This window comes from Lissotriton helveticus, chromosome 9, assembly GCF_964261635.1.
Source record: "Lissotriton helveticus chromosome 9, aLisHel1.1, whole genome shotgun sequence".
NCBI lineage: Eukaryota > Metazoa > Chordata > Amphibia > Caudata > Salamandridae > Lissotriton > Lissotriton helveticus.
Genome location: NC_136070.1, coordinates 172,478,813 through 172,620,247, shown reverse-complemented (window position 1 = coordinate 172,620,247; position 141,435 = coordinate 172,478,813). Strand labels below are relative to the sequence as shown.

The 141,435-nt window shown below is 43.9% G+C and overlaps 1 protein-coding gene across 3 annotated transcripts; it reads right to left on the bottom strand.

Moving 5' to 3' along the window:
* Positions 1 to 55,432: 55,432 nt before the first annotated feature.
* Positions 55,433 to 110,700, bottom strand: LRR1 (leucine rich repeat protein 1). 3 transcript variants are annotated; one of them, XM_078659698.1, is made up of 4 exons: positions 110,548 to 110,700; positions 104,501 to 104,599; positions 75,665 to 76,392; positions 55,433 to 56,477 (listed from the first exon to the last, which is right to left on the bottom strand). In XM_078659698.1, exons 1-4 carry the CDS (start codon positions 110,554 to 110,556, stop codon positions 56,225 to 56,227), a joined length of 1,089 nt encoding a protein of 362 aa, XP_078515824.1. In that variant the 5' UTR covers positions 110,557 to 110,700; the 3' UTR covers positions 55,433 to 56,224. The 3 variants fall into 3 exon arrangements, with proteins under 3 accessions (XP_078515824.1, XP_078515825.1, XP_078515823.1); XM_078659699.1 differs by having other exon boundaries at positions 104,501 to 104,593; positions 110,548 to 110,571; XM_078659697.1 differs by lacking the exon at positions 110,548 to 110,700 and adding an exon at positions 109,832 to 110,121.
* Between the last annotated feature and the right edge of the window lie 30,735 nt (positions 110,701 to 141,435).

Genomic DNA, 141,435 nt, shown 5'->3' with positions numbered 1-141,435 from the left:
AAGGCTTACCAAAGCGGGAATCTAAGAGGGGACTGTTAAGGTCTCCGGGTCGGTGAGTTTGCAGCGTGAAGTCGCCGGGTTGCAGTGAAAGGTCTCCGGTGAAGCTAACTCTATGTACGCGCAGGGCGAGGAGAGTGATCATGATAGTCAAGGAAGGACTAACGTATGGTGACTTTGAGCGCCATGTTGGAATGGATAATGCGGCGTGGAGGTGCAATGGAAGGGGAGATGGGGGGGAAGCTAGACAGACTCATCACAAATAAAGGATAAGACAGTAAAGTAAAAGTGGAGTGTAGGAAACATATCAAGGAGCGAATACAATAGCAATGTAAACAGTAAATACATAAACATCTTTATGAACTCGCACAATTCTAAATGTGTCCTTATATGCCCGGCCGGGCATTTATAAAAAGCAGCTTAGTTCAATACGGTCGTTAAGACCAAACGGTTTGTAAGATTGTAGATGATAAATCCATGAGGTTTCTCTCTGGAGGAGGAACTTGTTGTTGTCTCTTCCTTCTTTTTTATCTACGGTTTCAAGGACCATGAATTTGAGCTGTGCAACAGTATGATGATTTTCCATAAAATGTGCAGCCACACTTGATTTTGCTTGTTTTGTCCTGATGTTGGATTTATGTTCATTCAATCTGACTTTTATTTTCCGCTCAGTTTTTCCAATATAGATCTTTCCACAAGGACATTTGAGGAGATAGATCAGGTTGGACGAATCACACGTTGCGTTAACTTTCACCTTAATTTCCGTGCCTCTCATTGGGTGGTTGATTTTGTTGCCACTAATGATATTATTACAGTTGTTGCAATTGAGGCACGGTTTTGTGCCTCTGTACGTGGATTGAACAGATGTTTCTTTCGACAGGATCTCTTTGAGGTTGTTAGCTCGGGTGTATGCAAAGATCGGGGGGTTTTTGAACATTTCTTTGAAATCTGGTTCCAATGCAAGGATTCTCCAATGCTGCAAGATGATCTTCTTGTATCTTCCACTCAATGTGGAATATTTGGAAACGACTACCATTCGGTTTGTCTCTTTTTTTGGTGTCTTCTTAAGAGCTGTTTTACGTTCGATCGCAGATACTTTTATCTTGGCTTCCTCTGTGGTTTTTTCTGGGTACCCTCTAACGGTGAACCTTAAACTCATTTCATCGATCCTTTGAGCATATGTATCCGGATTGGATACTAGGCGTTTTAATCGCAACATTTGGCTGTATGGGAGATGACGCTTTAGTGAATGCTGGTGGAAACTTGCGAAGTGCAACGTGTTGTTTCGGTCAGTTGGTTTCCTGTAAAGATCTGTGATTAGACTAGTGTCAGATCTGGTGATGAGTACATCCAGGAAGTTGATTTGAGAATCATCCAGATTCCATGTCATTTGTATTCGGTGATCTTTAGTGTTTAGATCGTTAAGTTCATCTTCCAACATGGTTCTGGTGCCTTTCCATACAAAGAATAGATCGTCGATGTAACGAACGTACATCAGTAAATTGTTGGTCCAAGCTGGGTTATCATAAATGTACTGCTGTTCGAAATCAGACATGTAAATATTAGCATACGCCAGTGCAGCGCAGTTGCCCATGGACATCCCAGATGATTGTTGAAACCAGTGGTTATTGTGGCAGAAGTAACTGTGGTAGAGCGTGTAAATCATAAGCTCCATGAGGAATACTTTCAAAGCTTCTGAGATGTTGCTGTGAGCTAGAGTCTTTTCAATAGCTTCAATTCCACCTCCATGTGGAATCGAGGTGTATAAGCTGTTCACATCAGCGGTGCAGAAGATAAGGTTGTCATTTTGATTTATTTTGATTTCCGACAATTTGAGTATGAATTCCGTTGTATCTTTCACGTAACTTTTCAGTTCTTTGACAAAAGGTTGAAGATACCGATCGAGAAATTTCCCCACGGGCTCGTGGAGGGATCCCTTAGTGGACACAATTGGCCGCATTGGTGGGTCCATCAAGTTTTTGTGGATTTTGGGTAATAGAGTTATGGTAGGACTTCTTGGGAAATCTACCAATAAGCCCGTGGGGAAATTTCTCGATCGGTATCTTCAACCTTTTGTCAAAGAACTGAAAAGTTACGTGAAAGTTACAACGGAATTCATACTCAAATTGTCGGAAATCAAAATAAATCAAAATGACAACCTTATCTTCTGCACCGCTGATGTGAACAGCTTATACACCTCGATTCCACATGGAGGTGGAATTGAAGCTATTGAAAAGACTCTAGCTCACAGCAACATCTCAGAAGCTTTGAAAGTATTCCTCATGGAGCTTATGATTTACACGCTCTACCACAGTTACTTCTGCCACAATAACCACTGGTTTCAACAATCATCTGGGATGTCCATGGGCAACTGCGCTGCACCGGCGTATGCTAATATTTACATGTCTGATTTCGAACAGCAGTACATTTATGATAACCCAGCTTGGACCAACAATTTACTGATGTACGTTCGTTACATCGACGATCTATTCTTTGTATGGAAAGGCACCAGAACCATGTTGGAAGATGAACTTAACGATCTAAACACTAAAGATCACCGAATACAAATGACATGGAATCTGGATGATTCTCAAATCAACTTCCTGGATGTACTCATCACCAGATCTGACACTAGTCTAATCACAGATCTTTACAGGAAACCAACTGACCGAAACAACACGTTGCACTTCGCAAGTTTCCACCAGCATTCACTAAAGCGTCATCTCCCATACAGCCAAATGTTGCGATTAAAACGCATAGTATCCAATCCGGATACATATGCTCAAAGGATCGATGAAATGAGTTTAAGGTTCACCGTTAGAGGGTACCCAGAAAAAACCACAGAGGAAGCCAAGATAAAAGTATCTGCGATCGAACGTAAAACAGCTCTTAAGAAGACACCAAAAAAAGAGACAAACCGAATGGTAGTCGTTTCCAAATATTCCACATTGAGTGGAAGATACAAGAAGATCATCTTGCAGCATTGGAGAATCCTTGCATTGGAACCAGATTTCAAAGAAATGTTCAAAAACCCCCCGATCTTTGCATACACCCGAGCTAACAACCTCAAAGAGATCCTGTCGAAAGAAACATCTGTTCAATCCACGTACAGAGGCACAAAACCGTGCCTCAATTGCAACAACTGTAATAATATCATTAGTGGCAACAAAATCAACCACCCAATGAGAGGCACGGAAATTAAGGTGAAAGTTAACGCAACGTGTGATTCGTCCAACCTGATCTATCTCCTCAAATGTCCTTGTGGAAAGATCTATATTGGAAAAACTGAGCGGAAAATAAAAGTCAGATTGAATGAACATAAATCCAACATCAGGACAAAACAAGCAAAATCAAGTGTGGCTGCACATTTTATGGAAAATCATCATACTGTTGCACAGCTCAAATTCATGGTCCTTGAAACCGTAGATAAAAAAGAAGGAAGAGACAACAACAAGTTCCTCCTCCAGAGAGAAACCTCATGGATTTATCATCTACAATCTTACAAACCGTTTGGTCTTAACGACCGTATTGAACTAAGCTGCTTTTTATAAATGCCCGGCCGGGCATATAAGGACACATTTAGAATTGTGCGAGTTCATAAAGATGTTTATGTATTTACTGTTTACATTGCTATTGTATTCGCTCCTTGATATGTTTCCTACACTCCACTTTTACTTTACTGTCTTATCCTTTATTTGTGATGAGTCTGTCTAGCTTCCCCCCCATCTCCCCTTCCATTGCACCTCCACGCCGCATTATCCATTCCAACATGGCGCTCAAAGTCACCATACGTTAGTCCTTCCTTGACTATCATGATCACTCTCCTCGCCCTGCGCGTACATAGAGTTAGCTTCACCGGAGACCTTTCACTGCAACCCGGCGACTTCACGCTGCAAACTCACCCACCCGGAGACCTTAACAGTCCCCTCTTAGATTCCCGCTTTGGTAAGCCTTAACAACATTTGGTAATGAACTTCAAACTTATTTGTACCCGCTCGTCGAGCGTTTCCCTAACTATTTTCTGTTCACTTTTTGATCCGCCCAGCACGGCATTTCAACCCGATATTCACGTGAGCATTTTTTCATTTCGTTTTCCTTAGGGTGCTACTTGCTACCCGCTTACAAACCCTTTCTCTTATCTGGGTGCACCGACTATCTTCTTGCACATTTGAGCCAGTTTGACAGTGTACTTCAGGTGTAACGGTTGTCTCTGTATCTTTCAGACACAGACTCATGTTTGTTTATATTCACTATTGGGAAGTGTATGTTTTGTATATAATCATTTGTTAATGCTACGCTGATACAAATATAGATCGTTCTGATTTCTTACAGAGCTCCTTGAAAAAGGGTCATCGACTCGAAATGCATTGGAGCACAGTTGATTTTGTGTAGAGCTCAATTAAATGGATGCAAATAATCCTTTAATGAAAGACTTATGAAAATATGAAATTCAATTCAATTCAAATAAATTTTTGAAAACTCATCGGAGTCTTCATCTTTGAACCAGAGGGAGTGCCCAAATACTGGGATGTGCGCATTGATTTGTTCACACACACTTATAGTTTATATTCTTGGCGTAAACGGACGGTTACGCCACCAGTTGGAGCACCTTTAACCAAGAGCATTTTATAAAAAAATGAACATTTGAAATTCGTTTACGCAAAAAGCAGTGCATTGCCCCTTGTTGTTTTTTAGATTTTTCATTAACAAATCCTCTGAATAATTTTCTTCTGAGTCACCACCAGTGATTACATTTCTCGTTTTCTCTGTGCACTTACTTCCTGATGGTTCTTCTAAGGTTAGTACAGGATACAATCGCTCCACTAACATGGACTGTCTCCATTTCTTCATTTGCCTATCTCTAGTCTCTTTAGGAAATCTGGGATAGAATTTACTCCAATTCCTGTCACTTCTTGGTCTGTCTCTCTCAAAAGCCTTGGTTTCCCATTCCTCTAATGCTTCATATTGGGTTAATCTCGGCCTGGGATCTAACTCATTCATGCGAGTTCTTATATTGTACAAAATCCTACCATTAAAGGTACCATTTTCTGGAAATGCCAAAACTCCATAATCTTAAGTATATTCCATCCAGTTTTCTAACCACACACAGGTGTGATAGCCCCTTTTGACCATCATGTATGATGCAGGCGTATTTGGTGGTGGAATAATAATTCCTGCTCTGGTTTTAACAAATTTATCCTTTTTGGAAAAAAAAAATCATTTTCTCCATACATGATATAAGGTCTTCCTCTAATCTGTTGCTCTCTAGCAAAACCTAGATATTTTCTATGAGGTCGTTTTCCTATAACTAATGGATCTAAATGCCACATATAATGTGAATCGATAAATTGACTTTGCAGTTATTATTTAACTGTTTACTTAAATGCTTTTCCAATACCAGCATTTTTCTTATTTTTCAATGACTAATCAATAATCAGAATTCAAATAAATTCAACCAATAGTTCTGTGGCTTTTCCCTTGAGACGAGTTCTCACGCTCCTGCACTCACCCCTCCTTTACAATTATTACCTCAGCTACACACCTGCTGTCTCAACCAATACCAGCGCGGCTCTTGTTGATGTCAGCGCAGCACCGAGACTGACTCCCTCCTTTCCACGGTCATATGAAAACTTATTTCTTTTCACTTTTAAATGCAATTCATTAACTAACAACGTTAAAACATTCGCCACTGTGCCTGATTGACTAAATTCAAAGGAAAGATAGTTTTCTTTTACTGCGAGTAAATCCCTTACCCTTACTCTTCACTTACTGCGAGTAAATCCCTTCTGCTTACTCTTCACACAAGCATCAGAGAACCTGAGGCTTACCCTTTCTAGGTGATAAAAGGCCAAAGATTCACCAGGGAACTCCTCTGCTATCATTTATTCACACATTTATACAGAAATCCCTAATTAGTGCCTCAAGTTCTACCTAACTTTACCCACTTACTTCCTCAGACAAGTGACCTCACTGCAGTGTGGCTTCCATTTACCACCTGCTATTTTGCCCCCGGGGATTCCAAACAAACATAAAACAATCCGAACAGGTTTTGGTTAATACATAAAATCAATAAAAAATCAATAATCAATACAAAATTAATTACCTATCTTAACTGAACCCTAACCACTACTCTGCTACCAAAGAAATACTGCTGGCGCGTGGAGTTACCTGCTCAATTACCATGCTCACCTGGGCCCATAGACATACACACTTTGAACATCCACTCTGGTCCACCGCAAGCACTCGGCTTGATTATTGTGGAGGGTGAAGGGCGGAAGCTGTCCTGCTGGTAACTAGCGCGATTGGGCAAGCTAGCAAATAGAGGCGGAGCTCCGACGGTCAGCTGACCTAGAGCATGTCCTCTATTTAAAACACATGGCAGGCAACCCGCGCAGCGGACGCGCACATTGAAAAGAACAGCAGCGCGACCTGTAAGTGGCTCTGTTCTGCCTTGCGTATTATCTGGATAAAGAGTTGTTGCTTTTAAAACTTTATAATTCACTGTGCTCATTTTTTAAAACTAAGTGTTTGAACATCGCTGGCAGTGTGAAATTACCTTTAACATCCACCCCGGTCCACCGCAAGCACTCGGCTTGATTGTTGTGGAGGGTGAAGGGCGGACGCTGTCCTGCTGGTAACTAGCGCGATTGGGCAAGCTAGCAAATAGAGGCGGAGCTCCGACGGTCAGCTGACCTAGAGCCCGTCCTCTATTTAAAACACATGGCAGGCAACCCGCGCAGCGGACGTGCGCTGCGGTCGCACCCCTGTCGCGCCAAAGACGAGCCAAAGACTAGCCCGTCTGTGCCCGTCCGAGCCCGAACTGGACCAGAACCCCTGCCCTAATCACCCCCTACAAAACCGTGCTCTCATCTGACCAACTATGGGCACTCCGACCACCATTCTTAAAAGGATGTCAAACTCTCACAGCTAAACATACAGGTAATGCAACATGCAGCAAATGTAATTTTTCGCTCCTAAACTTCCAGCCGTACCCCCCGAAACTAACAAAATTTGTACTACGCACATCCCTCACATAATTTCCCACGCTGACAATTTGCTATTTTTGAGTTTAAATTGTCGCTCGCTTCCCAAAAATAAACTTGACATTTTTAACCTCATCTGCGAAGAACAGCCTGATACTCTCTTTTTGACTGAAACATGGCTGCATGACAGTGCTGGCCCTGACATAGCCGCAGCTCTTCCCTCCAACTATGCCATCATGCAAAGAGACAGAGCACAAAAAACAGGAGGTGGTATAGCTATTATTTTCAAAAACCACCTGCATTGCAAATTTGATCACTTAGACATTCCTAACTGTGAAGCTGCCTCATTCAAATTAACTCTTAATCCTAATTTCACTTTATCAGGTATGCTGGTTTATCGTCCACCAGGAAACCCGGCACAGTGGGCCAGCACACTAGCTGACTATATAACTCTGCTTCACCTAAACTCTAAGAACTTTTCTCTCATAGGTGATTTAAATCTACACCTAGAGGACCCCCTTAACAACACCTGTATCAATTTCATTGATGACCTTGCAGCCCTTAATATTAAACTTCTTAACTCGGGCCCCACACACATTGCAGGGCACCTACTTGACCCTATTTTTTCCACCCTTCCTGAGATGATTTGTTCCCCTGCCATTCCTATCTGCTGGTCAGACCACTTTTTATCTAAATTTAGTCTTACCTTATCTACCCCCATCACCTCACCTTTTGTATCCACGATAACTCCGAGTAGGAATTGGAAAAAATTAGACCTCACTGCCTTAAACAAAGCCCTATGCTTTGATGTCCCTTCAGAGGAACTAAATGTTGAAACTGCTGCTGAGACCACGCAGTTTTGGCTCTGAAAAGCCATAGATTTAGGTCTTCCTTTATCTCACCGGAAACTCAACAATCATCACCCCCCTGCCCCATGGTTCAATGATTCCCTTAAAATTGAAAAAACTAAATGCAAAGCGCTGGAGTAGAAATGGCGGAAAAACTACCTACCTGAGTTAAAATCTACTTACATCAAGGCCAGAAACAGCTATCACACCTCGTGTATTAAAGCCAAAGCCGCCTATGTGTCTAAAACTATAACGGAAGCCACCAATCGCTCAAAAACGCTCTTTGGCATGGTTAAAGAACTGGCAGGAGCCAAAACAGCCGTTACCCCCGGCCTTTAAACGACAACCAATGCAACAATCTTGCACAATTCTTCAGAGGGAAAATTGAAAACATTATTTTGCAAATGACTGTTCCCAATCCCGACAACAGCTCCCCAACCAACCATGAGGACATTGTAACTCCCTCTGTTCTTACGGACCATGTAGACTGCTGGCCTCCTATAGATATGGATGAATTGAAATACTTTCTTGATAAAATCAAATCAGGGTCACCCAATGACCCCTTACCTATTACCATCGTAAAACAACTTGATACCCCTCATCTGCAGGTAATTCTTAATATGCCAAATGCTTCACTCTCACAATCTATCGTACCAGCCCGTTGTAAACATGCAATGATGACCCCTCTTTTGAAAAAGCCTATGGTGGACCCCGAGGTCCTGGCAAATTAAAGACCCATTTCTCTCTTACCAACCTTCTCCAAAATACTGGAAAGACCCGTCCACTCACTACTCTCACACTTCACTGAAAATAACAACTCTCTTCACCCTTCTCAGTCCGGCTTTCGAGCCGGCTACTCTACTAAGGCAGCATTACTGGAAGTCACAGAGAAACTCCGCCAACTCTTAGATGAAGGTCAGACAGTAGCACTAATTCTATTAGACCTTAGTGCGGCTTACGATACCATCTCGCACAAACTGCTGGTGCACATGTTAAAAAACTCAGGTATAGGTGGTTCAGCACTTGATTGGATCATTTCCTTCTTGGACAGTCGCACCTTTCAAATTATGTCAACCACATCCCACTCCCAAACCTACACTGCACCGCACGGAGTACCCCAGGGCTCGATTCTTAGTCCGCTATTATTTAACCTTTATGTTAGACCTCTAGCGGATATAGCAGACCAAGCTGGACTAACTCTTTTTACTTATGCAGACGACTCGCAAATTATTTTCTCCCTCACTAACTCCAATCCCTAGGCACCCTCTGATCTAAAATTAGGTCTCAGTAATATTTCCAACTGGATGACAAAGAACCAGCTGAAACTCAATGGTGAGAAGACCGAGGTCTTTATCTTGGGCAAACAGAAAGACCTTTGGAAGCTTTCTCACTGGCCCACTCAAATGGGTAACCTCCCAAAACCTATTAATCACATTCGGAACCTGGGCGTCATTATTGACGATACACTGCCTATGCACCAACATACAGTCACAGTGACAGCACTCTGTTTTACCATTCTGAAATGGCTTAAAAAAATCATATGGATGTTGCCCGTCTGCACTCAAAAGACTCACTTCAAGACTTGACTATGGCAACATTCTCTACCTTGGATCAAACAAAGCCGTGGTCCGTAGACTGCAGCTAATTCAGAACTCAGCTGCGAGGCTACTTTCTAAAATTCCTAAGACCTTTAGCATCTCTGGGTATCTCCGAGAACTACATTGGCTCAGGGTGGAGAACCGGATCAAGTTCAAAGCCCTGAGCTACATGTTCAAAATAAAGGCAGGCACAGCTCCTCACTACCTTCAGGCCTTAGTTCGCCCTTACAAACCTTCCCGCTGTCTAAGATCTGAAACACTAGGTAACTTTTTTGTGCCTAGGATCAAACTTTCCAGAATGGGAGGAAGATCTTTCTCTTTTTTGGGCCCGTCCATCTGGAACACACTCCCATTCAGCATACGTAAACAAACTGACTATATCCGCTTTCGCAGAAACCTTAAAACCTGGTTGTTTGATCAGTAAGATCACCTGCAGGACCTGCTAGCTCTAATTCATGTCCGCTCCAGCGCCGGGAAACACTTTTTGGGTAGCTGTGCGCAATATAATATCAACAAATAAATACGTAAGTCCGGCTTTTCTATCATTTTTGCCAATCAGGTTTATTTATACTTTAGGACTGATACCTATACACATTGACTTACCAATCCTTGTCACCTGTATTTAGTCCTAAGGGATCAAGGGAGTTAGCATAATAGGTAAAAAATAACATTTGCATTCATAAATAACTACAGACTCGGGAACGTTTCAAACACTTATTCTATGAAAATTCTTAAATGTCACAGTCCATACAAGCGAGGTTAAAGCCTTTTCAATTAGGAAAATAATGATCAAAGAAATGATATGTAGAAATATCACAAAACTTCTTTCAGGCATTGAAACATAGGGAAGGGAGAGAAAGGGGAACATACAATGTCATTCCCACACAGATTTATATTTACCTAGAATGGTGTGAAGACCAACCCTGGCCACGGGCTGGGATAAAGGACAGGACTCCCGAAAGTTCAGATGCCAACAGGATAAACAAGTGCAGACCAGAACCAAGACAGGTGCGGACCAATATGGATCAAGACAGGACAGATGCAGGTCAGGACAGGTACATTCAGCTAAAGTGCAACGCGAGCGTCACACCCCTCACTGCGGCTAACAGTCGGACCCCGATTGGGTTATCGATTCTTCTGACAGAGTGCTCCGCCAGCACCTCTGCTCTCGATCACCTATTGAGTGCGTTGGTCAGTCACAGGTCAGCATTCAGACAAGTCAGACAATCTAACTAGCTAAGCCTACCTTAGTTATACCATTTTCCAAGGCAATGTACCACCCCCCAGTGTTGCGAATTCGTGTGTTCCTTCAATTTGATTGGTCAAAGGCGAGGAGAGGTCATCACACCATACCAGTATGAGATCATTTCATTAATTAATGCAAATTTTCATTCCCGTCCATAATTTTATTTTTCCCATCCACTTTTATTCCACCCAACATTATTGTAGCAAAAGATAAACAATTTTATAACATTTGTAATTTTCTTCTTCCTCTGGAGAGTTCATAAGGTGAACTTCCCAGGTGCATCTCGGGCAAGACTGTCGTTGGCAGGGTTTCAATGCCATGGCTTGTGGACTCTCTAGATTTTTGTTCATGTGCAGGGTCAGGACCCAAGATGGCGCTACATTGTACTTTCCCGGCCCAAACACGAGCTAGTAGCAAAGTAAAAAAACAATTTTAGAACAAAGATAAATGGATGCACTGTATACCACTTATCTCTACTCTATTCCCATTACTTTGTTTTAACTACAGCGTTAATAGTTAAGCAGAACAAACACGGTTTAGTGAAAGCATATGAAGATGCATTAGCATGTGAAACATGAAGCAGCCATCTTTAATTCTAGTGCGCAGCTGACAAGTTTTCCCACCAAAACAGAGAGGACGTCACACCACGTGAGTGTGGCAGACGCATGCGCAGTGAAATTCCCCCGTTGCGGCGGCCATATTAGGTCATTCGAGTTACTGTTAGTAAAAACACATTGTCAAGCTTCCCCTAGATACTTGAAATGTCGTGTAGTGCAATATTGAGACAAACATGTTGATTAACACATTACTTGTTATTTAGCGAGGGTTGAGTCTGAGCAAATCTCTTTACGTATGAAACCTTGCTCCATCAATCCCCTCTTTGATGATATTTTATATAATCACTAATTACAGGAACAGATGCCAATTTTAACACTTTCCCAATTCAATCTCTTCAAACGCTCTATTAGGCCTTTTCTCATTATTCATTTGAAAGTTTTTCATCTTTTTATATAAATTCCCATTAAACTCTTCAAGCTCAATTTCATCGAAATTTCTTTCCTTTCTTGTTCACTGTATATATCTTTTTGTGTCAATCAATCAATCCATTTATAAAGTGCACTATTTACCCGTGAGGGTTTCAAGGCGCTGAGAGGGGGGGGGGGGGGGTCGAAGAGCCATGTCTTGAGGAGTATTCTGAAGGTGAGTAGGTCTTGGGTCACCAAATCATTATGCCTAAAACCAGTAGGGCTACTCCCATTATTGACATCAGTATTCTACCTACAATACCTTTTCCTACATCAGAAAACCAACTACCTACAGATCAGAGACCATTAATTAGTCTCTTCCATGCACTATCAACCTCCAGTGGTTTAAATTCTTCTTTCAAATGTGTAATATTTCTTGCATACCTCCCAATTTCGACACTTTCGTCAGGTATTTATGTACCACAATGTTGCAAGTCTCTTTACGTATGAAACCTTGCTCCATCAAGCAGGAGAAAAATCCGACCATATTCTGATATGAATGTGTGAGTATAGATCTGGGACTGTAGGCTTTTTGCTGTTGGACGGATTCTAAATTTATTGAAAACAGAACTATGCTGTTTTCTAAACTTGATGCTACATAAATGCCAAGATTTTGGTTTTCTTTTATGTGAAACTTCTTTGTTTCTGGTGCGATTGTGTGAGACCATGGGTCTCCAACCTTTTTTGTAATGAGTGCTTCTTATGTTCAATGAATATCATCCTGAGCTACTGTTATTACCATTGTACTGTTGAGCATATCAGACAAGATTACATTAGCAACCATGCAAGATTACAAGCAGTGATCAACTCAGTGCCAGACAGGGCTGCCACCATTAATTAAAAAAAGGCTTTATCAATTTAGAATGCCTGTACATGGGTAATACATAATAGCCATATCTGTAATACCCCAGGTACCAAAGTAATAATATGAGTTATAAGTCTCCCTGATGCTGCTCGATTTATCACTTGTATATCGTCGGCTTATGGGTTCTGAAAATGCACACATTTTAATCTCCAAACACTCTTTTTTAATTAATATATATATGCAATGAAGTAAAAGCTTCAAATTTAGAAGGCAGGGCTGCACATAGGAGAGCTACTCAAAGGTAGCTGGAGAGCTACCAGTAGCTCACAAGCTACACAGAGAAGCCTGTGTGTGATGCCTTGACACTTTACTGCGAGCGATATATTTCTTATATATCCCTGTTGTGCAACGTAATGGTTTGTAAGTAGCCTTAACAAAGCAGCAGTGATTACTTACAGCCTTCTCGAGTCTGCATGATCTTCTCTATTGCAGTCTCCAACATTTTGGCATTTACAGATATCGCTTTATTTCTCCACAGCTGTACCAATCTAAATAACCCTTATGTTCTCTGTTCACCCCTGCCGCTATGGATACTCTGAAACCATTATACATAATAAACGCAAAGCACATTGTGGTCAATATTTCAAATCTTTGTCCTACTGGATTTTTTAAAACTGAAATAACATACTTTTATTTAAGGAGATGGCCACATTTCTCAACAAGTAAAATTTGAGCCCAAAATTATTTTGTGGACTAATCTTTCTTGCGCTCTAAAAACTAATTGCACAGAAGTGTAAGAGCATTCATGTTTGAAGTTCTTGTATATGGTAAGAGAATTAGCTGAGTACTGTATTAGAATGACGGAGAAAGACAAAACCTGGACAACATTATATACTGGCTGCTAGGAAGGAATCCCGTACTGCCTTGCTAAACCAGAACACAATAACACTACCTTTCAGCTGTATCCAAAGCACAGTTATTTCTTGGCCGATTTGATGAATAATAACAATAAAGAAAAAAAACGAGATCTTTCTTACTGTTGCAAAACATTTCCAATCCTTTTAGGCGATTTGCTAGATTATCTTTCTGTAATATAGTTTCATGTCTTATAGGCAATGCCTGCTGAGTTGGAAATATATTGTAGCCCATGTTATGATTTAGAAATCCATTCCAGTCACCCATGACTATTCAAAGGGCCCCTCAAGACACCTGTGGTAATTTTAGTGTATTTAAAAGTGGCATATAGGTAAGGGTCGTCGGCTTACCCTAAAATGCGGTTTAGTGTACTCTTCCTGTAAGATCGATTGGAAATGGAGGGCTCCATTCCAAACCCTTTCTTTGCTGAGTGTGCTTCCATACATTGCTGTGAATGGACGGTGAAGCCTTCATTTTTTGTAGCGATGGTGCACTACTCTTCATGCAGATGTACGTTGTTCATCTTGTAGTTCTAGCCACTGCATCCCTTTCTGGTGTTGATGCTGAAGTTGTTTCCAGTTTAGTCCGGGTTTTGGGGGTTTGGGGGAGAATAGCAGTTTAAAAAGCAGCTATTTTTAACTGAGGCTTCTATATGAAGGTAAATATTATCCACTTGTTGCTCAAAGAGATGCCCATTTGTTGTGAATATGCAGGGAAGCCCTTGCAAAGCCTTCTTGCAAACAAAGAGCCAACCTGGCTCTCAGAATTCAAGAGCCGCCTTCTCGCACAATAGTAAATCGAGCCAAAGAGGAGCTTCACCATTCTAGTTTTTACACTTCACCTAATCACTGCTCTCTACAGATTTAGCGCTTGGCATGCACAATAAACTGCCTAATGGCAACTATGTTACTGTGTAGTAAGAATTTATTTTCAGTTTGGTAGCTGATGGACTCTGAACATTTCTCCTAATTCCCATCACCTTGGTTTCCCACATCTAGTTGTAGAATTCACTGCCTAAATTTGAGTGTAGCCCCTAACTGAGTGACCTACAGCAAAAGTGAAAGATAGGTACCAGAGAGTAGATGGGGGTTGGGTGGGGGGGGGAGTCAATGCCTAGGACTTGGACCAAGGAAATGTACACAGAGGCTAGACAGTGGAATAAGCCAGATAAGAGAAGGAAACCTGGTGACTAACAATAACAATGTAAACATACAGTTGGGCCCTTAAAGTCCCCCATGTATCTTCACCCCATGCGGGCACCTCAGAAGATAGCAGGAGCCAGCCCTGGTGGGTGGCAGTCCCCAGTGCCATTAATGGATCCAGAAGGGGGCCACACATCCCCCCCCCCTTTTTTTAGTATGCATGTGCTGGCACCTGTGAGGTGGTGGTTCCCAGGGCTGAATCTGGCCACGGAGGAGGGGCCAGGCAGCCCCTGCCTGTTTTAAATATTTGGCCCGAGGAGGTGATGGTCTCCACGGCATATTAAAGCTCTGACCCTGCTCAATTGTTTGCCCTTGTTGTTGTGCCCTCATAGCACTGTTTGTCAGTGACGCCTATCTTTCTGGGATGAGAGTAGAGCAAGAACCCTCTGGCCTGGGGGCGGGACTCACGGCAAAATGGCTCAAGAAGTTCTCTTTCACACAGATATTCTAGACTCAGGTGCCCCCTGCGCCCTGAGGTGAACTGGCAGAGGGATACTAAGTGCCCAACGATGAACAACACGAGGTGCCGGAAGGGGTCATGGATACGCACTGGGACTCGCCACCAGTGGGACTGTCTCGCTTTCCTTGAGACTTCTCTTGTTTGGTTTTCATGGGATCAAGTTAGGCCTGTGATGGATCTCATTTATTCTCAGTACGGGAAGTAAGGGGGGGGGGTGAGTGTGATGACCCGGGGGGTGTTCGATATTTTCCCCCCATGGCTTGATGTTCCTTAAGTGCATGACATGGAACGTTAGGGGGTTCAACTCCCCTAGAAAACAGCAACATATCTAGAAGTTCCTGGGGGACAACCTGGAACAAATAATCACCCTTCAGGAAACCTACTTGAAAAAGTGGGAAGAGTTACACCTACAACATAGGTCCTACACTCGGATTCTTTGCTCCTCCAATACCTCTAAACAAAATGGAGTGGCACTCCTGTTTCACGCTTCGGTGACCTTTCAGCCATCATATACGAAATCGGACTGGGAGGGGGAGATACCTGATGGTTAGGGGGTGTCTTGTAGGTCGCCCATGCACCATTGCCACGGTCTATGTTACAAACTCAGGCCAAGCGGACTTTCTCCGCACGTTCCTCACAACCCTTGAGAGTTTCGCCCTGGGGGAGGTCAACCTTATCTGGGATTCCTCTCTAGATTCCACCCACCCACACTGAGCTCCTGCAGGAGTTTTCCCTCAGACACTTAAATCCACCCGTACAAAGAGGGGGTTATTAGATTTTTGGAGAATATTGCAACCTTCTATATGTGCCTTTTTGTTTTTCACACATGCACACAGATGGTACTCGAGGATTGACCACATATTTCTTAGTCAATCACTCCACTCCGCCACCCTGACAGACAAACTTTAACCCGATAAGCCTGTGGGAACACGCACCACTAGAAATAGGGATGGACTGGCCAGCTCTCCGTTCCAAATTAATACGATGGTATTTTCCTGATAATCTTTGTAGGGACCCACTGTTACGAGATAAACTATGTCAAGCAATTACTGACTTTTTTCTGACTAATAATGACCCCAGGGACACTTCTCCCCTGACTAACTGGGATGCCTTCAAGGCAGTTTTTCAGGGAAAATGTATCTTTCTGATCACCGCCATTAGGCAACAACAAACCTCAGAGAGGTGGGCTTTGGAGGGGGAACTGCAGAAAATGGAAACATTGCATAAGGAGGCCCCCTCTATGGTCACCCAAAGAAAGGTCACAGCAGTTAGAAGTAAGCTGCTGTCAATTTACGCTAATAGAGCGTCAAAGACCCTTTACGCCTTGAGGCCAGAGGGTACAAAGGGAATTACAAAATTGGCTTGTTACTGGCAATGCAGCTACGAGCCAAGCAAGAGCAGGAATACATTAATGTAATAGCTGACGGCACAGGTGTATTACTGCATGGGGAGGAGGGAAAGGCGGGAGCCTTCCGGTAATTCTATAAAACTCTCTACAGTGCACACCCTCAGTGAGTAAGCCCAGCTCCACTATCTGGATGAGCTTGAACTACCCCGGGTATCTGCGGAGGCCAACAAATCTCTCAGCCAACCCATAACGCACGAGGAGGTTCGGAAGCCAATAGATGCCTTAAAACTGCAACAGTCCCCGGGACCTGATGGCTTTAGCGCAGTGTTCTATAGAACAGTTGGGGCGGAATTGGTACCCCTCTTGACAGAACTCTTTAATGCAAGTGCGCCCCCTCATCAGGTCTTCTCTTCAATGGGTGTCACGCTGATCACGCTCATCCCTAAAGTAGGGAAAAATCTACAGCTATGCTCCTCTTACATACCTGAGTTTATTAAAGGGCGCCAGGTGCACGACAACCTGTGCAGAATTGTACAACTGGTCTTTACATATTGTTAACGAGGGGAGAGAAGTTTTTTTACTGCCAGTCATTCCCTTGCGTGTAAACTAGCAAAAACTCACAGCGCTTGTAATGTTTCTGCCCCAAATCTGGCTTGTTATTTGAGATGAACTCCTGATACCACAATTAATCCCACTCTCACTTTGCTTTTGAATGGAAGCGATCTCGTTCTTAATAATCAAGACTGTTGTGGAATGCGGGCGTGAATTCCGTGTGTGGTATCTGTTTCCCAGTTAGTTACTTGTTAGAACAACGGTCTGTGTCCCTCCCCTCCCCCTGGGAGTGTAGATTGCTCGTTCTGGCCTTCCATTCAAACATTGAATACAGATTTCAATAAGCTAAGCAGACTCAAAGTGTTATTGTTTAAGCAAGAAGTGGCTCTCACTTCAGCACGCAAGGCTTTTGAATTGCAGGTGGCAAGAACATCTAGTAAAATACAGTCATTGTTGAACACAAATCTTCCTCTACATTTCGGTGAATTGATACATCAAATATTGAATGCATCTGGTACCACAGGCCTGGTACACTTTTTTTAAACTTATGGGCTCTGGCCTCTTGACATCTTTTCAAACTATTTTTGGAGTAAACCCAGCTTTTATACATTCAATTTTTTCCACCATGTTCGGTGGGTTCCCGCTCATCCTAATTTGCGGTATTATTGTGCTATTCAGCCATGGCGGTTTCATTTGTGGTCCTTCTAAGGCAGGCCTCACTGCAGCTGTGCCATGAGCAAATGTACCAGCTTTTTGCAGAAGTGCTAGTGGGCGCCAAATTTTGGCTTACCTTCCAATATGCTTACTTCACCTATGTGCAACCTGTATTTCATTGCATTCGGTTAATTTTTCAATGGTCCCTGGACATTTGCATGACTACACCACCTCACGCTGCCATGGATTTCGAACTGTTGATGGGTCCCTAAGTGACCCATAACCAGGACGGTTCGCTGGGTATGCAGCTTGTGTACAATCCAGCGTTGTAGTCAGTGGCCGGAGATGATCCCTGTACAACCGCTCAGTGTCTTCTGGATCTCAGTTTCATTTAAATCAACACAGGTTGTCCTTTGATGGTCTTGTCAACAACTGGATATGAGGAGCATGTCTGTTCCTTTGACCTGCTCAACTGGATGGCAGACATTTCTATTTTGGAAGGTTCAGATTTCTTACTGGAATCAGTGTCTTTTCACTTGTCATCCTACATACTGGGTCTCGACGATATGCGGCAATTGGATACATTTTTCATTTAAATTCCTTTGAATCCAATCTGGCAATGGTCCATATCAGAGACTTGCATTACAAAACCACTCATACTCTTTACTTCTGCTTATCGCCTGATTTCTGTTGTCATTTTGGTGCTACCATCCTGATCAAGGGGAGTGTGTAATATGTCCCATGCAGGCCCATTGTCGTTTAGCCCAATGTTAGCATGAGCAGGTTGCAGACTGCCCTCTGCTTTGTGCACGTTACTATACAAATTTATTTTGCTTTGTGCCACACTGTACTTTCACACAGAACCTGCTGTTGATTTTGCGTGGAGTTCTTTCCTGGGATTTAGTCTGACACCGTAGACAAGGTCAAACAACAATGCCCTTGTTATTCTGCTCTGGGCAGGCCCTAGCAACTTGACAAAACACGCAAATGCAGCTTTATTTTGGGAACGTTTACTTTTGTCATATAGGTATGCACAGCTAGGTAACAACACACTTGGAGAGGGATCTTTACAGGGTGGAGATCGTGACAGCACCTGAGATGTAGAACCGCCATCTGTGTATTCTATTGTACGGGGTCTGCTACCAACACCCAGAAATCTTCTGATATATAATCATTCTGCTTCTGTATAAGGGGATGGCGGTAAGGCTACCCTGTCTCATATAATGACAGCTCCCTTTATGATTGATGGAGTACTTACTATGCTGACCGCATTTGTGTTAGGCATTTTCTTACTTATTGTAGCATGTATACTGCATACTAGATCACAATAGTTAAAATAAACATTTTAAACTTTTCTTGTTTCTCTGTCAGATCTTATTGTTGAATAGTACGGGTGTGTTAGAACTGGGGGTCTCTAGTTGGCAATGGTGTACACCTTTGACCAAATAGGGACCCTTGCTTCTAAGTCAGGACAAGGGGATTACACTCCTAGATAACCCCTGCTCACCCCCTTAGTAGCTTGGCACGAGCAGACAGACTTATCTCAGAGGCAGTGTGTTAAACATTTGTGAATATGCACATTAATACAGTGAAAACACTACAGATGGACATCACACAGGTTTTATAAAAATAAGTATTCTTTATATAGACTTAACATAAGACCACAAACGTCAAAAATCCACAATACTGTACTTAAAGTTGACTTAAAGATGATAAAAGTGCTTAGTTCAAGTTGATGATAAATGCGACAGTTCTCAACAAAGTACCTGGATCCGTCACGCAAAGTAAACAAAAGGCTCGCGGTGTGGGAGATGCGTCGGTTCCGTGATTCGGGGGAGATGATGCGTCGTGCCTCAATGCTTGTGCAGAGTAGGGGCTGCGTCGTGATCCTTACCGGTGCAGAGGTGATACGTAGATTCTCGGCCTGCGTGCCGGTTGCGATGCGCAAGATGGCGATTTGATGCGATGCGAGAAGATGGCACCCTTGATGCAACGATGCGATGACGATGCGTTCACGCCCAAGCAGCCTTGCGACGACTCTGTACTTCGGAGCTGCGACAGGCCCCGCAACATGCTTCTCCAGTGATGCGATGGCGACTCTCTCGATGACGTCCCGCTTCTCTGGTGATGCGAGAGCAGGCAGCTTCGACGAAGACATGCTTCCTGGGAGATGCTGCGGCGGCACGGTTCTCCAGCGATGCGACGATTTCAGCTGCGGCGGCGTCACGCTTCTTCTCGATGCGTTTCGCTCCCAGCAACACGCAGGCTTTGGCAAACAGAATTCCCAGCAAGGAAACTCTGCGGGGAGCTGGAGATGAAGTCTTTTGTCCCTGAGACTTCAGCAGGGGACAATCACAAGTTCAAGATGATGAAAGTCCTTAAAAAGTTTCTTCTCTTTTCCTTGGCAATGAAGCAACCACTGCATGCCAACCCAGCAAACAGCACACTGGCAGAAGGGCAGTTAAAATTCCTGCAGCTTCCTTGGTTCTTCTCCTTGGCAAAAGGTTCGTCTTGTTCCCAGAAGTGATCTAAAGTTCTTGGGTCTGGGTCCCAATATTTATATCCCCAAATCCTTTGTTCTCTGAAGGCAGAGAGGCCTCTGCCTTGTCCAAACCAGTTCTTGAGCACTTTGTTTACAGGACTCCTTCCTTCCTTTCACATTGCAGGGCAGAGACATCAGATGCCCCACAGGAGGTGGAGCCATCACAGGGGAGGGAAGGCACATCCCCAGAGCACTTTGTTGACATGATTCCTTCTCTCCTTTCACAGTGCAAGGCAGAGACATCAGATACACCACAGGATGTGGAGCCAGCATTGTGGAGGGAAGGCCCAGCCATATTCAGGTCCCAGGTGCAATTCCTCCCTCCCAACTAGATGCAGATCTCTCTATTCGCCACTGGGCTGCCCCAGCCTGTCTCCTGGAATCCCCCAGCTCTGTCACTCAAAACTCCAGACAAGGAATACACAACCTAGCAGAGTCAGACCTGGACAGTTCGGCAAGAAAATACCTACTTTCTAAAAATGGTATTTTCAAACACAGAATATTAAAACCTACTTTACTAAAAGATGTATTTTATAATTCTGAGTTCAGGCATATTAAATTCGAATTTCTACCATGTTCCCTGAGTCAGTTAGGATTATAAAATGTAATAATCAAACTGCCCATTCTGGCCTATGGAGAATAGGTAGCCTTGCAATAGTGAAAAACGAAAATGGCTGTAATTCACTATTAGGACATGCTAGACACACCAGGGCATGTCCTACCTTATACTTACAATGCACCCTGCCCTTGGGCCTACCATAGGGGTGTCTGATATGGAAAAAAGGGAAGGTTTAGGAACTGGAAAGTGTGTGCACTTGCAAAATCGACATGGCAGTCACAGACCTTGCAATGGCAGGCCTGAGACACACTTTACGAGCTGATTCTGTGGGTGGCACAACCAGTGCTGCAAGCCCACCAGCAGCATTTGATTTACAAGCCCTGGGCACACATGGTGCACGGTACTAGGGTCTGACAAGTACATCAAATAACCCAATCATGGAATCACTCATCAGTACATCAATTTAACATAGGGAGCACTTGCACTGTGGCACTGGATAGCAGTAGCACAGTGCCCAAAACATATAACCAGCAAAACATATCACAAACAGAGGAGGCAATCAGTAAAAAATGGAAGGGAGACTCACGCCAATGATGCCAAGTCTAACAGAGTGTGAGAGCGAAAGAGTGTGTTCTGTAACCACGATTCCTGAGAGAGTCAGGTGTGTTGTGTTTTGGGGTGTCTAACCAATTATTTCTCTGTGAGTAGGAGGGCAAGTGAGACACTTTAGCTAGTTTATCCCAGGCACATAGGTACTATGGGAGTAGGATGAATCCATCCCTACCTACTATGGTTATATGGTCCCAATCAAAGTTCTGAGCCTACACAGAACCCCTACAACACTGGCACTGGAGTCTGGACAGCAGACTCCAGTCCACTATTAATCATAACCATCAGCGTTGGAAATCTCACCATACAAAAAGGGCACATTCTTACATGGCCACACAGTGTAACTTAATCAAATCAATTGAAACCAGTCTGTTATAATTAAAACTAGTGAGTGGTGGCAAAATCACAGTACGAGTACCTTTCACAGCAAGGACTGGTAGACGGTATGATGGGGCAAACTTTTTTTATCTCCAATCTTCTCTGACTAGATTCCCAATCTTAGGAATTCAGCCACAAACTGCTGGTTGCTCCTTCACTTTATCAGTGGCAAAACTTTTAGAATTCTAATTGGAGTGCTCATCGCAGAAGGATTGTAATTCCTGTTGCTCATCTCGGAAGGCTTGTAATTCATGTAAGACAGCAAAACATTGACTGATGTCAAAGAGCGCGTCTCCAGCCACTGTGCGAGAGTTATCAAGATGGATTAGTTACTTACCTGTAATCCTAGTTCTCTTCCAGGGGTATCCTCATCAAAGTCATAAGTATTAGAATATTCCCGCCCATGCGCGGGACCCTGGAAACACTATATTATATGTGCTCCACATATATATACTCATATATATATATATATATGTATATATATATATAAACAAGCAATTGCAGCCAAAATAACCATAGAGCTGGATTATGCTGTAAAGAATTTCCACCATACATGAAACATATGCATTAGAAACATGAAAAACAACATCAAAGATTGTTTTGAAACTGTTTTAATGCTGAAAAAACAGTAGACATTCTTACTATATCCTGAAAGCATAGAAAGCTCCCAGGCTGCATTACAAACACACAGTCTAAAAGACTGAAAAGCTAACCTGTAGCTGCATGCTACAAAAAACGGACACCGTGCCTTTAAGGCACCCATGACCCCCAGTATCCCATCATGCTTCAGGGGTGACAGTTGGGTCAGTTGTTCTTTTCGGAGACTGAAAAACCATGGAAACAAATAGGTTAACAATATCTCCAAATTAATAAAGATCCTTTGCCCGGGGAGGCGGGAGGGTTGCTTATGACTTTGATGAGGATACCCCTGGAAGAGAACTAGGATTACAGGTAAGTAACTAATCCTTCTCTTGCAGGGGATCCTCATCAATAGTCATAAGCATTAGAATAGAATAGCGAGCCTCACCTCATCTCCCTGCGGGCAAAGGAGTAACCATACAGTAATAACATTACTAAGCCTAGAAAAACTAAGCTTGTATAGGCCGCAGGCTACCCAAATAGATTCCTCAAAGAGGCTTGTCCTACTTGAGTATCAGTCCTGGAATCAGATTCTAGGCAGTAATGCCTTGTAAAGGTATGAACTGATCTCCAGGTTGCAGCCTTGCAAATCTCTGACACAGGGACATCATGCAGGAAAGCTACTGTTGCCGCTTTCCCCTAGTAGAGTGTGCTTTAGGTGACAAAAGTAAGGGCTTGCCTGCAAGCTGATAAGCCAATTTAATACAGGAGATGGTCCATCTGGAGATGGATCTTTTGGCAGCTGGAAAGCCCGTCCTCAGTGGACCGTAGTTGATAAACAATTGGTCCGTCTTCCTACTCTCTTTGGTCTTTTCCAAATAAAATTTAAGGACTCTTTTGAGATCTAAAGAGTGCAGCGACCGCTCAGCCGGGGTCGTAGGGTTTGGAAAAAAAGAAGGAAGAGAAATAGACTGATTTATATGAAAATCAGAGACAACCTTAGGTAAAAAGGATGGATGCGCCCTCAAGACTACCCTGTTGTGATGGAAAACAGTGTAGGGTTCTTTTGTACACAGCGCCTGTATCTCACTTACTCTGTGCGGTGATGTAATTGCAACTAGAAAAGCCGCCTTCCACGAGAGCTGTTGCAAGGAAGATCTGTGGATGGGTTCAAAGGGGGGCCCATCAACTTAGACAACACTAGGTTTAATTCCCACGGAGGAGAAGGGTTTCTAACAGGGGGTACACTTTCTTCAACCCCTGTAAGAAGTCCTTGACCACTTCCATCTGGAAGAAGGAGGGCTGAGTAGGAGACTTCCTATAAGCCGTAATGGCCGAGAGGTGCACCATGATCGAAGAATATTTAAGACCAGATCTCGCCAAGTACAACAAGTAAGGCAGAATCACCTCCTCCTGTGCTGAAGAGGGATCAAAGTGACATTCTCTGCACCAAAGAAAAAACCTCTTCCACTTAAACGCATAAGACGTTCTAGTGGAGGGTCGTTTTGCTTCCTTTAAAATGTGCATACAATCAGATGGCAAATTTAAATGTCCGTATTGTATGATCTCAGGAGCCATGCTGTTAAGTGCAGTGAGGGAAGGTTGGGATAAAGAATCCTCCCCCCCATCTTGGTCAACAGGTCCGGCCTGCAGGGCAGTCTCCTGGGTGGAAACACAGACAGCTGTAGAAGGTCCGGGTACCACCACTGCCGAGGCCAGTCCGGAGCTACCAGGATCATGGTCATGCTGGATCTAATGAGTTTGGACACCACCTTCGGAATCAGGGGCAGAGGAGGAAATGCGTAAGCAAATGTCCCTGACCAGTACATAAAAAGGGCATTCCCCCTTCTCCCTGGACGGTGGAATCTGGACGCAAAGGCGTGGCATTTTGAGTTTTCATCGTCCGCGAACAGGTCTATTTCTGGATGACCCCAGCGATGGAAGAGGTCTGCCACCACCTCGTCGTGCAGCACCCAGTCTGGCTGATCTTCGAAGTGCCTGCTGAGTGCGTCGGCCTTGATATTTAGCTCTCCTGGGAGGTGCACCGCCACTACTGTGAGGTTCCGGGCAAGCAGCCAGTGCTATATGGCTTGTGCCTCCAGAGAGAGAGGACGCGACCGAGTTCTGCCCTGCTTGTTCAGGTAGAACATGGTCGTCGTATTGTCCGTTTGAATCAGAACTGAGTGTGATTAGAGTGCAGGAAGAAAGGACTTCAGAGCCAGATGGACTGCTCGAAGCTCTAGCATGTTGATATGATAAGTCTGTTCCTTTGCTGACCACCTTCCTTGAATCTGCAGACACCCCATGTGTGCTCCCCAGCCCTGGAGAGGCGCGTCTGTGACTATAGACTGTGTCGGGAGAGGTTGGTGAAAAGGCACTCCCACCAAAAGGTTGCGAGGGCGAGTCCACCATTTGATGGAGGTCTTCGTCCCCTGGGAAAGATAGATCCGGTCTTCCCAGAGCCCTGTCGACTGATCCCATTGATCCTCCAGAGCCTGCTGCAAAGGTCGCATCCTCAGCCTGGCGTGAGGAATTAGGAAGATGCAGGACGCCATGGAACCCAGCAGAGACGCCACTTGACGTGCTGTTGGATTCTGGGACTGTAGTAGAACTCTGCACTTCTGCTGCATAGAAAATAGTCTCTCCTCCGAAGGATACGCTTTTCCCAGTTTTGTATGCAGAACGGAGCCCAGGTAGTGTATGGATTGGGTCGGTAGTTCTACTGACTTCTCCATGTTGACGTGGAGGCCGAGTCTGTGCAATTGTAGCAGGCAAAGGTGGAAGTCGTTCTCTACCTGCTGAGGAGATGGGCCTTTTAGGAGCCAGTCGTCTAGGTAGGGATAGACGAAAAATCCTTTTTTGTGCAGGAAGGCTGCCACCACTGCCATGCATTTGGTGAAGACTCTCGGCGCTGACTTTAGCCCGAAAGGCAGGACCCTGTACTGGTAGTGCTTGGTGCCTATCAGAAACCTTAGCAACTTCCAATGTCGCATGGCAATTGGAATGTGGAAGTAGGCATCTTGCAAGTCCATCGAACACATCCAATCTCCTACTTGCAGATGTGGACATATTTGGTGAAGAGCAAGCATGCGGAACTTCTCCTAGACTATGTTCTTGTTCAGAACACGAAGTTCCAGGATGGGCCGGAACTTGTTTTCCTGATCCTTTTTGGGGACAAGAAAGTATCTGGAGTAGACTCCTTTTCGCCTTTGAGAGGGAGGCACTTCTTCTATAGCTCGTTTTTGGAGAAGAGCCTTCACCTCTTTTCGGAGCAGATTGAGTTGGTGCGGACGAGATTTCTTTGGAGGAATGTCCTGTTGAGGCGCACGGAAACGAAGAGCATATCCATTGCGCAGTGTATTCAGCACCCACCGGTCGTTCGTGATGCTGTCCCACTCTGCCAGATGTTTTGAAACACTTCCTCCCACTGGAGTGGACAACGGCGCCAGAGGAAGCCAGAGCTCATTGTTTTCCTCCTCTAGTCGAAGTAGAGGACTGCTGGTGACCTCCTCTACCTCGGTTGGCTTTACCACCCCGAAACTGGGTCTTGCCCTGGGGTTTGTTTTGAGACCACTGAGGGGTTTAAACCCTCTGTTGAGCCCCTCTGCCTCTGTTGGACATGAAACGGCGTTTGAACTCTTTCTTTTTTTCTAGGCCGACTGCCTTGACGGTGTCGAGCTCGGCTTTCATCCGACTCATTTCGTCATCTGTGTGCTGGCCAAAGAGAGATGTGCCGGTAAACGGGAGGTTCAGAATGCGTTGTTGCGCATCAGGCTTGAGGCCTGTCAGGCGCAGCCACGAAGAACGTCTGGCACATACCCCATGGACATAGGTATGTCCCACCAGTATCGCTCCATCTGCAGCAGTGCTAATCATCTGATTAGCAACAAGAATTCCTTCCGTCAGGGTCTCCTCGAAGTCTTGCTGGTCCTCCTTAGGTAATTTGGATTTAAAACGTTCCATTGAGTCTCATAGGCTCTGTCGGACCTGCCCAAAAGCGCTGCCGCGCTAGAAACCTTCAGCGTTGAAGCGGCAGAACTACAGACCTTGCGGCCCCACGAATCTTGCAACTTGCTGTCCTTATCAGTAGGAGTGGAGGAGGAGGGAGAGACTGAGTGGGTCTTTCGTGCCGCCGCCACAACTACTGAGTCGGCGGGAGGGTCTGTTTTCACAAAGGTCGGATCAGAGGGTGCGGCCTTATACTTCTTCTGGATGCGAGCCGGCACTGCTTTTACTGATGCTGGGGCCAAGAACACATCACTTACAGGATCCATGATCCCTGGGACCAACGGTAACACTGGACGAGAACCCGACTTTTGGTGAAGGGTCTCAAAGATCACTGTTGTGGAGACCTGTGGCACAGACATCTCGATGTTTAATTTAAATGCGCCCCTCTGTAGGACATCATGGTAGGTGTTGATATCGTCCACCGGGGAAATCCTAGAGACAGGGCTATCCACCAAAGTAGGAGAGTAATCCCGCGTGGAAGAGCGGGTAGAAGAAGTAGCTGGTGTTCGAGCTCTTCTTTCTCGGGATCTTCTGGCTGGTACCTCCTGCCTAGGGGAACGATTGCGTCTCCTCTCGTGAGACCTTCCTGAACGCTCTTCTCGTGCAGGGGAACGAGATGCAGCTTGTCTCACAGGCGATCTTTCTCTGCGCCTGGGAGAGCTGCGTCTATCCACTTCGTCGACCAGTCTTTGCAGTGGAGATCTGTGCACTGGGCTGACATATTCCTGCAGCCGTCTTGTGGCCCCCGAGTCTCGCCAATTGTGCATAGGCCTATTCCATCTGGGAGACAACTGCACACCCTCAGTGGGAGGTCTGCGGGCAGGACTTCTAGATCTGCGGGCAGGACTTCTGGATCTTGATCTGGAAGAACCAGAAGAATGACGGGAGGCTGATTCAGTCACTAGGATCACTGAACCCTCCCTGGATCCTCGTTCAAGGTGTCTCGACGTCGATCTGGACCGTTCATGGCGCCTCGACGTCGAATGCTCAGAAGGTGCATGCCTCTACTCCGAGAGATGATGATCTCTCGACGTCGACGGAGTCTTTTCCCTCGACGCCAACTGTCTCTGTGGCGCCGGTGGATCAGGCGATCTCGACGTCGTATGCCTCTGACGTGAGGAATGGTCTCTCGACGTCGAGCGGCGTGGTGTTGCCGACGGCGGAGCTGCCTTCAACTTCGAATGTCTACGTGACGTCGGCGGAGGGGTATTGGTCGCCCTTGACGCCGAACGTCGACGCGACGTCGATGAAGATCTCCTCCTCGACGCCGATCGACGTCTGGTAGTCGACGGCGGAGGACTTGGGGCTCTCGACGTCGGTCGCTTAGCCCGCGACGACGGAGGTGAGCCAGCTCTCGACGCCGAACGTCGTGACGACGACAAAGGATCCTTACCCCTCGACGCCGAACGTCGCCTGGTTGACGTCGGCAGAGGAGTCACACTTCTCGACGCCGGTCGTCGCCTGGTTGACGACGGCGGAGGTGTAACGCCCCTCGACGCCGATCGCCGCCTGGTTGACGACGGCGGAGGGGTCTTATCTCTCGACGCCGATCGTCGCCGAGTTGACGATGGCGGAGGGTCTTGACATCTCGACGACGACATACCTGTTCTTCTTGACGGCGAGCCCGCCGTCAAGGGTGATAAATGTCGTTTTTTCGACAAATGACCCACCGGTTGCTCCTTTCTCAGCGCCGAGCCCGACGCTGAAGCTGCAGGACGAGAAGACTCGCCGTTTGAAGGTTCTCTGGACCTCTTGGAGCTCTTCTTGGCTGGGGACCTCCCTCTAGAAGACCTATGGGCAAGCCCACAGACACGAATCCTCTCTCTGTCTTTTAAAGTTCTTGATGACAGAGACTCACAGTGAGGGCAGGTCCTTGGGTCATGGTCTTCAGGTAAGCACAGGATGCATACCTCATGGCTGTCCGTCTTTGCCTTCTTCTTGCCACAAGAAGGGCATTTGTCAAAAAGGGAAGGCATTTTCAGAAGAAAAAGCCTACCAACAAGAGAAAACCTACTTGACTAGATGAAAAACGTCGAAGTAAGGTCAAAAAGTAGAAATCGGAGAGAATTTTCTGTCAGAAATCAGAAAAAGAGTGGAGCTGTGAATCCAGGATCCTTCCTGAAGGAGCCGGAAAGAACAACTGACCCAACTGTCACCCCTGAGGCATGATGGGATACTGGGGGTCATGAGTGCCTTAAAGGCACGGTGTCAGTTTTTTGTAGCATGCAGCTACAGGTTAGCTTTTCAGTCTTTTAGACTGTGTGTTTGCAATGCAGCCTGGGAGCTTTCTATGCTTTCAGGATATAGTAAGAATTTCTACTGTTTTTCAGCATTAAAACAGTTTCAAAACAATCTTTGATGTTTTTCATGTTTCTAATGCATATGTTTCATGTATGGTGGAAATTCTTTACAGCATAATCCAGCTCTATGGTTATTTTGGCTGCAATTGCTTGTTTATATATATATATATATATATATATATAAAAATAAAAGAGCTAGATTGTTAGATTAGATTGTTTAGAATGCTTATATTGCTATGCTTGTTTAGAATGATTATATATGTTTTCAGCTCTGGCATGCTACAGATTTACCATGCTAAGATGGCCGTGATGTTTATTTTGTGCACATTGTCCTTTGTTTATGTTTACACAAGGAAGTGGTTTTGAAAACTTTATTGATTGATTGATGTTCTGACACTACTCACCCGTGACCAAGGCGAGTAATCGCTGAAACGCGTTGGGGGTTTGGTTCCATGCACTGTCTTTCCATGCTGGAAATAAATTGAATACCTACGAACTCTTGTTGGATGGCCTAATTGTGTGGTGATTATTGCTGGTTTATCGAGTGCATTCACGCTTCGGTTGTGAGCGTGTGGTGAAACGCTACATATGGGACAGGGAGCCTTTGACCCTGAACTTGCACCGCAGTCTAAGTGTCCCGGTTGTATCGAAGGAAGTGAAACGTGTATATATATATATATAAAAGAGTATATATATGTGGGGCACATATAATATAGTGTTTCCAGGGTCCCGCGCATGGGCGGGAATATTCTAATGCTTATGACTATTGATGAGGATCCCCTGGAAGAGAACTGGAACATACATTTGGATCCTGACAAGCACTTCGTAGGGTGTTTGATCACCCCAAGCCCTTCTAGGCAGATTAATTAATGCTCTCGGGACTCCATACAGGTGATGGAGTCAACTATGACCTGAACCTAATACTCACACTGTTAAAGGCTGCTTTTAGTCACCGTTTTTCCGTTCCACTTTCGAATTTCCCTCGGGGTGATAGGGGGGTGGAATAATGCATTGCAACTCCCAGGGTGCCCGGAGTATCCTGAGAAGCCTTAGAGGCGAAAGCCGGTCCCATGGCCCGAGTGGCATGCTACTAGTGCATATGTACAAAAAAATCAACAGCCGCTAGGATAAATTTAAAGGCATTATCCAAATGGAGAAGTCTGCAAATATCTAAATAGACACACTCTATGTAATGGCTTATTTGCAATTAAAAGAGGTGTCTGCGGTGGGCATGCAATTGTAGAAATTTTAATTTGTTGACAAAGTTGCAACTAAGGACAACATTTTTTGTCTTGTTTATAAAGACCCTGCCACCAGTTCAATTTCTGTAGTAAAGAAACTTTAGCAGCCACACCAGCATGGGCAGATGCTAAACCCTCATGAGCAGCTATTATTAACTCTAACCTATGGTCCCGGTTGGGTATCACTCGATCACCCACCCCAGGAATGCAGGCTAAGGGGATACTTTGAGGACTCAATAGATAAAATGTATTCTGAAATATACTCCTAAGGGCGGGCTCGCCAGTAGCCGAAGCAGTGACCACAGCCATGTCTTCATAAATCTTTGTATGTGACTGAGTAATCACAGCTACAAAAACAGTCAAAACAGCCGCTTTGGCAGCTTCATCAGCCAATGAAATTCATGCAACTTTACTTTTAAACATATTCATCTAAAGCGCAGCATGCCACCATTGCTACAAAAATAAATACACTTTTTTTGGCCTACCATTTATAGACGTTTGTTGCAATTGGTGTTGCAATATTTAGCAATGCCAATAGCTCAAACATAATGAATGCGAGACCTATTGCATTGCAAATGCTTGTTTAGAGTGGATTGCGGAGAAAGGCTGCAAGCAATTCAGAAAAACAATAGAAATCTTTAAATAGAACGTGGTTATCGGTGTAGCATATTTTGGAAAATGGTAATAACGGTGTTACACTGACAGTCATGTTTACTGTAAGACTGATTTGTATACCTGGTTATATTTTAATAATGTCTTTTATTGTTATTTATCTGCTTTCAAATAAAATGACAAAACAAAAAGATATTGGCAATTGGACACGGAAGCCAGACAGGGGGCCCTTGCTCACGGGCCGATTTAAGCAATAGATCTTAATTAAAAAAACAAGCATGACGCCTCTTTACCCGGTCACACCCCATGTCTAAGACCCTGCCACGTCGGGAATTGAACCCTGGTCCCGGGCCGTTCTCTGCTTACAGGTCTGCCGCCTCTAACCAGTGAGCCACACCTCTCCACAGAACTGACTGCACTTCATGACCTATGTGGTCAAAGGCCACAAAAACCAGAATTAGCGATGGCGATCAGGCTATTATACTGTAGGGGCTCTACGAAGGGTGCAAGAACAAAGACTTGTTAAGTAAATGGCCTTTTTAAAGACCTGTGAATTAATTGGGGGCGGCCGAATGCTGACAAATGGCAGATCACAACAGCTCCTCTCCCCCACGTTAGGCAGGCAGGGGGCCCGTTGTTGCTCTGGCTCTTCCCTGCTCACGGGCCGCATCACACACATTTTGAAATGTTTAAGCACACACGCAACAAAATTGCGTGTGCCACCGCATGTGTTACTAATATTCTTCCTCTAAAGTTGGCATACATACTACTCCCTCAAGATTCTCTGATCCACCAGATGCCATCTCCCCTTTCAGTTGCACCAAATATAGAATGTTCCAATCTGTTTGTGGCCCTAGACTCTTTGAATGAAGTCCCTGAATGCACTGAACCAATTGGGGCTGATTGCTACGAGGGTCAGCCCGAATCAAATGGCAAATTAAATTTTGCTAAGGGGCAACATTTTGAGCTTATGTCAGTGTATGGGAAGATTGGCTAAAACTTTGAACGAAAACCCGGACAGAGGGCGGCAGATCTCCTGGTTGTCCCTAAGCACAACGCCCGCAATGAGAATCCTAGAAATGATAACAGTGGTGGCAATGAATAATGAATTTCACAACAACCATCATGATATGGTTCAGCTGCGGCAGAAGATCCCCCCCCCGAATTTAAACACACACGCAACAAACTTGCAGGTGCCGCCGCTCTCCCCGGTGCCCACCCTCACGTTAGGCAGGCAGGGGGCCTGGTGTTGCTCTGGCCCTTCCCTGCTCACGGCCGCATCACGCACATTTAGAAAAATGTAAGCACACACATGAAACAAACGTGCACGTGCCGCCTCTCCCCCCGTGCCACCCTCATGTTAGGCAGGGGGCCTGGTGTTGCACTGGCCCTTCCCTGATCACGAGCAGCATCACGCAAATTGCAATCTCCTTATGCCTACCCACATTTATAAATTGGAAATTACAAATTGTGAATGTGTGATGATCTAATGTAATGTACTAATTGTGTAATATAAAAGACAAACTCTAGCGTACTGTTTCTACTACCCTTCCCATCTTATTCTGCGTTCTGCAATCTGGTTCAGATCGAACCAAACTTGCACCCTACTGCTCCATGTGAAGCACCTCATGTTTGAGATGCTTGTGTTGCGATAACTGCGCCGCAGTGAATCCGGACCATGCCCGCAGCTTTCTGGACAGTGTGTGTGGACGTGAACTTTGGCCTTGGCCGTGGCCCTATACTCATATACAGACGGCAGACTGTGAAACTCCGGCCATAGCACCGACGGGCCGGTGCGTTCCCCCTTATAATGAAGGTGGAGGTGGGATCTGAGGAGCCAAGGATCTTAGCCCTGTTCATGGCTGTGCCGGAGCTCGGCAGACTCTGTGAAGGGAGTGAAGGGGAGCCCAAGAGCCCCTCTTCTTAAGAGTGACTGTTGTAAGCTTAAATAGAAAATTGGAAAGAATAAGGGACCAGGTTTCCCTTGAGTACTCTAAACAATCCTCCTCCTTACCCCTGGATGCCCCTGAGGAAAACACAGCCCACATAGGAAACATTATCCTCGCTAGAGATTTGGAGGATTGCACTAGCACAGAGGGCGGCAGATTTACCTTGGACGGTTCAAACTTGGCCTTGGAACACTGGCGGTCGTCGTCTGGTCGTAGTCTCGTCGTCGTGGTTGCCTGAAGTGTAGCAAGGTGTGTGGGGCCAGACAAACTCCGGCCAGAATTTTAAATGGGACCTGGCCACACCCGCCAACCTTGCCAACCAATGTGTGTCCCCGAATTTAATGGGGGTGATGCACGTTCCGAGTTGCTTTACTTCTCGGGCTTAAATTGCAGTTCGGTCTGCAATGCTGTAGCTCCATCAAGTGGCCAAGTGGTGCAACAGCAATAAAAATCAGAGACACTAGGTTTAAACCGGGTCAGCTGATTTTCATTCGGTAGTGTACTTTCGGTCAGAGTTGGTTTTAACCGAATTCCGGACAGCCTACTTATATGCAATTGACACTTTCTCCTCCATTGAATAAAACATGTTTAAGCACTGGGACCCGTAATTATGCAGATTACTATGTTAGTAGTGTTAACTCGAGAATGTAAGTTTTTAGACTCAAACATGTCAATCAGTAAATTTCTAAGAATAGTAGTGTGTTCAGTAGTCAAATGTTTATTAGAAAAATCAGGAAGAATTAAGTCATACAATGGTGTAACCTATAGTGCATAATGCGGTCTGTCAATTCCACCAAAGCTTTGAATGCCCAAAATAAGTTGAGATTTTTTGTATATATTTGGTGTTTGCAAGAGAGAACACATCTCTAAGAAATGTGGTGCTAAGCTTTTGCCTTCAATCGATAACTCCTACCCTAAAAACAAGACACTGAAAAAGGCAATTTTAGATTTTGGAAAATTGACTTATAGCCATTTTCAGTGAATCCCAAAATGATCTACCGTGGCCAAGTGTGTGTTAAAATCTTCACCTAAGAGGTAAATTCTCAACATAAGACAACGCTTCTGAGTCAATTTGTTGTAAAATTGATGTTACTTGGACAGCAAACAGACCTGCACTGTTTTTTTACCCCTGTGGGAGCCTACAGAACCTTCTCAGAGTTCCTATCACTGTGAAAGTGGTGACATCACAGCTTTCAGGCTCCAAATCTTGACAGAATAAGCCATTAAAATTGTCCAATGTAGTTTTGTATTTTTACAAGCAATGTTGTTTATTAAGCCTGTGCTGTGTGAATTTTGCACATCAAAAGTGTGTGTTTAATTGTCCATAGTCTAAGACTATACAATAGGAATGATCTGGTTTAAGCACAAGAAACACTGGATTACTCATAGGGGAGACACAAGGCTCAATCATACCTTGTTATTGTAATTGTGGTAGAATCTCCTGAACAGGGCATTTAGATTCATATTTAGTAGGGTATTGTGCATGTTCTTTCAGGCTTGACCCTATAGGTATAGCATGATAAAGTGAGTCTCTAGCCCGACTTGTCTGGTTGCGATTTAATGCTGGGGCTTGAGCAAGAGTCCATTCTGAAGCATTAGCGGTTTTAACATCAAAGGTGGGCAGTGGACCTCAACAGATTGCCACACCGTTATACTCCTAAAATCAGCCAATTCAAAGAGTCTATTTGATACAGTGTGCACTACCCTATATGCACCCTCTGCCCAAAAGGGTGCTCCCTTCTCATAGGGAAATCATTACAAACATTACAGCCAGAGGTGCACCACATACAAAAAAATGTTTTAAGAATGATCACAAACATTTTTTTAAAGTGAATCCTGTCAAATTTTTCTATTATTGATGCTTCTTTTAAGATACTGATAAAACCAGCCAATGCGTTTCGTCCAACAGTGGACTTCATCAGGGCAAAAATTGCAGTGAAGCCAATGAGTAACATCTCGTCTTGTTATCAAGAGTATGAAAAATGTCTGATAAAGGACATAGATTTCCAAAGAGAAAATTCCAAAGAAAACTTAGGGCAAATAGGAAGTTAAAACGTAGAATAACATTCCACCCCCTTATGCGTTAAGTGGATATTGTGGTATTTACTCCAAATCCCTATTTCAGGAAGGGCATACCGCCCTATGCGAAGCACTTCAATTGGTGCCTTGGTGACCAAATGGGAGAATTCTTCCCGACACCAGACGTGCGCCTGGTGCCCAGATACTTCATATTTGCCCTGTATTATGTTTGGAAATCTGTCCTTTAGCAGACATTTTGATAACAAGACCAGCTGTTTTAACATCCTCTGAATCAAGAACTGAAAAGGAAGGCATGATTGCATCCTCTTCGTGTAAGACTTTTCTAGCAAACTACGGTGGCCAATCAGTTACAGCCAGAGAATGTTGTAATCATTAGTTAAATTATGTCAGAGTATTACCTTAATAGTACGCAGTATATCACCCTCAATATCTATGTCTAATTCATACAGTCTATCAGGAGGGCTGAGCTGGAGTTTCTACTTGTACGTAGCCATTAGTCAGTATCCAAACCAGGAACTCTTGAAGAGTCTGGTGAACTATAGTGGCCTCTGCTGCGCTATTGAGCAGGACCCTTGCACACCTCTTGTTCCGAAGAAGAGTTCTGAGATTTTTTTAGGAGGTCTTCAGTTTTTGGTTTCCCATGCTCCTGTCTGCGATCAGCCTCGTCCACCTCTCTCTGACCATCTGTCTTTAGAGTCCTGAAAGGAACGAGAACATTGTGCATCAGACTACTGATACCTATCAGGCTGTTTAAGTGCATCATGGTTGCATAGATTGGAACATTTTTTCAGAAGACTCTGGTTGTGGAGATCCACTACGTGTTATAGTTTTGTTTCTATCCCATCGCTTTTTAGAAGGTGTCTGCTTGGTAATTTCGTCATCATATTTGCCTCCAAGTTGCTGTTTAATAGGCCTGGTTCCCAAACTGTCATGACCTAAGGATGTATAGGTTTCAGAAATTATTTTAGGGAGTTCGCATTTCTGGTCTGGTACTGGAGCTGTAGCGAACTGGTGGAGTATCGCCAGAGAAGCCGCCTCCCTTTTAACATTACTTTAAATTATTGCGTACATTGTGGCAAAGTTGACAAAGAGTTTCATCCCTAAATCCAGGTCGGGGTTGCTCCATGTTCAGCCTGAATTTGTTTAAGAACTTCAGGAAAAACTCCTATTGAGTGAGTACTGTGGGTGATGGTGTAGATTGCTGAAAATATAGTACTCCATGTATTTCACTCCTCAACAGGGAGAACCATACCAAGTGGAAGACATATAGTGAGAATTCTAAATGTATCATTGGGTCCCATTGGGGAAACGTTGCCGCAAGCGGATTTGTTTTTTGAACAATCCGGAACAGAATTTCATACCATTTGGTAAGGACTTTACCCATGATGGTATTAAAAGTAATAGGACTAATTGCAGGCACATCTAACTGAGTCTGTCCAGCTTGAAGAGCCCTTGAAGGGGCAGTAGTGATTGTGCACAGAACATACTGCATCAAACGTCAATGTGGTCTAACCAAAAGATTTAAGAGAGCTGTGAGAAAGTGCCATCTTTCTTGCCTTGTATGCCCCCACTTTTTTCTGAACTGCTGATGTGTTTTGACTGAGTGTGCCCTGGGTCCCTGCCAATCAGGTACCCAGGGCATGTGTTCCTTTTCCTAAAAAGAAAAGCTGTGCTGAAACAAAATACCCAATTGGCACCTCTGGCCACCTGTCAGCCCTTAGCAAATGGTACCCCAGGTACCTAGGGCATGGTGACCAGAGAAGACCCCTGAGGCCTGCGGCACTTATTGTGCCACCCACAGGGGCCCTGTACCCTGACACCCACACACTGCCTTTGCAGGCTGAGTGTCTAAGTACAGAACCGAACAAAGAGTCGACATAGCACACATCCCTGTGTGCCATGCCCACAGAACCCACTGCCCTGACATACTTCAGTCACCCTTCTAGCTGGGTGCCCTATGCCAGAGGTGAGGGCACAGGTTCATGAGCCCTGTGCCCCATACAGTACCCAGGGCCATTCCTGGGCACTGTAAGTGCAGTGATGCCATTTAAGAGTATATGGTGCTGGGAGGTTGTCATTACGAACTCCACAGCACCATAATGGCTACACTGAAGACTGACAAGTTTGGTACCAAACTTCTCAGCACATTAAACCCGCACTGAAGCCAGTGTGGGATTTAATGTAGAATGCACGAGAGGGCATCTTAGAGATGCCCTCCAAAACCCGAACCTACAATCCACGTCTGGGCTGAGTGGCTGCAGAGGCTGCCACACAGCAGACATGTTGCTGGACCCTGGGGGAGGTGATATGTCTCCTCCCCCAGGATGGACAGGGGGAAGCTTCAAAGGCATACCGCCTCTGAGAGTTTCTCCAGACCATTTGCTGTACCCAGCAACTGGCCCCCCACCCGTTCTACCCCCACTCTGGCGGGAAGGCTGGCGGGAAAAACTACATCAGGAAGGAGGGTGTGCCAACCTTTGCCAACTCCACCCCTCAGGTGGAGGAGGCAAGGTGCAGCACGACCCCGGGCTCCGGCCATCTTGTAGATGGGGAGCCCTGCCCAATCCCAGCTAGGCTCCTGCCCCCCCCTCCCACAGGAGAGGAGCAGGCTAGGGGGTGTCCTCACCCCAGGACAGGGACCCATTGGTCCCTGCCCTTGCCCTACCTATAATGCCCCTAAATTTAGTATTTAGGGGCTCCCTGAACCTTCCTTCCCCAGATCCCGATATCGAAAGAAGATCAAGAAGAAGACCCGCTGCGTAGCTGCTAACAACAGGTCAACAACAACTGACTTGGCCCCAGCCCTACCGGCCTGTTGATCCTGGAACCTGCTCCTGCCTAATCCCGGCGACCTCCGCGGACAGCAACCTTGGGACACCCAGAGGACCTGCCTGCCTTGACCCTCTCGAAGATTGGGACTCCCATCAGCAGAGGCTCTGCTGCAACACCCCACCTAGTGCTCACCAGGAAGCTCTGGCCCAGCCCACTCTGCACCAGCCGAGCCCGGGCCGGGCCAACCCGAACCAAGACCACGAGGACATCCCCCCGGCGACTAGGACCCGAAGTCCAGGGTCCAAAGACCCTCATCGACGAACCAGCCGACGCCTGCAGACTCAGAACCAGGGGCCACCCCAACCGCGACCAGCCGAGGGTAAGCTTTTCCGACCCCCAAAGACACCCCTGCAATCGGCGCGCCGCAGCCCCCTGTGCCTCCCTTTGGGGTACCTACCTGCGCTCCATCATTCCAACTGACCTCTCGAAGTGCTGGTCGCCCCTGGAGAGTCACCGTCCCCGAGCCTGCAACCTTGTTCCTTTTTCAAGATCCTCATTGGATAACATTTAGCGCCAGACGACTCAAAAGCACCCAGCAGCCCGAGTGCCGCTGGCTGTGACCTCTTTGCCCTATCCTACTTCCCCCCTTGCCCAGAGCAAGTGAGTAGGAGCCCAGCTCCGAGATCTGCTTGGCCTGCTAGCCAGCAGCCACCAACCAAAGGCCCCGTTTTCCTCATTGGATAACATTGGGCCTACCTACCTCTGCACCCGGCCGCCCCTGTGCCGCTGGGACTGAACTAACTGTACTCACCTAACCCTGGGGGACCCCTGAGTCTACGCCCAGAACCCTAACTTCACCAACCAAATACTCACCTGGAAACCGGTAATTCACTTACCTGCCATTGGATAACATTGACCCATTTTGACTCGAAAATTTTCCAAGTGTGAAGTTTTGAAAACTGAAAATATTCCTGTAAAATCAGCCAAAGTCCGAATTCAAAAATACTCACCTGTGATCAGGAGAGAAGCCAGTACTGTACCTTTCAGCCCAGTACTGAGCCGCAAAAGTAATCCCTAGCGGGTTTACTAGTAACTGGTAATTTCTCCATAGGAACCCATTGTCTGCTTTTCTATGAAATTTCTTCTAAGTGTCTACTTTTGAAAACTGCAAATATTCTTTAAAAACTCGTATGAAATACTGAAACACAATTACCTACCTGTTTTGAGCTAAGCCCCCAGTGCTGGCCCTAGGAGACTAGTGATGGGTTACAAAAGTAACACGATGGTACTTTACCTGTGACCTGAATTTCCTCCCATTGGATAACATTGTCAGAATCACCTTGAAAAGTTTCTAAGTGTGAACTTTTAAAACTGCTTTATATTCAGGAAAATTCATCACAGTAACAAACGTTTTTGCTAATCTGCTTTCAGCTTAGACCCCAGGACTAAATCTAAGATCTAGCCCTGGAACTACCGAAGTAATCCATAAGGTAATCAACTGTACTTTCCTATGAAAAACCCATTGAGTCCAATGCTAGAGTGTGTTTCAGAACTGTATTGCTGATTAGCTATCCTGTAATTATTGTGTGTACAAACTTGTTGCTCCTCTGCAAAGTATTTACATGAGAGTACTCGTACCTTGAAAAGTATATTTTGATAACTGTTGGTTCTAAAAACAAAACAACTATATCTATGGATATAGAAACAATTGGCCTGGAGTTCAGTCTTTGAGTGTGTGAAACCTTTTGCTGACTGAGTGTGTACAACAAGTGCTTTACACTGTCCTCTGGTACTGCCTTACTGCTCGACCAAGCTACCACTTTGGAGAGTAAGGTCAGTTCTGACTTTAACCTGTTATACCTCTGGGGTTGGTGGACTTTATACACACACTTCCTTCTAGTCCAGTATATATAGAGCCACTTTCTCACAAGAGCAACTAGCGTGTCACGCTGGGTTAAATGCTGTTCATTATGATAAGGCTTCCAGCCTGCTAAGACTATCCAGGTTGCTCCATCATTACTGCGAGGACCCAGTCTGAAATGGTGTATAGTATGTGGGAGGGTGTCTTGAAACCAATTATGATGTTCCTGGTAAGTTAATGGTATTTCTAAATATTCATAAAGTCTATATGCAGCTGAAATGGCTGCTTCAGTGTCTGTGTGAAATGTGTGTGAATTGGCAGCAACTGAAGGAACATCAAACCAGGAATAAAAAACTTTGCATCTGTATGCTTTGTGTGCCTTAACCACAAACATAACTTCACTACCACCACTGGCAAGCCCATGTCTAGTTAAGTGAGCAGTTACACCTTGCCTGCAAATACCAGGAATAACTACTGGTTGCACCATACATAATGAATGGAATTAAACGAAAGCACTATAAGGGGCAATCCTTTAAAACAATCAAGGTTGGTTAAACTACAGACATAACTAGGTGCTTCCTATTAAGCTGAAAGAGGATAAGCTCTTATCACCATGGGTGTCTCCTTATAGAGGTAATAAAGAAGCTTTGAGCACATGCAAGTAAACTACCCCGGAGACCTATTAAATAAGCACCAAATCTAGAAGGTTGGTGGCGCTATGTTATACGGTTCTTACGAATCTAGTAGGACTATCTAATTAGAAAAACAAAACTTCTTAATATATAGACTGAGGGCCTGATTATGAATTTAACCCAGAGTGGCGGTGCGGAAACAGCCGTGCTGGCATTCAGACCGATGTATTATGTATTTGGTGGTTAGACTGCCTTAGGACTGCTACTACCGCCAGGGATCCGACATCCTTGGCAGTCTTGCAGTGCTCTGAGGCCACAATATGCTGGTGGTGCAGCTGCTGCCCCCCCAAGCATATTGTGAGTTTCCTCACTGCCCTCCTTTTCATGGCCGCTCCAAAAAGTGCCTGCCTAGCAAATGTTATGGAACGGTCAGAGGGGAAAAGGATGATATATTGGTGAAGTTGATGCAATTTTGTTTTAAGACTTATCATGCCAAGAAGAATATCTGTGTTCAGAAAGGCAGTAAAGGATGTATAACTCTTCAGTTTATACAGACATGCTTCACTTCTCCTAAAATATTCTCAACAAATAAACTTCTTAGATTAGCCGAATGACAGCTATCAACATTGCTTTGAAGGAGCATGCTGCTTTAATATTATAAATAAGTGCTCCACGTGGTTTCGTAGGCATTCAGAAAGTGAATTCCGAATTAAAAAAATAAAGTGTTTAGTTAAGATGAATAGGTCGTGAACAATGTTACTGAGCTGGATTTGACATAAACAGGTCAAAAATGTACTCAGTTGTTGTAGATTGCAAATTTTCTTGTTTCGGTCTGTGCAGCTTGAGTTAAAATGTGTCCTTAAGCAATTTGCAAAATAATCTTAATTCATGATGTTTTATGGTTGTGTACATCCCTCTATCTGTTTTTAATGTTTCTGGAGGAAGGAGGAGAGCACGACTATCATGAATGTGTTACTTGAAGATGCAAGAGCAGTTATGGATCCTTCACCAATGTCTCAATCAGGTGGAGAAGACTAGAACCCTAGGACTAGAAGTGACACTCACATGGCAAGGTATCCTTCAATCACAAAAAGGAGTCACAGCCTGCAGATGTAGTGATCACGAGAGGGAAGCAATGAGAATGTGTTTACGTGATAGAATTGTAATGTCTATGTGATCGTGTGTCAAATGCTAAATACAGTTTTTATTTAAAAGAAAGGAGAACTGCGGCACTTGCATTAGTTCTTTCGGTTTATGATTGAATAATAGAACTTAAATATTAAAAAACATGAAATGTGAGGTACATGGTTTGGAAGTGTGAGAAGGAAGAAAGAAAACTGGGGCAAGTGTTTAGATACTTAGGGACAGTAATAACATACAACTGTGTTAGATGTTAACAAACTTTTCTTCTACAGGAAAAAAACAAAAGATTGGGAGATGCCACACTTTTTTATTTTAATTGAGCCACTTCCAGTTGAAATCCCATAAAAGGTTCCAGAAGAATTAGAAAGGAGAATTAATAGGGTATCTGGAGCTAGCATGTAAAGGAGGATCTCTTGGATGAAGGTGAAAACGATTTTGGGCGAGAAATGTGGAGCTCCCAGCTTGGCACCTTTTCCTGTGGCAGAAACATGGGTGAGGGGGTATCACCAGATAGCTACAAAATACTTCCAGGTGGAGGAAAGAGATGAACAGCAATATCCATGTCCATCCATCTTGAGTAAAATGTTGTAATGCATGGGACAGTATGTATTAATATGTAACATGTATCCCCTTAAGGTTAACCTCCCTCCGTAATAAGATAAATCTGTGCAAAGGTTCTTCTTAAGATTTTTGTATTTAAAGGAGACTGTTGAGAGCAAACCAAAACCATGGTTGTATAAACTCTTTCCAAACGATAGCATGTGACAGTCCTCATTATAGGTAGCATATCCACAAACCGCATTGCACCCCACGACATGAAAGAGCTGTACTTGCACTGCCTCACAGGGTGCCCTGGCCAACATGGTGAGACAACATAGCACATTTCTGCTAACTCAAACTCCCGGGACACAACCAGGCTTACAAAAACTAATCTTGCAATGCTAAACATACCTCTTGCCTCATTTTCTCAAATCTGTCTTTTGTATGTTGACCATTCTATGTATTCTTCAGCTCTTGCTCATCTTGTGTTCCACAGTATCCCACTCGATGGTCTCTTCCTTTCTCTCTGGTCTTGCCTACTCAGTGTTGGACAGATCAAAGCTCTGAACCTCTTCTCTTTGAAGCCCCCTAAAGGGTCTATCCTTAGCTACCCAGGCAGCTCTACTTCATATGCTTCTCAAATGTGATCTATTTTGTCGCTTCTCTGCTGATGATGCTGAAATTGCTGCCTTCTCCACCAAGGACTGCTTAGGAAAGAGCGTCATTTTAAACGAGCATACTATTGTCCCATTTCATCAAGCCTCCCTTCCTTCATCCACCACTGCTTATAATCTGGGTGTGATCTTTGACTCTGCGTCCTTTTAATATTTCTCCCCCTTGTTTTGTCATCGGATTCCTTCACCAGTATTTGCAAAAATCTTTCCTACAAATGTCAATCTTCTAGACTATTGCACATTTTTTGCGGGATTCCCTATCTATACCTGCTCCATGGTGATCTTTGTATCTGATCTTTAATTTGTCTTCTTTTGTTTGTGGTCTTTTCTCCTCTAGCTGGATCTTTTTCACTGCCATATTGCTTTTGACTTTTAAATGCATCCCTCATCTTAAGTCTTCTTACACAATTTCTCTTTGTTTAGATGTCAAGCTGGAATACGCATGTCTGCCTCTTAACTCCAATTATGCTCTCTTTGCCACTAAGCATTAAAATCCCCTACTGCTTTGCTTTCTATTTTGTACTGCTTTGCTTCCTTACAAAAGAACACCTTTTCACTACTACTTCTTGTTCAGTTATATTTTGCTATTTGTGTTCTTTTGCATTCTCATTTTAGTACCATATTGTATGACACTTTGGTTAGAGTTGCAACCCAGTCCAAAGAGACAAATTCCTATTGAGGTATTTCATGGGTTCAAGGACAGTATTTGGAGCATTTGTCATTTACCACTGTTGTGCTTGGAACACAATATTATTGGTCTCAAATTGAATGACCAAGTACTCCATTTTAGCACTTGCATCTCATGAGACCAGGTGTTGAGCAATAAAGGCTTACTACAGGAATGGGGTGAAACTTTAGAAACTCAAACAATGCGACACTTTCAATAACACCTAGGACAAGATCAGGACATATTGCAGGTAAATAAACTGTTCTATATACTAAACATATACAACCAACCGCAAATATATTTGTTGCTCCTTCATGCTCAATAATGAACTGTAAAATTGACCTCTATGATAAATAAATCCTATTGTGCACAATTTTCTGAAAAGCACGATCTAAGAGAACTACAAATATTTTTACAGGATCATTTTAAACCCCAAACTAATAATCCTATCAGTTTCAATATGCAATGATCTATTTTGAGCTCGGAGATTGGAATGTGCCTATGACTGCACCCTTTGCACTGGTTACAAAACCCAAAAGATGTTTAAAGCCACCCAAATGACCTACTAACCAAAGAAATAAAGCTTGAACTTTTCGTAGAGACATTTATTTTTGGGAGTCTGTCTCCAAGGAGCACAAGAAGGCAATTACTGGACTCCAAATAGAGTAGCTATTGGGCTACTGAAAAGTCAGTGGCTGGCCTGGGTGCCAGTTCCCAATAGATGTCCCTAAATGGTAAAGGGAAGTATCTTTCTGTTGTGGTAAAATATTTCCACAGGCGTGGCACCCACATGTATAGATGCACTATCTACTTCTGACCAGGACGGGGGATGTCTGACTATAGCTTTAATCTATATAAATAAAAATGTAAATGTTCGTTTGTTCAAAATCGCAAATCTCCGAAAGTTCTTCACCGATTGCTTTGAAATTTTGACACACCGTTGGTTTCAAATACAGGGGTGGTTTTATATACACAACGCCGAATTCCAATACACGCGTGTTTTTAATCGAAAGCCCGAACAGACACATAAAAATGTCAATGTTCCTTTGTTCAAAATCGCAAATCTCCGAAAGTTCTTCACCGATTGATTTGAAATTTTGACACGTCAGATTCGTTTAAGTGCGTGTTTACATATACACACAAACGTGGGATTAGCACACACGCGCGTGCCCAATACGTGCTTGTTTTTAATCGAAAGGCCGAACAGACCCTATCAATTTGGTTGCTGTGCAAAAACTACAAGGGACGCATAGAGACAATAGTCTACATATATTAGGATGGACAGTTGGTGTCAGGATGGCAGACAGGGAAGTGGGTGGAGGAAGGGGGGAGCAGTTGGTTTACTTTGTAACATTAAGAAAGGACGCATAGAGACAATAGTCTACATATATTAGGATGAACAGTTGGTGTCAGAATGGCAGACCGGGAAGTGGGTGGAGGGAGAAGGGAGGAGTTGGTTCACTTTGCAACATTAGCGCTTGTTTATATATACACAACGTGACAATAGTCACAAAAACATATTGTGTGCCCACAAGCATTGTGAAATTAAATATATTAGAAACGTGCGCTTACTCTTTTCTTTCTCTTCCATTTAACCAGACTGAGCAACTCGTGGCAGGGTACAGCTAGTCAACAATAAAACCTGAACCTAAGTGATAATTATAGGATGTCATCATTTTCAGAATCAGGATGACCACTTCCAGCTGATGGTACAGGACCTCAGGCCAAGTAGGGTCAAAGTTGAGATATCACAGGACTTCCTATGGTTACCAGAAAAGGAAACCCACACACCAGAGGGAATGGAGACAGAGAAGGCTCACTCTTTTTCAAGGCTGAAGGAAACCGAGCTGCTACAACTGGCTTTAGTGACCTAGGATCTCAAGTGCAGCCTCAATAGAGATTGTTGCATGCAGGCTCTTTCACAGCTTATCTTTGTAAGATGCCTGCGAGGCAGGATACCACTGTCTGGCAGGAGCACTGTGACTCTTTGTGCAGGCAGGCAAGATCATTTCTCCACAGCTTTTATGAGGTGTCATCACAGATCTTTTCCAGATTTTAGCCTGTTCGGAGACTGAGTAGTGGCATAGTAGCAATCCTACTCCTGGCTCTCCAGCCTTCTCCCCTTGGATCTGTCTAGTAGTTTAACTCCTCTTCTAAAAGCTGAAACCCTTACAGTACCAGGGGAGCAGTGCCCTGCGTGTTGATGGGCAGATTTTATGGGCTTCCTCTCTTGCGGTCCACAAATAGACCAGTTTGTGTTGTCTTGGATGTGATGTTTATTGGCCTCCTGTTGGGAACATAACTGCCAAGGGAGATGACCGTAAACAGAGGAAATTGGAGAGATTGTTGATACAAACATATTAATGCTACCGGACAGTTTTTGCTAAAGCAGGTTAGTTAGGAACTATTAGAAATTCGTTTTCCTCCACTTAAATGTATCTGCATTGGTGCAAAAGACATAGGGCCATATGTATCAACATTCCGTTTTGCGATTTCTAAATAGCGATTTTTAAGGAATCGCTATTTAGAAATCGCAAAATGGTATGTATGTAGAAATTCGCTTCTTTTTAGCGATTCCTTAAAATTCCTTAATTGCGATTAGCAATTTGCTAATCGCAATTAAGGAATAATTTCCCATTCATTTCTATGGGCCAGGAGGCCCATAGGAATGAAGGGGAAATTTGCGATACGCAATTTGCTAATCGCAAATTGAGAATATTTTCAAGGGTGCAGGGATGTCCAAAGGACACCCTGTTGCACCCCTGAAATCTGCATGGGTGCACATGTGGCGCACATACATGCCCTAAGGGCATGTATGTGCGTCACATGGCACTTTGAAAAATGAAAAAATATGCTCTTTGAAAGGAATTTGCAACTTACCACCAACTAGAAGTTGGTGCTAATTTGCGACTCCTTAAGGCCAATTTGCTATTTTTTGGGCTTCTTACATTGCATTTAAGGAATTGCTAAATTTGCGATTCCTTAAATGCAATCGCAAGATAAGGAATCGCAAATTTTGCGATTCCTTATTTTTCAAGCAGGTTTCCTTGATGCATACCATTAGTCCAAATTGCATTCGCAAACACAGAAATTCTGCAAATTTCGGCGTTTGCGAAGTCAATTTGGCTTGAAACATATGGCCCATAGTGAGGTCATAGCTGACCAGAAGAGTTGACCTATTTTGGCTACATAATCATTGCCTGGAATCAGCTGGGCCTTCCTGTCGCGGTTATCAGGCACAGTCATTCAATTGCGATATCACTTTTATCTGGAGTAGTGTGGGAACAGGAATTTTGTGGACCCCAGCGGATTCTGTATGCTTCAGTCACAGAAATATTAAGTTATACCTGCAGGATTTTAGGCAAAGTCTGAAGTCAGTAGGACACTGAGGGTATGAAAACGTGAAATCCACACAAGGCGCACTTCCCTGGACTCTGCCTTTTCTAGTTTTTCACAAATGTCTGAGTTTGGTAGGAGTTACATTGACCATACTTAGGGTGGTATTCCCCTAGACGTTTTGCCTGCTTACCTCTGGTTTTTACTCTATCTTTTTTTGGGCCGAGGACTCTGAGCACTGCTGACCAGTGCTAAACTGCTTAGGCTCCTCCCCTAAAAATGGTGACATTGGTATATACCCAATTGGCATATTTAGTTCACCTACAAGGTCCTTATAAAGTGGTATACCATATACCCAGGACCTGCAATCTAAATGCTACTAGTGGGCCTGAAGCACTGGTTGTGCTACCCACACAAGGAGCCTTTCAAGCCTGTCTCAGGCCTGCAATTGCGAGGCCTGTGTGTGCAGTTTACTGCAATTTCGAGTTACTATTTAAAATCACTTGTCAAGCCTTAAACTCCCCTTTTATTACACATAAATCACCCCTAAGGTAGGCCCAAAGGGCTGGGTCCTGTGTAACTAAAAGATATTATGTCCAAACGTACATGATTCGCTTGAATGCCTCCACACAGCGAGGGAATACTGGCCACGCACATAAAAAAAAAGGGAAAAACGTCTTTTGTAAACTGCTGGGTTGCACTGGAGACTAGATGGCGTGTCTACTAATTATCACTCCTGCTCAATTATAAATGATGTCCGACATGCTGTGATAATTGGTGTGCCGACTGCTGTGGATATCTATTATGCCAACGAAGTACAGCGGGCCCCTGAGATTGGTGCTGGATGAAATCACGCTGGTGGATAGAAGCCCTGGTGTTGCAGAGCTTGGGTGACAGCGTCGCAGGCGATTGCATGCAGATGGGAGTACACTTGTGCCAGAGGCACTGGAGGAGATTACAGAAGCGGCCACAACCACTGAACGGCCGCGGACGGCGTGACAGGAGAGAAGACGGCTGCCCGCTGGGGGGTGAGAGCGAAGGTGTTGCAGATTCCCCTGCGCAGAGAGCTGCGGGAGTGAGAGAGCGGCATTGTGACTGATTTGGGGGGCTTGTGGAAGCACCGCGGCTGTGACCGCTGCGTCGCCCCCCCACGCGACTCGCGTGCGGTTGGGCTAATCCAGATACCCTACCCTCACTCACACGCAAGAGACACCAAAATGGTTGAAAGGGAAATGCGGACCCAACTAAAGAAGAGCAAGAACGAACCAGGGCCTGCTGACTTGCCAAGCTATGGGGGAGCTTGACTATGGACTCCCACCTTTGACTATCACCTACCCAGCCGGACTTCGGGCTAACGCGCCCGCGTCTCTCCTGACCTTACCTTCCCCCTCCCCCCCAACCCTCCCCCTCTCCGCTCCTACTCTTTCCAGCTTCTGTCCTCTGCCCTCTCATGCCCTTGCCCTTTGTCCCCACCCTGTTTTTCTGTGAACCTCTTCCCTCGCCACTTGAGACTGATCTATTTTGTCTGATGCCCGATGGAGCTACCTGGTTTAGCTATAGGGGAGATGGGCCGTGGATTCCCTCCTTGGTCGTCACCTACCTAGTCGGTCTTTAGACAGACTTCCTTTCGTCTCTACGGTTGTCTCTTCCCTTATCCTCACTTTCCCTCCTCCCCTACGCCCCACTACTTTCTCTCTCCTTTCTCTCCTCCCCTAATTGCATTGCTGATTGTTTGATTTAATGTTTACTTGTTGATCTTCTTCTAGTATATTGTTGAACCACATTGTTGCACTTCCTTTCATCTCTCCTATCGTCTCCTACCGCGTCCTCCCTCTATTTTTGTCTCTCCCTCCCTCCCCCTCTCTCAATGTTTTGAGACTGAACTATTTTGGCTGATGCCCGATGAAGCTACTTGGTGTAGCTATAGGGGAGATGGACCGTGGATTCCCTCCTTGGTCGTCACCTACCCAGTCGGTCTTTAGGCAGACTTCTTTTCGTCTCTCCTTATTGTCTCTTCCCAAGCGCCTATCCTCTCTCCCCTGAATCTCTCCCTTTGCCTGCTACTCTGCCTACCCCCCTGTCCTTTATGCCCTTTGACAAAGCACTCCTTCTCCCCTTGTTGGGGAAAGATCCAATATTTATACTCTGGAGTCTCAGCGAACCCGCTGAGTGAGTCCACTGCGCCAAGGGGGCCACCCACACTTGAGGTATGGTATGGCACCCCTTGCCAAAGCACCCCCTTTCCCCTTTTTGGGGAAGGATCCAGTATGTAGGCCTTGGAGTCTCAGAGACCCCTCTGAGGGAGTCCACTGCGTAAAGGGAGCCTCTCGCAATAGAGATAGGGAAGGGATACCACTTCCCCTGGGATCACAGCTTACTGGACTTTGGACGTTGCCTTGACTCGTCTACTGGTTTGTGTCCCAGTCACCCTTCCCCTCCTCTCCTCATGCTGTGTCTCTCACCCTCCCCTCCTCTTTCCCGCCTTCATTATCTGTCTACTTCCCCTACTCCAACCCCCCTCCCCGGAATCTCTCACCTTGCCTTCTTTTCCCCTTACGTATTTGTGCTTATTGTTTATCTTGACCATACAAGTAACTATGTTGCCATGCTCTAAGAACTGTAACTATGATCTGATGCTCATGTAAAGCGCTCTGATACCTCCGGGTCTAGCCAGCGCTATATAAAACTTTTTTTTTTTCACAACAGATTTTTATTGATTGATCAGGTCAAGGCATATACACAGCTCTCCACAATCAGGAGATCACTGCCAAACATCAACACATGGCACAGCATCTTGTAAACCCAATCAATAAAAGGAAAAGGAACGACCCTCCCCAAGCTCCCATCGTTTCCAAATTTTGTAGTGTTTGCGGAGGCATCCTCTGGCTTCAAATACTGGGCGCGCCCACCCCATAAAATAGTCTAGACCTGCCTTCCATGCACACAGGGGGGGAGCTCGCTCATTCTTCCATGCTCGCGCCAGGTCCCGCTTGGCCACAACCAGACCCAGCAACAAAAGGTGACGTTTATAAATATTCCCTCCCACACCCTCCAGGACATGGAGAAGGCCCAAGCGATGGGTGCGGGGGAGATCCCAGCCCAATACCTCCGACAGACAGCTCCATACACCCGTCCAGAACCCAGTGAGGCTAGCACAAGATCATACAGTGTGCAACAGGGTACCCCTTTCAGCTCCACTTCTCAGGCACTCCGGGGACGCAATCAGGCTCGCTCTCCACAGCCGCTCCCGTGTATAGTAAGCCCTATGGAGATATTTAAATTGGATCAGTTGGAGTTGTACGGCGATAGCGGTCCCACGCGGGGACTCCAAGGCCTCCCTCCAATCGTCGTCATCTAGGGGTCCGACATCCTTCTCCCAGGCTGCTTTCAGTGGAAGTAGGGAAGAGGAACAGTGAGTAATCAGTGTTTGGTAAATACGGGATACTTTCTTATCCCCGAGGTCCCCCATGAAAACTTTCGCTTCCACTGGGCTGCATTCCGGCAGCGACTCCGAACCAATCAGACTAGGCGCAAGCGTGTGACGAAACTGCAGATACCTGAAAAATTGGGTTTTGGGCATATGGAACTCATTCCTAAGCTCCGGGAATGACTTGAGAGTCACTCCGGTCACAACATTTCCAAGCGCAGAGATCCCGATAGAATCCGATCCGCCAAATCCCGCTAGGGAGGCCAGTGCGGGGAGCCGCCCGTTATTCCACAACGGGGTCTCCGCTGTCAATCTACCCCACCAGCCCATGCGACGCAGAGCCTGCCGCCAAAATCGCAAAAACCACTTGCGTGGCACATGGCAGCTGCCTCCGCAGCCTGGCTGAGTATAGGATTGTGTGCAGCGTGTTGTCCCCCATTAGCGAGCGCTCCAGGGCGTATGCCGGGTCCCCTCCGTCCCCGTACCACCACTCATTTAGCACCAACAAGTGGGAGGCCTGGTAATATGACAGTAGGTCCGACGTAGCAAGACCACCACAATACGTAGACAGGAAGCAGGTACGCAGCACCACCCTAGCCGCACCCCCAGCCCACAAGAAGCGGCCAAGGACCGAGTTGACCTGCTGGAACCACCGAGACACGATCTGGTGCGGATGGTTCTGAAGCCGATATAAAAGGCGTGGAAGTGCTACCATTTTAAAGATCGCAGACCTACCATATATGGTAAGAGGCATCCGGGACCACGTTTTAATATCCGTCTGGACCTTCTCCCACACCGGTATCACGTTGCGCTCCCATGAGATCGCGGCGGACTCGGACAGGAACACTCCAAGATACTTCATGTTCCTGCCGCCACCTGTAGGGCCGACGCCCACGAGCCCGCCACCGGCTATATAAAACTTTTAAAATAAATAAATGTCCTGGTAGTGACAAACTGCTAGATTTGTTTTTCACTACTGTGAGGCATACTCCTCTCATAGGATAGCATTGGGAAGACCTTAAAACCTTTTTAAGCAGCAATTCCTGCTTAGAAGGGAGTAACTAAATCATTTTTCATATCTTTGAAATGGTAAAGATAAATCCTCTTTAGTAGTAAAGTTGGATTTAACATGACTGTTTTAGAAATGCCACATTTAGGAAGTAGACTTTACTCTGCTGTTACTGATCTGTGTGTCTTGCAGCCTTTCTCCAATACATGTCTGAAGTTGGTGACAGCTACACTTTGTGCATGCTCCCTAGACAACCACAAACGCAGGAAGTGACAGAGGACTCATCTGCATTCATCTACATTACCATAGTTCCTCCTGGGAAGGAAGAGGGAGCGGACACTTACATCTGAATAGGCAGTATCCTGTGTCCCACATAAATTACCCCCCACAGATAGCCTGCGCACTTCAAGGATTTGCTTTAATGTCACCCCCACTTCTAACTGTTTCACTGCTGTGCTGAGCTGCCCTGCTGATCTGTGTCCTGCTGAGAACAAGGACTGGACTCATCTCAAATGAACCCAGAGTTACTCGAAGGGCTTGCACCCTGTTTCTGAAGTGTCAGGGTCATCAAAGACTTCTAGAAACTCTGCCGCAACTAGACTCTGCCACCTGTGAGTCCTCCACAGCGACTCTACACACTGAGTCTTCAAAGTCGGCGCTTGCTCCATACTAAGTACTTTGTCAGCGGGATCCGAGTTCTGTAGTTGGCTCTCTGTCCATTGCGGTCAGACTGAACTTTGGATTTACCCCATATCTAGCATGAATTTAAGTTACATTTTAGCGCTATTGACTTTTAACCACTATTTTCAGTTTATTCTTTGAAAATCCAAAACTCCAGTTCTACTTACTGGATTTTGTCGTATGTTCTTGTTTTATTCATAAAATTATTGCTCCTTTTTCTGAACCTGTGTGGAGACTTTTTGTGGTATTTTCATTGTGTTACTGTGTACTTTACACCTTGCTTCTTAAGTTAAGCCTGCCTGCTTTGTGCCTACATACCACCAAAGGGTGAGCACAGGTTAATTTAAAGTGTGTATATAGCGTGCCCTCACTAGGATTGTGGTCACTTACTTGGAAAGGTTGCATACCTCTGCCAATTAGAGGTACAATTTCGAACAGTAGGTTTCCTTTGTTGGCAGCTGAGCCCTGGCACAAATACCACAGCTATCCTCATTGTCAATGTCTACACGTTATGTTTTGGGGTGTGTTGTGTCGCAGGTGCTAGGTCGTGCTGCACAAGTGCGATACCATTTTTATCAGGAAAGGTGTAGCAATGCTAGGTGGAAGTAGTTTTGTGGATTCCTGAGATTCCAGAAGTTTAGGTCATAGAACTGTGAGGAAAGTTAGTGATTTTAAACACAGTGTGAGGTTTGTAGAGCATGGTGTATAAGACAACATGAGGGATCCATGCTAGGCTCACTACCCTGGACTGGGCGTCTACTTTTCAGAGATGTCTAGGTTTAGCAGGTTTCCCTGGTAGGCGGCTGACCCTGAATATTGCAGTAATTCAGCAATAGACTCTGCTGGCCCGTATGTAACACCTACACCCAGAAGAATCAAAATTTCCTCTGGCTTGCCATAGAGACTTATTTATTTGAGGAGTTTTATATAGCGAAAACATGACCCATAGGCTTATTGGAGCACTGTACAAATAAGCAGACATGTTAAAAAAGTATAGATGCAAATAGTAAATACTATAAACATAAACAGGGATGGGAATGCTTTACTCCCTAGGGGAGCAGAAAGACTGTTGAAGCTTTAGGCGTGGGGAACAATGTCACGATGGGCCAGACCCAAACATATTTTATAAAAAATATTCCTAGCATCCCAGTGGGCTTTCTGCCCCGCTGCATCTTGGAGAAAATTGAGTTAAACTCCCACCTTCCCCTCAGAGAGACAGAAATACTACTGTATTGCACGTTACTGTTTGAAGTCAAAACTAAAATGGCAAAAAGGATAACCCTGATGCAGGAACAAAAGGTAACACCTTATATCATACTTTGTTACTTCATCAGGGTTTTTCTGTTTATTGTCAGAGTTCTCGAGTGAGTCCACCGAGGCAGAAGCTGCATGGTACACAAATCACAGAGTTCAACAATAAACATAGAATTGATGCATTATGAAAAAAAGTATCGTCTTGTGAATAAAATGAAAGTATGTCAAAGAGTTGAATGTGTAATGATTGAACATAATTTTTAAATATAAAATAGTCGCTGATGCATTAGTTGAAGCATACAACTCCTCTGGTCAAAGCAATGTGAGCCCAAAATGCTTTTGGGAGGGACAAACATTCATAGGGAGGAAAGTCTGCGATTCAGAAGCAGGGAAGTGAGAAAGATAAAGCCAACCAATCATGGGCAAGGGTCTGATCCACAGTCCACTTTATGAATTGGAAACAACTGGTCTGGTCATAGACAGTCATAGCTGTAGAACAGACCTAATAAAAAGGACCAGCACAGCTAATCCCAACAATAAACCAGACAAGTGCTTAAAATCAGACACTCTTGGGCTCTGCAAGCATTGCTTGGGTGTTGACTGAAGTCAAAGCTTTATTACAGATAAACATTGGTAAAGTATGAAAGATTATTTTGATGTAAACTATAAACGTATTGATCTGGCGAAGAACAGACTAAGAGCTGCAGCTCAAGTATAATACACAGTGACAGCTTACAATTAAAAGAAGAGCATGAAATAAAGTAACTACATTTCTCTCTAGGATAGGGGCCGGAGACAGAAGGAATCAGTGTAACAATCTCAGGCAGCACCAATGATGCCTCTTGAGAGTTTTGAAGGCTGTAGAGAAATAAAACCATATGCATTATATTAATTTATGGATTAACTGAAACAGATAGGACTGCCCACCTTGGATCATATCATTGAAGTATGTTGGCCTATAGAAATAAAAAAGCAATTGCTAGTGGAGAAGCGGACATTTACATTCTATGAAGATATGTATGTACCTTGTTGCAGATTCTGCCCCTGGCCAAAGAGGAGGCTCTCTACCAGCCAGAATGCAAGATGCCATAATTTTATTACTAGTCAAGTCAAATAAGTGCGTGCAACAAACGTGGTTCATAAAGATCACCATCAAAGATTACCTTACACAGTAAAAAACTTAAGAAACCTAAATGGCTCAGACTACTGAACGGGTTCCGCTCCAGATCAACCATTGTTTATCATAAGCTGCTCTATGTATTCCATACAGACTATTTAATGTTTAGCACTGATCAACTTGAAAGGTAATGTCTTGGCTGCATGGGGTTGGACCCCAAGAAATTATAAAATTCTGTTGTTTGGAAGTATCTAAGGAGGGGATTAAAGAGAAATAAAATGGGCAGAAATTAGTTTAAAAGCCGGTTATTTTACATTAATGCCATGTTCAGGTCCTTAACTAAGATATGTCCATACCAATACAAGATGCATCGGACATGAGACTGGCCGCTCGTGCACATTTTTGGCATTTTCCTTCAAACCCCTGGCAGTCCTACAAAGAATTCATGTATTTGCCCTAAAACACCCCTTTCAGACAGTGCAGGTCTTGTACTCCTCTACCAAAGTGACATGCGGTTGTATATGAAATATCCAAGCAACATGGCTCTTTGGCTCAATGAACATTAGGACCTTTATAGTAACTAGGATAAATCGAAGACTGCGACAGAGGATGGTTAAATGGAAGCCTGATACGTCTAAAGGCTTGGGCAGGAAACGGCCCACAGACTCCATGACCAAACTATTAAATACACTAATATTTGCGGTGTAGAACACTGGGTAGAATTCCACCTCTCTTTCTAGCTATCAACATTTGTTTTAATATGACCCCAGATGTTGGCTCAGCTTAATAGACAAAGAGATCCCTATATCAGACCTCTATGTGCATGCACTGTTTGGTAGCACAAACACAAGACAATAATACACTGCTTCAGCAGCCCCCTCCTCTCACTCCTTGTGGAAACGAAAAAGGCGGGATATTTCCTAATGCCTTAAATACTAGAGTGCGCCAAGTGGCTTCTAAGCAGATTGGCTCTACACACTAAGGCAAATTACAGATGACTAAAGCCTGGTCTTTGTTCTAACCGAAATTGGGATGCAGTGGATAACTAGGGTCATTTCTACATTTGATAAAGCTAAATAGAAATCGTGGTGAACAGTGAAATGCAGTGGTAATGCTGCTTGCAAGGGCACGCCAAATTTCTCACAAAAAAGGTCAGAGCTGGAATATCCTCACAATTACAGCACCATATTTACAGGATGAGTCATACCATCTAGAAATGTGGTGCCCATTCTCCGAACAACCATAACTCACTAATGCAGATGGTATACGTACATATCTAATGCTTATGGTATACGTACAAATCTAGAATGGTATACCCACACAAGACTGCAGGACCGGGGGCTTATGGGAGTAGTCATTTGAAATATACACCAGTTACGAAATATATCCTTGGACTGAAAGCTGTGTTTTATACAAAACAAGCTCCTCCGCATATTAGTCTCCAAAAAGTCTTCTTAAAATAGACAAGTGAGCTTCATGGTATAGCTGGTTGGCAACATGGGAATCAGACATGCGTTTTGCCAAGAGCCAAACTTACATTCCATTTTGTACATTGTTTATGAAAGAACTGGCCAGAAACAACAGGTTCATTTTTAGAAAACTGAAGCACACTCGTTAAACGCTCTTTGATTTAAGCACTTAGAACAGTAGTAGAGAACTAGTCTTCTGAGGCCGAGGTATATTTAGCTGAGCCTACATATCCTCAGCCTGCAGTCGGTAACACTAGTAGATCGCAACCATGCTGGACTTTGTTGTACAGAACGTTGTGCTAACAGAGCAACAGTGTTCAATTAGGAAAATAAAAGTCATGAGAAGAATGCCTGAAAGAGAATAAAAATCACGGTTACCAAATAAACGATACCATATATACAAACAAATTATGTAATATTTATTAAAATGCAAAAATAGTTTTATTTTGGGGAAAAAAATCTGCATGAATTGAATTTTGTTAAGAATCTGTGTACCACAGTTTAGCATGAATATATATTTCTCTGAAAACGGACGCTTATAAAATTCAGGCACAAAATGTAATTCAAGTGCAACATGCTCTTGAGAATTGCTAGGTATGCCAATATTGAATGTGTGTTTTAGACAATCAAATTCAACGTTATGAATGAATGAAAGTGGTGCCCTCAGGACTTATGAATTTTATATTACACTTTTAAACAGGTGCTGGAAACCTTAATCATTAAGACCCTAGTACCTTCATCATATTCATAATAAATATTATGGATGTCTTACGGCCTCCTTATCTACAGTGTATTTCAACTGTAGAAAACAGAGGTGGAGCTATTAAAGTAAGCGCAACCTCCGATGAAAACAAAGTGGAGCAGCTCATTAAAATAAACAGTGGGTTACGAAAAGCAGATCGGCAGAAATGTCAATTTTGTAACACAGTGAGCAAATTAGAACCTACCAAAAACTGGACAACAAAACAAATCAAATCATTAACCTATTTACATTTCTAAAGTGTGGATAAAATCAATCATTCAACCTCATCACCACAATGTAACAAAAAATGTGAATTGTTCCCGGAAACATTCCTTTGGTATTCAACTAGGGGCAATACCTTTAAAAGCAGAGTCTTAGTTCTGTAAGTTTTAAATGTTTACATCTACTGCATGAAGACCTTATATGTCGTACTAACACAAACCATAAAGGTCACCTGTTACTCTGTAGGTATTTGTCAAGAAACTGTGAATAACAGGTAAGCGAGCAAAAGTAGCAGAGAATAGGTGCTTCTGTGCCTCCCATGTTATCCACAAGGACCACTGTGTGAGATACGAGGTGGAGATTCATAGTAACCGTCGTCTGGATATAGCATCGTAGGCAGGATTTCCCACATTCACAAGATTTGGCTACTTCCAAATCTTCACACACATGTGCAGGAATCAGATGAGGCCCAAAAGGAATCCTGTGAGAAAGCAGTGAAAAAAATCCAAATATTACTACAAGTGAAAGGAATATATTTAATTCTCTTTGTCCATGGACCAAACTGGTGGCAGTCGTGCCAGCGGTTATCTACTTAAAGCCTTCATTGCCATTTATTTTCCTTTTACCAATCCTCTGCCCTCCCCTCCCACCCCACTTGTATTGCCAAAGTGTGTACATATTTCAGAGAGTTCAGAATCAGTGGGCAACTGTGTGCAGAAAAGGCATATGTCCACCGTATCCAAGCACGGTTTGTTGGAGGGTACCATTTGGCTGGCGAGAGCACTGGTCTGGGTAAAAGTGTCCCAGAGGGCATACTGGTTAACCTTCTGCTGTCTATGCAATACTTATTTATTCATTTTCGTTCTGTAAAGATCCAAGCAACAACAATACCTTGCAATGAGTTTGGTTTAAGGTGAGCCGATAAATTGCTACGTGTTCAGTGACCCTCTTAACATCTCACACACTTTTATACATGATCTTAATTCATGTCCTACCTCCTCTACTATTGACATTTCTGTTTCCTAGCCCGGATTAATATCTGCACTCTTTCAGTAAATTAATCTTTGATAATGTTAGGCACTATCCCAGTACACAGTGACGTATCACTTCTACACATGAAGAAAACAAGCTTTGGAACCTTGGGAAAGTGAAAAAAGTTGTCATTATTTTTCAGTGCACTTTGAAATTATTTTTGAAATCTTTGAAAACACTCTGCTAGTGGCAAAGAGTCAAAATATATGATAATTCCTATATAACTACCTAGAACAGAGTCAAGAGATGGATATGAAAATGTATCGTACTTGCGAAATACACTGCTACGGAAAGTTCATCTGTTCTGACAAAAACAAAGGAGCAAACTGTCTCTTCCACCAGAGATAAAATAAGAACAAGAACATGTGACAGTATAAAAATTAAGGGCCAAAGGCTCTGGTGGTAAAGAGTGCAAGCTGGCATTTGAGCTGTCTCAATGCTTGGGTAATCCTTATGGCGTCAAGCATCATGATGTGCATTCTATTTCATGGTGATAATAAACCAGAGTAGCCCTCCAAGAGGACATGGTTATTTAAAAGAAATCCCAGAAATGGACCCTTGGTAATGATCAACCTAGTAACAAAATAATATTCAACTTTCATATTTATAACTCATTCAAACCAGATTGGGCAAAAACAGTACCACAGGGAATTATTAACTATATATCTTGAATAACACTTGATAAAACTTTAAAAAGGCAGTAAAAAAACAATCAGGAAGATGTAGTGAGACACAATAATCTGGCTTGTGAACATATACATCTACTTTCAATATTCACTGGGTATCCATGAAACACCACCAATATAGCCTTAGAGCCCGCCGTAGCGGTCTCTACCAGCCATTAAAGGCGTGCTCCAGTGTTAAAGGTCTGAGCCTGTAACAAGGGAGTGGGTCTTTAATGGCCAGTAGAGCCCGCTAGGGAAGGCTTTAAGGCTATTAGAACATTTCGCCTAAGAGGGCTGAATGTTCTAATTTTTAAAACAAAGGCCTCACTGAGCCCAAGCTATGTGAGGCATTTGTTCACAGCAATAGCTCTGAACAAACATTGCAATGTTGGAGCTTCGAGCTTTTACCGGCCATTAGAAGCCTGGAGCACTCCATTGTTTTCAATGGAGCTTCCAACATTCCAATGTTCTAATAACACCCACCCCCTGCCCCCCAAGGTTATTACATATTACAGCTTCCATGAAATTGCAAACAGAAACCACAAAATAGTCTATAGAGAAAAAAATAAACAAAACATATTATGATTGAGCATAACTTGCATATTATAGAAAAACTATATATATTTTATTAGGTTGGTCATTACCAAGAGGATTTGTTTATAATTTCATTCTCATTCATGAAGCATCACTCATGTGAACTGGACACGGAACTTCCAGAGTTATTGACTTTGCAGGTATGTGGTGATCCAAGCCAGGGTACCGAAGCAGGACCAAATTGCAAGCACCAAGACTGAAAAGTGCCAGAGCAAGTGATGAGTTAAAGAACACTTTGCATACTTTTGGTAACACCTTATCTGGTAGGGACGGTGTCTAGCCAAGGAATCCTGACCTTATAATGATCCACAGGTGTCAGACTGGATCCAGAAATTTTCAAGCAGTACCCCGGCATGTGGCGTCGCTTGGCTAATTACCAGCCATGCTAGAAGTGACCTATATAGGTGCCATCCTAGCATAAGGACGTCTGTCTTTTCACAACTTTACACTTCAGAAGAGCAGAGACACGAAGAATGATGACATACTGGTGCGGATTGCTAAGGCCCACAGAAGGTTGACCATACTGAACCATTTGGCAGAGCGGGAGGATGCGAGGATCAGTAAGGAATCTGCTGCTAGATAGTCTCTCTACCAGATAGGTTTTTACCAAAGTTAAGTAACTTGTTCATCTGATAAAGCCATTATGCAGATTATTCATCTTAGAATAGATACCCAAGCAATACCTCCCAGGAGGTGGGCCAGAATCCAACCAAAAAAGTCCTGCAGTATCAAATGAGCACAGTGTCCATCACAAATAAGGGATAGTGTGGTAGAGCAGCCTTAGACTTATCACAGAGGAGTGCACAACATCTGAAAATACACGCAATGGTCAATAAATGAGACAAGAGTCAAGAAGAAGAAAATCAATCGGGTAAGTACGTTTTTAAATAGAAATTCCTTTTTATTAAAAAAGTCGACAGTTTCTGGAAGCTGTAATGTTATACCATGGGAGGAAAAGTTAATACTGCATTCATGTACAGTACAGCAACTTATGGGACCCTTCTCCAGGAGTTAAGGTAAGTGGTAGGCAAGGTCCAAGGCAGCACCAGAAGAACACCACCAGTGGCACTAGGCGGCCCGGTGCAGAGGTGCAAAGCAGCGTTGGGTGCCCAATGTTATTCTATGGAGAATGGATGCTGTGAAATGAGGCTGCAGGCTTTGACTAGGGAACCAGTCAGACTGAGCCAACAGAGGGGCTCAAGACTCGTAATGCTCTGAGATGTAGGGACACCTTTGGTCCACTTTTCCACGGCCCAGGGGTGACAGGTGAGAGGTGTCTTTAGGTTTTCTTACTGGGAGCAGTCCTGGTAGAGGGTCCTGCGTGCTGAGGATGCAGGCATCGTTATAATGTCCACAAGGGGTGAAACCACGATGGAGTAGGGCTTTGGAATGATGGGGGACCTCGATGGGCCCATTGGCCCACTACAATTCTGGCTTGATGCGATGGGTGCAGTGGTGGCTTCAGGCATCAGGTTTTGGCGGTTCCAGAGACCATTCTTTGGACTTTCTGCAGGGAACAGTTCCATTGTTCCACAGGAGGTCTTGGTTCTTTATTGAAGGAAAGCAGTCCTCCCAGGTTTTGGAGACACGACAGCTGCAGGACGAGATGTCTTTGGAGCAGTTTAGATGGGGAATAGTAGACAGGCTGGCAGGGCTGGGGCCAAGACAGTTGATCTTTGCTACTCTTCGGTTTTCTCCTTTGCAGGTCATCGGGATCTGCTCTTCTAGAGCCAGGGGCTCCCCTAAATACAGAATTTAGGCGTTTAAGGTGAGTGTAGGGTAGTAGCCAATTGCCTACCGGGCCTTGGGGTCACCAAGCTCTCTGTGGGAAGTAGGCACAACCCTGTCCCAGGAAGTGTGCCAACACAAAAATGTGTCCACCTCAGTTTAGACCATCTGCCGGGTGGCAAGCCTACCTGACTAGTTAATTTTCCTGCCTGTCTAGGTGTCAAAAGGACATGGGGGGGTGGGGGGTTGGCTTCGTCTCCCGTCAAGCCAGATTCACATTTCAAAGGCAGCAGCTCTTTGAAAATGGCCGTCCTATGAGGGCTAATTAGCAAGTCTTCCCAGCCAGACATTTGTTCTGGGTCTTCTGAGAGCAAAATAATCTCACCCTAGAAGGTCAGAACAGTGTCTCGGGTAACAGGCTGGCAAGAATGAGTCAGGGAGCACACCAGAGGCTGGTAGGTTTTCAGGCGCACTTCTAAGGTGCACTCAGAGTGCATGTATTGGTAAATCCAACACTGGAATTTGTGTGGGTTTATCAATACGAGAGGTTTGATACCAAACATCCCTATCTTCAGTGAAGCCATCATGTAGCTGGGAAACACATTTTCACCAGTGTCCAACACATGTTTTAAAATGGTTTCCCACGTCACCTGTACTGGCACTGATCGGACTGACCAGCACAGGGGCATATCTGCTCATGCAGGTATAACCTCACATTTAATATGCAGCACTTTTCCATAGGGGCATTACGTCTGCTGTAAGAGTGCCTTACAAATATAACCTGCAGTGGTGCGGACATGGCACACAGGGATGTGTGGCCTGTCGTGTTTTCACTTTTGTCTGCACCAAGACACACAGCCTGCTATGGCAGCCTTTGCTTGTGTTTGGTGACGAGTTCCTTAGGGGGCAAAATTAATGCTGCAGCCCCTAGGGACCCTCTTAGGTATCTCAGTCCCAGGAACCAAGGCATCATTGACCTGGGACTTAGAAAGGGTGCTAAAGGGTTTGCTAATTGGATAAACAACTGCACTGTTTTTAGAAAGAGCTCTGCCAAGGGTGCCTGGTTAGCAGGAACCCAGTGCACTTTCAGTCAAAATCGCATCAATGAACAGGGAAAAAGTGGGGGTGACCATGTCAAAAAAAGGGCGTACTTTCCTACATAGTTGGAATTGGGAACATTATAACAGGCCAGAAATAGAGGCAACATTAACAGCCACATTTGAAAAGACCATGAGACCCGCTTCTAACCTACATGACAAACTGTCTCCCACACCCTTGGATCACCCAACACTACCCTCCTCTCCAAAGTAGACATCATTGTCCTAGCACACCACCAGATCACCTTCTACCTCCAAAGCCACTCCTGCAATGGCATGGGACTCAATGGCATTAGCACTTACGTCCGGTGGGTGTCCCTCAAAGTTCAGTGTATAGCCCTGTTCTTTTCTCATTATAGACCACCACTCTCAGTGACATGGTCTTCCTTAGTTTCCAATTATCACCTCTATGCCCATGATAACAAATATTCTCCTTCAAAGCATTATACCCACATCCAGTCATGCATATATGTTGGACCTGGCCCTTTTGGCAGGTTTCACCCCGAAACTTTTTGCTTTTGCCTAGCCTGTTTCTGTAACCTGGTGTTGGTGATTTTAGGCCTCTGCGCACTGTTTCACTGTGGTACATTGTAAAGTGCGTGAGCTCTCTGTGTATGTGTGGGGAGTGACCTGCCCTCCTATGGGAATGCATGGGGAATATGTGTGACCATGGTAGTTCCTGATGTGTGGGGAGTGCAGGGTTGAGTTTGGTATGTGCGAACTCGTGAGATTGAATGCTGCGCGATGATGTATGCGGCATGTATGTGTCTAGTGGGGAAGTGCCCCTTCTAGACATGAGTGTGCGTGTGTAGTGAGTGTGCTGACACATGATTGGCTGGAGCCTGGCTCCAGGATGTCTGGATGGGTCTGCCCAGTGGTGAGTGTTGAGATTAGCATGCTGATGTGAGGGGAGGAGTGCACTTGGGTCCTGAATGGGGCTGGGTTTTCCCCACACAATGCTGGCTCCGCCCCCTGTGGTGCGACTGATGACGCTGTCCTGCCTAGTGAATGGGAGGGGTGGCTGGGGAAAACAAAGTACTCCCAAAACCAGCTGCGACTGGTTTCTCCCCCACCCTGCACCTTTAGACAAAGGTTTTCAGTGTATAAAAGGAGGCTGTGAACTCTTCTAAAATGTTCTTGTTTCTACCAGCTTGAATCAACCAGGGGCGTGCTGCTGCTTGGGCCCAGGGGAAGGCTTGCCTCCCTGGGCCCTGCCCAGCCCCTGGATGCTTGATGGAGCTTTGTTCTTGCCCCTAGCACCTGGAAGCGCTGTAGTTTGTGCCCTAGCGCTTGGGAGCGCTTATTTCGGTTCTAGCGCTTAAGAGCGCTTTATTTGCAGAAGCCGGTGCCCACCCGCACCAGTGAAGTCCCGGTGAGTGCGGGGGCAGGTTCTCTGGGTTCTTCGAGCGGCCCAAGTTGGCAGAGGGCCGCTCCAACGTGTACGGCATTTCTTTGTTAGAGCCATGAGGCTCAGGGGGCATATCTTTGTGTCGAGCCCCGAGCAGGGCTCTTACGTTACTTGGGGCATTTGTATTAACGAGCCTGCGAGGCTCGAGGCGCTATTCTGTGTTGCCGAGTCCCCAGACGAAGGACTCCAACGCCGCCCCATTGTCGTTCAGAGCCCCGAGGCTCCTCACAGCCCATATTTGTTTTGCGAGCCCGAGAGGCCCAGGGTGCCAGTTCGTTTTACGAGCCCAGAGAGGCTCTTAAGTGCCATATTTGTTTGCAGAGCCCTGAGAAAGGCTCAGGGGCACAGTTGTACTGGAGGGTAGAGCCTGCGAGGCTCACAGGTGGTTCTAGGGCCCCAGTATTCTTTCTGAGAGCCCAGAGAGGCTCAAGAAGGCGCCACATTTGTTTTGAGAGCCCAGAGAGGCTCAAGGGGGCATTTCCTTTGTTGAGCCCTGCGAGGCTCCCAGCCCATATTTGTTTTAGAGCCCCAGAGAGGCTCTGGAGTGCCCTCCTGTGGTTCTTGAGCCGACGAGGCTCCAACGTTGCCCCATGATGATTCAGCTGCCCAGCACTTTGTGGGCAGCTGCCACGTTTAGGCCCCTGACATTGGGACACAGTGCGTTCTAGCCCCAGCAAGGCCAGAGGACCTAGGGACTGCCACAGGTTGTGGCTCATGTGCGTTTTGGCGCAATTACTTGTGCTTAAACCTCTGAATGTGTTTTGATACATCATGTGTTTTACCTTGCATACACCGCTGAATGTAGGTTCTGCATCATGTGTTTCCTTCCTTACACCTCTGAATGTGTTTGGATGCATCATGTGTTTTCTTTCCCTACACCGCTGAATGTCAATGCATCATGTGTAATGTTCTTATGCTTATACCCCTAAATTTTCGGTGATACTTAGGTGGTTGTTTTTCTCCTAGTACAGGTGTTGAGAGTGAGGTCTTGGTTCCCTGTGCAATATTTTCCTACGGTGGTTAGGGTTGCGTAGGACGTACTTACCCGTTACCAGTAATTACTGGTTGTGTGCTAACTTGTTCTAAGTGTTCTATGTGCTAATTACTATTCCTAAAAAGTGATGATTCCTGACAGTGGTCCATGTGGCCCTGTCTTGTATATATCCCCTGTAAATTTTGCCCGTGCCTGTTGGCACATTGTAAAATGTGTGTTCTTATCTAATGTGTTTTGATATAATACAAAGGCTATTTTTATATAACCTTGTGTGGAGTTTCCTTTGTGGTGGGCCTCGGGTGTTGTTACTGGGTGCGCACGCAAACACTTAACCTACATAGCCTCCAAGTTTAGCCTGGCTGCTGGCGTCACGTTAGAGGGTGAGCAGGGGTTATCTTGGTGTGTGACTCCCTTGCCCTGACGTGGAAGTGGTGGTCTCTGACTGACTCTGGCGCAAGCCTTGGCCAGCCAGAGATCCCGTTTCTAACAATATATGATCAATACACCAAAACACAAAAATTTCTTAATTGACATTCATTAGCCTGGATTTTAAAAATTAGTATCTTTTGTGTGGGGTAGCTCCACATTTTTGCCTTGACTTTGATTTGATACAGCCATACATCAGAATAAAAAGGAACTGGCAAGAATACCAGAATTATAAATCGCCATTCTGGAAACTAATGCACTTCTAAAAGCGAAAGCTCGTTTAGGAAAAGTCAGGAAAATTAATCTTAAGAGTTAAACCACTTTGAGCTAAACAACTGCGGGTATATATCCCAGTGGCGGACACACAAACAGCGGAGGCAAATACAAAAATCAGAGTTGGAACATTCTCCGACTATTCTGCAGATTTGAGTAACTCAGATCGTCTAGAAGGAAGCTGTACAGAATTGAGAGGCACACCCTTCCCCGAATACAATCAACCTTCTTTAAGCCATGGCAGGACAGGGAAGGGTCAATAGAAGCAAGAATTTCAGCTAGGAACTTTCAGCTAGGAGATCATCAGACAAGACTGAAGGGCTATCATTGTGCCCCTCATATAACTTAAACCCTAATGATATGGGTATTCCTATTGTTAATCTATCTAAGAATATGTTGACGTTGGCTCACATCCTCAGCAAAAGACTTTATATAATCACTATCAGAGCCAATTCTTAATCCCTCCAAAGAGAACTTTTCAGTTAATTGCCTACGGACACCACCCTCCACACTTTGCCCTTCTATCTCCACAGTACCAGATGAAGTTCTTACTTTTGAGAATTCAGGGAATTTGCTGCTGTTCAAAATGAAAGAGCTTTCGTTAGGTCTAATTTAAGCTGGGATGATAAAGGGTGGAGCAAACTATCATTGATAAAGGACGTGTGGCATAGCAGTTTCCGACTTCGCCTTCCTCTAGCGATCACATCCTGCAGGTCGAGACCAAGGTATCTAGAATATACAGCAGGGAGGAAACCCCTGAACTCACCAAGAGTGTTATGGCACAAGTCCCTCAGTTGCTGTGCACGCCCAATTCCTCTAAAGAGCCTGGTCTTGGGCGGCTGTGTGGACCAGACAGCTTAGGTGGGCAGAGATAGCTGGATCCCCCGGTTGGTGCAGCTTGTGCTTGGATTGCCAGGCCTCTGGGCAGCGATTTGAAGTACACATGCCTGGGCATTAGGCCTACCGTACAGAGAAGTTGGTGAGCCTACTGGAGGCCATCCTAAGTCACCAACCCATCCATAACTGCCCTGTAAGGAATGGGGAGCGCTTTGGCAGAGAACCTCTGGAGATAGGTTCTGTGAGCCTGGACAGTGTAATGGAAGAAGAAAGAAGTCTGCACCGTGCCTGTTAAACTATTGTACTTGACTGTACTTGTTGGTGCACCTTTCTCTGCTGCTAAGTGCTGCCTTCTGCAAGCCCCTGGGCAATAGGGTCTAATGTGTAGGTACACAGGTGAGCCTTACAGTCTGGGGAATGTAGCATAAGATATCCAAGATTTTCTGTCACTGCTCTGAAAACCTCAGCAAACCCAGGGCCCTGCAATTGCAACCCCTTTTAGCCTGCAATCACCTAATGGCAAAAGAATAACCTGTGGCACAAACTCTTCTTGGACTTCGCAGAAGAGTACAGACAACCGAAGGATGAACAGGACCCATGTCTTAGTGCCAGCAACTGTGTTGTACTGCACCAAGAATTGTGCTGCAAGATGGAAAAACGATGGTGCCAGGTCCACAGACTGCTGTAAAAGATAGCAAATTCAACCATACATTGCGAGCCATTCAGGACATTAGGACTGTGATGGAGTCAAAAAATAAAATGGTAGTCCATGGTAACTTGCTGCATTCAGACCAACACAAAACTGCAAGAAAGTGAAGGACATGAGAGGGAATAATCCAACACTGAGGCATGAAATGTTGCAGCTGACCGGACTGAGCATATCCACTACCTGGAGAACAGGGCTGAGGATACTAAAAATAGGTCAGGCAACAATTTATGTTTATTTAAGCAGCAGAATGTGCAGCAGGACCTAATATGAGATTCTTGCTTAAAAATGTCTCACCTAGGTAATGGCCTCAAAGACTCAAGAGCTTCTTTACAACTGAGCAAGCTCGGAGCGCCAGTCTCGCTGCCACCGTGATGTTGACAGAGGCCTGCGATTGCCTGCACTATAGAGACCTAATCCTTCAAGGGGCAAGAAATCTGGGCCCACTGCCTACACAACTGCTACTGTAATGATATCCCCAGCCTTCTCCAGGGAGGGTGAGTAAGAAAATAACGTACCACCTTCGGGAACTTCACATTAAGAATATTTTGCTCTTCCTTGCAAAGATGACAGTCAAGATGGGTGGGAAAATTCACCTTGTTATGGACACAGGTGCTCCCTGAGAGAGGGATGCATCTTAGCCACGATCTCAGTAGAACAGATGCAGGCCAAGAGGAGATGGTTTGGGGTTTTTTTAATGGGAGGGGTGGGGGCAGACCAACCCATGTGTAAATGGTGGAAGGCAAAGCAGCAGTAGTTACACAACTGGATGAAGCAAAGCCATATCTGTCTGATTAGTCTGTGGCTGCTGAGGCAAACTTCTGAAGCTTTGACTCTGCCGTAGAGAACTCAACAACTAACTTGCTTCCCGTGTCACCCCGATGACAGTGGACAGACTCCTGTAGTTTGGGATACTGGCCTGTCAAGGTTTAATATTCACTGGGCAATGCAACCTTTTTTCATGAAGCCTGGACAGATGGGGCACTGGTCCCCTGTACAGCACTAAACATTGTTTGACCTTCATATCTTTTGATATTGCTGCTTTCAACCTTGCTCTGGTAATCATTTCAAGGAACTTCATACTTTTTTCTAACTTTATTTTTTTATAGTTGTATGATTACCTTTTCTTGGCCTTTTGCTGGGTATGTTGCGATAGCTCTTTGTACTTTTGCCCTTGGAGAGTATGTGGTGAGGAGAGTTGGTCCTCATGGTATTGAATGTCCTGCTGTTTGGGGTTCTGTGGGCCTGATATGTGTGTTAGGGTTGTGACAAAACCCCAGAGATGTATCTGCAGCACCTTGAGTAGCAGGTGATATTTCAACCCTTAACTTGACCCTCTTGGGTGAATACCTGTAATTTATGATCCCTGTAACGAAGATGGTGGCAATCTCAAAATGTAACCAGTATACATTCCTTAGTGCAGTGATTCCACATCCACGAGGGTGAGGGGGAGCCACAACAGTTTCAAAAATGGAGAGGACAGGTATTTGCCATGCAGTTCTCATCTAGTGCCAGGAGAACTCTTCCATGGGTGAGGTCAGGAGTCCCATTTTCCAATGCACTAATGAACTGCTACAGCAGGTATGTCCTTCTCTCAGGTGGTGTCAAAGGCAAATCCACTCATGCATGCTCTGTGTTTACTTTTCAAATACAATACATATAATGAGGTTGTCCAATATGATGGTGACACTAGATTTAGAGTCTATCTGATCTGTGGAGATCACCAACTGTGTACTTGACATGGAACAGGATAAGTTTTTCCCTTCACTCATGGGAACTTATGTGGCCAAATCAGCCTGAGACTTTAGAGACTGGGTGGACAGATGGAACTGGGTGACGCCTGCAGGGACGTACACCAGATACTAGAGAATATTCCCATTAAAAGGCAGTTGAATAGCTTAATACCAAAGCAGACTATATGTTCACCACTATGCACTTGACTGGGAGCTCACGTAACATTAGGTATGACTGTTTGATCATTGTCCCATACTATTCACAACTGTTTAGAGTATCTCATTTGCATACAGTCATGGAAGCAAAAGCCTGTAATATTGCAGGACCAGACAGTAAGGATTATGCTGCAAAATGCTGCAACAAATTTGCATTCAAGGTAGTGATGAGGGGAGCATGTCAAGACGGTACAAGGGATGTAAGTAAGTCCCTTGAGAGCAGCAATCACCTTCTGAAGGACCCTGAGATGAAGGTAGTGCAACAGAGCTCCTCAATTCAATTCAAAATATCTTTATTCGAATATAGAATATCCATAAAAGCACAATAAAAAGAGGAAAGACAATCCATACATAAAGAAATATTGAGGCAAAGAGGTACAGTTCGTTTATAACAATTACTAAAATGGACCACAATTTATGGGATGTGTCATATATTCAAAATCGATAGGGTGTGTTTAACAACATTACAATGATGATATGCAGTTCTAACGACCTTCATTGAGTACCCATAGTTTTGCGTGACCGTACAGCTGACTTCAGGAATGAACCAACGCGGAAAATTAATTCATCTTCCTCTAGTTTAAACACTTCCGTGCAGGCTGCCCTGAAGTTAAAAATGACGCGTTTTTGTAAAAAAAAGGTATCAAAAAGCCTTTTGTAAATTTAGAATAAAAACTGCAAAAGAATAAAAAATGCAGCATTGTTTGATTACTATATGCGTTGCATGGGCAGGGCAGGGCATCAAGATCAGCAATGCAGCCCAGAGGGAAACATAATAAATATTTCATAGTGCCTGCCCCTTAAGCGAAATAGCAGGCCTCTTTCCTAGTGTCCTATGAGTATTAAAAGGTATCTGGGAAGCAAGTGAGAACAATCCTCTATGGGCATATACCTTTCAACTGAGGTTTTCTTGATCTCTCTCTGATGCCTTTCATCACTATACTTTTTATACAGTGCCTCTTGTATCACCTTTTAACTAATTAACTCAGATTGGATTGGGTTTGAAAAGATGCGCAGGTGGTTCACGCTCTAAAGGCTCTTTTTTACAGCAGCAAGCCATGGTATGTCCCCACCCCTCTCACATCTAAGGCAATCAATGATTATGTCTCCGGTGAGGGTTGCCGCGCTGTTCTTACGAATTGCAACCCAGAACAGTGCTGGACGCACCCTAATATAATATTCAATATAGGGGAGTTTCAGTTCTTTGTGGCACACATATACAGAGGAGGAAATCGGGGTTCCCAAAAGTTTCCAGCATAGTCAGTTTTCTTCACTTTTAATGCTACTACATTTGGTAAAGCCCCACATTTCTGCTCAATAGGTTGCAGTGGGGGCACACTGTTGTTTAAAAAATTCTTAAGGGCTAAAACTACTTCAGACCTTTTGGGTGGGGTAGACCCAAAATTGTGTTACTACTTCGTGACAACTTACTTCTGATGTGTGCCATGTGGTCAGACCAGGAGCCAATAGTAGCGTAAACTAACCCAAGATAAGAAAAAGTGCAAGTGCTTTGTAAACTATCCGAATTGATAGTGATTTTATTAATAGGGCGCTTTTTCAGACCGCAAACCATTAAAAACTATTTTTAAAATTAGTCCTTCAGTCTAAAAGAGCCATAAAATCTACAAAACCTCGTACTAAAATGCTTGGGCAATTGGGGTGCATGCCATTAAAACCGCGTCATCAGCATACAATAAGGCGGGGAGTGTTTTGCTGTTTATTCTGTGTACATCGTGGGGGAGTTTTACTAGTGAGTCATGTAGGTCATTAATATATAGAATAAAAAGAAGGGGTGCTAGAACGCACCCCTGTCTAACACCTCTATCAATTTTGATGTCACTTGATACTTTCCCGTCCTGGCTGATCCTCACCCGGGAATGCAGATCTCTGTGCAAATACACAAAAAAAGTGGACTAGGGCTTCTTCCACGCCTTGTTTTAAAAGAATGGACTATAATCGTGACCTGTTGAGGAGGTCGAACGCAGAAGTAAGGTCCATAAAGGCGAAATATATAAGGGATTTTTTTGCAACAGTGTACTTGCCAATAATCAAATTTAGGTTTAGGCACTGTTCCACTGTGCCTACTTTACTTCTAAACCACAGTTGACACGGCCTTAAAATCTTATCTCCCTCAGCCCATGACTTTTTGTTATAGAGAATCCTACCCAGGATTTTCAGGGGGTTATCGATGAGGGAGATAGGTCTGTAACAGCTGGGGTTAGAACGATCGCCCTTTTTTAAAAATGGGTACAATGATACTCATGGACCACATACTCGGAATTGTAGCACAAGTTAAATTATTAAAAACATTCAATAAAAGAGGTACCCAAAAATCTGGTTAGTTTTTAATAAGATCGATGGGCAACCCATCAGGGCCCAGGCTTTGTTACCCAAACTTTGTTGGGTTGCATCCTCCACTTCTAGCAAAGTTATATCAATTGGGGTAGGCGCATGATATTCATATGAATCCTCCTGTCCAATTGGGACCGAGTAGATTTTGGAAAAATGAGCCACCCATAATTCGCTAGATATATTGCAACTAATAGCGGTCAGGGGATGTCCCAATGTCATAAGCTTTTTAACTGCCGCCCAAAAGCCATTTTCGTTTTTTAAAGATGCACTACACGCTAAGCTATCCCAATGATTCTTTGGGATTTCATCTTTCCTTCGTGTAATTACTGTCTTGTAATGGTGTCTCAGAGATTTAACAAGAGCCCGGTCCCTAGGGGTTATTGACAGTGCCTTGCGGAGCTTTCTGTTAGCTAATGAGTAGTCTCTATCAAACAATCTTGATCCCGTTCGAGGTTTCGTAGTAGGCCTTGACAACAACTGTTTAGTACCCTCACACAGTTGGGTAAAAGCACTGATTACATCCGGGTTATGGTCTTTAAATGTCAAGTGTCGACAAGTGGCGAGTAAGCAGTTAATATTGACAAATAACTTGTTATTGTCAATACCTCATAAAACTAATCTCAAATTATCTGTGGAGGGTAACAAGTTCATAGCGCCACACTCCTTATTGTTTACAAGCTTAGGAGCAATTTTCAATAATAGTCTAATAGGATTGTGGTCGCCATGACCTCAGCACTTAAACAGTCTTCTAAGATGGAGGAAATAAAAACAATCAATAGTAGAGGCGCAACTCCTTAATGGATAACCTCACAGAGCACTGGAAGACATGCACTTCTCTATTAGAGCACGCGCAATACCTGAATTACAAATATATACATATATGGCTAAGCGTTGGCCTGGCTCCTAAAGATAGAGCAGTGGTAACTGCACAATACACTATACACAGTAAAAAAGAAATAATATCTTTGCGGAGTAGTGTGGCCCAGACATGTGCTGAAGGTCTTATGCTCTTTTTAGAAGTGGCCCATCTTCCCACTATCTCATTAGAAGACCAAGAAGAACTTGATATGGATATTATACATAATGAGATCAATACAGTGACTGGTTTGCTGCCAAGTAGTAAGACTCCTGGTGCAGATTGTCTGCAGTTGGCATTTTACAAGCCATGTGCAGTTACTGACTCCCCGTCTACTGAAGTTATACAATGGTGGGCTGGGATGGCTCCATCCCTCTCTCCCCCTTCTCAACAGTGGAGGCTCTCTTAGCAGAGGTTCCTAAACTTGATATGGATACAGTTGTTGTTCCCTGGTATTATGCAACTGATAAGGTAAAAGCATCCCTGCCTGCAAGGGCCATACTGGAAGGATGATATTAGGTAGCTGGAGGGTCCAGTAGGCTACCTGACAGGGATGTCTGCAAGTCCCCCTCCTGTACGCAAACACTATGGAATCATTGAATGCTGTTAGAGTGCCTCCAACACAGTCAATTTCTCTGGAACTCCGTATATTATATCCCTTTATGTGGGCAACATCCTTTTTTATCTCTATGACGGTCACAAGATCTTCCAAGGACTGTATTGCTAGAACAATTTACTGAAATGTAAGGCTCATCAATCAACTGGTTCCAATCATGATTGTACCCTTTGCATAAAAACAACCAATCACATTTATCTATTACCCCAAATGTACGACCTGAATGGGTGTAGGATGTTTAAATAACTCGGTATAAATCTATACCACGCAGAACAGGGTGCGTACGAGTGCAACCTACTGAAAAGGGTGTCCAAGATTGAGATGCTTCCCTGATTACTTTACTGGTTCTTGAATTTGGCAATGGTACCTCCTGCAGGTTTGTTGCACATGCTGCACATGCTCCTATTAGACCTACTGCGCAATGTGAGTAGATGAAGAGTAGCCATTGTCGTGTAGTTCCTATAAACCTACATAGGGTCTGCGCGTTTACACAACATATACTGTAGAACTGGAGTTGGAATGATTCTGGACACCCCTACAGGATATGTCAGCCTGTATACCAGCTAGCTCACAGTACCACTAGAAACCCCTCTTACCAAGGTGAGAATAGTTCTTGGCAACTATCGAACATGACAACCCGGATACCTCAGGATCGGGGAAACAGTGTACTTTTCGCTCAGTCACGCGTGCTCACTTTGTCTCAGCAAGATACTCAGAATCATCGGTGGGGACGTTTCTCAATAAGCATTTATTGAACCAGCGTCATTCTAGTGTAAAATTGGTGTGTTCAAACAACCATTAGACAGATATAAATGATATTAAGCACTAACAGAGTAAAAGGATGGTAGATTTCAACCATTGTGCTAAACAATGAACACAGGCAAGTATATAAAATGCATGAGAGTAAAAATGCGTACTCCTACGATGCGTCCCTAACTAGATGTACCTAAGTGTACCTAGCATGTATGTGGGTGTAAAGCCAAGAATCCCTCTAGGATAAAGTCAACCCTATTACCCAAAGTGTGAGACTGTGGGACCCCGTCTTAGTCTCGAGATGGACGCCCCGTAAGGGATGTCAGACCATTGCGAGCTGGAGTGTCTGTGTGCAGGAGCCTCAGAGTCTCACATCAGTGTGTCGGCATGGACGTCCTTTTCTCCTCCGCCTATCTCAGCAAGAAATTAATTATATTTAAGTTGGACAAGGTGTGGTGAAGTGATGCCATTAGTAATAGGTATCGGAACACCTCTATAGGAGATATATGGAACTACCACGTAATTGTTGTTTTGTATATAAAGTATTTGTTGGCATGGTGTTTTGGGGTGGTATATCGCCCTGATCTCAATGCAATATGTAAAAAAATGATTGTTTTATATCGTGGTAATATGTCTAGATATAGCAATGTGCACAAAGTGAGTATTATTATATTTAAGTTGTGCTATTATTGTTTTTTAATTGTTTTATATTTGTTTCGTTAGATATACGGTTTGAACAAAAGGAAGATTATTATTTATTCAAGTCCTGAAGAAGGTGGCATTATCAAGTTAGTCCCACGGAAGCGCGTCAACGCATATTATCTTTGTTAAATTCGAATTGGGACAAGAAACACACAGTTGACTTGCCTTTTTTATGATCCTTCCATGCAATACTTGGGTCTCGCCATTATTATGTACTGTTTCATGTAGGATATTTGTTTTGGAAAATTTGTTTGTCCTTCAGAACTAGAGGGAGTCTAGTGAAATGTTTTTATGATATATTGAATCTAATGACGACATTGTGATTTTTTATCTTGATGTTTTATTAAATGTATTTTTTTTTAATTTTGTTTCACTGTATTTCTTATGGAGGTGTTCCAGGTATATAAAACATTAATTTGACAGTATTGTGATTGAATGGAGTGAATTGAAATTGGTGTGTCCAAAGGGAATCTTTTTATTTGCTTGTCAATATAGGTGCTCTGTCTCTTTGGACTGTTTGAGCCCATCTCCCTATTTTCAAGGAATACTATGTACCCCTAAGTGATGCAAAACCTTAAACTCACTTCTTTACAGCCAGCTATTATATCAACAATATCTATACCCATGGCCCATGGAATGTAAGAGATCAAATCCTGGGCTTGGGAGCACAGTAAATAAAGTGGAGGTGCAGGTTTGTGCCATTTCTTCCTTCCTAAAAAAAAGTTCATTCATCTGCTTTTGTTCTTGGGGAACATTTTTTGATTTTGATAGAGAGGAACGGCACCTTATGGAAATGGCTACACCATTCAGGAATCAAGAAGGATTCAACCCCCTGATTAAGGTATTCTTGTGTCTGGGAGTTTATTTCTTGTGCTGTTGTCTTATTTTAACTCTAAAGGAGGGTGGCGCAAAATATACCTCTATGCTGGGTAGCTGTTGTACAGGCAGTACTAAATGTTTTGCTAATATTCATGGCTGCAAGGTTTTAAAAGTATCTAAGATTTGTGATTGTGGGAGGCACGCTGCACTAGGCTTGACTTTCTGCTCTATTCATACCCTCATGGAAGATTAAAGATAATCAAACAAAGCATTAATGAGATCAAGGAGAATATGCATGTAAATTCGAGACTGCAGTCTGTATCCATAGCGCTAAATCAAAGTCAACCGAGGTCTAGTTGGTTGCCTGCATCAAGAAGATTAACCTTATCTAGAAAACGTCTTGCAATTAGGTCACTTCCTCCCTGTGGGATGTCTGCCTCAAGACACTAATGTTGGTGAGAGTGGCAAAGGTACCACTACCTGTAGATGCAAAGGTGGACGAAAGATCATTATTTTGAGGAGACAGGGGGCCATCATCTTCACAAGGTAGAGGTTGGATGCCTTCAGCCTTCATTAGCGAACTCCTAATTTTCAGATAGCAGACAGACCTTCTTGATCCTCTTCTCAGTGCTCTAACAGCTATGGTCTGGATTTTAAAGAATTTTTAGAACAGTGCTGATCCAGGAATCAACAATGAAGGGTTTTTAAATGTTGATATTCACTGACAACCCCAGATTCAAATACAAAACACTTAATGGGGAAACATGCTGAGCGGGTAGCTGTTAAAACACTCAATGTCTATGGCTTCAACATGAACTTTGATCGACAGTGATGGTACATTTTTATCTGAATGGCCCAGTATTCGATTGGGCCCCACTAGATGAGTGGAGTAATCATCTCTACTAGCCCTTTTGCAGTGGTCAGGCCCAAGAAAGAGTGCTCAGTTACTTTCTCCAGAAGCACTCTTCAGACAAGCTTACTGTTTCACAATTTCTTTGTGTGGTATCTCCACATAAGTCACACCCCTCAATGATGTAAAGATCAGGCAGACAACCACAGAAAAAGTAAAGATCAGGCAGACAACCACAGAAAAAGCAATCAGCTGGAAAAAACATTACTTTGCTAGTGAAGATTTTAATGTAGACACATTTGCTTACAAAACCCATTGTGTTCATGGACCCTTGCCTCAATGAGTGGAAAGATGAAGAGCTAAACTTATGTGCACTATCATATTTTTGTGTGTGGGGGAGGGAGAGGGGGTGGTGTAGGCGAAATTTCAGCGGGCATTATAGACCAATATTTTCACTTGTCACAATTCACTTCTATTTGATTCTAGTAAACAATACAGAGCATTCTTCTTCCAAAAGGCATGTTTTAACAAGATTATTGTGCAAAACAAAATTTGTATTGAGAAAGCTCTGTGGTCACATACATAGGGAGATATTCTAAGGTTTATGAAGTGAAGATCCAACATAGGAGAAAATCGAATTTATTTTGCCACCATTCTACTCAACAAATACAAACACTTATTAGTTGCCCACCCATCACTTATGGCCTCACCTACAATAAAATGCTTGGTATAATGCTACCCTCCACTACCTTCCTCATGCTCGCTTTGCAAATTAACATTTTGTGTTCTGGCACTCTTTGTCGCCCTTGTGGCAACTTTTTCCCGAGACACATCAATACCTTGTTTGCCGCTACATGTAATCTTCAAAAGTCTTGTTTTTTTCCAAGAAGAACTAAAAATGCAGAATCTTTAAATGTGGCATTTTTGTATTACCTTAACATGACAACATGTTTTATGTTTAACTGTACAGTTCTATAGACCTCCTAAATAAATAAAGCTAACAATTCTTACCTGTAGTTTACTGTTGCTCTGGCTGCAGATTCCAATAATGTCAATGGTATTGTCAGCTGAATGCTGGGAACTAACGGATTTGCTTGTTCAAATGCATTCCCAAAAAGGTCCAAACTTTCAAGAGACAATTTTTGAAAACTTTGAGGCAAAAAAGGAAGTTGGTTGCGGGCTGCTGACAGGAAACGGAGCTTAGAGAGCAGCCCGAACTTGAACGGAATCCGTATCAGCTCATTGTCATCTAATTTTAAGTGAACAAGTTCCTGCAACTGGCAAAACTGAATGGGAAGTGCTTTAAGTTTGTTCTGACTGAGATCTAAGCACTGCAGAGACTTCTGTAATGTAGATACACACAATGCTACAGGAAAGGACTCTAAATGATTGTTATGCAAGTTCAGTTCCTGGAGGCAGGTAAGATCTCCAATTGTTGCAGGCAGTTTTTTGATGTGGTTGTGGCTCAGATCAAGTTTTCGAAGTTTTTTAAGACAAAGCATTCGCATGTCAATTCTTGCAAGCTTGCAGTACGAGGTCTGAAGGTGTTCCAAGGAGTAGGGGAAGCTTTTGGTTAGAGGGTAATCTCTTTTGGATGTAATGATCATTTTGGTTCTAGGCTTTTCTATTTCGGAGGTCTTTGCTGGTGTAAGTGAAGAGAGAGGTAATGATTCAACATCACATCCTTGGTTTGCCAGTCTTACTGCAGAAAGGAAGGTCTTCAAAATGTTCGCATTTGCCTATAAACAAGAGCACACGTTCTAAGTTGAAATATATTCTTAAACGTCAAAGTTACATGAACAGTGGCATGATAATAGGTAGAACAGCATCAAACAGCGAATCCAGATCATGTTTTAAAAAAAACTATTATTAATCAACATATGCTACCACTCAGAGCTGGGCTAAGTGCCTGCAGCTCTCCTCTATCACAGAGGCACAAATCAATATTCCAGGTGCAGCATTAAAATAGGTGCATACATCTTCCTCACCCTTCATGCATGTGTATGTGTGTATATATATATAATATATATATATATATATATATATATATATATATATATATATATATATATATACCTGCTTTCATCTTAGGAGCGGGCTGATATATATATATATATATTTTTTTTTTCTTCACTGAAAACCGCAAAGGTTACAGGGACGTTACAGTTAGGCTCAGATTCTACACATACAAAACAATAGAAATTCAGTAGTTCTAGTTACCTGAGCTAACTATAACATATGTCCCTGCAATGTACTGCTTATGACATCATATATTACATCACTCATGACATGGTCCGTGACTTCACTGATGACATCTCAAATGACATCACGGGTGACATCAGCCAAAAAAGTAAACTTAAAATACATAAAATACCATTTATATATATTTTTTTTAATAAGAAACAAGTGCGAGATATACAGCACAGAGCTCACTGTAACCTTAACTTCTACACTAACTTATTACATAAGAGACAGTTCTCAGCGTATAGTCCAGTCTTTTCTAAACCCTACTCTAAACACTAGTGGCCAGAGTAAAACGGCGATCTCTATAGGCTAGTGTATTGCAAACCACACCACCACCATTTGTGAACCTGGAAAGTGGTTTTTAGTGCAAATGCTCACAAATCACTACCACACACAACCAGCAGAGAGGTCTTAGCGGACAACCCACTAGTGAAATTATTCTTTATCCTGGAGAAAGGTGTGAGCAGAAAGGTGAATCAGTTATAAATGTCTGCTTCATTGAGCCATCACCCTACAGCAGGGTTCACCAAAGTCGGTCCTGGAGGGCCGGATCCATGCCATATTTTGAAGATAACTACAATTATCCAAATGGGGATATGCAAAAAATCTGACATGGATTCGGTTCTCCAGGACAGACTCTGGAGCACACTACCCTAGAGAAAGGTCTTAGTGAACAGATTAATTTACTACACTCTACTACTGCAGTCATTCATCACAAAGGAGAGAGGTCTAAGGAAACTCGTTAGTATGTCATAAAACAACTATACTCAGCCATCACTGTGGAATGAAGTCCCAATGAACCAGCTTAGACTGTCGCAAAGCACTACCATACACATACATCAGCAGCGGACGTATCAGTGTAGAGTTTAGTACACCTGCTTTAAAAATCAGATATCATATGATAGAAATAGTATCACTCATTAGTACTACAGAAAGAATATTAATTTAACTTATGCTGAAACTTGGTATACATCTTCAAGTTTGAGAAACTTTTATGAAACACACTCACTGGATGATGTCATCAGTGATGTCCATGATCATGTTATGAGTGATCTAATACACGAGGTCATAAGCCGTGCGTTGCGGGGCATAAGTTATAGTTATCTCAGGGAATTATAACTGCTGAATTTCTATGGTTTTGTGTGTGTGAAATCTGAGCCTAACTAGAACGCCCCTGTAACAAGTTTTCTGTATCTATATGTGTGTGAGATACACACACATTATATATATATATATATATATATATATATATATATATATATATATATATATATATATATATATATATATATATATATATATATATATATATATATATGCAGCAAAAGAATTCAGTAGGTCAACAAGAATTCAAACGAGCCCATAGTCCTTTGTTTTGGTGTTTATTATGGCACAGCAAGCGAACGAGGAGAATGCGTTTCGAACAACCCTGGTTGTTCTTGGTCACGATAGATATATATATATATATATATATATATATATAATTGATCAGGGTATATTACAATCACCAACAAAGCTGCACCATCACCTGCTGGGAGAGCGTCTGCAGGGCTGCTGATTTGGTTGAGGATGGACTTGTTCGCCGCAAAAAAGAGACTCCTGTTAAAACGCAGTGACCTGATGGGTATAGCTATCGTAACGGGCAATGCTCTGGGGGCCAAGCATATTGCCATTATAAACATAGTTACATTCTGTCTCCCAAAATGTACAGCCAGGTTCTGCAGATCGTTTGTCTGACATTAATGACCAGCTTCAAAGAAGCCATTTTAAAATTGATTGCAGGAGATTGTAACATAAATCTCTGCTGGCCCTCTGTCTCTGAATCAGATGGAATTATCACACGACCGTAGGGAGATGTCCTTTTCTCCAGCAGACTTCGTAAATAAGCATGCTAAGGTCTCTGCTCTGCTAGTGACAAAAGGCTTGAAGAGTTGTGAGCGGTTTCACCCCTTCTGATTTTTAGCCATGCTCAACTTTTAGAAGAGGTCTGTATACAAGTAATATGGATTGCATCTTGCTAGATATTACACTCTGACCCCTTATGATTGACATAGAGGTAGTACCCAGATCAGACCGCGACCATGAAGCACTCAGTGTTTAATATCAAGCTCGACCATTTCTAAGCTCAAACGTACCATACAGTAATATTATAAGCATGACTGAAACTAGTCATAACAGAAGAATGTGAAATGGGCCCACATAGCAGATAACCCCAAAGTCCTGTGGAAAAGTAAATTTTGCCATGTTCTGTGTCCCTACGTGTCATCCATCATATGTTATGTGTGCATGATTAAATATGCATATGTTATTCCCCATGTCTGATTAATGACGCAATTACAGTTGTGTCCCCCTCTAGTATGCCAGTTTCCAGTCCTCGTGAATACTACGAATATCAGGCCTATGTAAAGCTACGTTGCCACGTTTCTCAGTGTGCACGTTATTCTATTATAAAGTCCCCGTTTCTAGGCCTCAAAAGGGCCTGGACATCAGATTCAGCTCCTGTCTCCTGAAGCCTCGCTGAGGAGGGATGCAGCCCCCACCTGTATCCTCGACCCTTCACTTACTTCCTGCCTCACAGTGCCCGGCCCAGCCTGGCTCAGTCTCTGAGTCTGCCAAGAATATGTTATAGTTCCAGTTATCAGTTCAGTCCTCCTTCTCTGCATTCCTAAGCTACTGAACTGCATCAATAGTTTCCGTCATTGTCTAGCCTTCACGTCTCCACGTTAGAGAAATACTGCATTTAATGGTCATTTAATATTCTTCATCACGCACTACATGTAGAATAATGCATGGTCTAGTCTCAGAATCACGTTAGCCTTTCCCCTCTTGACTTCTAGTTCCTATCAACATGTTCCCTAAACATCAGATACTAGATAGGGTTTAGGTACATGTCGCCCCGACCCTCCAGACTTCAGTCTCTGCTCCTAGCACAGAGTTCATAGCCCCCAGCTTCTCCTAGTGATACGTCATTGCTAGTTTGCGCGCACCATCAGGTTAGAGGTCCCGGCTCCTTAGGTAGCCCCCTCCATGGTTTCCGCCCCATTCATGACATATTCTGTTACGTTTGCATCACATGTCTATGTATACACCCAGTTACACCTACTTTCGCCCTTATCTTTCGCGACTGCTACGCGTCACGCCTTCTGCTCCACCCACTGCTACGCCTACTGCAATGTAATGCTATGTGTTCGCGTTATGTATATATGCTCATGTATTGTTATTAAAAGCCAGCGCGCTCATCCCAGACCCAGCCCCAGCAGCTGCTGGGCCCCGTCATCCTATTCCTATGCAGGTTGTCCTGTTCCTGTCCTTATGCTGTAATAAACCTGCAAAACTCCCACTACCTCGAATCTTGACTCTTATTTTATTGAGCTATCTGTTATTCATTCATGCACTCAAAAATAGGGTATTATTTATTTATTTACCACATAATGGCGCCCGAACAGGGACTTGCCCTTTCCCCACGCGTCGGTGAAGCCACGCCGACCCCCTGACCCTCTGCAGTCGTGACGGAACTCTTCTGCGCAGTGGCAGATATTTCTGCTCAAGTATCCCTCAGGCCCACGGAGGAGACGGAGGAGGCGGTCCAGCATCCAGACGAGACGGTGGAGGAACGCGGCGAGTCCCGACCAGAGCCCAAGCCAAGAGTCCAAGGTCCGAGGTATCCGGAGGTCCACCCGTAACTGAAGTCCGAAGTCCGAAGTTCGTCGTCCGTCGTCGTAGCAGTCCAGTCCAGTCCGAGGCCTTCTGTTCTTGCTGCCCGGTGAGTACCGTTACTGGGGTGGTATCTAGACAGGGTCAATTTAATTGACTCTGGTCCGTGGGTTGGTGGTACACAGTCCCACAAACGAAGTGTCCACTTCGGTGGATGCGGGTCCTGACGTGTCTCTTTATGAGACCGGTAAGTTTCGTACTGTTTCAGCAGTGCATCTAGTTCCTGTTCTAGTCAGTTCTGTTCTCGAGAAAATTCATGTATTCTGTGTTCCGTATTCCAGGTAGTATTCTGTTCGAACTGTTATTTTAAATGTTCTTCATGTATTTCAATGTCGTGGTATGAATGGGGAATAAGTATCGTGTTCATTGTGTATTGTATTGTGTCTAGATTACAGTTCAGTCATGCCCATATTTTCCAAGTTACGTCAGTTGAAAACTAGAAAGGGTCTGCTGGAAGCAGCAGTTCCCATCCCGCCCAGGGACAGTCCAGGTCATTTTATGTATCAGAAACATGGCATAAGTGCCATATTGTATCTAGATTTATGGGTAGAGTATACCAAACAGTTAGAAGAAAAGTATAGATGGCCCGTATCGGGTACATGGGATGCCGAATGCATCATGCGAGTAGAAGAAGCATTATGGAAAAAGAAAGCCAGACAGTCACAGAAAGATGCCATCGAGTTATGGCGTAAAGAAGCTCATAAAAGAACTGAAAAAGAAATCAGAAAGTCAGAATTAAGTAGAGAATCCTTAGAGCGAGCCCAAGAAAAAGAATTAATCGAGATAGGTGAACAAGTCAAAGTCGAACAGTCAGACAGACAGAGGCATGCCCTTATTAAGGGTATGTATCCTCTTCTTGCCGAGGGCTTGCCAAAAGCGACCCCGGAGGCATCCAGTAATTTCCCGCCACCATTTGTTCCGACCAAGCTACGTCACAAACCGACCGCAGCTGATATTTTTATTTCGTCCTATCTGGACGACACAGTCCCTGAATATGCAGATCCTGTTCGCGCTCCGCCAGTCCCTGTAAATCAGGCACATCCTGCTCCTCCAGACACCGGGGCACCCCATGCAGTACCTGCTACGGTACCCCCGGTCCAGCCAGCATTTCAATTTCCCGCTCCGCCACGAAGAATATCAGTCGACGATTCTAGTCTAGGGGCCGCAGGAGGAGGTCCTCCTCAAACCCCGCCGCCACGCAAGCGTTTATCAGCACTCGAATTACATGCTCAAGCATCACAGCGTACTCCCAAGAGTAATAAGTCTGTTGCAGAAATCAGGCAAGCCCTTGGCGAATGTGCCTATGACCCAGTCCCAGGCGAGAATAATATGGTTTTATATTCAGTACGCGTAAGGAGGGTGACCGAGTATCTAGTCACCCTACCCAATATGAAAGAAGATCTAGACAGAATATATCGTTTCATCCGTACAGGGGATGATCCAGAAAGTATTAGTGATGCCATGTCTCAAAGGAAAGCTGAGATCCAGCGTATGATATTAAAGTTTTTAATTAACTGTCTAATAAGAGAACAAGATTACCCGTCTAAAGACCCGGCCGAAATGAAAACCCTGACAAAGTGGAGTGATAATATAGCCGAGGGTAAGCACAATACCATTAGTGCCATGGAGAGTATGTACAAGAAAATCCGTAGAGAGATAATAAAGATACACGAACAACGTAAAGCAGCACAAGTAAGCGAGAAAGAAAGTAACTCTGATCCTGAAGAGGAAGACGACGAGAACACCGCCAGAATAGCGTATGTAGGAAAATCTAGATTTCCAGATCGCCATTTACGCCTAGAACACAAGTCAATTTTCCGTCATTCAGCACCAGATCAAGGTTCTCTAGAACAAGTATTTCAAGCTACCGATCACATTCTGAAATCACGAATCGGTTATAGTGAGTTAAGTACCATGCATGAACAAGAACTAGCCCGATCAGCAGTCCGATGGATTACTGATTCTACCACTTTTCCAGACGAAATAGTGGCACAAATGTTTCTGAAATTGCCCCCAGCCGAGCAGCGACTGGTGGGTATGTATATGATCCAACACCTCATTACTCTGTATGAGGGTCAGCATTCCGATCCAGGTCCGTTACACGATATCCTGAACGAGTTACTCCAGTATAGATGGAGAGGTCTAGGTACCGATTTAATTAGTGTCATTCTAGAACAGCGCCACAAATATAGAACGTTTCTGAACCCGCATTTTGTTCATGTCTCACCCCCAGAAAGTAAACCCTTCTACATAGAAAGACAGAACCCGTTACGAGAAGTGCATCCAGTTAAGACAGAGGACGGTGAAATGCAACGAGTGTTTGTTTACACCCCGATTACAAAGATGGAACTCCTCGAAATGAAGAAATTAATTCCCTGTCATGACAAAGATCCAGCAGGGTTCCATAGAGAATTAAAAGACATGCTCCGTATTGGAGAATACACTTACCCAGATATCATTAAAATGTTAAAGGTTCTGCTGCCCGCAGGGGTGTATGAGAAGCTAAAGGAAAAAGAATGGGAGGTGGGAGAGAAAAAGATCGATTGGGCAGTTCTAGAAGCTGAAGACAAGGCACGAGTACCAGGTACCGGTCTAGGAGAGAAATGCAAAGAATTACCAGAATTATTAATACAAGTTCTACCCAGATTATTGACAACTAGAAAAGAAGACTGGGATGCAATCTCAGCCTGTAAACAGAAACAAGAAGAGGATATTAGTGATTTTTATTCTAGATTTGAAAAATGTTTTAGTATCAACAGTGGCCTCAAGACAAGTAGCGAGTCATACCCTCACCTTTTTGTTACTAAATTAGTCGAGAATTCAAGTCCACAAATTAAAAATCGAGTTTTGAAAGTCGAAAGCACCTGGCAAGCTAATACTCCGTCCCAGATGCTCCAGATGCTCCAGTACCACCAGAATAGAATCAGGGAAGAGCAAGAACACGAGAGAAAACGTATGAAAGACACGAAAATGAAAGTATTAGTTGCACAATCCGTTCCTCAAGACAGTCAGAAGAGGGGTCCGAATCAAGCCAGTCATCCTGCAGCTCCCGTTAAAGGGAATTGCAATTATTGTAAACAGCCAGGTCATTTTATAAATGAGTGTGCAGTTCTGAAACACAACATAGCTACTGGTAAGACTAAAGAAAGACCACGTCCGCCTAGACAAGAGCAAGTTTCACAGACTCCTCAGCCACAGAATGCACAACAGACAGTTACAGTACCGCAGCCTATTGCTGCAACACAGCATGTCACACAGCAGATGTACCAGTATGCACAGTCCGAGTATCCAGAGTATCAGCCATATTCATGAAACAGCCTAGAGAGGGAGGTAGGCTTGCCTCTCATCGAGATACCTGTAGATCAAGAAGGTCCCTATGTTCACAGTCAAGTATTAGGGAAAGACAGAAAGTTTTTGATTGATACAGGGGCAAGTAGGACCACAATTAGTCACGCCGAAGTTCCAGGGGCTCCGCTCTCAGGCTCTAGAAATGTTTCCCTTGGATTTTCAGGAAAGCCTATCGTAAATGAGATCTCAAAGCCAGTTACTCTAGAAGTAGGTCCATTGTCCCGTACTACTGATCTGTTACTTACTAAGTCATGTCCAGAAAATCTATTAGGCATTAAAACACTGAAAGAGTTAGGTGCAGTTATATGTTGTTCCCCAGAGGGAATACGTCTGTTCCTACGTGACTTTAAGGGTCACTATGTTTTACGAGATTTTGATCCCAGATTGTTTAATGTTCCGCAGCATTTATGGGCGCAAGGTCCAACTGATGTAGGGTACATGCAAATCACACCCCATCGTGTGACTCTCAAACCAGGTGTAGTGTTACCACGAATCAGACAGTACAGATTGCCACCTGAGGCTGTAGCAGCCTTATCCAAAATTATTGACGAGCTCATCGCTCAAGGAGTAGTTGTAGAAACTGACTCCAACGTATGCAATTCTCCGATCATTCCAGTCATGAAACGTACTGATCCAAATGCACCCCCAGTATATCGATTAGTGATCGACCTACGAGAACTTAATAAATGTATTATTCCTCAGTACCCAGTTGTCCCAGATATCTCTTCCCTATTGACAGCCATTGATTCCGAAGCCATGTTCTTTACTGTAATCGACCTCAAGAACGCATTTTTTAGTGTTCCAATTCATCCAGACAGCCAGTTTCTTTTCGGATTCTGTTTAAATGGAAGGAGCTATATGTTCACACGCGCTCCTCAAGGTTTCACAGAAAGTCCTAGTATTTACAGTCAAGCACTTAAGAGACAACTAGACAACATTCACATGCCAACTGACACTGCCCTGCTCCAGTATGTCGATGATCTACTGATCACAGCCCGTTCCGAACGTGACTGCGAGCGAGCGTCACTGACGGTTCTGTATTTCCTAGCCGAGATGGGGCACAAGGTGTCCCCTTCGAAGCTTCAATTCTGTGTCCAGCAAGTGGTCTACTTAGGACACTTACTGTCCAAGAGGGGTAGGCAGTTGACACCAGACCGTATCCAGTTAATAGCGAGTCTTCCTCAGCCCAAGACCCAGAAGGAGGTACGTGCTTTTATCGGCCTTACTTCTTACTGCAGACAATGGATTCCTCAGTATGCATTTCTAGCCAAACCACTGATACAGTTAACGACACAGGAGGCAGCCGTATCGACTGTCCTCCCTTGGACATCTGAACATACACTTAGTTTCAATGAGTTAAAGAAAGCCCTATGCCAAGCTCCAGTTCTAGCCACACCGAACTACAGTAAGCCTTTTACACTTTTCGTCACAGAACGCGAAGGTACAGCATTATCTGTTCTCACACAAGATCAAGCAGGACAATACAAGCCCTGTGCTTATTTTTCGAGCACATTAGATCCTGTAGCCCAGGCTCTGCCTGCGTGCCTCAAGTCAGTTGCAGCCACAGCACTAGCTATCAGACAAAGTGATTCCATAGTTTTAGGACACTCCCTCACAGTACAAGTTCCACATTCTGTGAAAGTTCTTCTGAACCGAACACAAACTCAGCACTTGACAATTGCACGTTTAACAGGTTATGAATTGACACTGTTCCAGCCACACATAGAAATCAGACGCTGCAACATTTTAAATCCTGCTACACTGTTACCATCAGTTAATTCAGATCCTGACCCACATGACTGTGTGGAAGTAGTTAACATTACGACAAAGCCAAGACAAGATCTGACAGATACTCCGTTACCAGACCCCGACCTGACACTTTATGTGGATGGTTCATGTATGAGAACAAGTACAGGAGAACTAGTAGCCGCGTATGCAGTGACTACTGACACCGAAGTTATTGAGACACACCGTATTGACACTCTGTCCGCTCAAGCAGCAGAGCTAGTTGCTCTGACACAAGCCTGTATACATGCCAAGAACTTGAAAGTTAATGTTTACACAGATTCACGTTACGCATTTGGAGTTGTACACGACTTCGGAGTGCTCTGGCAGGAGAGAGGTTTCATGACTTCTCATGGAACCAAGATTCAGCATGGTCTCCTTATTCAAGCTCTGTTAGATGCCATACATTTACCGGCATCTATCGCTATTATGAAGTGCAAAGCACATACGAAAGTCACTGACATTATTTCCCAGGGTAACGATCTAGCAGATCGCACAGCCAAGCTTACAGCACAGACTCTAGACATTCCAGTTAACATGACACACACTCCAGATCCGATTACATGTATGACAGTTAAGGACCCTACACAAGATGTCATAGATATCCAGTTACATGCTACTCCCGAAGAAATCAAGAAATGGTCCGAACAAGGAGGGGTCCAGACAGATCAAGGATGGTTAACGAAGGGTAGAGCCACATGGTTTCTCCCCGACTCTATGGTTCAAGTCATTATCAATACCGCACATAGTCCAGCACATTTAGGGGAAAAAGCTATGTTAGACAGTATCCAGAACATTTGGTTCAACAAGCATTTACGAGCTGCAGCTAAGCAGAAAGTCCGTACCTGTATGATATGTTGTCAGTTCAATCCAGGTAAAAGTGTCCCGGTGGAACAAGGTGGTTTCCAGCCCCCTGACCACCCTTTTGAAGTCCTCCAGATGGATTATATTCAGATGGAGCGATGTCGAGGTTTCAAGTATGTCCTTGTAGTTGTATGCGCTTTGTCCAGGTGGACAGAAGCATATCCAGTCCCAGATTACACAGCCGCGACCACTGCCAAGCAGTTGGTTCGTGAATTCTTCCCTCGTTATGGACTCCCTAGAGTCGTATATTCTGATAACGGCCAGCCATTCTCCTCAGAGTTAATGAAGCACGTTTCCCTGTTGTTAGGGTATCAGTGGAAGTTTCATTGTGTACGCCATCCTGAAGCAGCCGGTCTCGTAGAGAGACATAACCAGACTCTGAAAATCCGTATTGCAAAAGTATGTAAAGAAAAAGGTGTGGACTGGCTAGTAGCCCTGCCAGTCGCTTTATTTTATATGCGCATGGTCGCACATTCCAGATCAGGTCTGTCCCCGTATGAGGTCGTTTTCGGCCGCCCCCCTAATATGTGGGGTACTCCTAGACCCCGAAGTATTACCGATGTTTCAAGTAATATGCTGACAGATTACCTAGCTTCCTTGATGTCTGCCCTCAACTCATGTCGTTCACAGGTTGCCGCCGCATTTCCAGACAATACCGAGGTGGCACCGCATGAAATCGTTCCAGGATCCATGGTGATGGTCCGCAACTTTGACAGATCAAGTCCGCTGGAGCCTCGATGGAAAGAGCCCCGACAGGTCCTCCTCACCACCCGTACAGCCGTGAAGTTGGAAGGACGCAAAGGCTGGGTGCACCTTTCTCATGTTAAACTTTTTAATGGACTGAAACCCGTCTTAAAGAACATTTCCCAGGATTCAAAGGATTGCCAGAATATTGTTCTCAAGGACTGTCCCGCAAAAGACATTGCTACAACCCCTCCCCTGTTAGAGAAAACTCCGCAGCAGGAGTATAAACAGAAATTAAGGTCTAGTAAAATAAGTCAGCCAGTTTGATTGTCTAAGTCCTCCCCTAGGTGAAACGGTTAGACTGTTTCTGACATGTATAAAATAGACCCCCATAGTGAGAGAGTTAGTCAAAACTCAATCCGATGTATCGTTTTTCTATGTTTCATATTGTTTTCCAGCCTTATGATTTCCTGCACCAGTTATGCATTTTACCTATGTTTCCCAGTTTCACATGTAAATAAGTCTGCTAATGCTACAGTAGAGCACACGTTTAGTGATCTGCCCCCTCATGAACTGTCCTACCGCCTCGCTATGCGTAATAACTCCTTTATCCGCATGTTACATTACTCACACCAGACCAGCAATGCCACTAATTGTTGGGTATGTGGTCGACTCCCCCCTTTCCAGACGCCGAAGGGAGTTCTGCCACTCTTTCCTTATCCTTTTACACATAATGGTTCGTGTGGAGCATGGTCCACGTTAACGTCATCCTTAACAGATATGTCTTTTCTTAACAGTACATGTTTCCCAGACAAGCAAGGTCTCCCTCACCGAACAGGTTTAGATCTAGAAAATGAAGTGTATAATTTAGGCAATTATTCGTCGAATTTTATGGTCCTGAATGTTCAGTCTGTTACTACTCCAGACTTACCTGCTATTTCAGTACTACCAGTCAAAGGCGAATTATGTGTCCGAAATAATGGTTCCGTACATGTAGGACATAGTGATTGTACTACTGTTGTCAAGTATAGTGACAGTGGGAAATCTATTTTCAAAGCTTCACGTCATTCATATTTTATTTGTGGTCAAACCGCATATGTTCGTCTGCCCCTCGATTGGGAGGGAACCGGTTACATTGCCTTCCTACTGCCACCAGTTTTCCTAGCCCCACCTGATTATCATAGAAACACACATCTAGTACACATTAGACATAGAAGGGAGTCCCCAATTGTCGATTATACTGAGACTACTCTAGAACAATATACAGATTTCAATAAAGGTTTCTTCTTCTTTATAGGCCCTGTCCAGAATAGTAAGTTAATCCGTAGATTAACCAGAACCCTTGAAGCTGTAGTAAATGAGACTGCCTCTGCTCTAGGTAACCTAACCGAAGAGCAATCTGCTATGAGATTTGTCGTTTTACAGAATCGTCTCGTCCTTGACGTCATACTGGCCGATAGGGGCGGGGCTTGTAGAGTCATCGGATCTAGTTGCTGCATTTTCATTCCAAATAACGCGCCGTCTGTTTATTCAGCTATAACCAGACTCCATAAAATTGCCCATCTGTTACACCAAGATCCAGGCACCTGGACATGGTCCGGTTGGTTCTGGAATATAATTTCCGCATGGGGATGGAAAGTCTTGTCCTTGCTAGGTATAGCAGTAGCGATCATATTCAGCTGCTGCCTCTGTATACAATGTGGCCCTGCGATTTGCGGCATTTGTGCTACCTCTTGTATTCCTAGTCCCAAGCCCAGTTATAAATCCCGTTCCAGGATAATTCGAGACGAGCAAATGATACTGTATGAAATGATAGATGGTATCATGAATATTGATGTTTCCTGATGGAAACGTAGTGACAAGGAGGGAATGTGGAAAAGTAAATTTTGCCATGTTCTGTGTCCCTACGTGTCATCCATCATATGTTATGTGTGCATGATTAAATATGCATATGTTATTCCCCATGTCTGATTAATGACGCAATTACAGTTGTGTCCCCCTCTAGTATGCCAGTTTCCAGTCCTCGTGAATACTACGAATATCAGGCCTATGTAAAGCTACGTTGCCACGTTTCTCAGTGTGCACGTTATTCTATTATAAAGTCCCCGTTTCTAGGCCTCAAAAGGGCCTGGACATCAGATTCAGCTCCTGTCTCCTGAAGCCTCGCTGAGGAGGGATGCAGCCCCCACCTGTATCCTCGACCCTTCACTTACTTCCTGCCTCACAGTGCCCGGCCCAGCCTGGCTCAGTCTCTGAGTCTGCCAAGAATATGTTATAGTTCCAGTTATCAGTTCAGTCCTCCTTCTCTGCATTCCTAAGCTACTGAACTGCATCAATAGTTTCCGTCATTGTCTAGCCTTCACGTCTCCACGTTAGAGAAATACTGCATTTAATGGTCATTTAATATTCTTCATCACGCACTACATGTAGAATAATGCATGGTCTAGTCTCAGAATCACGTTAGCCTTTCCCCTCTTGACTTCTAGTTCCTATCAACATGTTCCCTAAACATCAGATACTAGATAGGGTTTAGGTACATGTCGCCCCGACCCTCCAGACTTCAGTCTCTGCTCCTAGCACAGAGTTCATAGCCCCCAGCTTCTCCTAGTGATACGTCATTGCTAGTTTGCGCGCACCATCAGGTTAGAGGTCCCGGCTCCTTAGGTAGCCCCCTCCATGGTTTCCGCCCCATTCATGACATATTCTGTTACGTTTGCATCACATGTCTATGTATACACCCAGTTACACCTACTTTCGCCCTTATCTTTCGCGACTGCTACGCGTCACGCCTTCTGCTCCACCCACTGCTACGCCTACTGCAATGTAATGCTATGTGTTCGCGTTATGTATATATGCTCATGTATTGTTATTAAAAGCCAGCGCGCTCATCCCAGACCCAGCCCCAGCAGCTGCTGGGCCCTGTCATCCTATTCCTATGCAGGTTGTCCTGTTCCTGTCCTTATGCTGTAATAAACCTGCAAAACCCCCACTACCTCGAATCTTGACTCTTATTTTATTGAGCTATCTGTTATTCATTCATGCACTCAAAAATAGGGTATTATTTATTTATTTACCACAGTCCAATTCCAAATGTACAATCTAGTTGTGGAGAAATAGGCCCCACTTGAGTGGATGGACAGGAGAAGGATTAATTTTGTCAACCATCATTGTGAACTTATGGAACTGTTGAAAGCTTTCTTCACAAAGGAAGAGCGGAGGAACCACTGGCCAATACATTTCCCAGGGTGGCATATCCGTGAATGCAGGCATGCAAAAACAATAGTAGTATAAAAAGGTGATCATAGGGCGATAAGTGACGCTAGAAGAGAGCACAGGGCAACCTTGATCAAGGCAAAAAAGAGCTGGGCGATAGACCAGTGGGAGGAACTCACTGTCTCCCTTCAGAATAGGAATATTAAGACATTTTGAAAACGGGTAGCTGCTCAGACCTGCACTAAATAGAAAATCATCTCGAAGCAGTGGTTCAACCAAAAGCATGGGTAGCCCATTTTGCAGTTCTATATAGGGAGTGATCCAACGACGTAACCAAGATGAATGATTATCTTACACCAGCTCATACAGTACATGAGATTCGGGATAAGGATGGAGTCCCTGTTGTCCTTGGTCTAGTGGAAACTGTTCAGGCACTAGACGGGTATTAGCAAGACTCCAAATGTGGATGCTAGAATACTGCATCCTCTCAGATACCCAAGCTGGTTTCAGGAGCAAGGTTAGCACCCTTGACCAGGTCTTCCGTTTCAGGAAGATTTGCTGGAAGTATGTTGCCATAAGGCACAATGGGTGGTTCTGGAGAAAATCACGTTGGGACCCCGGAGTTGTAATCTGGACACTATATTAAACATTCTGGAGTGCAAATGGATGGACCTTTTTGACTATGTCAGAAATGGCCTCAACGAGATGAATGTCAAATATGCTCAACCATCCTGTCTAGTCAAAGTCTAGTACACCTAAACCACCAGTTCCCTAGGACAATTGATTTTACCTGAACAGAATATTGCTATGTCAGGTCTTCCCCTGGCACCTGTACCGATTGGTCATTCATACTGTTCCAATTAGGCCAGCTCTTTCTCTACTTTGTACTAAACCTCTCTATATGCCTAAACCACGCCTATGACATTTGGATTAAAAAGTTATTAAATGATTCTGTGATGAAATGTACCAAACAGAGGTGTTTATCAGACTATGGGTTGTTTTGATTGTACAGCAAATGCATTTGTAACATCAGGATTTCAATATCAATGATACTTCAGGATTTGCAAAGTGCTATAAATGTTATCTACCTATCATGCAATGTGTCCTATATACATACTGTGCGCCACTAGAGTGGACAGGTACCCCCACGAAATTCATGTTCATTTACACAATGAGACATCCTTTTGATCTAGTATACACAACCAGCATTTAATGCCCATTATGTTATTTACTTCATAGCCATAGTTGCCATTCATTTTACTTTATTTTCTGACACAGAGAATAGCCTGTCTTTTTACTATGGTCTTCTAACCACTATGAATCACGTGATGTTATAGCTAGCATCGAGCGACTTCTGAGCCGCGCGACATACGTGCACGCGTCTCTGCTCGTTTTAAATAGACACCGGTACTGCGGCCGAGTTGGCTCTGTGTCACACCGGAGCAGCCGGCGGTGAGTAGACTGTTCTGCCCCTGTGGCCCCCTTTTTTCATCGTGGCACCAACTGTTTTTAGATCTAGGGGAAGCACGGCACGATTAACCTCATTTAATACAGGATGCAGGACATGAGCCCAATGGGTGGTTTTTAAATCAGTTGATAGTATACTTTGGGAACGGAAGCATCTGTCGCCCTAACAGTGGAAAACTAGCAAAGGACCAAACTAAAATGCATGGGAATGGGGAAACGAGTCCGTCGGGAGTTGAAGCAGTGATGAGCTGATGTGCCACCTCCGGCTACGGAGCCAGGCCGGCAGGCAGAGAAGAGCTCATGCAGGGTCCCTGAGAAGCGTCGGGCTACGTGATAGATCTGTGTCCTGGAGGTCCAGAAGCGAAGTATGAGGCGAGGCACCCCCAGGGTCCAGATGGCCGGAGGAGCCAGACCGCCTAACAACCAGAGGTTCACCAGGGAGCGGCATCGGCTGCTGAGAGGGACCCAGCGGGGAATCCGATCGGGCTTGCCTCTGGCCACGGCGCCTACGGGAGCGTTGCGCTGGGGCCGGGGACCAGGAATCTCCTGGTGGGCGGGCCCACCATCCGCACCACTGGGTGAAGAATTTCAGTCGTTGGCCCGCAGGGGACATTCCTCCGTGGCCCAGGACCAAGCTTCCTCAGGAGTGTCAAAGAATAGGGTCTTGTTGGGGAACACCACTCGCAGACGTGCCGGATAGAGGAGCCTATATTGTATGTTAAGGGCACGTCGTTTTTGTTCGACTTCGCCAAACTAGAGTTGCAGTCTTTAAAGTTGAGAATTTGCATTATGATCGGCCTGGGTGCCGCTCCCAGGGGCGGTTTAGGAGCAAGGGAGCAGTGTGCCTGCTCGATAGCGAATCACTGCGAGAGGGAGTCCTCGGGGACCCTCGAGCGCAGCCACTTCTCCATGAGGTCCACTGTAAGGCCCTGTTCCACCCCCTCTGGAAACCCTACCAGGCGAAGGTTGTTGCGGCAGGACCTACTTTCTGCGTCCTCTGCCTGCCGGTGCAGTTCCTGGGTGTGAGATTGGAGACTGGCGACCTGTCCCTTAAGCTGCTGGACGTCGTCTTCCACGATGGAAATTCGGGATTCGGTCTCTTTGATCCGGGCTGTGGTTTTTTGAAGGTCCTGTCGGATCAGGGTCATGTCAACCCGGACTTCCGCAATCTTGCCCTCCACGGAGGATTGTGAGGCATGGATGGCCTCAAAGATGGTAGACAGGTCTGCAGCCGGTGGGGCTTCTCGATCCACGGTTCTCCCAGTCTCCCCGGAGTCCGTGGTGGTGAAGCGGTCCATTTTGGTCTGGGTGGCCGGGGTCTTGGCTGGCTTGTCTCGGCCCATGCTCGCCACCAAACAGGTAGGGGGCCCCAGACGTTCCTCTTGTAAGGTCTCAGTAGCAGGGGCCAACGATCATCTCCGGATGGCACAAGAGCAAGACCGCAATAGGGGCGGAGGAGGAGGCCTTCACAAGAACTCACTCTGCTTGGTATATGTGGCCGGTTCCACCCATCCAGGTGAGATTGATATGGTTTTAAGCATTTCTTGGCCGTATATACTTTGTAGGTTACTAATCAACCCAGTCCGGATATCGCGGTGTATTTGTGGCACCCATCACTCTAATTTACTGGAATTCAGTTCCATTTCCCTAGTGAGTAATTTATAATCACTTTAACATTACTACGGTTTTGTGTATCTGTGGGTCATTCTTTGACATTCTTTCTACGTCTCCGACTCTTTTTAGGAGCATACGGGGCCTTGAGCTTCAAAACACAGCCGGATTGTTCATGCTGTCATCTAAATGGTAGTAACCTCTGAATATTGTTTATACACAGCATTGCTTTGCTATCAACGTCACCAAATTTGAGATTTACTTACTTTTAGGTGCTTCTTCCTCTCCTTCACTATTTCTTTGAGTACTGATAAAGACCCCCCCCCCCCCCCCCCAATAAGGATGAAGCTACCTTTATGATTACAGTGGTCAAAACGTTGACATATTGTGATCCGTATCAATCATAGGCAACAAAGACGTGTTTATCTATACCTAGAATGTAATGTTAATGTTTACATTGTTTTGTCAAGTAAAAGACCGGATTGGGTTTAGAAACTTGGATGTATTTGAACCACATTACCTTTCTGTTCCATCACACAATCACTAAATTTTCCCTGAGCACTCACTCCCTCCCTCCCTTCTTATTCTGAGCACCAATATTGTATTAATGTTGATTGTTCGCATATTCTTATGGTCGGATTAATCCCATTTCTGTGATGTTAATTAAATCACAAAAAATCATCAGTCTTTACAGTGACGTTTGAATTATTTAATGCATTTGGATTAAGTTCGACGTACGTGTATTTAAAATCAGGTTTCCACTGTGACCTTCTTTTCTGTACCATATACTAGAAGGCTAGTTAGGATCTCTGTTGGCACTACCATGCATCGGTCAGGATCCCCAAATAATACAAGGCAATTTATTCACTGCACCAGATTTTCTTGTATCAAATATTTGAGTGCACTGCTTAAGGGGTTTAGGTAGATGGCTGTGCAATTCTTCTCAAAAATAAGAATTGCTTTCTTGAGATAGAAGCTGCAAAAAAGATTCTGTTTAACAAAATGGGTTGTTTCAGAAAATCAGAGTAGCGATTTATAGGTTTATAGATGGACTCCATATAGCAAATTCCACAACATCACCACAGCATAACCATTCCTCTCTCGTAAGAGATATTAGCTTTTAGATCAGGCCAAATTTGAGGTAAAGCAAGAGAGTGACATTTTCAACGATCTGTGGCATTTATCTTGAGGACACAATCACCTTCAAAGTCTAAAACAACCACGAATGGATATATGGCATGCAGTACGTAAGGTCAGAATGTGTCATTTAATTAAGGACAAGATTTTGAAGAAATGGTAGGAGTGTGTTGCACTTTCCCAGCATCTTTTGAAGGAGTAATCAGAGGAAAAACAGTGTAAATTGGCAAAGTGCAAAAGAGGAATTAGCCCAGTCAGATGAGTCTGGCCCACATATGTTTACACTGTTGCCAAGTGAAATGGAGACAACCAATGAAAAGCATGGGCCAAAAACAGGAACATTGTTGGCGGTAGCAACGTTTTTCAGAGATTTAAATCAATTGAGAAAATTGACAAGTCCATGCTTTGGTGGCCAATGTCTAGTGTTAAGCAGTAACCCTAAAACATGCATTGATGAAACAAATGAAAAGTTTATATGCAGACAAAAATAACGTCACTGGCGCGGTTATTTTTTTTGTTAATGACCACATTAGAAACCCAACTACTGGTGACCAGGCACAATTTATTCATTTTTGAATCTGATATTTTGTGTACAATTCTAGTCCAATAAGCATTCATAGTTCCAGGACATTGGTTGTGCTGTTCCTCTCTACACCAGAGGCAGTAGCGAATAAAGTAGCGAAGGCCCAAGGATTTCAAGGCTTTAGACAACACTTGAATAAGTGTGGTTAGTTAGTGGATGGAAACACACTCGAAGCTCTGGACCTCTTGGGCTTCAGGGTTAGGGAAACAATTTTAAGAAGTTGTGAGTGTGATTTCCATATAAGATAGGTTTTTAATTTGCCAGGATTAATATCCGTTTTTTCCAGCTTGTGATATGAAGGACAGAGGCATTTCTGTTTGCAGCAAAGTTTCTTTATTTTAATTCATGCGACAAGGACAGCCGACACGTGTTTCGCCCCCTCTTGGCGATTTGCGCCGGGGCTTTCTCAAGGCTAAATGGATTAATTCACGTCGAGAATTCTTGTTTCAAGATATTTACATTCTCCGTAATATAAAAATATAATTCTTCAATAAAAAGACATTTCTATTTAGGCTAATGCCTATGGTCCTGAAATCCTCCCGGCATGGCAATTCCTGGGTCTGCTCCGAAGCAGACCCAGGAATTGCCATGCCGGGAGGATTTCAGGACCATAGGCATTAGCCTAAATAGAAATGTCTTTTTATTGAAGAATTATATTTTTATATTACGGAGAATGTAAATATCTTGAAACAAGAATTCTCGACGTGAATTAATCCATTTAGCCTTGAGAAAGCCCCGGCGCAAATCGCCAAGAGGGGGCGAAACACGTGTCGGCTGTCCTTGTCGCATGAATTAAAATAAAGAAACTTTGCTGCAAACAGAAATGCCTCTGTCCTTCATATCACAAGCTGGAAAAAACGGATATTAATCCTGGCAAATTAAAAACCTATCTTATATGGAAATCACACTCACAACTTCTTAAAACCAGAGGCAGTAGCCTATAACAGTGTAAACGACCAAGCACATTTGCACAATTGAGTGCTAAGGCAGTCAAATCCACATTTGTAGCAGGACACTAAATTACTTGAGAGACCTCAGCTCATTTATTGCTGTTCACTGGCATATAATCATAACATTTAAATGGAGTGCACATTTTAAAATGGCAGCAATAAATGTAAAACTGCGTTATCAATTTGGAATGCCTCTACAAGGCAATAAGGGTAATTACTTAGCCACTGATGCAATGTTTTCTAGCATCAAGGTAATAATATGAGTAATAAGCCACCCCAATGCTGCATGATTTATCACTCAAATAGACATACCCCACTCTCTAAAGAGATTATATATATATATATATATATATATATATATATGCACAACGAAGGTTTAGCTCCAAAGGAGGAAGCCACAAGGTACGTAATTTGGTCCATATTTATTCAAAGCAGCAGCATGCAGGCAAGCATCAGGAAGCCATCCTCATGATAATTTCAGCCAGACCGGTTTCGGGAGTTCTGTCCCTTTATCAATGGCTAATTGCTTGTTCATTGATGGAAACTTCGCGTGCACTTTTATCTTCAAAGGACCTGCCCCAGTGGGCGTGGCCGCGCTTGCAGCCTGCTGGTACTTGTAGTGCCGCGATAAATGTCCTCTAGTGAGCCCATATTATTCGAACAGCAGCAGTAAAATAAAAATTAAAACACCCCAGTGGGTTGGTGTGGGGTCCAGCTGCTAGACTGGTTTTGAAACTTCCATGCAGGTCATCAGCATCAGAGGCTCTGAAAACTCTTCATTGGCTCCGGCTACATAAGAGAATTTTATTCAAACTCTTGGTCATAACCTTCAGAGCTACCCGCCAAATTGGACCAGAATATCTCTCTACGAGATTCACACCATACACCACAATGAGGACACTTAGATCTACATCTGCTAACCTCCTCAAACTGACGAAGGGGCACAAGCCCCGAAATGCATTGGGTTTATGCAATTTGAGATGTAATTTATTTTTGTGTAATTTGTGTATCTTATATTTGGCTATATCAATTATTTGTTGGACTATTTCCATGATATTCACTTGAAATGTTATACAATTGGTGAAGCTATACAATGAATTTTGATTAAATGTGTGACTAAAACACTATATACTTTTGATTGGAGAATTTAAATCATTGTTGGTGCACGCTGGAGTCCTGGTCACTTCTGTTACCAGGCCTTACATTTAACCTCCTCAAACTGCCTGGCTTTCAACTTAAAACCAGGGGAGGGAAGACTGCTACAGTATTAGGTGCACAACTTGGAATCTTATGCCTGACAAATTGAGAACGATTGTATCAGAAATACAGTTCAGGAAAGCTCTAAAGACCTGGATCTATGGAATAAGTGACAAATCCTGCCTTACCTTCATCTAGGCCTTAACTCTTCACCAGTATGCCCGTTATCTGTATAGTGCCAGGAGGCTCCTTTGGGAGCGACAGTTCGCGCTCTATAAATGTCACATTTCATTATATATATTCATTCATTCTAAACTTTCTTTCGGTTTGTTTATGATCCATAAAAGTACAACAAAGAAAAAAAACACGTTTTAAGCAATAAAATAATACACATGTTACATCCTAGTTCATATACATAGTCCATAAGTTTTCATTTGGTTGTGGAGTCCCGTTAAGATATTTAAGACAATAAATTATATATTAACAGATTAAAAGGTTAAAATACAATAGAAACCCAAAGTTTTCCTGGGAGAGTTATCTAACAACAAACCAGGAGGCTTTGTTACTTCCGAAACATTCTCCGTCTTGTTAACCACATAGAAAACAAGAACTTAGCAATGGCTGTAACTATTAGTGCATTGGTATCGGATTTTAAAATTCTAAAAAACTCTAGATAATTCCTAACTCCCAGGTTCACACATAGCTGTATAATCCATTTATTTCTACTGTTGGAGTAGGCAGGACAGAACAAGATTACATGCATTAAGGTCTCGTTAGGGTTTTCGCAACCTGGGCAGGGGCGAGCTGGACCCTCTTTCCATTTGTCTGTGTATGAGTGCAGAGGCAGTGTGTCGTATCTAAACTGTAGATACAGTTTCTTTGCTAGAACCGGTTCAATCATATCTAGTTCCTTCTCAAAGCTGTAAACGTTCTTAAGATCTAAGAAACTATCGGTAAGACTGGAGGGCCTGGCTGATTGGAGAGCTTCCTGTAGATTATGGTGTTTTATGGTCTCAGCCAGGGTTTGTCTCGAGGTAGCTTGGCATGCGGCCTCCGGATTGGACCACAGGTTGTCCATGCCAATCCTGGTCGCCTGCCCCCTTATGAATGATAACCACTGTATCCTGCCTACACCCTGACAGGCCATCACGGTCTTCAGTTCTTCTCTATAGCTCTCAAGCTCCGGGACACTCCACAATCTTCGCCAATAGAGAAGTGAGCGAGAGGCAATTGCTTCTGCAATTGGCCTCAAGTTTAGATCCAGCCTTAGTGGAATTAACGGTGTGTTTTTTGGTAGAGAAAGCAACTGTCTAATGAAGTTATTCTCAGTAACACCGATCTCAATTGCTGGTCGGTGCCCCCAGAGTTCCGCCCCATAGAGAGTGGAAGATCTGGCTTGAACCTTATATATTTCTAGCGGTGCACTCACTAGTTTATGCACACAAGTTTTCTGCACTAAGATTCCCCCCGCGGACTGTGAAAGCCCTAAATTAGCCCTAGACATTTGGGTGTCCCACCCCATTTTGTCGTTCAGCGTCAAACCTAGGTAGACAAAGTTATTTACCCTTTCCAGGGGTCGTCCATCCATATATATACAAGGCATTAGCAGAAATTAAACAGATGGAAGAGGATTTACACAAGGAGGAAGATGAAAAGAAAATAACTGAAGCTATGGAACAAATGAAATTTAGGTTATTGAAATAGGAACAGAAAATTAAAACTCGTAAACAAGAGAAGTTCCAGAGGGACGAGAAGGATTATATGCAGGGCAGGGTACTGACCTATGCGAGGAAATTTGATGTGTCGCGTAAAGAGCTAAGCTCTAAAACAACAGTACCGACTCAGACTGTGGAAACATCGGAATCTGATCTGACGGGCAATGAATCCAGTGACGACCAAGCTACACAAGTTGCGAGTAGATTCAATAAACAGACCCCTTTTCAGACCGAATTTCATGTCATCAGACAATCCTGGCTACGGGGGGGGAAAGAACAAGCCCCCAGAGGCAAGCACAAACGCTGGAGGACAAGAAGAGCAGGCAACCAAAAAGCACAGCCTGGACCAATCGGAGGCGGAACAACAGAGGATAGGAACTGCCACCAATTTAACGGTGGTCAATCTAACCGAGAGACCACTGACCGACTCAGAACAAAAAGTACTTAGCCTCGGATTAACATTCTGCCCGGACACTCGGCTGGAATATACCCAGACCAGAATTGATCTTTTTAGTTTCGTTAGAAAGCTGAAACTTCACAAGTATTTCAAGAACTCATTTAAAGGCAACCAAGAAACCAGGCAAAAGACTCACGGCAACTGACACTCTTGCGGTGAAGGATCTTACAGGAATTGAAACATTGGAGGATCTAAGAAATGAGACAATTATGGATATTACAGGCAGCCAGGAAGTTGCGCAACGAGCAATCAATGTGGGAATCGAACAGGATAAAGAAGAGAGTCCTTACAAACCTACCTCGACTTTTAACCCGCAGATGCCGTTTGATGCTTTGGACACCTTCTCAGAGGTTATGATAAAGTACCTCCTACAATTCCGAAAAAAACAGAGGACTAGTAGTGGTGGCATGAACTTATCACAGGAGGAGAAAATAGCATTAAACACATTGGCTACTGATAATACCATAATTATCAAGCCCTCGGACAAAGGGGGAAACGTGGTGGTACAGACATGAGAACAATACCATCATGAGGCAATGAGACAATTATCTGATGAGCGATGTTACCAGAAAACCACCCATAAGGCATACCAACAAAGCATCCAAGCATACGATGAACTAATCAGTAAATGGTATAAAAAAGGAATGCTTGGGAATGAAGAACACCTATATCTGCGTAGCTCTAACCCCACTTGCCCCACCTTCTACCACATTCCTAAGATCCATAAGGACAACCTGCATCCTCCTGGGAGACCTATTGTTTCCTCGGTCCAAGGACTGACTGAACAGGTCTCAAGATTTCTTGACTTTTTCCTGGCGAGCTTGGTAACTAAGTTATCTTCCTATGTGAAAGATACAAAGGATTTTTTGACAAAGATTCAAGATGTACAATGGGAATCCGACTACCTACTTGTTGTACTTGACATAACGAGCCTCTACACCTGCATTGAGCACACAAAGGGAATAGAAGCAGTAACTGAGTATTTAAGAACAAGACAGTTAAGATATGCGCAACACAATTGTATGTTGATTGACTTTTTGCATTTCTGCTTAAATAACAACATTTTCCTCTTTGAGGATGATTACTACAAGCAGGTGTCTGGTACGGCGATGGGCACCTGCTTCGCTCCCAGCTATGCGAATTTATTTGTTGGCTGGTGGGAGGAGCAGGTGCCCAAAGCCTACAAGGACGAGGTGTATAGTGGCTCAGTGATAAAATGGCATCGATATATCGATGATTTATCTATCATTTGGCAAGGATCTGAGGAGACTGCACGTCATTACATCGCCAACTTGAATGCAAATGATTTAAATCTGCACTTTACTGGGACAATTAGTCCAACATCTGTTGACTACTTAGACCTGAGAGTGCAAATTGTGGAGGGCAAAATAGAAACTTCTTTATATCGAAAAGCCACTGCTGGCAATTCGATATTATATGCCACAAGCAGTCATCCTCCCAAACTAGTGCAAAGTATCCCCTATGGGGAATTACTTAGACTCAGAAGAAATTGTACACGCGATTGTGATTTTGAAGTTGCAGCCTCAGCTAGTGTAGAAAGGTTCACTGTAAGAGGATATAATCCCATCACTTTGGACAAAACACTCAGTAAGGTAAGGGCCATACCTAGACAAAATCTACTAGACCAGAGTAGGGACAAGAGAACTGAAACAGGGAAATTCTGGTTGATCACCCCGTACTCGGCAGAAGCGAATCACCTAAAACACATGCTGAGAAAGAACTGGCATATCCTCAAAGCGGATAATGTAATAGGTGAAGATATCCCGATTCATCCCTTGGTCACATTTAAAAAGGCTAGGTCTATTCGAGACCAATTGGTACGGAGCCACTTGGAGAAAGTTACTCCCAAAACTAACACCCTGAGAAGTATGAAGGGCTTCTTCCCCTGTCATAAATGTAAAGCATGCTGTAATAGCAAAAGAACGCTTACTTATACCATCCAAGACACTGGTATGGTCAGAAAAATCAACAGGTTTATTACCTGTAGCACCCCGTATGTGGTGTACTGCCTCGTTTGCCCATGCGGGCTGCGTTACATCGGCAGTACGGTGCACCCTCTCAAAATCAGGATATTAGAGCACATGAGGGCTATAGACAAGATCGACCAAGCATATCCGGTCGCAAGACACTTTGCGGAATATCACAAAAGCGACCGAAATCTGCTCTTGTGCTATGGACTGGATTTAGTCCCTGACAATATCAGAGGAGGGGATAGGCTCAAGAAACTTCGCAGATTAGAATAGAGGTATATTATTGACCTCCATACAAAAACACCATGGGGTATGAATAGTGGCGAAGACCTTATGGTTCATATTGGTGCATAAGGAAACTGTAACAACATACGAAGTACTGAAGGCCTTACTAATGATATCACCACTGATATGAGTGTATATCTGTACATATGTATATTTGTGTAAATATATATATGTATATAGAAGGACAACTGTTTGTGGATATGTAGTATGGGTTACTGAAACGTTGAATCATTTAAGTCTTGAATCTTGTAAATTTGATTTACAATTTGGTTTCAATTTATGGTTTTGGTATTAGACCATTTTGAAGCTTTGAAATCCAGTAGAGGTTATGAAGGATACCTTGATACATATGTAACTTTGTAAATGTAATGATATGACTTTGTTAAAATGAACTTAGAATAAGAGCTTTAAAATTTGACATAAGCTATAAGAAAGGCTAATGTATATAGAGAACAAAAATGTCAGTGGGTTGACTTGATTTGAAAAACAGACAGGAATAACATTCAAGGAAGGACAATGGCCGATACACGGCTTAATTTTGCGAAAAAATATCGAGTAATCCAGTTTAGTTTAATATTGTAAACTGCCTGGGGATATTATGGCAAATAATTTGCAATTCATAATTCCTATTACTTGAATTGATGTGTGGTTTAAATTGTGTGCTTTTTATAATATAGCAAACAAGGAGGTGATCACATCTACAAACAAAAAATACACCACTCTAAGATGGCGCTGGTTAATGTCAGCCAACCAGTAGTCCTTCCTTTACTGTGTTGATACTGTTTAAAAACATGCCGATGTCTAGTGGCTACTGACATCGAGAAAGGCTGTTTGCCGAAACGCGAGGGCGTCTGTCTTGTCTGCAATAAAAGCAACCCTGGATGAATTTACCCCCGTGAGTGCGGATATTTCTTTGTTAAATTCGAGGAAATTTGGAGCATTATATATATATATATATATATATATATATATATATATATATATATATATATATATATATATATATCACTCATCCCGAGTACCCATGAGTAGTCTATGGCAGAGTTCTTATTAATTGCTTACACAGGTGGCTGTGCCCAGCATCACGCAATAACCCTGTGTGGCAGCACAATGGAAGCAGACTTATTATGCATATATAAACGTCTATTTTTCCTACTGGCAATAGCCAGGAGGTAGTTATAGTTTTCAATAGACAAAGGGGTTTTTGTTAATAACTTTAGTTCAGTTTGACGAATCCTCACAAAATTTTCAAAAGTAGTTTGCCACTCACTTTAGGTGCTGTGTAGAAAGTTTTGGGGTGATTCGGCAAGCAGTGGCAGAGAAAAAGAAGGGCCCAATGACAGTTTTTCCCCATGCAATGTCTATGGGGATTTAGCAGTTTTTAGACAACTACAGCCCGAACTGCTGAATGGATTTACACCAAATTTGACAGAAAGCTAGCTCTTGGTCCATAGAGAAGCCTTTTTGTAATTTGGTGTAAATTAGTTCAGTAGTTTAAGAGTTATTAAAGAAAGAAAAATATAGCTATCTAGGGACGATGATACTATGCGGATATGCGAGTACCTGTGGATTCGAAGCTCAATGGGCAAAAAAAACCAAAAACTCCCCCACTCACACACCATACCCCCGCCTCGCAGCGTGGGGATGGAGCATGGGGGTGGGGGAGGGCTGCCTTAGAGCCTGGCTGCAGGCCAGTCACCACTGCCCAAACCATCGCAGCCAAAGACCGTGCAAAAAAACCAAAGGTTACAGCGAAATTCAGCAGTGACAATTATACTTATCTGAAGAAACTAGAACTTGTGCCGTTAAATAACTTTAAGCCACGCTTTATAATTTCCGATCATAAGTATAGCTATAAGTATAACTATTACTGCTGAATTTCTATGGTTTTGTGTGGGTAAAACATGAACCGAACTATGTCCCCAGACCTTTGTTTTCTCAGTGAATATATAGATATACATCTTGGATACTCAACCATTTTTCTCCAAACATTAGATTAGGTGTTCATGAAAACAAATTGCAGTCTCGAATACATGCTTTTCAATTTTAATATACACTTAGCCAACTAAATTAGAAGCAATTGTTTGGTTGAATTATGTTGAGCATAGAGGAATGACTTCTAGGTAGCTGGAGAGCTACAATTTGCTCATGAACTACTTGTCCGAGAAGCCAGCTTAGCTGGACCTACACATTAAATTTAGAAATAAGTACATTTAAGAACTACCGCCTGACTGAGCTAATCTGGCTGAAATCTCATTCGTTTTGTGGCAATCAAAACAGTGGGACATAAATTCCTTTAAAAAATGGACAGGAATTTTAATGAACAACAAGCAGGCATATTGAATGACACCAAGTGCTTCTCACACTTTCAACCCTAAATACCCAGTCTACAAACCATGCATAAATAAAGATGTGTGTAGCCTCTTGCCCAACCACATAGAAAATGATCGGGCTTTAACAGGCATACAAAGTGTTACGCAAACGCCACAAAACGATACAAGAACTTTACCAAATCAAGATTAAAAAACTTGACAACTGTTAACAAGTGCGCAGTCAAAAGCAAACAGGAACGTTGCAGAATGAAAAGATGCAGAACTTGTACCTTACTGAGGCAGACATCCACTGCAGGCTCTTTCAGTCGAACTGTGGCTTTACCTTCCTCCACAAACTTTGTAAAGAACTGGTCTATGTTCTCCTGTAACTAAAAAAACACAGTAAATAAAAGCAGTTCCAGGGCTTATTCCATTACACACAATATCAAATCAATGAGCTGTAACTAATAACAGTATGGTATGTTATAACTGCCCAACTATGAGTGAAAAGCTTGGTAGGCAATGGTAATCGGAGAAAGAAACCGCAAAACTTTGAAGAACATGAATTAACAAAGCCCTTGACTGTGCAATTGTGAATAAACTCTAAGATAAGTACGGCCAAATACCTTAGACTACCATGCCAACAAAAAGTCAGGCACCCATGCATAGACATTACAGAGGCACGTTTACACAGACTCATAATCAACACACAACCGGTAGGGCTGGTCAGACATTTCACAGTGAAAGACATCTGTGAACTTAAAAATCAACATATGTACAGACATCCATACACTAAGACGACATATAAGGACCTGTCCTTATATCAACAGTTCGAAAAACAGATACCCTGATATGCAGAAGTATACTGGAAAGGGACGGAGGACAGGTGTATACGCGTTGCTGGGCCTTTTCAGAGAATTATTCTTCAGTCCGTTGAAAAAGAAATCAGAAACGGATAGTCAATGCCCATTCAATTCTGGCCTCTCGCTGGAAAACCATTTCTACAAAATGATTGGATACTGTCACTCTGCACATTCTATCCGTCTCTTCTTGGGAAAGATCATCTATAGGTAATAATACAGTGCGACCTGAATGCTCACAGCATACTTCGCCTCTTGGATATAACCATGAATTTGCGGAACTGCAATTCATATCTGCATCTAACATCTGCATATCCAGTGCTAACATATGGCTCACTCAGGGTAGACAGATAGCTGGCTCCAAATGCAGCAAACGTGTATTCTACTCTGGGCTTTCCTTTAAAATCTTTGTCTTCGCATATGTTGAGCCAATAAAATCGAACCAAGACAACTTACTGTTTAAATGAAAGTCCTGGACTATAATAATAGTGTCTGGCAATCTGGCATCCCCCTTTACACTAGAATCTGCAGCAATTAACGTAGCCACGTTTAATCTGTTCACTAAAACAAATGCAGTGCCTATGATGTAAAGTACATTTTATTTCCCCCTTTGAAAGGACTTAAATTGATATATAATGTTGGCATTTAGCGTAGGCATGTTTTAAAACAGGCATGTTCTCTTCCTGCTGTTCATTGCCATCAGCTCTGCCCTTACAGCTCATTCTAGACCTGAAAGGCCTAAGACAATAAATATAGAGTTTTAACAGACCATGGATCTAAATCGTGCTAAAGCACATCAAAATCAGTACACGGCATACATACACCAGTTTTATAGAAGTATTTATTTTCATGAAGTTAAATAAACTGTTCAAAGAAACCTTGAACCTTCCTGATATGACCATTTTACCAAGTCAGCTTGCACACAGAACAATACACGAGGCACTAACCCTGCCGTTCTCTAGCCGATATAGTCTGTTGTTAAAATGTGAAGAGAGGGCTTTGGGCATTTCCACAAGTTGACGTGAGCTCCCCATGGCTTCCTTCAACTTTCCACCTGTTACTTGTACCTCCCCTCCCCCCCCACCTTCCTCCACCCAAGCATTTTTTCCATACCTAGTTGCTCTGCTAGCGTTCAACGACTGGATGGACAAAAATGGTCTACAACTGACCTCCAGCCAAACAGAGGTTCTTCTTTTTGGGAAGGGCACCTCTGTTTGGACGCCAGCATGTTGGCTGCTGGAATTAGGTTCCCTACACTCTCCAGTTACGAAGGTATAGAATCTGGGTGTCCAGATGGATAACAAGCTTGTTCTGAGAGATCAACTGAATGCAACTATATCTGCATCTTTTACATTTTCAAAACAACTGTGGTTACTGCTTTAGTTATGTCTAGACTAGACTATTATAATGGTCTTTATCTTAACATACAATTGCAGTATGCTAACAAGCTTCAAGTTCTCCAGAATGCAGCAGGCAGGTTGTTATTACGAATTCCCAAATTTCAGTCAGCGAAATCTGTCCTACAGAAACTTCATTGGCTTCCAGTTAAACAAAGAGAGAAATTCAAAGACTTATGTATCAACTTTAACGCACTACATTATTCTGGTCCAAAATACTTCCAAGACAGATTTGCTTGGTACAAGCCAGAGAGGTATCTCCGCTCCAGCTCTGCCAGAAATGTGATTGTCCCCAGGTTTAAACTTTCCTCACCGAGTGGAAGAAGTTTTGTGGTGGGAGCTTCCAAATTTTGAAATTCTATTCCTCTTTACATCAAGCTCTCATCAGATCGATTATCTTTCAGAAAGGTTCTCAAAACATGGCTTTTCAATAACTAGTTGGACTAATTTTCCTCTCCGTATCACAGCAGCACCTAGATGCCTCTGGGTGGATGTTGCACTAAATAAGAAAATATAACATAATCAACTGTGTCAAATGCATAACATCCCCAAAGTATCCAGCGCCCAGACCCCATCTGAATCCTGTCAGTGTTCCATCAGTTTACTCGCCGAGTCAAAGTGCCCAGACCGCAAGTCTCGCCTCCTCTCAGCTCCTGTGGACTGTATGGACAATATTATAGTATTTTACCAGCACTGGTCTAGCTCTCCATCCATTTATAAAGTAAATATAGGCATTATGTTAGCACCTTAGTAAATATATAACTTAGAAAGCACATAAATCTTCAAAAATAACTCATTTTTCATTCTCCTTTGTGTCTAGACCACCCTCACAATTTAAACATTCTAGGATGCTACTGTTCTGCGGGAGGACTGGCCTGATGCTGGCTTCTTCTATGTGAGCAAAACATACCCAGTTGGCACTTGTGCAGTACCTGTGTGGGAAAGTTGAGGGGGAAGCGTACCCTGCTCTGAAGAAGCATGAAGTGCTAATATACCTGTTGTGTTTGTGGCTGTAAGAAAGTGGGCACTGCTGGTACCTTCACCATGTCTGTACTAAAGATTTCACAGATGGTTTCTCTACTGCATCTGCCCCATATGTATCTGGAAGTGTGCACTGCTGGTGCTCCAACTACATCAGTTGTGTGTGAGGTTAGCTTGTACTCCTTCTGTGCACGTGTAAGGAAATGTACATTGCTGAAACCATGTACCTGTTCTATGCATGAGGGAAGCTTGCACTGCTGCTGTTGTGTTGTACTTGTTCTGTATGTCAATCGAACTGGAGAAAGCATTTCGACTAAACAAAATCAGAAACTATTGGCTTTGTCAATACACACTACTATTTAAAAGCATTTCTGTTCTGCTCACGTCTCACACATTCTCTAAAGTCCCTTATAATTACCTCTCCTTATAATGAAGAAATACACCAACAGGCTTAGAATGCGGTAAATGATACATGGGGTATTTTAAGGGCCCACATTTATGTTTACACTGTGATTGTTAGTCACTAGATTTTGTTCTCTTATCTAGCTTATTCCACTGTCAGGCCTCTCTCTCTGTCTACCTTTCCCTGGGTCCAAACCCTGGGCATTGACCAACCCTCTCTTACAATCCTATATTTATCCCTCCAACAAATCTACTCTCTTACACTCATCTTTCACTCTCGCTGTAGGTCGCTCAGCTAGGGGCTGCACTCCAATGTAGGTAGCGAAGTCTACAACTGGATGTGGGAAACCCAGGTGATGGGAATTAGGAGAAATGATCAGAGTCCATCAGCTGTCGAAAAAACGGAAAATACATTCTTAGTACACAGTAATATTGGTGCCGTTGGGCAGTTTATTGTCCACGCCAAGCGCTAAATCTATAGAGAGCAGTCATCAGGACTGATGTAAGGACTGGCAGGGTGAAGCTCCTCTTTGGCTCGTTCTGTTACATCTGTATATTGTGCAAGAAGGCTGCTCTTGAATTCTGAGAGGTTTGCTCTTTATTTGAAAGAAGGCTTTGTAAAGGCTTTTCTGCATATTCACAACAAATGGGCATCACTTTGAGCATTAGTGGATAACGTTTACCTTCATATAGAATCCTGGGTTCAAAATAGCTGCCTTTTTAAACTGGTATTCTCTCCAAATATGCTGGAGAACAAACTGCCTTCTATCAACCTGGACAGCGCGAAACCAAAAGCCCTCAAAACAAGACTAAACAGGAAGCAACTTCAGCATTCATACATTAAATGGATGCAGTGGCTAGCACTGCAAGGTGCCCAACGTGCATCTGCATGAAGAGGATTAATGCAGCACCCTTACTAAAAATTAACGCTTCACTGTCCATTCACAGCAATGAATGGCAGCACACTAGCAAAGGAAGCAAAGGTTTGGGAAGGAGGCAGCTATTTCCACGTCCATTTTTGTTGCATATACTGCACCAACAGTTTTTACTTAGTGGAGTTAAAACCCTACTATGTTAATATAAATAGAAAGCGTACGCAATTTAAAAGGAATCACTATCTTACAGGATATGTTAGGTTATTTCTCTTACCATATACAAGAGCTTCAAACATGAATGTTCTTACTCTTTTATGTAATTTTTTTTTTTAAGAGCGCGAGCAAGATTAGCCCACAAAATAATTTTGGATTAAAATGTTACTTGTGGAGTAACGTGGCCATCTCCTTAAATAAAGGCATGTTCTTCGGTAAAAAACCAAAAAAAACAGTAGGACGAAGAGTAAAAATATTAACCACAATGTGCTTTGCATTTATTATGTATGAGGGTTTCAGAGTATCCATAGCTGCAGGAGTGAACTGAGAACGTAGGGGTGGTTTACTGAGATTGGTAGGTGTGGAGAAATACAGCGATATCTGATGCACTACAAAAGATCGTGCAGACTCGATAAGGCTGGAACTGTCACTGATGCTGTTTTAAGGCTACTTACAGACAATTATGTTGCACAGCAGGGATATATTAGAAATGTATCTAATTACAAGGAAATGATCTGTTGTGCTCGCAGTAAAGTGTCAACGCGTCACATAAAAACAAACCAAAAACTAGGCAGTTATGTAGCTTTAAGTTTATAAAACAGAATAGTAGTGTTTATGTTTACACTAAATTTAGAAGGCGTCCAGGAGCACAAAGATTGAAGTTCAAGTTCTATACCCGAAACATATTCCTATCCGAAAGATAAGGTCTGATTTTTCTCACGCTCAAGTGTCAACCATGGTAATCAGCGAGCTTGTCTTATACATTAAGAGTGACTTTTCTGATCCGTGTACAGACCGGTGCTAGTTTCGTTCGTCAGTGTTTTTCTGGTAACCCCCCTTCTCAGCCCAGCACAACCTGCAGCCGACCCAAGCCCCTTGGACAAAGCCCTTACCTTGTACTTGGACCCCGCCTTATCTTTAAGTGTGCAGATCATCAAGTAGACAGCAGCACTCCTGGCCCCGGACGTGCTCTGGAGATGCTGTCTGCCGATGGACAGCACGGCACGTGTCCCTTTGCCTCGGTTCCTCATACCGAAGGTGGGCAGCATACGGTTAACGACCTCCACCTCACACTGCAGCTTCATGATGCCTCCAGGCACACTGCAGCGCTGTCAGCCTGATCCCGCCATTCACTCAACTCCACAACACTCGAGAAAGAGGCGAGCCAATCAGAAAGTCAGCCCTAGGCTCTCCCTTCCCAGCGTGCAGCGCGGGGCAGCGCTTCCGGCAGAAGCTGAAACTGGTGGGTTTTGTTTTGAACTACAGAAATCATGGCAGAGTAGAAGCTAAATCATCCTGCAGTCAACCTCTTCTTAACGTGTTTTTCGGCACAAGTAACGCTCACCCACCAAAGACTAAATTAAGTTTTTACACAGTGCATTTTGAAGCGAGAGTGTCCGTTTTGCGTTATAAATCAATGTAACGTAGCTCAACAGCATAAGAAAAGAAAACTCAGCCTGTTACATTGCATGGAATCTGTATTGTAATACTGACGCTTTCTAGGTTGAGTCGAGTAAGTGCAACATTGAATCGGCATCTATCCGGAAAACAACACGGCCCCACCTGTAGTTTGGTGTTAGAAGAGCTGTCAGTAACCTGCACCACTCACCCTATACATCGTTTCCAGTAAGTCAAGTTAAACAGTCTTGCTATGTTCCTCAGTTGCAGGTAAACAAATCATTGCCCGGTGGGAGAATGGGCGGTGCTGGGATTCTGGCGCTCGCAACCCTTCTTAAACATGGCCGCAACTGTACATGTGGGCTTTGGATACTCTATTGCTAAGGGTAAGTATGAGATATCCAATAAGAGAACGTGAAATAACAGTGACGTCGGATGCTTGCAAAACTCTAGTACTGCAATTCAGGGACCTACCTTCGCTGGGCGCAGTGGCGTGCGCCTGTAATCCTAGCTACTTGGGAGGCTGAGGCTGTTGGATCGCTTGAGTCCAGGAGTTCTGGGCTGCTGTGTGCTATGCCGATCGGGTGTCCACACTAAGTTCGGCATCGATATGGTGATTCTGTGGAAGCACAGAATAACCAGGTCGTCTAAAGAGGGGTGAATCGGCCCAGGTCGGAAACGGAGCAGGTCAAAACCCCCGTGCTGATCAGTAGTGGGATCGCGCCTGTGAATAGCCTCTGTAAACCAGCCTGGGCAACACAGTGAGACGCAGTCTTTTTTTCTCTTTTTAAGTGTATACAAATTAGTTTAACGTACTCATTTCAATTAAATCTTTGTAAAAAAAATTCGTGGGCAATAAGACTAGTCTTTTTTTTTTTAGTTTATAGGAGAAAAACTGATTCTGATTCATGTTAGGAGGAAATAGTTACCGGCTCCAACAATTATATTACCTGTGTATTATTTTCTCTGTGGGTAATACCTTTCCATCCAATAACACACAAGATAGACATTTGGAAAACAAACGTGGGATTTACATTTTATGCTCATAAGGATGTGCACACAGCAGGGCTGGCTGGGGCCACCTCCTCCCCCGTATCTGCGGGCAACTGCTGCAAAGCAATAGATCGGCCCTCAGGGAGGATTGGGTCCCGACCTGCTGCAATTTTGAGCCACCCCCTTTTGTGCCGCTTTGTTCGCCATAAGTTGGCAGGGTATGCTCAGACGTGAGTCCCTTGCTCACTTTGCCACTGGATTCAAGCAAGCCGGGCTGAAGACGGCTGAAATGCCAGAAACCAGTCCTCAGAAGCTTGTTTCCGGTCCAGGGAAGGCATGGCTTGGCAGTTCGGGCTGGACTGTTCCCATGAGGCACAGGGTCAGACTGATTTGCATATGGCCATGTCTGAACTGGGGTGGCAGAGTGGGCTAAAGACCGGTGATGGATTAAACCCAGATCTCTTGACTGGGTGTGAGTGTTTGATTGGTTCAGATGCTCCGTCCATCACCACCCCCTTTTGTACCGCAATTTTGAGCCAGGCAGGAAGGTCACAGAGCATAATTAATTCCTTTGATATAGCATGTGAAAAGAATGGAAAAAATGATACATTTTATATAACAGTAAATATTGAAGATCTGCAGCTTAGAAACACTGTAAATAACACGTTTTTCTTAACCAGTTCTTGTTACCCTATTTACCAAACTAATTAAGTGTAGTACCATAAATTATGCAATAATAACACATGCTGGTTACTGCGCCTTGGCAACATTGTGGTATTTTGCGCTATGTAGGGAAGGATGGTAAGCTTGCCTTTCAAGTAAGTACGTTTTAAAACATTGTATTCAGTTATTTACTACCATGACATTTTAGCATATAAAAAACAATATAAAATATTCATCATAACTAACAAATCATTTCAGACGAACAATATAATTGCAATATAAACATGTCTTATAAAACCAATTACTTCCAACGTTATTACCTAAAATCAATAGACTGCTTATCCTATATCCGCCCATTTATTGCAATTTAAAAGGCTTCCTTCGTACAATATTTCATTCACCATGTACCTAAGTGTGACCGTTACTATGACCCTACGCAACAACCAGTATCAATTAAGGCCAACGGTGTAAAGTGCAGTGTGCCTAGCTACAATTTTTAGAGTAATAGTAAATACAGGAGGATAGCAATTTCATACTGGAAATATACTCTTCTTGCTGATTTTGTGAACATCCATCAAACACTTCGCAATCCTAGGTACTGACTGTACATGGGCCTTAGTGCGCCTGTAACAATAACAATAAAAACAAGCCTTTGCAATGCAATATGTCTGGTATTAGTGACAATGTGAGTTATTGGCGTTGCAAACGCAATTATTTTTCTTTTAAAGTTATGCCAGCAGTAGCTTTATAAGAAATACATTCATGAAGGGAGGGTGCAGTACCACAGGCACTGGGACACATATTAACAGCCTGTGGTACTGCACCATTTCCTTCATGAAAGGAATTTGGCATTCACAAACCCTGGGATTTGGCAGCGGGCATGTAATAGAAACTTTGGGATCAGCACTTATTTTTTTACTAATAAAACAATGAGAGGTTGACAGAGTCTGTTGGAAAGAGGTTTGATTGAGCAATAGTGGTGGGGGGGAGTAGGCCGCTGATAGTGTAAGGTAGGTACACATGTACACCTGGTAATAGCATGTGGTACGGCACACTTTCCTTAAAACCTAATATTTAAATTCCATTACGCACTGACATAAGGAACGAGCGCACGCATTTGCAAGCATTTTTGTTTTTTGGTTAAAAACAATTGCTCTGAAGTGAAACGTGGCAAGTAAATAATTAAAAAAGAAAAGCAACAGGCCCTTGGCTTTTTAGCTTTAAACGCGTAAAGCTTTAAAAAGGCTAACAAAAAGTAAAAAATGTCGTGTTGGCGAAATGTAAAAAGCTGATTAAGTAAAAAAGGCCCGAAAAAACACATTGAGGAAAAGTCATAGAATCTTCAGGCAGACATGAAGGGAAGAGTGCAGTACCACAGGCCCTGGGACACATATTAACAGCCTGTGGTACTGCACCCTTTCCTTCATGAAAGGAATTTGCAATTCACAAACCCTGGGATTTGGCAGCGGGCATGTAGTAGAAACTTTGGGATCAGCACTTCTTTTTTTACTAATAAAACAATGAGAGGCTGACAGAGTCTGCTGGAAAGAGGCTTGATTGAGCAATAGTGGTGGGGGGGAGTAGGCCGCTGGTAGTGTAAGGTAGGTAGTGAGGGTGCTAGAAGGGAGGAGGCCTTAAGAAAAGGCTGTTCGGAGCTGTCCAGAGAAGTGGAAAAGACAATGGCCCCAGTTACTAAAAGGAACAGGATTCCTTGTACTTGTGGCAAAGCGAGCACTTTTTGTATTTTTTTTATTTGGGGGGTGCTGGGAACAGGGTTGAAGCTGAACAAATCTCGAGAAAACAGCAACTACACTAATCAGACACCACGCCCCCACCTGACCTAGGATTCAGGCCTGTGCATGGAGGTCACCCAGACACAGGCTTATCCTATGAGAAGCATCTATCTGTGTGTCCAAGCTGAGAACATGCATGCGTGCAGACTGCACCACAAGCACTGCTAGAAGGGAGCCGCGCTGTACTACGAGCAGCGCCATGATGGTGGAGGTAATTGCACAAACTACAAAAAGAATTGACAAGACGTGCCCTTACAATGTACCCTGAACATTGTGCTATTGCCAGGGGAGTCAAGGGCATGAGAATAGCCCCAGAGCCTCAACAATTGCAGGATGTCCATGAGATACATCTACATAGACCCAATTCTTATGGGAATTATATACATTATATCAAGTCTGCAGCCACACAGAGTACCATTGTTGAAGCGTACTGAAAGATAAAGGATAAATGACAACACTGAAATAAACAATTCGTTCTCAGCACACTAGTTTGCAAGGTTTATTGGGAACCCAATCAGAATGTAATCAGAATGCAAATATACGTGCAGCACGGAGACCTCAGCAAAGCTTACTGAGTGCCCAATTGGCATGACAGTGCAAAGACATTTTATAGGTACACGCCCTACAGGATGGGCATCATAGAATACGTAACCTAGATCAGACTATGTCCTGCTGGACCAATCAATGAAGGGCAATTGTGGCGTGATACCCTTTTAAGGCTCGAAATATGTCTGTAACCTGGCGTTGCTGCCCACGTGCCATCTACAAGAGCAGATTTGGGCTTTCCCCTAAAGGTGAAATCTGTGCCTCTGGTATACGTGGACTTAGCACATACGTGACCGGACAGGTCAGGTCGACATGATTACTGAAATGTGAGGTTTTGCAATAGCTAGCTGGAAGCGGGCGTGTTTTTTCTCGGAAAGCCTTGCGTTGCTTTGCACGTTGCAGCTGACCGACATACAAAATGAAGCGTGCGACCATTTTGTCAATTCCTGCTGGTGTCAATTCTTTAGTAGCTCAAAGAAGACTATAGGCCTGGAAACAAATGTATTTGGTATCATAGAAATATCCGCTTCATCATCCCCAAATCTGATACCAAATCATATGCTAATCAGAAACCATCTATCCTCATCATCTCTTTTCCCTCATCCTCATCCTTATGGGTGTGGTGTGGTGAGTCACCTTTCCTGGATAGGCAGCGGGCACAGGCGCTGGAAACTACTGTACAACAAGCTGGGCATATTTTGATCAGGAGGCATAGTGTCAAAAAGGCTGCTACCACTATTATAATTGCCTTTAGTATCCAAGAACCCCAGTCTGTGAACCAGTTCATCATGTCTTCCCATAAGCCTCCTGTGTGTATACCGTGGGCCTCATCTCTAATGTCTTTGATCTTTTTTATTACTTTATTTATATTCCCACTGTTATTCGGTATGAATACACAGCACTGGCCCTGGGCCAGGGAAGATGCTTCATGAAGGATGGAACAGACTCCTCCTTCTTTGGCCAGAATGATATCGAGAGCAATCCTGTTCTGGACCACAACTGCTCTCATGTAGGTTAGTTCCTCAGTTATATTTCCTAAGGCATCAGTTGTAGAGTCCGCTAGATCCTCAATCATCCTGGATAACTGGTGTATCCTTTCTGAGGTATAGATATTGCCTACTACTGGGATCATTGCCCCAAAACCTGTTAACATGCGGTCTACCCATGCGGCTGTTCTCTTGGCCCTAACTAGTGTCAACTCTTTCTTTTCTGCTGGCACTAATTTTGTGAAGTAGGTCATCTGTGGGATGATGGATGCTAGGTAGCAACTTCCATACCATCCTGGGGGCAGGTAGAAGTATGCCCATGGACCACAGACAAAGAAAAGGCCCCTGTAACCTACCAGACCTGGTGACGGCTCGTCACGACTCCTAACTCGAGTTAGTCTTGTGGTGTGGTTACAGCTGCTTGTCTCCATGTATATCTGGGGAACTGTCTTGGTAGGTAGTATACCTTTTATCCTGTTTATCCTGTCTTCACAGTCAAACCATCCCTGCACCCCATGAGCGACTTCCTCGAAGGTGCATCCAAATGAAATGCATTCTTTTCCAGTTGTCTTTGGACAGCCGTTCCGAAAAACTGCATGTTCTGGCAGCTCCTTTTGGCAAAACCAGTATTCTTTTTTGTGTTATCCTTTCATCCTTGAGGATGCAGGAGGGGGCTGAAACTTCCCCTACCCTGAACCTTGGCACTTTCATGTGGCCTGTCTCTATGTCATCCCAGCCCGCTTGGCCTCTCCATTCCTCATTCCTAGAAGCCCTGTCAAATCCTTTTAGCATCTCTAGGTCTCCCTTAGTTAGCTGTATATTCATGCAAGGAATCCTCTTAGGTCTGATAGGAGGGCCTGTTGTTTTTCTGCTATAGCTATAGCCATTGCTACCACTGGGATCAGCAGCCAGTACTTCAGATGAAGTCACACCTATCGATACTGACACAGACATGCTGTGTTGACTTAGTAACATGTCACACAGCAGAACACAGCCTACATATTTGGATACCGGCAGCACGTGGTACTTCAAACTATGTGTGGCATCTGTGGGCAGGTGTGTGCAAACATAGCACTCTGATATATTCAAAATTGTCACATATAGTTTCAGCATTTCAATGTATTGATTTCCTTCATATGTATCCCACAATCTTTCTTGGTCCCCTTTATTCACATCCACCCCCATTTCAGTAATGTTCATTGTTGTATTCTGTTCATAGTCTTTTGGGGATTTTGTTGGCTCAGCTCCATCACTCCCATTCCCCACTCTTCCATTAGGATGTGGTATTTCAAGCTCAGCAAAATACACTATTATCATCGTTGTTACTAGTATTGCTGGTGCCTGTAACAATATTGCAAGGACCACTGCTTTCCAGTTACATGTGTGTCGTTCAGTGGACGGCATGGCTCCAAAATAACCCTTACCCTTCTCTATGCTTTCAATCTTCTTGTGAATAGGCCCTAAGTTTATTCTTGGTCCACTCGGGCTTGTGAATAATCCCTAATTTTATTCTTCTTCCTCTTGGCGCTATGCTAACTAACCCTTAGAGCCAGGCACTTTCCCACTGTAATAGTCCTTTCAATGTCTCGTATATATCTATGACCAGTGTCCTCTATTGCAAAAACGGCAAAATGGAGAATGTTCAAGGTTTTGGATGATGCTAGAACCAGTGCTTTCTATCGCAAAAATGGCACCATTCAGAATGTCAAAACGTAGATCTGTTAATTCTTGCTCAGGGACTTGCTCTGGGCCCGTTGGAAAGGAAATCTCGTAAAAAATTAGTCTTATTAGCTCACTGAGCAATAGTGGACTTGAAATAAGTAGTGTTAATGTTGCACTGATGTCTATCCCCGGGCACAAAAGGGTTAATTGTATCCTGGACCATTGTCCGCGGGCTTGTATTGACACAGATCGAAGTTATTAGTTCTGAGCCCTTGCATTTAGGCAGCAGTTCATTAATAATTAATCTGTGTCTGCAGCGTTCTGTTTGTTGGAGTGAAGGTTATATTCCTGGCGAGGCCCTGCTGTCGGTACCAGCGTTGGTTGGATCTGTCCTTCGTTCCTAGGCGTTGCTTTCTTCGTGTGTGTCGCGTGGATCCACAAAGTTAGACCAGCACATTTCACTGCTGTAGCCGTTGTGAGAATAACCTGCATGGGTCCTCTCAATCTGGGCTGCAAGCAATTTCTCCGTGTGTGGACCTTGACCCATATCCAATCCCCTGGTTGTAGATCGTGGGCTGGTGGAGTTGCCGCTTCTGGCAGGGACTTCAGCACCTGACAATGGAGGTAACGTAAAACGTCTGCTAATTTCCTACAGTAACACAATAATAAATCGTCTGTCACTGACAGTGGGGCTGTTGACGTGTGTCCTGGAATGTGCGTTGGCCTACCAAACACAATGTCGTGTGGGCTCAGCTTTGTTACTCTGTCTGGTGTACATCTCATTGCTAGTAGTGCTAAGGGCAGCGCATCTACCCAGGAGAGGTCTGTTGACGCACACATTTTAGCTATTTTGTTTTTCAACACCCCATTCTTCCTCTCAACAGCGCCCGCTGCTGGTGGATGGTAAGCACAATGCAATTTCTGTGTTATGGCAAGCCCCTTACATAGTCCCTTTATGACATGAGAGATAAATGCAGGCCCATTGTCGGACGCAAGGAGAGAGGGTACCCCAAACCTTGGCAGTAGTTCCTTCAGTAGACACTTGGCCACGCTTTGTTCATCGCATTGTTTGGTGGGGTAGGCCTCTGTCCATTTGCTAAACATACAGACGACGACCAAGACGTACTTGTATGTCTGGGTGGGGGGCATGTCTATAAAATCAAGTTGAAGGCTTTCAAATGGCCCATGAGGAGGTGGGAAGTGGCCAGGCGCAGTTGGTGTACCTTTTCCGGTGTTGTATTGGGCACAGACAGAACATTGCTCGCAAAGCCTTTCTGCTGTCTGGCAAAATTTTGAGTTATACCAACATTGAGAAAACAATCTGATCATACCATCACGTCCCACATGTGAAGGCCCATGGAACAGTCTGCTCATTGAAGGGAGCATGGTGGAAGGCAAACATATCCTGCCATTAGGCCCTGTCCATAACACCTCCTTTGTTTGTATGCAACCCTGTTGCGCCCATTCCTCCTTTTCCTTGTTGGCTGCACTCATCTGAATATGTATTGGGTCAAAATGTAGTGAACCACTATCCTCTCTTGTGTCTGTCCTGTTGTCTACTAATTGTATCATGGTTAGCTGGCAGCCTGTAAGCGCTATTCTCTTCGCTTCTTGGTCAATGAAAGCATTGCCTCTGGAAATGGGGTCTTTTGATGAGGTGTGGGCAGCACATTTTATTATAGCCACTTTGAAAGGTAGTAGCAGAGCTTGGAGAAGGTCACAAATCAATTGTGCATGCTGTATCTGCTGGCCTGCTGATGTAAGGAACCCCCTCATTGACCACAGCTGGCCAAAGTCATGGACCACCCCAAAGGCATACTGGCTGTCCGTGTATATATTCACTTTCTTTCCTTCAGCCCATGCACATGCCCTTGTAAGTGCCACGAGTTCGGCTGCCTGTACACTCTTTGCTGTTGTCAGTCTCCCTCCTTCCAATAATTTAGTAGCTGTGCCCACCGCATAGGATGCTTGTAGTACTCCTGTGTCATCCCTTAAGCACGACCTATCTACAAACAAATCTCCTTGAGCATCAGGGAGTGGTGTATCTTTAAGGTCTGGGCGTATCTTAGTGTGCTTATCTATGGCCAAGGTACAATCATGAAAGGAATCATCTGAATTAAAATCCTCCAGCTCATGTTCAGTTGGTAGCAAGCATGCAGGGTTCAAGGTGGTACACCTCTTGATGATAATGTGGTGTGTCAAGAGTACCAACTCATACCTGGTGAGGCGTGCATTGGTGAGATGCTGTGTCTTGGTGGATGTGAGAAGTGTGTCCAATGCATGTGGAACATGTAGGACTAGTGTGTGTCCTAACACTAAGTTGTCTGACTGTTCCACTGCAAGTGCTGCAGCTGCCACTGCTTTCAGACACGGCGGGAGCCCTGAAGCCACTGGGTCTAGCGTTGCAGAGTAATATGCCACTGGGCGGTAGAAGGCTCCATGTTTCTGAGCCAAGACCCCATTGAACAACCTCCCTTCTCGTGGCAAAACATGTAATCCTTGCTATAGTCCGGAATGCCTAGTGCTGGTGCTTCCCGCAATCCTTTTTTCAGCTCATTGAAGGCTTTCTCACATTCTTGTGACCAGGGTACTGTGTCAGGTATGTCTTTGTGTGTCAGTGCCTGTAAGGGTTTCGCAATGAGAGAGAAATTTGGTATCCAGTGACGGCAGTACCCTGCAACCCCTAAGAACGCCCTAACTTCCTTCTGAGTGCGGGGTCTGGGAAAATGGGTTATTGTCGAGATTCTGTCTGGCAACAGTTTTCTTGTTCCTTCTGTTAACTCATGGCCTAGGCACTTCACAGAGGTGAGACAAAACTGTAACTTCTTTGGGGAGACTTTGTATCCCTTTAGTGCTAAGTGCCACAGGACAGCGATGGTGTCCTTTACACAAGCCTCCTTTGAAGGCGAGGCCAATAGCAAATCGTCAATATACTGGATAAGTGTGGATCCCTCCTTAGGTACCAGGGAGTCTAAATCTGTTTTTAAGGCATGTGTGAAGATGGAGGGTGATTCTGGGTAGCCCTGCACGAGCCTTGTCCAACAAAATCTCTTCTGTCTAAAACTGAAGGAGAAGAAATGTTGGCTGTCAGGGTGCAAGGGGATGGTAAAGAAGGCGGAGCTAAGATCCATCACTGTGAAAGTGGTGGCTGTCACTGGGATGTTGGATAATATTGTTGCTGGGTTTGGGACCACTGGGAAAGAGGGCAACACTATTTTGTTTAATTCTCTCAAATCTTGTGTGAATCTATAGACAGGGGCCCCGTTCGGGCCCTTGGTGGCCTTCTTCACCGGGAGAATGGGGGTGTTACATTGACTGTATTGAATCTCCCTTAAAATTCCTTGCTTCAATAGGTCCTGTATAACTGGTGCGATGCCTTCCTCCCCCTCTTGAGAAATCTTGTATTGTGGCACTCTTGGGAGAATTGCCCCTGGTTTTAGTTTTATCTGTACTGGTGGGTAGTTCAATACCCGTCATTGGCGCTTGTTGCCCAGACTTCAGGCGGCACACAGTGGCGTAGTTCTGGTGGTATTGTGAGGTCTGTGCATGTCATGAAGGCTTGTAACATTAGGCCATTGGTCTTGCTCTCTAGAAAGACCCCTGTTGGTGAGCAGTGTATGGTGCATTGCAATTTGCATAACAAATCTCTCCCCAGCAAATTCACGGGGCAAAATCTGCTAAGAATAAACTGGTGGTGCACTGTTATTGTGCCTACTACAAACTGTAGTGGCTCAGTAAGGTATTCTGTAATCGATTGGCCAGTCATGCCTACTGTGGTTATTGTAGTCCTAGAAAGTGGAGCCTTCAGCATTGATCTTTGAGCCCCTGTGTCAATTAGAAATGGAACAACCCTACCCAATATTTCTCCCTCTACATATGGTCCGGATTGAACTACTGCTATTGCTGGTGCTATCACGCAGTTTCCCACTTTCAGGCAACGCTAGATTGATGTTGGGGGTGGTGGTGGAGGCCAGTCATTGGTTACTGGTGTCCACCCATCCCCTCCTGTCCATTGCTGCTGAGACTCATTTTCCTGTTGCGCATTGTCTCGGTACCCTGTGTGCCGAGTGTAATTGGTGTGCTGGTGTCGACCCTCCTGCCCGCTGTTCTGTCTGTACCCATTGTCCTCATTTCTTTTCTTTAATATTGGGCAATCTGCTTACCAATGGTTGGGGTCCTTACAATAGAAACATGCTGTTCCTTGTGGTGGCAGGGAGGCTGATCTGCGGGGTATGGAAGGTGCCCTACTGGTCTGTTGTTTTCCTGTGCCTCGTGCCCCATCTCTGCTCCTCTCCCTTCCCCTGTTATTGCTGTAAAACCGTTCTTGTGCTACCATTAGCCTCACTTTTTCTTTCTTTAATTTTTCTGTCTCCATCGCCTGCGCACTAGACTGGAAATCTGAGCAGTATTTAGCCGCAGACAGCACTTTTTCCATAGGTTCCTGCTGCCAGCAGACAAAAGAAGTTTGCAAGTGTGTTCTGATAGGTGGTGTGAGACCTTGTACAAATGTAGTTACCAGGGCCGGCATCGCATCCCCCATAGGGTTTTTCAATCCACTGTTCTGCCTATATACTTGCAGGAGGCGGTCAAAGTATGTATTCACACTTTCATCTTTCTCCTGTTTAGTACTCGTAATTTTGCTCCAATCAACCCTGTCTTCAGGTACCTTCTCCTTCAAGTGTTCTACCACCTTCTTATATAACTCATCTATTTCTGGACCTGGCATCCCTCCCTTGCCCCTCTTTGGCTCCACATCTGGCCACCCTACCTTCCCTTTACAGTCTTCCCAAAGGTCCTTTGGGATAATGATATTGAACAACGTGTCAAGATCTCTCCATAGTAACCCTCCTATCGCTGCCATTCTATTAAGCTCTTCATACCATTTTCCTGGTTCGTCTCTTAGTCTGGGGAAGTCTCTAGAAAAACAATTAATGTCCTGCCTGGACCATGGGACATAAACATATGCTTAATCATTTGGCGCACTGCCAGGTGGTGGCGGTATCTCCCGTAGGGGCATGATAAGTGATGGGACTTCTGTTGTGGTGGAGGAGTCTGTTATGTTGGCTGTGGTGATGGAGTGGGCAAGAGAGTGGGCTACGTCAATTACTGCACATGTGTGTATTAGCTGTTTCCATTGTTGTAATTTTTCTATAGCATATTTAAGCGAGCATATTTAAGCGTGTCCTGCAACTTAGACTCCTCCCATGTTATTAAATCTGAGTCTGTGAATCCGAACTTCCCTACTTCCCAATCATATTGTGCTGGTAGTTGGGCACGGCTACCTGTGGTTGTCTGGGTGTTGGCTTGTTTAGCATACGCCAAATGGGCCTGGGGTCCTTTGTTCATTAACTCTGCTTGTGCTAGGGACAGTGTTTTCTCTAAATACCTTCTACTCTGTGTTTGCATAAAGGAGTCCACTGTTAGTGAGCCCTCTATGATCCGCTGTAGTAGTGCTTGGAAATTTAAAGAATCGCTCTTTAGCATCAATTTTGGTGAGTTTGGATTGGACGCAGAAGCTCCTCCCACCGCTCCCCCCAAACTGCCTCTTCTTTTGCTCTCTGGAGTTGACTCTGTGTCTGCCAAACACTGCTCTAAGGTCGAAATGTCGTGTTCTGTGTGGTGGACATATTTAAATACATCCCATATTAGTGAGTGCCACTGTGACTGGCTGAATGAATCATCCTGTGATTCATCCTCAAATAATTGCTGCCACTGTCTGTCTATTAATTTAGGTATTTTAACCTGTTTTTTAACACATTCTTTGAGAATGCTATGTTTCTTATCGTTGTAGTCTGAAGCAGCTTGGAGTGCTGTGTCTCCCATTAGTTTCAGAGAACCCAGGTCTTGGACAGCGTCCAACTCTGGTCTCGCAACCTTATCTTTGAGCGCTCTGCGTACAAAGGTTGTGGCTGCCTCCCTTTCCCCGGGAGTTAGCTCAGTGTGTTCTGGCTCAGAAGCAGGCAGCGGTGAATCGTATCCCAGGCATCCCAAGAGAATATCTTCTAGGAGTTGGTCCTCCACCCCTGCCCCACCTTCTACCTTCTTTTCTTCTTTAACTTGGACGCATGGGAATGCGCCTACTACGTCTAGCTGATGTTTTCTCCATCTGCCCTCCAGTTTTTCCTGTAATACTTTCTTTTTAATTTCCATAATTTCACTGTGGCCCTTTAATTTGACTGCGCTGGTTGAACGCATCTCACTTAACACACAGTCCCAACTATAGTAAGCCTCCCATTCCAGGCTTCTAACCTTCTTTCCCTTTAAATTCAACATCTGGCGCAAATATGATAATTTTGCCATGTCATATGTGCCATTACATGGGAACTGTAGATCCGGGTTTTTAGATGTGAGATCGTGCCACTTGTGTGTGTACATAATTGAGCTTAAGCCTCTTTTTATACCCACTATATATGCAGGTGAGTTCTCGGGTGGGGCTGGCTGAGCCGTATCTAAATTCTTTTTACTATTGCTGTTTCCCATGGTTGAGTTGTGTGTAGCAGCTAGTCCTAAACGCCTTACAAATAACTGTTCAAGTATACCAGACAGATGGGTTGCAGGGTGGACTTCAACACGGTAACATGTGATACAATAGGTTGACAGAAATACTTCAAATATTTTCAGCCACACAGTATTTGCAAGAGAGCAGCAAGAAAGCCATACATCAGTCACCCCAACAGGTCATGTTGTGCCAATTCACCAAAGCTGTTTCACAAGGAAGAAAAAAAGCCAGATCCTGGTTGTTTGTTGAGCCTTGACGGCCTGTGAAATAAGTAAGATAGGAAAACAGACCCTGTCTGTGGCTGTGCCACAAGGTGCTGACATTCAACAATAGAGCAAGAGTGGTGAACTGCTTCGTGCAGTTCAGACAATCACATAAAACACCTAGGACAAATTCTGGGGATCCTACGCGGCAGCGCTGTAGAAAAAACCCTCTGTGCTGAGAATGCGTGTGGGTCTGCTGTACTTAATCCCAAAGGAGTAAGGGGAATAACAGAAATCCTTTTTAGTTTTGGAAATTTAGAGAAGTGCACATTAATCGATCTTTACAACCAGTCCCTTTTAGAGGCCAGAGAGTATTATGGACGGAAGTACCTATTTGGCAAAGTTGGTAAATAGGTGTGTGAGGTAAAGGTCTTTTATCAGATCTCCGTCAAGTAACGTTCTGATACCCAGATTAAATGAATAAGCTGGCAAAGGAAATCTAGAACCTGGCACCAAGTGAAAACACCCCACGTACCTAACAGTATTTGGCCACTAAATAAGCCAAGCACATCACAAGGACACAATAAAAGAATGCAATGAACCCTAAAATGATTGAAAACAGAAACACTGGTGTACCAAGCGTCACACCCCCCTCTTCGTGCCGAGAAATGTCCCGAGGCACGAACCTAGAACCACTCTGGCGCCTAGAAGGATGTCTCCAGGGGGAGGGCGGAGGCGGAACCCAGGCAGGGCGACGGGCGTTAGCCAAAGTGCCAGGAGCGCCCGGAATGTTCCTCATAAATGCCCAAATATTAGGCCAGCGGCGCGTGGGCGATAGTGCTGGACCCAGGTCAGAGCTCATGAGAACAAAATAAAAGTACGATCGACAAATACACAGTAGACAACAAAACCTAGTAGCCAACCTGGCCACTCGTATCGCGATACCTAACAGGCACAAACACTATGTGCCAATCTGGGGAGCAAAACTGCCATGCCCTAAAACGGCGTGCTACCTGCTACCACCCACAGGGTAGCCAAAACAGCCACAAGTCAACAACGAGGGGCCAACTGCTACAACCCAATACCAGAGGATGAAAATCTCCCCCCAAGTGTACTCACCGGGCTTCGTCCAGTCTGTCAGAGCATACCGACATCCGCTGCAACCAAAGGAAACGGTCTGGCGAGGGTGTCCTCCACTCCCAGCGGCCGGTGACTCTCTGCTTGGCGGGGGGGGGGGGGGGGGGGGGAAGGGGTGCAGAACTTCACCCTCAATGGCAGGCCAAGGGCCTTCCGACACCGAAATCACCGAAGAGTTACTGCCGGCCAGGAATCCTGCAGAAACTTGCCGTCACCAGCCAGGGAACGCAGGAGACCAAGGCCAGACCCTATAGGACAAAAATTGATCGTGAGAAAAGGCAGCAGACTCCAGGTAGCAATGACAGAGGGGAACACACGCCAGTGGCACAGAAACGAAGAAAAGTGAATAGCGCAGGGAGTGAGAGAAACGGCTAAACAGGAGTTACCTCCTGGGCAGCGTGGTGACAAAAACAAAAATAAATAATCAGAGCCAATAACAGGAGAAGAAAGAAAGTGATCAGAAAAGGTATCATAAAAGACATGTAGTCTGGACAGGCAGTGTAGATATCCCCAGGACACAGGCACACCGGCCCAGACATAGGAAGCCAAGAACAAGAGCCAGAAGACGCAGAAACAACACAAGCGTGCTGAGAGTGAAAAGAGCAGGATCACCCCAAAGACAACAGAGAGGCAACAAACAGACCATCCACTGAGTCCGACCCTTCCAGCCACCTGAGAGATCGGGGAGAGATAAACAAACGGATCGTTATCATCTCATTCCCCTTCCTCAGAAAGGAGCCGAAGAGTCCAACCACCAGTGTCCGGCCGTGGAGCCAGTCAGTTGTAATGGGTCCGCAATTCTCCACCAAATGTTGAAGCGTACTGAAAGATAAAGGATAAATGACAACACTGAAATAAACAATTCACTCTCAGCACACAAGTTTGCAAGGTTTATTGGGAACCCAATCAGAATGTAATCAGAATGCAAATATACGTGCGGCACGGAGACCTCATCAAAGCTTACTGAGTGCCCAATTGGCATGACAGTGCAAAGACATTTTATAGGTACAAGCCCTAAAGGATGGGCATCATAGCATACGCAACCTAGATCAGACTATGTCATGCTGGACCAATCAATGAAGGGCAATTGTGGCGTGATACCCTTTTAAGGCTCGAAATATGTCTATAACCTGGCTTTTCTGCCCACGTGCTATCTACAAGAGCAGATTTGGGCTTTCCCCTAAAGGTGAAATCTGTGCCTCTGGTATACGTGGACCTGGCACGTACGTGACCGGACAGGTCATGTCGACATGATTACTGAAATGTGAGGTTTTGCAATAGCTAGCTGGAAGCTGGCGTTTTTGTTCTCGGAAAGCCTTGCGTTGCTTTGCACGTTGCAGCTGACCGACACACAAAATGGAGCGTGCGACCATTTTGTAAATTCCTGCTGGTGTCAATTCTTTAGTAGCTCAAAGAAGACTATAGGCCTGGAAACAAATGTGTTTGGTATCATAGAAATATCCGCTTCATCACTGTATAAAGCAAGGTCCAAGAATCATTTCCAGCATTCAGCACATTTCAAGTATTGTATAGAGTTCGCAAAGGCTATAAAAGCCTAAAAAACAAAATGCTCGTGCTCTTTCCCGGGACACCTAGTAATAGCATGTGATACGGCACACTTTCCTTAAGACCTAATATTTAAATTCCATTACGCACTGACTTAAGGAACGAGCACACGAATTTGCGAGCATTTTCGTTTTTAGGCTAAAAACAATTGCTCTGAAGTGAAACGTGGCAAGTAAATAATTAAAAAAGAAAAGCAACGGGCCACAGGCTTTTTAGCTTTAAACGTGTGAAGCTTTAAAAAGGCTAACAAAAAGTAAATGATGTCGTGCTGGCGAAATGCAAAAACCTGATTAAGTAAAAAAGGCCCAAAAAAAACACATTGAGGAAGTCATGGAATCTGCAGGCAGACACAAATTTCCAACCACCCAGCATTTCCTCACGTCTCCCGAGAAAAACGGTGCCTCACTTATGTGGGTAGGCCAAGTGCCCGTGATACAAAAGGGCACCATACACAAAGTATACACATCACGTATTTGGACTGAAAAACAATGTGGTTTTTGTAATGTTGGTAGCTGTGAATTTTGGGCCCCTGCTCAGCAGCTAGGAAAACCTACCGAACCAGTACATATTTTAAAACTAGACATCCGGGGAGTCCAAGGTGGGGTGGCTTGTGTGGCTCTCATCAGGTGTTATTTTCACCCTGAATCCCCTGTAAAGCTCAAACGTTGCCTTAAAACACGTTTTCCTTGCATTTCTGTAAGGTAAAGTCCTGAAACCCAAATTTCTTACCACCCAGCATTCCCCCATGCCTCTGGATGAAAGCAACGCCTCACTTGTGTGGGTAGGCCAAGTGCCTGCAACATAAAAGGGCGCCAAACGGAACATAGACACATCACATTATTCCACTGAAAAACAACGTGTTTTTTGCAAAGTTGGTAGCTGTGGATTTTGGGCCCCTGGTCAGCCGGTACCTAGGGAAACCTACCAAACCAGCATATTTTTAAAAACTAGTCGCCCGAGGGAGTATGGGGTGGGGTCACTTGTGTGCCTCTGACCAGGTTTAATTACCCAGAACCCCTTTCAAATTTCAAACTTTGCACCCCAAAAAAAATATTTCCTTGCACTTCTGTGAGAAAAACTCCTGGAATCTGCAGGCAGACACATTTCCTACCTCATAATCCCCTTCAAAGCTCAAACCTTGCCTCAAAAACAAATTTTCCTTCCATTTCTTTGAGGAGAAGTCCTGGAACAGAAAAATAGAAAGACTTATTTCCAAATTTCTTTGGAATCCTAAACCACCTTGTATTTATTATACTAAGCTTAAACTTTCCAAACTTAGGGGCCGATTAGGATGGCGGACGGACCTGCGTCCGTCCGCCACCCCAGAGGTGGAGGGACCGTCCGCAGGGGCAGTGGCGATCCCTCCGTGCAAATTAGGATGTGACCGCCACATCCCGTATGTTTAACATTGCGGCGGGTGCTGCTTCAAGCAGCACCCGCCGCAATGTTAAAACTGCATGTGTTACATTTACATGCACAAAGCGGCAGGCACCGCGCGGTGCCTGCCGCTTTGTGCATGTAAATGTTTGGGGGTACCATAGGTACACCCCATGTGCACCCCCCAACACCCCTGAGGGCCCGCAACGGGCCCCCAAACACCAATGTCCACATGCTTTTCTACGGCAGAAAACCCGCCGTGGAAAAGCATGTCTCCCCCGGCATCCTAATATGGCTGGCAGTGTCTGATAGACACCGCCACCATATTAAAGCTTTTCCGCCGCGGTCGGAAGGCGACCGCGGCGGAAAAGCGGCGGAAAAGCGGCGGACGGAAACATGACTCCCCCCCCAGCCATCCTAATCTGGCAGGGGGGTCTTTTCTGTGTACGCAGCGGTGAATCCGCATCCTCCGGGCCGGCGGTGGCTTCCGCCGGCCCGGAGGATGCGGATTCACCGCAATCCTAATCGGGCCCTAAATTAGGGATTTGGTTTGCTTGATTTTTTCAAATATCACAAAGCGTTTATTTTAAAACAAGGTTCACTTGCATTAATCCTAGATATTCACCTAAATGGCTTTTGACAGAACAAAAGTTAGTTACTCAATTCCCTCTTCCGTCGCTATTATCTATGTCCAATTGAAATAAACTTCTTAAGTCATCCTCCATTATAGCCTCTACTAAATTGATTATTACTGACTTTGATGCTTCATTTTCTTCACATATTTCAGATTCTACCATGATATGTCTTTGGCACAATCCTAAAGTTTAATTGTACTATCAAATTTTGGAAATCTTGGATAAATGCTGGTATTTTCTTCCTTCAGGATATCAATGATAAGGGAGTTTTGTTACCATTCTTTGAATTGCAAACTAAATTCATGTTACCTGATACTGAAGCTCCTAAGTATGGACTTCTTTGTAATGTCTTACTTAATTCTTTTCCAAATGTGTTACCATAGACTACTACCCCTGATTCGGTACTCTCTGTCAAGGCTTTCTCAGCTACCCAGAATACTGTCTTCAAATTTTACAAACGGATTAATTGCACAAGTGCAACTAACTTACATTTTTAACCACCCTTTGGAATGAAGAACTCTCTACGAAATTCTCCTTAAATGACTGGCGAAAATTTCGCACATGGAACATTCCGGACAAAATACTTAGAGGAATATTGCTTTTATACTCCAACACATGGATGAGAGTAAAACTGGGAGATGGCACAAGGCTATTAAGAAATGTTGAAACCAGCAAAGTGTCCTGGCCCCCATCTCTATAATCTTTTTATGGCAGACCTTGCGCCAAAACTCAACAAGATCTCATCCCACCCACCTAAATTAGGCACCTTATCACTAACCCATTTATCCTACACTGATGATGTTGTCTTGATGAGCCTAACCAAGATTGGTCTACAAAGATTGCTTGTAGGAATGCTGGAATTTATAACCAACAACAAGCTAGAGATAAACATCACAAAAATCAAAACAATGCTTATTAGCAGACGCCAGACTGCCAAACAACAATTCCAACTAGAGGGCCAAAAGTTAGAAGCAGTATCAAACTACAAGTACCTTGGGTTCTACTTTGACAACCGGCACAACCATTGGGAGCAAAAAGCTTATATTACTCAGAGAGCAAACGCCTTATCATTTGCCTTCAGGTCTTTATTAACAAACCTCAAGGGGCCATCTTTCAAACCCCCACTAGCAGTTATAAAAAACAAAATGCTACCAACATTATCATATGACAGTACAGCTCTATATGGGAAAAACGCTGATCTGCTAAACAACGCACAAGTCACAATTTACAAAAGAGTCTTACAAATTCAACAGGGAGCTTCACCAGCACAGACCAGACTCGAATTTGGGGTAACCAACGAAACGCTGGGGAGAATGTACGCAACCATCAAGCAAAGGTACAGCCTGAAACAAAACATAGTAGCCTCGGAACTGAAAAAAACCCCTGTGGGATGAATTAGAGAAAGATGCAAAGTCCCCATACAACCAACACCTAAAAAAGGCATTACTAGAAACCGGCACAGGAGATCTTTGGGAGACAAATTTGCCCTACTCTGCCTTTAAGCAAACTATAAATAAACCAGCAAAGCTTCACTCCCTGTTAGTCTATAAAAACACCTTCAGCACGAGAAAACACGCCTGGATGGTAATGTCTAATTACAAGTCACTCACCCCAGCACCATATTTAAACATCCCGTTCTTGGCCTACCACAATTAACTACAATTAACAATTAATGGCCTTGCGTCTAGGTAAATTGCCGTACATTATGGGCCACCAACTTGGCTCCACGACGGGCCGAAAGAATGTAGACTATGTGGGAGCAGTAAATAGGACCTTGTCCACATTGCCCTAAATTATCTCAAGCACGAACCATTTTACTAAAACACGCCATGAACGTTAGAGGCATTAGGGCATGCAGATCGGCAATTATAGAAGCCTTGGATCCAACAGACACTTCATTGAACTGCCAATTAATAAAGTTCCTCTCTGCTCATGCGCAAGCATTAAAAAGGAATACTATGTCCTGCTCGCTAACATCGAACAAGACGGTCTGCTCAGTGGCAGATCGTACTCCTGAGCAGAAGGTAGAATAACACTAGAACACTGGGAGGAACATTCTTAAATTTTACATAGCAGTCTAGGGTTCAATCAACTATCCAGAATCACTATTTGTAAACTACGCATGTTGAAAATGTCTGCACTTTTTAACAATGATATTTCTACACATGTAATTCTATTTGAACGAAATGCTTTTATGACTTTTGGGGAACATTTTTTTGCAGCTTTTTGTTTTAGTAATTGTATTGTTATGGTTTTAATTAACGAAACAATAAAAATGTTTGAACTTGAACTTGACTGGAGACAAATATGGGCAACTAATAATATTTTTGGGTGGTTTCCTGTATCATTATCACAAACAAGTATTTTTATTTTATTTTATTGTTTATGGGCCCCATATAAATTAAATAAGGCTAAACTTGTTAGTTCACCTCTTTACTGGCATTGCAAATGTTATGAGGAATCCTTAAAGCATGTTCTTTTTGAGTGTGCAGCAATATTTCAGTTTTGGAGAAATGTTTGGGATATTATTGTTAGAATACTTCCTATCACGGATGCTTTCACATATAGCATACTTATTTGTAAATCCCATGTGTTACCTTCTACCTTATCAGAGTCCTATTCTAAACTTTTTGATCTTCATATTTTTATCACCATTACATTTATTGTATTTAATTGGAAGTCAGCTGATGTAGTATCAGTCCAGGCTTGGTGACCCTATGTTACTTCTGTTACATCAGGTACCCAACTATCTTTTAAGGGAACGTGTAAAAATAGCTTTTCATTTAAACAGTTGTGGAGACAAATTGACGATTATATAAATACTTACATGCAAAGTATTTAGTAATTCCATTTATTAATTTATAGATGTCTGGAAGTAACCTCTGTTTGTCCCTATTTCTTTTCTATTTACTTTAAGACATCTAATTTTTTTGGATATATATATATATATATATTTTTTTTTTGACGAAGCCCGAGAGGTGAAACGCGTTTGTCAAGGGGGCAGGGGGTCTGCCAAATAAAATTCACAATTGGATGAGAGACTTTTGGAGTGTCGTCATTTTTCGTTGGAAGTAACGTTTTGTAAGGAACATATATATATATATCTATATATATATCTATATATATATATAGATATATATATATATATATATAAGCAACTGCGGGAAACTCCATCCTCCACGCTAGCAGCACCCACCCCAGACACCTAATCAAAAGCATACCCTATGGAGAACTTTTACGTATAAAAAGAATCTGCAGCAATAAAGATGATTTAAAAATTTGTCTAGATGAAGCAGTGCAGAGATTTACAGCAAGGGGTTACAGAATGGAGGATTTGAAGAAAGCTTTCTCAAAATTAGAGGCTTCCCAAACGATATCACACCAAGATATGGACCCAGTAATGGTCTCAGAATGTCCTGCAGAGGAAACAATAACTAGAAAAACACCTATTAGGTTGATAACCACTTACAACTGTCAACACAAGAGAGTGAGACAAATAATTGCAAAAAATTGGTAAATTTTAAAATCTGATATCACCTTGGCACCCGAAATTGAGAACTCCCCTAGTATTACGTACAGGATGGCTCCATCCATGCGGGATGCCTTAGACAGAGCAATGCCTGAAACTGTAACTAAAAATAAAATGGATTGGGTAACTAACAGAAAAGGGTTTTTCAAATGCAGCTCTTGCAGAGCGTGCAAATTTGGCAGGAACACTAGGGAAGTACAGGACGCTTTCTCTTTAGAAATGTATCAACTGAAAGGATTTTTCACATGTAAAACAGAATTTGCTGTTTATATATTGGAGTGCACTTGCAAACTGAAGTACATAGGCAGCACTAAATCACCTGTTTTTAATCGTATTTTACAGCACTTACGTGCTATTGTCAACTCAGATTCCAGTTACCCTGTGGCACGTCACTTTAAATTAGTACACAATAACAATCTTAAAGATCTAGTTTATTTTGTGATTGATGCGGTGCCTAAAGATGTAAGAGGGGGAAACAGGGACAAAAAGTTAAGACAACTGGAGAGTCAATATATCATGCAGTTTGACACAAAAATACCAAATGGATTGAATACAGGGGAAGCTTTGTACAACTTTGTATAAAGCATTTATCACGTTTTTAATCAGTTTTTACAGATCTTTATTTAATTAATTGTTGTGCTGCTAAAGTTTGTTTATTTTTCATCAGCATGAAATATATTGTGTATTCTGAAATTCTCCATGATGGGTTAATGTATTAAATATGTTATTTATTCATAATTAATTTTTTATACTTTGTACATATTATCAACACATGAAATTTGAGTGTTTTTACCATGACCTTTTTATCTCTGCAGATGGTTTTTTATGTGGATTTTTAGCTTATTTATGCTGGATTTTAGCTGGTTTTACTTCGATTTACCGTTTTTTATTTGGTATATGTGAGTGGGAAGTTTACGTTTTGACTATTTGTACAAGATATATTTGGTATGTTGGTAATTTTACACAGTTTGAGATTGCGATAAAATGCTTATTATAATTTTGTTTGCGTAGAAACATGAATTATTAAATTCAGGATTAATCTCAGTTTGCACATGTCACTTTCATATATTACTAGCATTCACTTAGGATTGATACATGGATACAGCTGAATATACACTTGTATCAAGGGTTTACATACAAAAAAGATGTCTGTATATCCATGTATTTATTATCGTCTAGATAATAAAATGAAGTGCTAGTACAAAATGTTTTTAAAATGTTCAGGTTTTTCATTTAACACATTTATTTCAGGGTATGCACATATGCTTTATGGTATTATCATGCAACCTCAACAATGTCACATGAATTGGAAATAGTGATGTATATACAATGAATTTGCAATTGTTGAAATTACAATAACGAATGTCGTGTATTAATATAGGCACTTTATGTGTAAATAGGTATACAAATATACCTACATTGTTTGTATATAGTGTAAACATCACATATAGTATGTTTTCCATTTCTATGAATGAGAGGGAGGAGCTGGTTACAACCATGAGCAGTATATAGGCACTGAGTGGTCACGACATGTCATGTGATCAAGTGCGGGTTCACCGGACGAAACGCGTCATGTCTGTTTGGTGGTAATAAATCACGCAATATATACAACTATTTGCCGTGTGTGTGTGATTCGTGTCCTGATTGTGCTACTGGCACTTGGAGATCAGGGATTGTCATTGCATATATACATCTGACTCAGTTATTGACTTGACTGGAGGGCTCCTATCACCAGGTGAATTGAACCTCTTGAGCAAAGGCCTCTATTTCTGTCCTGTACCGAAGGACCATAATGCAGCCAACATGATGAGAGACCTAAAAACCTTTGAGAGAAGATGCAGACTCGCAGAATACTTTTACAATAATTCTAATGTTGGTCAGCCAAGCTACCTTCCAGATCCATTTAAGAAGTTCCGTCATCCCAAATCATGGACTCCTCAATGTGGTAGAAATCCTGTCCTTGATACATATATTTTATCCATCAACAAACACATCAAGGAATCAACACCTAAAAGGATTTTTGATAACATTAGCAAAGAAGAAAGAAAAGCTCTCCACCTCCTTCAACAGAGAATAGATGTCATTATAAAACCGGCAGACAAAGGTGGTGCAGTGGTTGCCATGAAAGTAAGTGATTATATTGAGGAAGGAATGAGACAACTAATGGATACCAACACTTACAAACCTTTAGAAACGGATCCCACTGAAGATTTGAACAAAGAAATTAAAAACATGATTGTAAGGTACAGGTGCTTAAACCTCATTGATGAAACAACAGCAGATATACTTGTTCATCCCCAACCAAGACCTGGGAGATTTTATATGCTTCCCAAAATTCACAAAATGAACAATCCTGGCCGTCCCATCATCTCTGGCAATGACACCGCCACTGAGAGACTATCTTTATTTGTTGACCTGCACCTCCAGCCCATTGTACAGGAACTTCCATCATTTGTTAAAGATACCAGTCACTTCCTTCAGATTATTGAAAAATTAAACCAAACCTACACATTTGATGATGATACTCTTCTGGCTACATTTGATGTTACATCATTATACACCAATATACCACATGAGGATGGGCTTATGGCGTTATCTGAAGCTCTTAATAAAAGAACTGTGAAAAAACCATCAACAAATGTACTCACCAACTTTGCTAGAGTCATCCTTAAATCCAACAATTTTACATTCAATGGAAAACACTATCTGCAGATACAAGGTACTTCCATGGGTACTCGGATGGCTCCATCCTATGCAAATATCTTCATGGGCAAACTAGAGAACAGTATACTTGCTACTTCTAGCATCAAACCACTGGTATGGCTAAGATACATTGATGACATATTTATAATATGGAATGCAGGAAGTAGAACATTGGAACAATTTACAGCTAATATCAACAATATCCATCCTACCATCAAATTTACCAGCAGCAATACCAAACAGAAGCATCATCTCCCTTCTCTGGATGTGCTAGTCACCATTCATGAACACAAAATTACAACTGATCTGTACCACAAGCCTACAGATGCTCATTTGTATCTAAACTGGACTTCATGTCACCCTCATCACACTAAACTGAGCATCATCTACAGCCAAGCACTCAGAATAAGACGCATCTGCAGCAATGAGGAAACCTGTAAAGACCATCTACAGGAGCTTGCTACATTATTTAGAAGGCGAGGCTATCCTCTGCATATCATACAACTTTTCTGCCAATTTCACCTGTTGAACTCACGGACCTGTGTTGAACTTTAGCCCATCTGGGTTTGTTGGGACCTGTGCTTGCGACCGCCCGCCTCCCGCCGCCGACTCCTGTTACATTCTGGGGTCTGGCCGCCGAGTGGAGCGTGGTGTGGTGCCCAAAAACTACATTACCCAGCATCCATAGCGGCACTCTCCGAGACATTTGCGCGCCAGGAGGCGCTTAAAAACAGCGTCACCCCGGTCGAGGGGGGGAACTTTTCTGCCAATTTCACCTGTTGAACTCACGGACCTGTGTTGAACTTGAGCCCATCTGGGTTTGTTGGGACCTGTGCTTGCGACCGCCCGCCTCCCGCCGCCGACTCCTGTTACATTCTGGGGTCTGGCCGCCGAGTGGAGCGTGGTGTGGTGCCCAAAAACTACATTACCCAGCATCCATAGCGGCACTCTCCGAGACATTTGCGCGCCAGGAGGCGCTTAAAAACAGCGTCACCCCCGTCTCGCGGGACGCCGGGCGAAGCCCGGGCCAAGGGCGGGCCCGTTTAAGCCCGTTCAAGACTGTGAGGGACTGGACTGGGCCACGGTATTTTACTCTTCTTTTCTTCCTTGTTTCCTTTATCCCTTGTCAGACACCGCGTTGACCCACGCGGCTGTTTGTGTATTGTGGACAGCCTAGTTTATCCAAATACCATTGATCTCGCTTTCTACCGTGCAGAAATGAATAGGAGTACTAGAAGGAAAAAGACCCCTAAAGTCACCGAGATAACAGGCCCTATAGACCTATTCATTACCAAGACCAATGAAGTGATTGAGAAAAGTATACACTTGCTAGAACGTAGGGTATCACATGAATTGGAGGCTGCGAGAAGATCATCTATGGGGCCTCTAGCTTCTGCCCAAATTCCTATCCACCAGGGTCCGATTACTCCGCTGCTTAATCAAGCAGAAAATATCGATGTCCTAATACACACGGTCCCAAACACCGTGGATTTATCTGCTACCCAACTGTCACTAGGGTCAAACTACAGTGATGATTTGGAAAAAACACCAGACTTACAATCTTCCCATAATCGTGTGGATACAGTAGAGCCGAATTCCACGGGCAGGCGGGAGGGTGCCATAGCCAAGAGGCAAAACATAGAGACGAACTTACATGGGATCACTCTTGATTCCCATAACACCAAGACTTCGCTCATTCCAAACAGTGACACAATCGTGTTAGATCAGTCAACTCCTATTACTAAAAATGTAGAATACATCTTGACTTCTCAAAACACTGATCCGCGAGAGATCTTAGAGGCTCGGGGAGCGGTGGGTGGCTCACAGGAATCATGCACTGTTTGTGCAACACTACACGATATCCTCGTAAAAAGTGTGGGGGAGCTGTTAAAACGCCACTTGCAGCCTATGGAAAAGAGCCTCATGATCATAGAAAAACAGTTAGCGAAACTAAACACCCCAGTTTTCACACAGAAAACATTAGGCACACTCACCACAGGGGAGGGGAAACCCAAAGAACCAATTAAACTGGCCCAACCTTCTAAACCTTCTTTACCAGTCACCCGACCACAGCCCCCTCAGCTCGAAAGAGCCGTAAACACTCAATCCACTAAGAGGGCCACACAAAACACCCCAAAATCCACCCTATCAGAAGGGAATATAAAGCCAAATGGCATTATAGATAACTCCCAAATAACCCCGGCCCCCCTGGAATCAAATACTCAGCCAGCTAGGCTGAAGGAGCCGCCACATATTGCACACAAAGCTCAGTCCTTTCAACCTCAGGCCAATGAGAGGAAAGGCACTAGGTATAGGCGCCCGATACATCTGCCTCCTGAGGCGACCCCATATACCATCATTCTTACCGGGGTCCCCGAGTTGGCAGATAGCGTAGATGAACCCCCATGGTCACTGCGCAATAAGGTATTGCAGTGGTTGAGTCAAAATAGACCCCTACAACCATCAAACCACAGTAGAATCAACTCAGTTAGAAGAGTGTTTTGGATTGGCGATACTAAAAAAAGCGTACAGGGCGACTGTGTCATAGTCTGAAAACATGGATTGCCGATGCACTCTAACATTGAGTAAACAGATTGTTCAGTAACAATTCATAACAGTTCAAAAACCACTTTGCAGAAGTGACAAAAAACTCCAACAGATGCGTAAATCTTGGAGTCTTTAATGCAGAGTACAGCCAGCCGACACGTGTTTCATCGCCTTCGCGATTCCTCAGGGCTAGATGGCCGTGTCAACGTAAAAAAGGTCGCTCAGCTGGTGATAATTCCAACCCAGCCGGGCCCTTGACCAATGACACTTGGTTCTAGTGTCTCCAGCAACGATTATATCCTTTGTTTGTGTATGTGTTAACACGAAATATAAGATAAGGCTCGGAGGTCACCCGATATATTTCAAACGGTGGTTGGAAGTTCCAAGAAATAACAACAAGTACTATTTTCGCGTCTGGTCAAAAGATACCGGTTGTGGTCTCTGTCGAGCGGACACCAGGCCGTGTGCGGCTCTCTAAGCGTCTCCGGCGGGTGCACCTCCTCCGAGCTCTGTTCCTACTTCCAACCACCGTTTGAAATATATCGGGTGACCTCCGAGCCTTATCTTATATTTCGTGTTAACACATACACAAACAAAGGATATAATCGTTGCTGGAGACACTCGAACCGAGTGTCATTGGTCAAGGGCCCGGCTGGGTTGGAATTATCACCAGCTGAGCGACCTTTTTTACGTTGACACGGCCATCTAGCCCTGAGGAATCGCGAAGGCGATGAAACACGTGTCGGCTGGCTGTACTCTGCATTAAAGACTCCAAGATTTACGCATCTGTTGGAGTTTTTTGTCACTTCTGCAAAGTGGTTTTTGAACTGTTATGAATTGTTACTGAACAATCTGTTTACTCAATGTTAGAGTGCATCGGCAATCCATGTTTTCAGACAGCAGTAGTTCTCTACTCACAGGAGTGGTTTGGGTTTGTCCACTCGCCGATTAGCACCTAGGATAACCTTTGTATCTAGAATTGTATGCGTATAAACTGGTAGTGCACCCATCTATAACTGATCTAAAAACCTTCGGTTCCCCGACTGTGTCATAGTCAACTGCGATGACCCTTCCACAGCCGACTACATTTCCTCTTGGCCAGCTCTAGAGAAAAGGGGGGGGATTGACGTACAGCGTCTCTCCTTCTTTTATCCACCTTTAAATATTGTTAACTATGGTGATCCTACCAGTTGGGAGGAAGCCCAGGACTGGCCTTGGACACAGGTGGGGCACTTCAATAGAAATAGGAACAGAAATAATTACTGGACCAGAGGTTGGGATGCTCGCCCCTGGCTACCTAGAAGAGAAGAGCCAAATCCTGAATATTGGAGGGGTGCCCCCACAAGGAACAGGTATGACTGTTTAGATATGGTCGATTGACCAATAATGTTAACAAAAGGGGAACAAGGGGTCCACCAGCCAGCAGTGTTATGCCATGTTTACCCGGTTCTAGACCAATCAGTCGAGACCCATAATGATGATCCCCAGATTCATAGCACCAATATCCTTCCATCAGGGAAAATACCCGACCCCCCAGGCGGGGATTTACTGCCCCCAGATCAGCAATTATTAGTACAACTAGCCATGGGTGTAACAGGGGAAGGATCTTTAGCCCACGAAAAATTCTATAGCCCGAACACATACTTAAGTCTGCCGGATACTACACTAACCCAAAAAGAGGTAGTATATAGTGTAGAGGGCATCGTGTCGTCAACCCAGCAGGCAGAAGGGAGCTCACAAAATGAGGGAATAACCAGATTAAAAATAACATCCTGGAATATTGCAGGGCTAGGTAAAAAATCTAGGGACCAGTTATTCCTGACCTTTATGGGAAATCAGGATATAATCTGCTTACAGGAGTGTTGGGACCAGGAGGAGACTCACATAGAGGGCTTTAGTACCTTCTATATTCCTTCCATACAGGGAAATCGAGGAAGAGGTTCTGGGGGCCTGTGTATTTTTGCCTCTAATTTATGCAATATAAAACTGACCACATACGAGGCGAGAGGACCTAAAATAGGTGTAGGTAGCTCATTACAAGGACTCGCGATTAAAGCGAAAGGGCGGTCATTCTTTCTGATCAACATATACAATAATGTGTTAAAAGTTGATCTCAAAGCATTAATAGCTGAGCTTATTGCAATGCTAAAGAGAGGTGGTCGGGATGCAGATTGTATCCTTATAGCAGGAGACCTTAACTGTCATTTATGTCCTTACAGCGACACAAAAAATTGTGGCATATTTAACTTAAGAGGTGATCCTACCTCACATTTTGAACACTCTACCCTGGGCAACATGCTAAATCAACTCATGCATGATTGGGACTTGGGTTTTGCCAACGAACTTTGTGAGCCACCTGTAGCATTCCAAACAACTTTTTTTGGCAGAGGGGCAGGCACTGTAATTGATTACATCTTAGCGTCCGATAGGAACCAGGGTTGTTTGGGGAGGTTTGATACGGAAGATTTGGCTTTAAGCGACTACTTCCCGATCAGCACCAGCATTTCTGTGGGAAAGCCCGGGAGCCATACAACAAGCATATCGGGCACACTTCATTGTCACTCGGTTTCTCTGGCCAGGAAAAACGGATATGCCATCAAATGGGCAAAGATTGACTCCACAAATTTCTTGAAGTACTTACTCCAGAAAGAACAGGAACATTTTTCTACCTGCTTAGAATTTAGCACTAATCCCAAGCTGATCATAGGGGCTTATGAAAGGATAAGTGCCACTGTAAATGCTAAGTTAACTAAAAAACAAAAGATAGGGGAGGAAAGAAGACTATACGGCTGGTTCAATTCTGCCTGTACTAAAGCCCATAAAATTCTTGTACAGGCATTAAAGACTGTCCCAAAAGATAGTGGTTTAGTGAAAGACGCCAGGCGAGCCTACAAGCAGACCCTTCGAACTAGACAGGATGAATTGAAAAACCAAGCATGGGAAGCCTTGTTAAAGGCAAGTGCCTTACGGGATAACATCTCTTTCTGGAAAGAAATTAATGCCCCTTCTTCTCGGATAGTATGTATGTATATGTATGTATTTATAATCTTTTATAGCGCGTATCTGTCACCCCACGGGTATCCTGGCGCTTTGACTGATGAAAATCCTGCTAAAACATTCTACTGGAAATTAGGAATTAAGAAGATACAGTCCTAGGAAAAAGATGTGTTTTTAAGATTTTCTTGAAAGAGGCAAGGTCTTGTGTACTTCTCAATTCAAACGGAAGAGTGTTCCATAATCTGGCTGCCGTAAAGCTGAAAGAACGGCCACCCAGCCGAGCTCTCAAGACTTTAGGCACCACAACAAGATGAGCGGAAGCCGAGCGAAGGGATCTAGACGGAGTGTACCAATGAAACATATTCTGAAGTGGTACTGGACCGTGTCCGTGGAGGGCCTTAAAGACAATACATACAGATTTAAAATCGATCCGTTGAAGGATCGGTAACCAATGAAGGTCCCTTACTGCCTGGGATGAGGAGTCATAGCGGCGGCGAGCAAGTGCCAATTTGGCTGCAAGATTTTGCACCCGTTGTAATTTTCCTATCAAGGTGGCTGGTGCTCCAAGAAATAGGGCATTGCAATAATCCAAACGGCTTACAATAATGCTCCTCACCACTTCAGGCCTACTGTCCTTAGGAAGCATCGGGAGAACCTTTCTCAACATGCGAAGCAGTCCCATGCAAGTGCTTACTGTTTTATTAACCGCTGCATCCAGTTGGAGATTGGACCCAAACATCACTCCCAAATTACGGACTGAGGTGGTAGGCCCAATCGTACTTTGGAAGGAAGGTGGCCAGAAGTCCGGTGGAAGAGGTCTAGGGATGCGATCAGTGGTGCAGTGTAAGACTTCAGTCTTAGAGCTGTTAAACTGCAGCGAATTCTGATTCAGCCAGTCCGCAGTTGCGAGCATACAGCGGTGGAAGGTGTCAAGAGTCACTGCTTCCTTGCCCTCAAGTGAGAAGACAAGTTGAGTGTCGTCTGCGTAGTTCGTCACCGCTATGCCAAAAGATCTGATCAGCGCAACTAGGGGCCGCAGGTACAGGTTAAAGAGGATAGGGCTAATGGCCGACCCTTGTGGAACACCTTGCGCCACTTTTTTGATGTTCGATTGAAACGGTGGCAGTGCCACCACCTGGTGACGGTTTCCAAGGTAAGATGTCAACCACTGTAGGGCAAGGCCAGTTACCCCTACTTCCTCTAGTCTTTGAATCAGAATTGCGTGACTGACAGTGTCGAACGCGGCCGACATGTCGAGCAGCA

What these genes read in the sequence shown, in the direction of transcription:
- LRR1 (XM_078659697.1), bottom strand. Translation starts at nt 110,023, where the DNA reads ATGAAGCTGCAGTGTGAGGTGGAGGTCGTTAACCGTATGCTGCCCACC. An exon ending in AGGCGGGGTCCAAGTACAAG is followed by an intron (nt 104,600 to 109,831) that starts GTAAGGGCTTTG and finishes GTGTTTTTTTAG; the next exon opens with TTACAGGAGAACATAGACCA. An exon ending in AGAGCAACAGTAAACTACAG is followed by an intron (nt 56,478 to 75,664) that starts GTAAGAATTGTT and finishes GCTTTCTCACAG; the next exon opens with GATTCCTTTTGGGCCTCATC.